At 38.5% G+C, this 144,179-nt stretch overlaps 11 protein-coding genes and 2 pseudogenes across 18 annotated transcripts; 7 read left to right on the forward strand and 6 right to left on the reverse strand.

Moving 5' to 3' along the window:
* Positions 1-2,320: 2,320 nt before the first annotated feature.
* LOC147479737 (secreted RxLR effector protein 161 pseudogene) lies at positions 2,321-2,860 on the forward strand (annotated as a pseudogene).
* A 5,332-nt stretch (positions 2,861-8,192) lies between these two features.
* On the forward strand, positions 8,193-13,553 carry LOC147479738 (protein decapping 5-like). Its single transcript, XM_086580829.1, has 8 exons — positions 8,193-8,458; positions 9,293-9,393; positions 10,325-10,396; positions 10,485-11,432; positions 11,772-11,855; positions 12,375-12,578; positions 12,673-12,783; positions 12,868-13,553. The coding sequence occupies exons 1-8, from the start codon at positions 8,305-8,307 to the stop codon at positions 13,012-13,014; spliced, it is 1,821 nt and encodes a 606-aa protein (XP_086436955.1). The 5' UTR covers positions 8,193-8,304; the 3' UTR covers positions 13,015-13,553.
* A 2,118-nt stretch (positions 13,554-15,671) lies between these two features.
* Positions 15,672-18,988, reverse strand: LOC147479739 (uncharacterized). Its single transcript, XM_086578485.1, has 7 exons — positions 18,845-18,988; positions 17,613-18,733; positions 17,095-17,527; positions 16,916-16,989; positions 16,728-16,818; positions 16,449-16,577; positions 15,672-15,758 (listed from the first exon to the last, which is right to left on the reverse strand). The coding sequence occupies exons 1-7, from the start codon at positions 18,986-18,988 to the stop codon at positions 15,672-15,674; spliced, it is 2,079 nt and encodes a 692-aa protein (XP_086434611.1).
* Positions 18,989-20,960: 1,972 nt separating this feature from the next.
* Positions 20,961-23,283, forward strand: LOC147479740 (transmembrane ascorbate ferrireductase 2-like). Its single transcript, XM_086577304.1, has 4 exons — positions 20,961-21,479; positions 21,558-21,606; positions 22,449-22,648; positions 22,754-23,283. Exons 1-4 carry the CDS (start codon positions 21,336-21,338, stop codon positions 23,054-23,056), a joined length of 696 nt encoding a protein of 231 aa, XP_086433430.1. The 5' UTR covers positions 20,961-21,335; the 3' UTR covers positions 23,057-23,283.
* A 336-nt stretch (positions 23,284-23,619) lies between these two features.
* On the reverse strand, positions 23,620-29,465 carry LOC147479741 (P-loop containing nucleoside triphosphate hydrolases superfamily protein). Of its 7 annotated transcripts, none has more exons than XM_086577303.1 (5): positions 25,780-29,465; positions 25,455-25,566; positions 24,651-24,726; positions 24,430-24,493; positions 23,620-23,990 (listed from the first exon to the last, which is right to left on the reverse strand). In XM_086577303.1, exon 1 carries the CDS (start codon positions 28,479-28,481, stop codon positions 25,878-25,880), a length of 2,604 nt encoding a protein of 867 aa, XP_086433429.1. In that variant the 5' UTR covers positions 28,482-29,465; the 3' UTR covers positions 23,620-23,990; positions 24,430-24,493; positions 24,651-24,726; positions 25,455-25,566; positions 25,780-25,877. The 7 variants fall into 7 exon arrangements, with proteins under 7 accessions (XP_086433429.1, XP_086433424.1, XP_086433426.1 ...); XM_086577298.1 differs by having other exon boundaries at positions 24,430-24,484; positions 25,780-29,414; XM_086577302.1 differs by having other exon boundaries at positions 23,761-23,990; positions 24,430-24,484; positions 25,480-25,566; positions 25,780-29,414.
* A 36,776-nt stretch (positions 29,466-66,241) lies between these two features.
* Positions 66,242-66,775, forward strand: LOC147479742 (uncharacterized). The gene has a single exon (XM_086578486.1). The coding sequence runs from the start codon at positions 66,242-66,244 to the stop codon at positions 66,773-66,775; it is 534 nt and encodes a 177-aa protein (XP_086434612.1).
* Positions 66,776-80,030: 13,255 nt separating this feature from the next.
* LOC147479743 (uncharacterized) lies at positions 80,031-86,072 on the reverse strand. The gene is made up of 7 exons (XM_086580342.1): positions 85,460-86,072; positions 83,622-83,756; positions 82,223-82,596; positions 80,947-81,691; positions 80,753-80,849; positions 80,600-80,654; positions 80,031-80,402 (listed from the first exon to the last, which is right to left on the reverse strand). Exons 1-7 carry the CDS (start codon positions 85,932-85,934, stop codon positions 80,340-80,342), a joined length of 1,944 nt encoding a protein of 647 aa, XP_086436468.1. The 5' UTR covers positions 85,935-86,072; the 3' UTR covers positions 80,031-80,339.
* Positions 86,073-87,147: 1,075 nt separating this feature from the next.
* On the forward strand, positions 87,148-89,483 carry LOC147479744 (tetrahydroberberine oxidase-like). Its single transcript, XM_086580343.1, has one exon. It carries the CDS (start codon positions 87,521-87,523, stop codon positions 89,141-89,143), a length of 1,623 nt encoding a protein of 540 aa, XP_086436469.1. The 5' UTR covers positions 87,148-87,520; the 3' UTR covers positions 89,144-89,483.
* Positions 89,484-90,735: 1,252 nt separating this feature from the next.
* On the forward strand, positions 90,736-91,646 carry LOC147479745 (protein RDM16 pseudogene; annotated as a pseudogene).
* A 2,964-nt stretch (positions 91,647-94,610) lies between these two features.
* On the reverse strand, positions 94,611-99,574 carry LOC147479746 (P-loop containing nucleoside triphosphate hydrolases superfamily protein). Of its 2 annotated transcripts, XR_015204988.1 has the most exons (8): positions 99,321-99,574; positions 98,994-99,137; positions 98,821-98,895; positions 98,502-98,698; positions 98,237-98,411; positions 97,730-98,137; positions 97,435-97,616; positions 94,611-95,390 (listed from the first exon to the last, which is right to left on the reverse strand). XR_015204988.1 is itself a non-coding variant. In XM_086577924.1 (7 exons), exons 1-7 carry the CDS (start codon positions 99,537-99,539, stop codon positions 97,485-97,487), a joined length of 1,350 nt encoding a protein of 449 aa, XP_086434050.1. In that variant the 5' UTR covers positions 99,540-99,574; the 3' UTR covers positions 97,307-97,484. The 2 variants fall into 2 exon arrangements, 1 of the variants encoding a protein (XP_086434050.1); XM_086577924.1 differs by lacking the exon at positions 94,611-95,390 and having other exon boundaries at positions 97,307-97,616.
* A 470-nt stretch (positions 99,575-100,044) lies between these two features.
* Positions 100,045-102,172, reverse strand: LOC147479747 (geraniol 8-hydroxylase-like). Its single transcript, XM_086577923.1, has 2 exons — positions 101,045-102,172; positions 100,045-100,657 (listed from the first exon to the last, which is right to left on the reverse strand). Exons 1-2 carry the CDS (start codon positions 101,927-101,929, stop codon positions 100,046-100,048), a joined length of 1,497 nt encoding a protein of 498 aa, XP_086434049.1. The 5' UTR covers positions 101,930-102,172; the 3' UTR covers position 100,045.
* Positions 102,173-129,090: 26,918 nt separating this feature from the next.
* On the reverse strand, positions 129,091-129,660 carry LOC147479748 (uncharacterized). Its single transcript, XM_086578487.1, has one exon. The coding sequence runs from the start codon at positions 129,658-129,660 to the stop codon at positions 129,091-129,093; it is 570 nt and encodes a 189-aa protein (XP_086434613.1).
* Positions 129,661-142,631: 12,971 nt separating this feature from the next.
* Positions 142,632-143,463, forward strand: LOC147479749 (Oleosin family protein). Its single transcript, XM_086578065.1, has one exon. It carries the CDS (start codon positions 142,741-142,743, stop codon positions 143,227-143,229), a length of 489 nt encoding a protein of 162 aa, XP_086434191.1. The 5' UTR covers positions 142,632-142,740; the 3' UTR covers positions 143,230-143,463.
* Positions 143,464-144,179: the final 716 nt, after the last annotated feature.

The following is a 144,179-nucleotide window of genomic DNA, read 5'->3' on the forward strand; positions in this document are numbered from 1 at the left end:
TGCGAGATTTGGCTTTGGCATAAACGACTAGGACATCCCTCATTTGGTTATCTTAGGAGATTATTTCCATATTTATTTAATGGTTGTAGTCTTTCTGATTTTGCTTGTGAAACCTGTGTAATGGCGAAAAGCCATCATCTTTATTTTTCTCTCGAAAGTGATAATAGAGTCGATGCTCCTTTTTCTTTAGTTCATTCAAATGTTTGGGGTCCCGCCCCGTCCCTACACATAACAGGATGAAATGGTTTATTACTTTTGTCGATGAGTGCATTCGGATGACCTGGGTATATTTTTTGAAACATAAAAGTGTTGTCTGTATAGTTTTTCCCCTTTTCCATCAGATGGTGCTCACACAGTTTGGCATCTCTATAAAGGTTGTTCGCTCTGATAATGGGGGTGAGTATTTCAAAAAGGACTTGACTGGCTTTATGCATTCGGCTGGTATTCTACATCAAACCTCTTGCTCTTATTCCCCTCAGCAAAATGGGGTTGCAGAATGAAAAAATAGACATCTTTTGGAGATCACTCAGTCTTTATTAATTGGTGGTCATGTCCCATCTCACTTATGGGACAAGATTTTAACCTCTGCTGTTTACTTAATGAATCGTACACCTTCTAGTGTTGTCCAATTTCGGAGACCCTTAGATGTGCTTTCGGATCATTGTACGCTTCCGCCCATTGTTCATTTGGCACCCTATACCTTCTGATATGTGGTGTAATGTTCACTTACATACACAACAACGCACCAAACTTGATCCACGTGCGTTGAAGTGTGTCTTTGTTGGGTATGGCTCAACTCAGAAGGGTTATAAGTGTTATCATCCATTGTCTAAATTTTTTTTTGTCTCAATGGATGTCATTTTCCATTAACACGACCTTTTTTTATACAGAGATCACTGATTCTTCACTCAAGGGGAGAATAGAAATGAATTGCAGAATCATGATGATATAATGGTCTTTGATTTATCGGGACCACAATCACCTAGTGATAAAAACTCAATAGAAGAAGTCGATGCAACCCCCACTGAGTGCTCAAATGAAGAATATGAAGATCAAATCTATGATAGTACATTACCTCCTACAACGGATCCACTAATAATCCAGTCTTCTCCAGAAGACCCATTAGAGGTATCGCCTGACTCTATTATTGTTGATTCTAATATTCATGATGTTAACCTACCTAGTCTTATTGTTGTTTCTAATATTCATGATGTTAACCTACCTAGTCTTAATTCTTGGCGAGTTCACTATCATCTTCCACCTCGATCTAACCATGGCCAACCACCAATTAAATATATATGAACCTGATCCTAAAGCTAAAATGAAATATCCCATAAGCAATCATGTGTCATCCCACAAGTTGTCTAAGTCATATGCATCTTATGTACTCCAGTTATCATCTGTCTCTATTCCTAGTAAAATGCAAGAAGTTTTAGTAGATTCTAGATGGACCAAAGCTATGACAGAAGAAATGGCAACATTGAAAAAAATGCCACTTGGGAACTTATAATCTTACCAAAGGAAAAGAAGACAGTGGGGTGCAGATGGGTATTTACAGTCAAGCTCAAAGTAGATAGGGCTATTGAGAGATACAAAGCTCGGTTGGTTGCGAAAGGGTATACACAATCTTATGGTGTAGATTATCAAGAAAGTTTTGCACCGGTTGCTAAACTCAATACTGTGAGAGTACTTTTGTCATTATCAGCTAACAAAGATTGGTCTCTTATTCAGTTTATTTGATGTAAAAAATGCTTTCCTGCATGGAGATCTTACTGAAAAAGTATATATGGATCCTCCCACAGGTATACCAGAATACTCAGATACAACAATGGCCTGTAAACTAAAGAAGACATTGTATGGGTTAAAACAGTCTCCAAGAGCTTGGTTCGGCAGGTTCACCAAGTCTATGAAGAAGTTCGGCTACAAACAGAGCAACTCGGATCACACTTTGTTTTTAAAACATAGAAGAGGTAAAATCACTGCTTTGACTATCTATGTTGATGATATGGTAGTAACAGGTGATGATCATGAGGAGATTTCTAGCTTACAACAGTATCTGGCTTCTGAATTTGAAATGAAATAGCTCGGAGACCTTAAATATTTCCTTGGGATTGCGGTAGCCCGATCAAAGAATGGTATTTTCTTATCCCAGCGGAAATACATTCTTGATTTATTATCTGAGACGGGAATACTCGGATGTAAACCAGTTGATACTCCCATTGAGCAGAACCACAAGTTGTTTATGTGTTTGAATGTAACTCCAACCGATAAGGGGAGATATCAGAAGCTTGTAAGGAAATTGATCTATTTATCACAAACCATGTCAGATATTGCGTATGCAGTTAGTGTCGTGAGTCAATTCATGCATGACCCACGTAAACCTTATATGGATACTGTAGATCGCATATTGAGATATTTGAAATCTGCTCCGGGTAAAGGCTTATTGTTTTCGAAACATGATCACCTAAAAGTAGAAGGCTACACTGATGCAGATTGGGCAGGTTCATCCGACAACAGAAGGTCTACCTCAGGATACTTTACTTTTGTAGGTGGAAACCTTATGACTTGGAGGAGTAAAAAACAGCCAGTAGTATTAAGATCAAGTGTTGAAGCTGAATATAGAGGTTTGGCATATGGGGTATGTGAATTGTGGTGGTTGAGAAATTTGTTGAAAGATTTGGGTTTTAAACCAAAAGTGGAAATGAATATATTTTGTGACAATACGTCAGCTATAGAGATAGCTCATAATCCTGTTCAACATGATCGGACGAAGCATGTGGAGGTTGATAGACATTTTATCAAAGAGAAACTTGAAGCTGGAATTATTACTTTTAGGGTCGCGGGGGACCCGCCTTATTGAACAAAGTCGGGTATGGCGTGCTCAACCACACGGAGGTTCATCAAGACAAGAGCGCCCATGCCCATGTCGAGCATATCAGCCGGTGGCCGCTTCTTCTTTCAAGTTGGGCATGTGCGATATCCACGCACCAACTTGGGGGGGGGAGTAACAATTTGTTACTATGTTTAATATTAGCAAGTATATTGTAATCTTAGTAAGTGTATTATTTTTTCCTAGATATGTGGATCTAGGAGATCTCTGTATTCATGTATATATACTACTAGAAACATCAATAAACATTATCAGAATTATCCATTAAAACATCTTTGACACTTATTATATGTATCTCGTGAACATCTAAACAATCGCGAGCAAATCCAGCGTCTGATGTGGTAGGGACTGACTCACAAATAATCAACATACTGTCCTGACTTTTAATTAACTTTGTGTACCCACTTAAAAATTGTGCTGACATGGCTCTCTATGAGCATCCTGGGAGAATGGATATTAATGTAGGTAGGATGTATAAAAAAAAAAAAAACTCAAAATGTACAAACTATATTAGTAGTTGTTTGTAGATATTGTTGACTTAGGTTGAGTCCAATGGTGCATCCACCCTCTATCTCCATTCCACAAAAAAATAGTGTTTTGAGGATGGGGAGTCAATTTTGGTATCCAATGGTTCGGACCATTCTACGCCACTTCGACCGGCGCGGAATTAAAAAAAAAAAAAAAAAAAAAAATGGTCATAATTAGTAGGGGACACAAAAAAATTGATTCCATTACAAAACCGACCAACCCGTTGTTTGAAGTTTTGTCAAATGGGTCGGTTTTCAACTCACATCGGTTTGGATCGGTTTGGAATAAAGCAAAACCGATCTAAGTCGGTTCGGTGATTATATTTACATATAAATGAAAATAACCGACCCGACCCACTATACTTTAATTTAATGCAAAAGTTGTCTCGATTAGTGATATTTGTATTTTCCAAATTAAGTTCTTATTGTCTCATGGTTTGTCTAAACCATGTTTAGACAAAGTCACGTTTCTACACCTACACATTATTTTCTATTGAAATAAATAACCATGAGTCCATAACTATGTATAGTGGTGGAACAAAAAAACAACTATACGAAATAAATGTCAACTTTCATCTCTCCAGATCTATACTTTCCAAATCTAATTTGATCATCTTCTCGATAAACTTTGTTTTATACATGTTATTTTTTGGGTTTATGAAACAAACGAACAACAACAAATAAGCTAGAATCCTTGGATACCTCGTACCCACGTTTTGGCTCTATACCCCACCTGCTCGCTGGTGGATAATTTCAGATGGAGTTAGTGGATTTAATTTGTTGTTCTTTCAAGTTCTGGTTTGGTTTGTGTTAAGAAGAAGGGTTATTCGGTTTGCTGATTCACATTCAATCCATTGGTTTTGCTTTAATTAAACTAAAAAATTGAGTTTTAAATTGATTTGATCTTCATATTCAGTTTATGGTCAGTTCAGTTAATATCAGTTAAAACCGTGAAATAATCGGTTCGGATCGGACATTGGTTATGTTGGAAATTTATTCGGTTCGGTTTCAAATTCATTCTAATAGGTTCGGTTCGGTTGGTTTCATAATCCCATTCTATTCCTAATCGGTTTTAGTCAAACCCGCCGAAACGACCCTCATAATAATAATTAGTTATTATTGGGAACAAAACAATTGATTAAGAAATAAGAACCATCACTGGCGTTGTTTGGTTTTCAAAAGATTTGATTTTACTTCATGGAATGCACTCATATTCCTTTATAAATTATAAATTTGGAGAGTTATATACATATAGAAGGAAAAACCACCGCCACTCCCTCCCTCCGCTTTTGAGAGAATGGGGAGCCATTGCACCTAGACACTCCTCATTCTCCAAATTCCGCTTGAGTTGGAGTTTTCTAAACCATGTTCCTATCCAGTCAAGTACTCCCTATCCTTCGCTGTGAGCCAATTTTCTATTGATGGGGAATAACCATGAGTCCATGACGCATTGATAAGGAATAACAAGTATTGGCTATGCGAAATAAATGTCAACTCTAACTGAGTGGACCGTTAAATCTGAATTTGATCATCCTCAAGTACATGACATATAACATTATAACTATTATTGAACTTTGCAGCTGTTAAGAAATAAGAACCATCACCCGTTCATTGGTTCAGGCACTGAGATTTGATTTTACTTCATCAAACAGCATTTTCTTTTATAAATTATAAATTTTGGCTTCAAGGCTTAAACTGGCCAAACCCAATGGCATAAAACCAATTGGCTAATTATTAAAAAAAAAAAAAAAGGTTCTTTGCAGGAAAATTTTGGCATCCGGCCATGTCATCCTATATCTCATTTTCTCTTCTTTTTGAAGGATTTGGTCGTACATTTAGAGAATGATTGAAGTTTGCAGTATTTCCATTAATCATTCCTTCTAGTCTTCTTGAAAAATTTGACATTGAAGACGCCATTGTTCAAATGAAATGAAATGTTTTTTGTGATTTTGAGCTTAAAACCTCCCTAAAACCCCAAGTTAAGTTATGTGGAGAGAGAGTGAAAGTGAGACTGTGAGAGTGTGTGTGGTTCTAGGCTCAACAGTGAAGCCTGTAAAAATTAGCCCAGTCATCTTCAAGCCTTTGGGCTTACCTGTTGGTGTTGATAAAATAAAAATAAGTTGAGCATCAACATTTTAGGACTTGGTTCTAACTCATAACACAAAGCTTAAAGATTTGAATTGGAGACTTTGTCGAATACCATTTGGAGAAATTTATCAACGAAACTTCTTGCATTTTCACATTAATGTCATTCTCAATTCATTTCAAAGGTGTGGAAATGTGGAATGAACATAAATAGTGGTTACAACTTTCAGCTCAGTGGTCATCAGCATCATCGCCAAAAGCCATTGTCATTTGATAATTTAGCAATTATTTTGACAGATCGGGATACTCAACGTATTGTTAGAGTATCTTTAGCAGAGCAACCAAAAAAATACCAAAATTTTGAACCAAACCAAACACCAAACCAAAAAAACACCAAACAATTTTAAGAGCAACATCAAAAAAACATCAAGCAACTACGCGGTTTTGCCAAAACCGTGCCATATAGCCCACGCGGTTTTGCCAAAATCGCGCCACTAAAACCCAACTAACAGGCCCAAGCCCACGCGATTTTGGCAAAACTAGCGGTGCCCAAGCCCACGCGTCTATATAAACAAAAAGCCGCGGTTCAATTACTTTCACCTCTTCTCACAATTATAAAACCCTCTCTTTAGTTAAAAAAAAACAAAAACCTACCTAAACTCTTAAAATTTGATATGAATCATTTTGAACCTTTTGACGGTGATGATTGGCAGTACACAGACGACATTGGCGATGAGGGAGAAGAACCTGAGGAAGTAGAATACGGTGGGGGAGAAAACCGCGTCCATTAAATCCCAAGCCCACGCGGTTTTGCCAAAACCGCGCCATAGAAGCCCATTTAGCAGCCCAAGCCCACGCGGTGTTGAAAAAACGCGTGAGTGATTTGATACAGCACCAAACCTGGAACCAAATATTGGTTGATTTGGTATTTGGTTTGGTGTTTTCATCAACATGTAGTTCTCCTGAAGTTGAAAAAACACCAAATTCTTAGTGTTTGGTGTTTGAAAACACATCAATATTGAGAATTTGGTGTTTGATGCTAGGGGTGGGCAATGGGCCGGGTTGGGCTAGCCCGGCCCTAAACATTTAAAGCCTTTCAGTTATTAAGGCGGGTCAGGCCGGGTCATAAGTCTAAATTTCAAACCCTGACCCTACCCTAAGCCCTCTTTAACAGTTTAGGGCCGGGTCAGGCCGAACCTATATATTTTATTCTTTTTACTGCATCAGTTTTAAAACTCATTTATATTACAAAAAAATTCAAAGATTTGCAAACTCAAAGTCCCACTACTTTGAAATTTGAATAACAACCAATCTAGTAATAATTTCGATAAGTCCAACAATTTAAAATGCATATCCATAATCTAATAAAGTGACATACATAGAGACTCATATTTATATTTCAAAATTACGGTTAAAATGCACAAGACATTTTGAAATGAGCTTTCATTTGACATAAATCCGTTATTTCTTGTACTCAAATCTCACCAAAATTACATTTAACATTGAAGAACACAAAGACAAATAAGAGTATGAAATGAGTTTTACCGACGTCAACCTATTTTTCATTAATTTAGTGCCTAGTGCTCATTATTGTTCTTGGCGACTAGGTTAGGCGGGGAGTTGTGAGGTGTCGTGAGTTGTGAGATAGAAACAATTAGGTTTACAAGTTTTTTATGATATAAGACAAGTTATTAGAAATACCCATACGGTAAGTGATAAATTACAAAAGCGGTGTTATTTTAATTGAAAATATGTAACAAGGAGTTGGATAGTTTTAGTTGTGTATTTTATAGTGAAATTATAACTAGGGCTTGGTTAGAGCTTGGTTAGGGCTTAGTTAGGGTCGGGCCTATGTTTGAACCTTACCGACGACCGCCTTAGAAGGCATTAGGTGGGTCGGCCTCCTCTAAACTCTGTGAGGGCTTTAGTTGTAAGGGCTTTATAGGGCTTAGGGTTGGGTCGGTCAGGGCCGGGTTAGGGTCGTTAGGGCCAAATTCCCACCCCTATTTGATGCTAGGTTGATATCACTGTTAAATATGCTCTTAAATTCATCGGCTATCACCCATTATTAGAATCGGAATGAAAATTCGTTGAAATTTAACAACGATTGAGATAACACAAGTTTCACTGTCATATTTAAAGAGAGAATAAGACAAAAATAATATTTACTACACAACACATTAAAAATCAATTTAAAAATCTTTTTTTAAGAGAAAATGATACCGTCCCATTTATAGAATGAGAAGTTGGGAATAAACAAAAACCGTGTTAAGATGCTTAATGTAGACACATAGCAATGACAATATTTGGAAGCTAATATGTCACAATTGTTAATGACGATGCGTTGATGATGCTATTAGTTCAATAACTCATCTAAGAAAAAATAGATCACTATGACAAAGGAAAAAATAATCTTATTTCTAATAGATAATATATTGAAAACAATAATTTTAGAAGCTAGATAAACCTACTAAACCAACCTAGTAACTAGTTATTGTGCAGGTGCCGACTAGCAAAGTCGGTAAATTTTTTAGATGATAATATTAAAAATCTGGGATTCGGACTCCGCCAACATCAAAGAGTTACTGATTTCATTTAATCTGCCCCAGCCACTAAAGGCCCAAGTCCTTAACCCTTAAATTCTGAAACAGTAAAAATGAATAATAATGATTAGCATCACGGTCCATAGAAATACATAATAAAAAAAACTTTTTTGTCTCATTCCCATTCAAAGCAAAAGAAATAGACTTGTACTCTTTTTTCTGCTAAACCAAAAACTGCAGATAAACAAAACAAGAAAGCATGGCAGCAGACCCATCTAGATCTGCTGCTGCTGCTGGTCCAGCAGATTCATATATAGGAAGTTTAATTAGTTTAACATCAAAATCTGAAATCCGTTACGAAGGTGTTCTTTACAACATCAACACTGAAGAATCCAGCATCGGGTTGAGAAACGGTTTGTTTTTTTTATTTGTTTGAAGTAAAGTTTCGATTTTTATGTGAATTTTTGATTTGGGTGTTTGATTTTTGGGGTTTTTAAGGTAATATTCAATGGGGTTGTTTTATTTTGGGTAATTTGTTGTAAATTTTGGATATTTATGTTCTTAATTTGATATATTAGAGAAACATTATATATTATTGAGGCATTGAGAGGTTTTCATGTGAAGGGGATGCTTTAAAAATCTTTACTTTTTGTAGTAAAAAGTGAAATATTGTGTTTATTTGGCTTATACATGGTTTTTAACTTGAAGCTAAGGAAATTCCGAGCCCCTTATTTGAATTGTTTGATATTGATAATGAGTCTAAGTATTATTTACATGATGTAGGACAACTTTGAGGAGTTGAATTTATTGTTGAGAATAGGATTTAAGAGCTGCGGAATTGGTCAGCTCGTTCTAAGATTAAGGTTTAAGAATAATGACGACTGTTTTGGAAGGGGGAACAAATTTGGGGTTTTACGAAAGGTTTAATTTTTCTTGGTAGTGTCTTTGCAATTGTAATCCTTAGTACCAATGCAAAATTGAATGAAGAAATCTTATTTTGGCGTGACACCCCTTGCATCTCTCCCTCCCGTGGTATTGGTCACTCTTGCATATAGGCTTTGGCTAATGCATGGAAGATATTTGCTACTTGCATATGATAATTCTGTTTCTCTTTCCATCTATCGTTGGAGAAATAATTTCCTGTTGGTCTTTTACTTGAAATTTGTTTTCTTATTTATTCACATGCTATTAGTAGCTACAGGAACATATTTCTTGTTGGTTGTAAAATTGTGTTATTATCTTGGCAGTGAAATCTTTTGGAACAGAAGGACGAAAGAAAGATGGCCCTCAAGTCCCTCCAAATGACAAAGTTTACGAGTACATACTGTTCCGTGGAAGTGACATCAAGGTTAGTGTCACAAACCATTGTATTTCTACATCACCCTACATCCTACATGAACATATGTCGGTCTCAGAATGTTGCATCATACGCCGTAGCAAGATACTTTAACGAGCCTATATCATCGTAAGATTAAGAATCTAAATTTTTAACTCTCAGAGTGTCCATTGTTTTCTAAAGTAATTCAGAATTTGCTGCTAAATCTCAATAGAATCTTTGAAAATAGATTTTTCTTTTGTCATGCTATTTGAGGAGTGAGGGGAGAATATTGGACTAAAAGACTTGGCACATGGAAGCACAGTGGAAAAGTGGGTCTTACATCCACATGCTTTTGTAGGTTACATAAGTGGCCTAGTGTCTATTGATAAAAAGGAAATAAAGATTGTGGTGAATGATCTTATCCTTCTCAATGGAGGAGCAAAATTTTAGACACGATTTTGTTACTCTCATTCCTTTCAGTGTAACTATCTCTTGCATCAGATTCCTCTAGGACTCCCATATCTTTGTCGTTTGTGTGAGACGGATGATGATTATGTGAACCTTTTGTTGTGGGGTTGTCCTTTCGTTTGGTGTATTTAGTCAGCCTTTCACTTCGAAATCTGCAGTTTTGTGTTTTAGTTTTGGTTTTTTCTTGAGTCCATTAAGAGCTGGGGCCAGGGCCTTTTTCTTTCTTTTGAAATCGTCTTTGGAGTTTGCTAACTTTTTTTTTATCTTGGGGAATTCCGCTTGAGCGGGACTAACACTACTTTGTGGTTGAATGTGATGTTCTGTTCCTATATTTTGTGTGCTCACTCTGCATTTTGCGAAGTTCATACTTTCATGTATGCGATACAGCTATTGCTTTCTGGAAGTCTTATGGAATTAATTCTTTTAGGCCCGTTTTAGTCAAGTGCAACCACTAGATGGGCTTATATGTTTTCTATTTGTCATGTTTTTACAGGATTTACAGGTTAAAGCTTCCCCACCTGTTCAACCTACACCAACTATTCATGAAGATCCTGCTATCATACAGGTAAATGAACTTGCTCTTACTCTTGTTGAATCTGTTCAACTTTGGAGCTTTTGAAAATTTGCATTACTCATCCCATTTTCCTGTGCAGTCTCACTATTCCCGTCCAACATCTATGTCTACAAGCTTCCCTGCTGGTGGGAGTGGATCTGTTGTGGATCCGAGTTCTCATACATCACAGTTAGGAGTGCCCAGATCACCGTTCCAAGGTGGCCTGCCTTTATATCAACCTGGAGGAAGTTTAGGATCCTGGGGTTCTCCTCCTCCTCCAAATGCAAATGGTAGTGGACTGGCTGTTCCAATGTACTGGCAAGGATTGTATGGCCATCCTGGTGGGCTTCAGCATGGACAACAACAATCTATGGTTCGACCACCGCCTGGCCTGTCAATGCCTTATGCGGTGCAGCAGCCCATGCAACAGCCGATGCAATATCCAGGCATGAATCCATCTTTTCCAACTGGAACCTCAAATTTTTCTTCTTCAAACATGCCCTCGTCAACCTTACCTGAACTCCCTCCATTACTTCCACCTGTTACCGCTGGAGCTCTAAATTTATCATCTACTATGCCTTCTACTCTACCGTCCCCTGCCCCTACGGCTCCATTAGCACCTGAAACATCACCGAGCCTAATGCCGAATAAGTCTCCTGCTGGTCCTACTGTAGCACTGAGTTCTAGTGTGCCATTAGTGTCCCCTTTTACCACTTCCAGTATAGACACAAACATTATTGCTCCCTCCACCTCTAACAAACATAAGAGTGTTCCAACCCAACCCTTGCAATATCAAACTGTAACTCAGGCTGTGTCAGCCATCGGTGGGGCATCCAGTTCAAGTTACACTGATGCATCAACACCTGCTTTGATAACCCCAGGTCAGCTTTTGCAGCCTGGATCGGCCACACTGTCCTCGTCTCAGTCCTCCCAACTATCTCATAAGGATGTTCAGGTTGTTCAAGCATCATCATCAGAACCACCTCCATCATCAGTTCCAGAGGTTCAGGCACCAATTTTACCGTTGCCTACACCACATAATCAAAAGGTAGATAAGCGTTGTGACCTTTTAAAATATAGTTTTTTTTGCTGTTTAATGAAAAATAGTGTGGGTCCAGTTGTAGGAAGAATAGCTTGTGTTGTAGATGTTTAATAAATCATGCTCCATCTTTTTCAAAATCTATACTGGCAATATTTCAAATCCAACAAGGAAACTTGGTGGAACCTAACAATAGATGGGAAGTCATCATTAGATGGGTATATATTTGAAGATTGTATGATAAATAATGATATAATTAGTGAACGAAGTGTTAAAAAAAAAACTGCTTGAGTAATATGAACTGGATGCCTAATTTGTTTACTCTTTATTCTTATATCCTACTTCTAGCTGAATGGAGCTCCTGTACAGAACCGCTACAATTACAATTATAATTACAGGGGACGTGAAAGAGGAAGAGGAAGAGGAAATGGGGTATGTACTCTGTCCTTTACTTCCTGCTTATTACGAATAGAAGATAATCACAGCATATATTCTCTGCTTGGCTTGTCCAGGGCCATAATTGCTCGATCCTTTCCGTGTGTTTTAACTGTTATAATAAATGAATTTATGAAATTTCAACAAGAGTTGCTTGTAGATTGTCTCAATGGCACTTGAGAGGTCTTTATGGAACTTCCTGGTATCTTGATCTACTAATATTTGTTACTATTTAAGATGCGGGATGGACTGCAACCTAGAATTTGGAGGTGGCAGTATTTGTTTCCGGCTTTGTAGATTTATTATGTCTATATACACACCAAAGCTCTGAACTGAATTAACATCACAGTTTCATGAAAGACAATGAATTCTTTTCTGGAAACTTGACAGTATAGACTACTTATTATGTCTATAGAATCACACCTCTCAACTGAATTAACATCCCAGTTTCATGAAAGACAACAAATTCTTTTCTGGAAACTTGACAATATAGACTGCTTACTTTTGCTGTCGCAGATAGTACGACCTGTAACCAAATTTGCAGAGGAGTTTGACTTCATGGCTATGAATGAGAAATTTAACAAGGATGAAGTCTGGGGTCATCTTGGTAAAGCCAATAAAGCTAATTCAAGGGACAAACAAGAGGATGGGAGCGAGGATGACGATGAAGATGATTTACAAGATGAAGAATATGCTGGATCATCAAATCCCGACTACAAGGTGAAATTGGGATGAAAAAAGCAGTACTTATAGTTTTATATGCTATATGTTATGTTGTGTGTTGCATTACGACCTACTCCTCTTCCTGTTACAGCCGGTTTATGTAAAGGACGACTTTTTTGATACTCTTTCTTGCAATGCACTTGATCATGGATCCCGGGGTGGGAGGACCAGGTTTTCTGAGCAAATGAAGATAGACACAGAGGTACTGTGACAATTCACTTTTTGCTACTCATTCTCTTGTTTACCATTTTTTATCCGAGTTTCTGAATGCTTACTCTTTTTGCAGACTTTTGGCGATTTTTCAAGGCATCGTGGTGGTCGAGGTGGACGTGGGCCAGGTCGTGGTGGTCGTCCACGTGGTGGTTACTATGGAAGAGGATATGGTTACGGTGGAAGGGGCCGAGGGCCGGCCATGTCGAATCGCCCCAACTAGTTTTGGGTGAATGTCATTGGTGGTATCAGGGTTAAGCAGGGATCGAGGTTAAGCAGTTCCCACCGCCATAGGTACGATACTGATGGTGCTATCTGGATTGTGTGCTTATTCTGAAATAAAGAGAAGCCCCAGACGAAGCATATGCATAAATTCTTGAAGTAGGGTTATATTTTAATTAAGTGGGCTCATCGGGATTAGTTCAGGTGCCCATACTCTCTATCTGTGTGTGTGTGTGTGTGACATTGCACAAATGTGAAGCCACGCTGGTGTACATTTTTCAAGTGGCAGGAAGAAATGGTTGTGTAGATGGAGCGGAATTACAAAAATAATCAGAATGCAGGACCAATGCACGCATTTCTCAGTACTGACATGCAAGGAAGAGTTTTTTTTTTTCTTTGTAGAGGTTTATCCTGAATAGCAGGTTGTTTATGTGACAACAAATAAGACGGTATATGATAACAGTGTATTTGGCAAGTGAAATTGTCGCGGTTTGCACTTTTCTTCAAGATTTTTGTGATGAAGTTTCAGTTTTATCTTTACTGTCATTTATAGCGGTCCGTTTGTTTTTTGTTTCTATGGGGTTTTCATTTTGTTTTGTATTTAATTTATCAAGTTCAAATTCAGATTTCAGTTTAAACTTCTCCTCCTTGAATACCAGTCAGTCTGCCACTCGAAAAAAGTTTAGGGTTATTTAGGTTTTGGTCCTCCTAAATAATAGGTATTTGGAGTTTGGTCCGCACTAATTGGTTTATTAGCTTTTGGTCTTCCTAAATCCTCTTGACCGGTGAGTCAACCAAAGTCTACCAAGTTGACCGTTTGTATTTTTATAATACCCATTATACCCTTGGGTGTGCGAGCCACGTGGGTCAAGAGTCAAATGTTGGTCAAGTTGATCTTATTCAGGACACGTGTCAAGATCTCCACACTTCAAATCAATGGTTAGTGTGATATATCCGTTGGTAGTTCAAAACCCTAACGGTCAAAACTATTGGTACATACCCTATAAATATTGGTGTTGCTACTGGCTGGCTATACAAAATCAAAATTTGAAAGAAAGAAGATAAAGAAAGAGAAGAGTATAATGGGTGGAAGTTGTCATCTTGTAGTTGTTGCTGCGCCAAAGGTAACTGGTTTAAGTTTAATTTTGTCTGTAATGGCGGAAGGGCCAAAACCTAATTAAACATTATTTAGAAGGACCAAATCTGAAACGAAAGTAATTACAGTGGGACTAAACCCTTAATTTAAATTATGCGGTGTTTGTATATTCTATTGCAGGTTTGCCAATTGTGCTATGAAGAGGGTCACTATGCTTCAGGATGTCAATATCTTGGTATTCACTGCCCTCATGCTTGGTGTTGTGGATTTATGAGAGTCGTTCTAGGTCATATGGAAGAAGGTACTTTACAATCCAAGTACCTCGAGTGTTCTAGAGAAGGTTGTAGTGCTGTGACTTGGTTATACTTTGACAAAAAAAGTAGACAACCAAGTATGTAATCTATGCAAGGAAGAATTCCTAGTCTGTGAAGCGTTGTGGCTTATGCAAGGTTTGCCATCTTTCAACTATTTGTGAGAAGAGTGAGAAGAGTGGTGAGAATAGTGTGAGGTGAGAGAAATTGTTGTTACGTACCAGCGAGATGTGTGCGATTAGTCTTTGTGTTTATCAAGTATTATATGTATGAAGAAATAATAATTTGGTAAGTAGAGCGCATTACATAGCACTTGTCATAACAACTATATTATGTCATTACATAATGTTATTACAAACTAGCACTCTAAACCATAGCACTGTCATCCAAAATGGCTCCCAAAAACATGACTATCCACAAAATAACAAAAAAACCATAGCACCAATGCATTTTTGGTCCGAAAGTTAAAGATGACTTAAGCAAGGTGCAACCGCTGAAATTGTTGGGGTACTTGGTGTATCAACACCATCATTAGCACTAAATCCAAGCCAATATTGAAACCCATTTGTTGTTCCTTTCTCCCCTTGGTGTCGTCCTCCTATTGCTCCCCTTGTTGCTCTTCCTCCTCTTCTAGCTTGTGGCACTTGGTGTTGATCTGCATCATTCACATGGTTTTTTTGCTGGCCGAGGTTGATGCCCTTGTTCTTTGATGGCCGAGGTTGATGCCCTTCTTTGTTGAGGTTGATTCCCTTGCTGCTGAGGTTGATGCCCAGGTTGATGCCCTTGCTGTTGAGGTTGATGCCCTTGCTGTTGACCATGGCTCTCTTGCTCCATTTCTTTGGCAGAGCCACCCAATATATATAATAGTAGGGAAGACAAAGCAAAGCAAAACAAATATAAAAATTTATAAACAAGTCAGTTGAAACATAATAAAGCCGACATTTTTATTAATAGACAAATACCCTAAACAAAGACAAAGACAGAAGCATGGACCCTAAACAAAGACAAAGACATAAGCATAGACCCTAAACAAAGACAAAAGACAAACACATAAACATAAAGACAACAACAAACACAAAAGTTTGTTTATATATTCTTATTTTTCTTTTTGTTATCCTTTCTCTTATTCTTCAGAGAAATCTGCAAAGCCTTAAAGCTCTCAGCACACATTAGTGCTTGCACCACCTCTCTAGTTTGTGCTTGAGTTAAATTGTTACTTCCCTCCCCCGGTTTGTGCTTCAGGTTGAATTGTCAAACCTCCCAGTTAAGTCCACAAAGCATGAGTTGAAGAACCTCCAACACCCCTTCCTGTAAGATACCTCCATTCTTGCAAATATTCTATACATTCAGCATAACTTGCATTACTATGTTGATCAAAATAGGCCATGACAACCTCCCTTTCTTTTTTAGGAAAATTATTATATCCCTTTCGTGACTAAACTCCGTGATATGTCTAGGATATCTAATACCCCTCCCCATTTAATTTGACTAAAGAAATAAGTGTAAAAAAGAGATGAGTGCAGAGATACGTTTGTTGTGTGGGAGATGAGTGCAGAGATGTACATGTTGCTTTTATAGCAAAAACATGCAGATAAGAAATTAATAAGGGGTGTTGTACCATTTAAAGCATGACTGAATCACAGTCAAAATATTTAATAATTGAGTTGAAAACACATTTACAATACAAACAAAATTGTACTTGGAAAGTGCAGCATTATTGAATGCAAACATCAGCCAATGTATGTGCTTCAGTCAGTCAATGTGCTCTAGCTAGTCAAAACACAGCATTATTGAATACAAACAAAATGGTTACCTATGTTATTTGGTGGTGCTGAGCTTGTTTCCCCTCCTTCTTGCTTACAAGTCCTTGTGTTAAAATATAATATATATATATATATATGTCAATGTGCTCTAGCTAGTCAAAACACAGCATTATTGAATACAAACAAAATGGTTACCTATGTTATTTGGTGGCGCTGAGCTTGTTTCCCCTCCTTCTTGCTTACAAGTCCCTATGTTATGTCCTACCTGACCACATCTCCTGCACTTCCTTTTGCCACTTGATTTTTCTTCATCTCTTCCTCTTATTCTTTGTTTCCTTGGTCTTCCAGGATTTCTGTTATTGGGAGGAGGTAATACAACATTTGTAGGTTTAATCTGATCACAAAGAAGACATTGGAATCAAATTAAATGAGAAAGAAATTGGAATCAAATGAATATATATATATATATATATATATATATATATATATATATATATATATATATATATATATATATATATATATAAGGGTAAAAGGAATTGACCTTGTCCCAATCATCTTGGTTGGCTACTGGATAGATATAACCTGCGTAGGTTGCTCTAAATGACTCCACAGTATAGTAGTGACTGCAATATCTACAAATTAAGTGAAAAAAAAAAAAAAAAATCAATAAGTGACAGGAAAGTAAAATTTATAAGTCACAATAAATTAAGTGCCAAAGTAACAACTCACTTGGCCCAACTCTCCCTATTAGGCCTTCTTGGCCTTATGACAGATATAGCATGGACACAAGGTATCCCTGTCATCTGCCACACAATGCATTCACAAGTTAAAAGATTTAAGTCCACAATAAACCTTTTACCATTTTTGGTATTGGTTGACAAGAATTGATTTGGTCCAACCCCTGAAACCTTATACTTATGATACTTCTTTTCCAACCTTTTAATTACATCTGTTACAACTGGTACCAAATCACCATCAGTTAGTTCCAAACCTAGTTCTCTTCTATCATGCATAAGTGCCATAACAGAGAGAGTGTACTTATCCACAAACTGAAATAGAGGCTTGTCTCTTATTTTTAGGATCCAAGCATTGAAGGACTCACTAAAATTACTAGTGACAGCATCACACTTTGATGTTAGATCAAAGTATGCCCTAGCCCATGTCCTCTTAGGTTGCTTCTCTAACCATATTTTGGCATTCTTCTCATCATGCTCTAGTGTTTCCATACATATTTCATGTGTACTTATCATGTAAGCTTTAGCTGCCCCCCAACATAGACTCTCCAAGTAATCTCCCTTAAAAACACTTTTAAAGTTCTTGTACATATGTTTAAAGCAAAACCTGTAAAAAAAAATAGGGTATGACATGTTAAAAAATAATAAGTATAATTTACAAATGTAATTCAAAATAAACAAGTTAATTTTACCTGTGGTGAGCATATGGGAAGTTATTGCTTACTGCCTCAATGAGACCCTTCTGCCTGTCAGATATGAATGTCAGCTGCCTTGATGGATGCTTGTTCAAGTGAGGCTTCAACAACTCCAACATCTTATGCCAAGTGTATTTATCCTCACCCCTACAAATGAAGATAGCAAGAGGGAAAATACCATTCATAGCATCAAGTCCAATAGCACTAAGACAACATCCTCCATACTTTCCTTTAAGGAAACAACCATCAAGTCCAATGATTGGCCTACACCCATTCACAAACCCATCCAATGATTGCTTGAATGCAACAAAGAAACCCACAAACTCATCTACTGAATCCTTATACCATTTGACAATGCTTCCTGGATTCCTTTTCAAAATTTGATTCTTCAATTCTGACACCACCATGTAGCTCTCTTCATAATTACCATTGATTCTCTCTAGCAACAAAACTCTAGTTCTCCAAGTAGTCCAGTAAGATATAAGTACACCATACTCATTATAGATCTCATTATGCAAGTCTACTGGTGCAAAAGTTGGATGAGCCCTAGCAAAGTCTTCTAGTTCATTTGCAACCCAAGGAGCTTTGGCTTGCACATTCTTGTTATTCTTATCACCTTCACAGGTATGAGTGGGATTAAATAACCTTAGCTTCAATGTATGCCCATCAACTTTTTTGCTGCGGTTCACAAACCACTTGCAATTGTGGTCCTTACAAACCAACTTATATCTTGTCTTATCATTCTTCTTCGTTTTGAAACTAAACTTTCGAAGCAATTGCCATGTCTTTTTTATAAACTTCCTACACTCCAAAATAGTTCTCCAAGTCATACCTTTTGTAAGGCTGAAGTTTGTTGTACCTAATGCTGGATCTTCAATCCTCTCATTATCTTCAGCTTCATACAAGTTTCTAGTAGATTTCACAAACTCATCTATCTGAATATCTACATCCATCTCACCCTCTGACACCAGTTCAAGTTTTGAAATATCATCATCACTAGCTTCTTCCTCATCATAATCCCAGTCCTCATCTTCTTCATCAGATTCTTTCTCACTCACATAACATGTTTCCTGAGTCATATAGGGCCCAACACCATTACTCATATCAAAACATCTATCCTGCTCATCATCAGTGGCATCATCCATGACATCATTATGAAATATATTGCAGCCACCATCATTATCCACTATATCATGTTAAAATGTTATTTCTCTATAAAAATCAATTACTTTATCAACATCAACATCATTTGCTCCTATATCATGTGTATCTTCACTTTGACTTTGAAACTCAATCTCTTCTTCAACATGAATTGTTTCATCATCAATATCAATAACATATGCTTCACCAGTTGATTCCAAATGTGGATCCATGGTTGGCTCCACAATATATTCATCTTCACTTTGACTTTCAAAGTCTTTCACATTACACCGTTTCTTCTTATAAGGCTTTTCTCTTTCTCTTTGGCTTTTAGGAATCTATTTGGTTAAGTCTACATAATCATCTAGAGTTGACTCATTAATTGGCTTAGTCAAAAAAAATGTTAACTGGACTTGAGTCGTGAGTGCATTAGATTGGAGTCGTGAAGACATTGGATTGAACTGAAATGTGTGCATTGGATCGACTGAATGGTGTGAGCATTGGATTGGACTGATTGAGGTGTGGGTATTGGATTGACCGTGGTGTGGGTATTGGATTGATTGGAGGAGTGGGCATTGGATTGGAGTCATGTGTGGGCACTATACCCATGATCCTAGAGTCTTTCTCCCATTATCGGTGGTCCCCTCGCGACTATCCGGTGGTCATAAGAAACAAACAAATGGAATCTATAATCACTTTCTACCATAATGTTCTCCCACATCAACATAACAAGTCCCCAAGTACACATAAATGCCCCGCTAAGATTGGACGGATGACACCTTCTTCCTAGGCACAAACATTTGAACTTCCTTGATAAAATCTATCCAATTCAACTCATCACCTTCTAGAGTTAATATTCTCCTCAATCCGCCAGAGAGTTTTCACCAAACATATCAAACCGGGTGTAACATCCTTCCATAAACCACCCAAATGAACAACAAACTTTCTTTTGCCAAACCACATCACTGATAAAATAACATGAAATCGAAATCGAAATGTCAAACACAATAAATCATGTAAACATTACCATCAAATAATGTACCAAATCGTGTAAACAATTATGAAATCGAAATGTCAAACACAAAATCCCTAATTTAAAATAAACAATTACTATGTAGATTATCTAAGTACATGGTCAACATCCAAAAACCCTATTTTTTATTCAATAACATGCAATACCAATAAACAATCAAACATACCTAATTTTTTACTGTTTAGTTTAAAACCTTCTAATATTAATAAAGAATCAAAATATGCAAGCATGCAAAACAACGTTCAAAAAAGTTCATAAAAGCATGCATTCACTGATTAAAGGTATCATACCTAACCAAGCAAGCCAATCAAGCTCCTTTACGTTTGAGAGTGACTATGAGAGGTGAGAGACTGTGTTTGAGAGAGTGATAGAGAGAGAGAGAGAGATGTGAGAGACTGTGTTTGAGATGAGAGGGTTGCTGTTAGAGAAAAAAAGTGGAGGGATTTTAGTTAGTTTCCCGCTTTTCTTCCTAACATATCTTCGAGATTCTGATGATACACGTGTCTCATCAGTTGCCATCAGATTGTGGTGAAGTTGAGTCCGGAATAAGATCAAACTTGACCAACATTTGACTCTTTTTTTGCCTCGCACACCCAAAGGGTATGATGGGTATTATGAAAATCTGGGGCGGTCAACTTGGTGGACTTTGGTTGACTCACCGGTCAAGAGGATTTAGGAGGACTAAAAGCTAATAAACCGATTAGTGCGGACCAAACCCCAAATACCTATTATTTAGGAGGACCAAAACCTAAATAACCCAAAGTTTTATGGTGTGTTTGTTAAATTTTAGCTGATGGAATGGAAAGAAAATAATTCTAAATGGTATGTGTTTGGTAAACTAGAGAAAGGAAACTAAAAATTAGAGAAAAAGAATAATCATGTTTGTTTGCAAAAGTTATGGAAAAGAAATTCTACGGTGTGTTAATAGTAAGTCTCTAGTTATTTATTTTCTTTCTTTTCTACAAAATTTTCAGAAATTAGTTAAGGACACAAAATCTTTTCCATTTCTATGATTTTGTTTTCCTATAAAAAAACTTATTTTTTTTTCCATAGATAAACAAACACTTTAAAAACTATGGAAAAAGTGACATCTTAAAAACTATGGAAAAGGTAGACAATTTTTATTTTCTTTTCCTTTCCATAGTGTTTCCATCATAACAAACACACTCTTAGTGCAGACGTGGTGCCATTGTTTCATCTGTATCTTTATTCATCTAAATTGTCATGATTTTTTTTTTTGTGCCAAGCTGGTGTTGTGCCTGCCCACTGGCTACCTATTGCAATTTATTTTATGAAGAAATCTATGATTAACAAAATAGAAAAGACTTGTGAAGAGAAATGAGAGAGAAACAAAAGAAAATAAATTTTTATTGTATTTTTAATCCCAAAACCTATGCTGTTGCATCTAACAGCCAATACTACAGAAACACGTGTTGATGGCAAAAATAACACGTGGCACGTGAGATTCTCTAATAACTCTCCAGCTCCTCCTCTCTAATCTTTGATTAAAATTCTGTGTTTGCTCTTTCTCTTAAAAGAGAGTTAAAATGGCAGTTCCAACCGTTGGATTTCGAATATTCCTAGTGATTCGAATAATAGGAGTAGCAGCAGCAGCTTTGGTTCTAACATGGATCTTTCATTACAGAGGTGGATTATCTCTCATCTCTGATGACAAAGATCTCATCTTTAACGTAAACTTTCTCATTTCTCTTGTTTTATTTCTTAATAATTTAGACAATGTGTTTTGATTTCATATTAAACTTTTTTAGGTTCATCCTGTACTAATGGTAATTGGGCTCGTACTTTTGAACGGTGAAGGTAATAGCCAACCTTTTTCATTTTCATTTTCATTATGTTTCTTCTATTTTCCTATCCATGTAGTAGAGTATAATATAGTGGACTTGAGATGCTAACTAGCTCTGTGAGCTCACAGCAGTATCTAGATTCGATATACACTTCACTTAAACTCTTTGCAACCTTCTCTACTCGATAACAGACGACCAAAAATAAAAAAGGTATGCAATTTTCTTTTATAGGAATCCGTTGTGTGCTAATATAGTCCGTTCAAGGCCTATGAAATCTAAACCTGGCTTGTTTTTTAGGTTGTGCATATTATCATAATGTCATTTCCCTATTAACAGTTAACATGGTTCCAAAGTCCAAAAACGTTCCTGTAGTAATCTTTTGTTGCCTAAGCGTTGCAGCATAAAATAGGGTGTGAACAGTCAAAATCTTTGCTCACTGGGGTATTAATAAGCCTGAGGATTTCAGAAAGTTACATGTGTATTGTACTTGTCACTTGTCGCCCCATGATTCTGTATTTTAGTATTGTTATATGTCATGAAACTATCAGCTGTGTTGACATAAATCCACAGTTTTCAAATATTTTCTTATAAATCAAAATGGACAGTGGGATCACTTGGAACGATCCATAATTTATTACTAAAATATGTGCACAACCATTCCCTTATTAACTGCCCTGTGTTCCATGAGGGTGGCACTGACACTTCTCATCTGTGCGAATGTTTATTGGAACTTCTACCTTGTTGGGAGAAGTCTAGATAAACTTTTAGGCACAGTGTAGTAATGTGGATTATTTATTGTGAGCTATTTTGACACCTTCACCCTTATCTTAAAAAATCCATATTGAATCACTGCAGCTATGCTAGCATACAAAACAGTCTCTGGATCAAAAAGTTTCAGGAAGAGAGTACATCTTATGCTGCAATTTTTAGCCTTCTCTTTGAGCATTGTTGGTGTATGGGCAGCTTTGAAATTCCACAATGAGAAGGGAATTGACAATTTCTACAGTCTGCATTCTTGGTTGGGCTTGGCTTGTTTATTTCTGTTTGGCATTCAGGTCTGTGATGTGCTCTTTTCCTTCCTCAACAGTGGCTTCTTCTCATGTACTCTTTCTCAAGAAAGACAGCTATGTTTATGATGTTCTAACTATTGTTTTGGACAGTGGGCTTCTGGGTTCATAACCTTTTGGTACCCTGGTGGTTCAAGAAACCGCAGAGCTTCATTACTGCCGTGGCATGTATTCTTCGGAGTTTATACCTATGCCCTTGCCATTGCTACTGCTGCTACTGGTATCTTAGAGAAGGCCACATTCCTTCAAAGCAACAAGGTAATATCACGTTACTCGTCCGAGGCACTATTGGTAAACTCTCTAGGTATTCTGCTTGTTGTTCTTGGTGGTTTTGTTATCCTCGCGGTAATTGCTCCTGTCAGTGGAAAAAGTGATTCCTACAGAGTAATGGAGTAGGAAACAACTATCAACTTGATTCAACAACATGGAGTATTGGAGTAGGCAGCCGGCTATCCATTATCTGAATTAAAAGGGTTTGCTATTTGTTGAAAAGAGAGATGCCAGAGATGCCTGCTCAAATTAATTTTTTGTTTTCCATTTGTTGTAATACATGTGCTTCTCATGTATTTTACAGAACATTGTCATAATCTCCAGATTTTAATAGGAAGATTCATACTTGACTACGTGCAGTATATGTTACCATATACGGTGTACTATTGATATTGTTTGGTATACATGAGGATATGTCCATATCCCGTATTCCATTAGTAGCTTCTTCTGAGTCTCATTTTAATTTTAAAATGCATGCAGGTCACACTCGTGACATTGATTGCCTTCTTCAGTTATAGTTGGGAAAGTTTGAGTGGGCGTCTTTTACTCTGATACTATAAAAGCATTAACTAGTGAGTATAGTTGTTTTGATTTAAAGATAACTGGAAAATTAAGGATATAAAGGTTACAAAACAATGGCAGACTGGAAAGAGAAGAAAACCAAGTTAATAATCGGAATGCCATTCAAAGAAAGCAATGCTTCAAACGAAGTATATTCATTTGTGTAGGTAGGTAACTGAAAATACTCATGGCACGTATTATTGTAGATTTGTAGTTACTATTTACTCTCAATCTTTTTCCAATGGTATTTTCAATTTTACAATAATCCATATTCGCGTGAAAGACGAAGTCTCAGGTGAGAACTTAATTTCCTCGATGAAGGCTTGTTCAATATTTCTCCTATTCAAAGCTGAACCTGACAACAGGTAATGCGAACGCGCTGCTCAATCACAAAGAAACTAATTAAATGTACAAAAGCTCAAACTCCATGTTGCCATCTGAACTAAGCCATTACTTTCTTTGCAGTAATCTGCTTTCAAGGTTCTTACTGCAACAAACTCTGCATAAACAAAAGCAGAACAGGATTCACTACATTTGGCAACTTGATTGAAAAAATGATAAGTTCTCATTTTGGCTTGATATTCATGCAAATTTGTTATTTTCCTATCCCTTGTCCACACTAATCCGTTTTGAGTTCCCACTACAAAGAAGCCTTCAGACAGTGGGTGTGCTCACTCCTATTAACCAACCGAAGTTTGTCAGTATCTTAAACTTTGTTTCGATCATAACACAAACATATCTGAGAGAGCATACAGGTTCATTAAAATAGCACAGATCGATCTAGTCCAAGGTCTGCAATTGTGGGCAACTAGGTCTTATGATCCATCTGAGGGTAAAGCAGTTTCAAATACACTAGTACTGAAGATTTACTAATCCCTGACAAGGACAAATAGTGGAAATAAAACAATTGGTTGTGGATTGTGAAGGATTGGGAGTACCTTTGTTTCACTCTACAATAGTGGCACAGAGCAACATAAATTAGATACATCAGATCTGCATTTTCTAAAAAAGATCACGCACATTCCACTCATAATCAGTTACAGTGAATAATGCTAAGATGTCGTCAGGCATAGCAAAACTAAAAATGAAGCTGCAAACTACGGAGTGTTTAATTAGAAAACAATTAACCATAGCTTGTCATCGCATATATCATTCTCACCTCCCCTATTCCAATATTCCACGAGGCATGTTAGTTTGGAGAAACCTTCTGTGTACTTCGTGAGATCAGTGTGCTACTGAAAAACAAGATAGGGAAGTGTTTTTCAGTTCTCATTCTGTGCATGTTTGACACCAGCATTCCGAAATAGATTATAAGATTTTTCATTTAAAAGACAAAATACCCCTTTCCCCTCCTGAGAATTTCCTCATCCTTAGAAATGGTAAATACAGATTCAAGATGAACAATCATTACACAAGAAAGAGGATGTATACAAAAAACGATGATATATTTAAAAATAGGGTGAACTAGTATTACCCCCCCACTAGATGAGCCAATTAGGATTTCCCCCCCACTAGATGGGAAATTAGGGTCTCCCCCCTAAATACACAAAAAAAAGTCAAAGTGGGTTGACCAAATTTTTTTTGTGTGTAAGGGGAGAGACCCTAATTTCCCATCTAGTGGGGGGGAAATCCTAATTGGCTCATCTAGTGGGGGGGTAATACTAGTTAACCCTTAAAAATATCCAGGTTTACCCAGTAACCAGGACCTAATCATACGAAACTAGGGGTTTGATTGTTTCAATGAGGTAAAGATAAATGTGCATATTTTATTAATGTACGGAAAACACCAATGGTACGTACCAGTGCTACCTAATCATACGAAACTAGAGTTCGATTGTGTCAGTGAGGTAAAGATAAAGGTGCATATTAATGTACGGAAAACACCAATAGTATGTACCACTGTACCAGTGCTAGTCAAGAATCACAATAAGGAGAATAAAACGAAAAAGGGGGGAGTACCTACCTAAATAAGGAGTGAAAGAGCTGACCTCGAGGAGGTTGACTGGGATACTCCTTCAGGACTACAATCATATTATTTTGATTGGTAAACAAACTTCCCAATCAAATAAACAAACCTGCCGATTAAAGAAAATTAATGATTCAAATCTTCATGACCAAAGATTCCACCACTGACATAAAAGCGCAACAAACAATCTCGTAGATTTGTAACTAAGATGCATGGCATCCAGTCCAGATATATATAATATAATATCAGAGTTAATGAAACATCAGGTTACAAAAAGATTCACCAAAAAAGAAAACAATAAATGTTGAAAAGAGTGTATAACCAGTAACAAATACGAGCCGGCATCTGCTTATTTGTCCCTGGAGCAACAACGAGAAAAGCAATACAGCATCCAATCCGGTAGTAAAGGTGTGGCTAGAGTTACAGAACAGAGTACTTGCTTGGTTGTGAAGCACCCGGAAGGGACAGTCCCTGTTTTGTAATGTCTTCCAGAACACGCTTCACTTCGACTTTAGCTTTCTTCACTGATGACTCAGTAGGCCCCTCAATGAACAAGTACAGCTTGCGCTCTCCAGGTCCTAGGATCTTACCTGGTGGATAATACTGACCCCTGGTTGTAATTGCTGCCCCAGTCCATTCTGAGATTGGACCCAGAGTTTCTTTGTGTGTCACCTTCCAACGAGCATTCTGAGGGAAATCATTGATTTCAAACTCTGCTTCATAATGTTCAGGCATCGCATCTGCTTGAATCTTCGCAAGGTTATGCTGCAAGTTCATGGCAGCTGCCAGTGCTGCTGCCCTTGCCGCTGCCTCATTAGGCAAAGTAACACCAGGCAACACTGTGGCTGCGCCCGATATCGGCAGACCGCCAACACCAGGCAGAGATCCAGGAATTCCACCATTTTGAAGCAACGGCGCTGAGGATGGCCCAGAAATACCTGCCTTTGTGGCGGCAGCCAGAGCAGCAGCCTGAGCAAGGGCAGCTTGCTGTGAAAGGTCACCGCCTGCTTTTCGAATCCCATCATCGTCGGAGTCTGAATCTGATTTGTCTTCCTCAAAACCGTATTCCCTTGCCTGGGCTTTCTTTGCAGCCTTCCTTACATCATCCTCCTCTTCATTGAACTTAAATCCGCTTCCGCCATAACCAGTCCCATGAGCTTGCTCAAGTCCCTGACTCACTTTTGCCATGAAACCATCAGCAAGAGCCTTCAGATCTGCAGGAACAGCTTGCTCAGATAGTTCCAAGGCTTTGACAAGATCAGGAGCATATCTTGCATCTTCCTCTGACAGAAATGTGATTGCACAACCTTTCCGACCTGCTCGACCGGTCCGACCGACACGATGAACATAGTCTTCATAATGATTGGGCACATCAAAGTTGACAACAAGTTCAAGATCCTTCACATCTAACCCCCTAGCAGCAATGCTTGTAGCAACTAACAGATCACAGACATTGCTCTTAAAGTCAGAAATGGTGGACTCACGATCCGTCTGATCTTTTGCTCCATGAAGTGAGAGGCAAGCATGGCCACATTTCAGCAAGTCTCTGAACAAAGCATCACATTTTTCCTGCGATTGCACAAATATCAAAACCTTTCCCTTCTCAGGGCGCTCACCAAGTAGCTCTAATATCCTCTTGAATCTATCACTTTCTGGTCTCAACTCAACCAACTGTGTTATGTCTTTATTCACAACACTCCTCCCACCAACCTGTATTTCCACAGGCTTGGTCAACACTTTACGCGCAAGTGTCTCAACCTGCCGAGGGAAAGTGGCAGAGAAAAGCACGGTCTGGCGATCTGGTCGAATATTTTGCACAATACGTGTTATCTGAGGTTCAAAACCCATATCAAACATCCGATCAGCTTCATCCATGACTAGATAGGTAACCCTACGGAGATTTGTTATTTTACCACTACTCGTACACAATATATCTATCATCCTCCCAGGAGTGCAGACAACAATTTCAGTTCCCCGCTTTAAGTCACTAATCTGTTGAGCAACTCCTGAGCCTCCATACACAGGCACACAAGTAACACCCATTACCTTGGCAAACTTCTTGATATCACTATGGATCTGCTGCACAAGCTCTCTTGTAGGTGCCATTATAAGTCCAATCGGTCCATCCCCAGCAACAACAGGTGGCTGATCCTTGATATGCCTCAACATTGGCAATACAAAAGCTAAAGTTTTACCAGAACCAGTTTTTGCAACACCTATGCAGTCTCGGCCACTCATGATTATAGGTAAAGCCTGAGCTTGAATGGACATTGGCCTTTCATAACCAAGCTTTTTTATCACGTCAAGGACTTTAGTTGTCAATCCAGTCTGCATCCACGTCTTAATAGGCTTTGGCACATCCTTACCATGTAGTTTCAATTCAAGTTGTTTCCTGTATGTTGCAACCTCCTCGGCTGTCATTCTTGTAATCTCCTTCACTTCAATATAAAAGTTTTTACGGAATGGAGTGTACTGTATCTTTGAATGGTCGACCAGTGACAGTTTCTCAACTTTAGTCTTCTTCACCCTTTTCATGAACTCATCGTCATCTTCATCCTCCTGTGGTGCTTCCTCATCCTCTAGATCACCATAGTCCGAGTCAGAATCATCACCAGGCATTATTCTTCCCATAGATTTCTTATTACCTCTAGTTGATTGCTTCCCACTAGCTTGACCATCTTTCAAATCCTTCTTTAGCTCAGGCTTTTCCTCACCCGCAGTAGGTTCTGTAGTGATCAGTTTTTCAACTTCAGGAATTACCATAGAGTTCATAAAAGCATCTAATGGGTCAATATCGTCTTCGATGCCTCCATTGTGGGTCTCAAGTTCTGAAGTTCCATTAGAATCTACCATCATTGCATCAGGACCATTTGCAGTGGGTATTTTAGCATCTTCATCTGAATCCACACAATCTGTTTTCTCAATTGGAGCGAGATCCTCATCATCAGACTCACCTTCTAAAGTCCAGGCCTTGCCAGACTTAGGTTCGTCAGAAACTGCAGCTTCCCCCTCCTTTCTCCTCATCTTTTGCCATTCCTGAACTTTCAGTCTCCGTTTCTCAATTTCTTCCTCTATTTTCTTATGGTCTTCCTCAAAAGTTTCTTCTCTGCTTTTCTTCTCTTTCTTACTATCCGAATTATCTTCCTCCACATGTTTTTTCTTTCTTCCATCATCATTATTATCATCCCTGTGCCTATCTGATCTGCTCCTGTCTCTACTCTTTTCCCTCTCCCCACGTTCTCTCTCCCTGTAATCATCATCTCTCCTTCGCCGCTTCCGTTCGTGATCCCTCCCATCATCATCATCTCTTTCCAATTCCCGCCGCTTCTCCCTTTCCCTTTCCCTCTCCTTTTCTCTTTCTCTCTCCCTCTCTCTATCTTCCCTAATCCTCTCCCTCTCCTTTTCTTCCCTCTCCCTAATCCCCTAATCTCCCTCTCTTTCTTTTTCTTCCCTCTCCTTAATCTTCACACGCTCTCTCTCCTTCTCTTTTTCTCTAGCACGTTCTCGCTCCCTATCCTCCTTCTCCTTCTCTCTATCCCTTTCTCTCTCTTTAACCTTTTCCCTTTCTCTATCTCTATCTCTATCTTTCTCTTTATCTTTATCTTTCTCATGATCTCGACTCCTCCGTGACACCCGCTCTTTCTCCCTCTCCTTATACTTCAATTCCCTATGTTTCTCCCTATGCTTATTACTAGTTTCATCAACACTCTTCTCTCGATGATGATGGTGGTGCTGTTTCTTTTCTCCATTATTCCTCTCTTTATCACTTCTCTTCGTTTCCGGTTCATCTTTTCTTGATTTATTACGTTTCACTTCATCCATTACCACCAGCTAAAATAAATAATTCAAAAATAAAAACCTAGATTTCAATTCAATAATTGTTGTTAATATTGGAAACAAAAATAAATGATGTGGAACTTACTAATATATATATATAGAGAGAGAGAGAGAGAAACCCTAATTTGGTTTTTGGAAGGAAGACTCTCCTTATTTTCTTCGAGTCTCTCTCAGAGTGGTCGGACTGAATTTGTTTTCGGTTTTATATATCGTTTTTGTTTTATCAAATTGGGCCCTCCTTCTTAATAATGGACCTTGAGCCCATTTTCCCTAACCGGTCTAGGCCGCGGTCTCTAGGTGGTGCCCAACCGACTCGCCTAGGCCCAAATCATTTAAAAAATCGGTGGACCGACTAGCCGGGTCTAGGCGGTCCAAATTTTTTTTTTTTTTTTTTTTTTTTTTATTTTTTTTTATTTTGAATGATTAAATGTCGAAAATTAAAGGCATGTGTAGGCTTAAGATTTGAACTAGTTTAAAAGACTAAAGTCTAATGTAAATTATATGTCACTATAACAAAGAGTATGTTTTTACATGAAGTCGATATTCTTCAACTATTACACATTTTTGTAATAAGTATATTTGTTTGTGTTTATTTTTTGAGTTATGGTAAATGATTTTCTTCATTTCTTGTAGTATAGGTGTGTATTACTATATATATTAGGGAAAAACCCGCTTTAGCCCCGTCTAAAAAACTTTAGAAGGCCTCAGCTAGGCACTCTCCCACCGCCTAGCGTTTTTTAGAACACTGTCTTTTTCTTTTCCTCTTAATTATAGTATCTTTTAGATCTTCCTCCTCCTCCTATACACAAAGCTTTTCTACTACTACTCCTTTCTGACTAGGAAGTTTTCTCCCTTCCTATGTCATCTCCCTTATAATTTTTTTATGAGCTAACGATGGCTGGTAGAACACAACAAACGGGAGAATGCTCTAACTATCCCCCTATGGCTTGGAGTGCTTTGTTTGATAATCCCAGATCTCTGAATGGTAATTTGGAATGGATAGAAACGGACCTTGAGCAGGACATAGTTTATGTCCCCGTTAATATCTTAGAGAAGAAATAGAATGCTGGAAAGACCACCTGGTAGGGTTCTTTGTTAATAAACGCTCTAGGGGAGTGATATTCTCTATCCAGCATGCGCCTAGCATGGCGGGAATGGCACATCGACCTATGGATACAGGTCGCATCCATGAGCTAGTATAACGCTACAGACAGATCGCAGTATCACGCGAACTACGCTAGGAAGTGATATAGATCCCCTATCCAGAAGCAATCATGACTAAAGGTGTACTTGCACATATCTTGGCCGTCGACCACCGGTGGTCGCGCCAGTTAGTTACTTTGTACAGACCGCCACTCCACATCATTCTGGCAGACTCCATGATGAGGGCCGGTTCTCGCGTCTTATCCTAATCTCCACCCCTCATTTGGGACATCTTTACACGCGTGGTGAGCAAGGATACACTCTCAATCTCTATAAATACCTCTCCTATGAACTTCGCCGGACTGATTCTACTCTCCCCATACAACCCGAGTAAGATCGTGGCGGTTCGCTTTCAAGTCGAACTTCGGTCTCATCCAATAACCTATCCCGGTCCCCGGTGGATCGTTTGTAAGGGAAAACCAAATCACACCTTTACATTTGGCCGTCCGTGGTCTCCGATTACTTGAGAAACCAAACCATTTCCAAACAAATCCGTAGCCAAAACTCTCAAGCCCACGGAGCATGGCAAGCCTCGAGCTCAACTCCACATTTTAGCGGGACAACTAGGGACGATTGAGCGAGCAAATAGCCGAGCTCGGGCAAGAAAACGTCCACACTACGTGCACAAGTGGATACACGAACCCACTAGGGGTCACCACGCAGGACGGCGTCATCAACGTCGGTCAACGGATCAACGGTGAGCCATGGAAGCTTGACAAAAACGCGGTAAATCCACCCGGATAGTGCAAAGATGCCGAAAACCTACGGCGCATCTCCATTTCTTTGTTGAACTACTTCACAAAGTCTCCTCCGGACTTTGTCCAACCACGATTCTAATGTACGACTGACGCACATGCCCGCCCAAAGATATAACCCGGTATGTTCAAAGCCTAGCACTCTACAGTGCACCAGAGTTCGACCACCTTCATTGCAGACTGTTTCCAGCTAGTCTAAAGGATGGCCCACTCGACTGGTTCTTTTCCCTAGAGGCGGACTCAATAAAAGCGAGCGATTTCACCGAATTGTTCGCGAGGCCAATACGTCCATAATAGACGTAAGAAGGGCGATCTCAATTCACTCTTTCAACTCGCTCTTGGTAAGGATGAAACCTACAGCTCCTTCTTATACCGGTTCAAAACAGAACTTTTAGACATGGAAAGCGGCCTCAAAGAATCATTTGCTGCAGTGGCTTTCACAAACGCCTGCCGCACCCGCAATACTGCACTCACCAGATCGCTCTTGAAAGAACAGCCAGAAACGCTGGCCGAGCTGTACACTCGAGTTGATAGGTACATCAAGTTGCAAGAAGGTTTGAAAATTCAGAACCAAGAAGAAGAAGAAACAGAAGGAGGAGAGGTTTACGAGGTAACATCATCCTCTAAAAAGCGACCCCGACAACAAGGGCAACCCTCCAAACCCAAACCAAGCAATGACCGAGAATTCGCCGTACTCACCAGATCTCCTAGTTACATACTAGAAGATCAAGCGAGCGCCTTCTACCGACCGGAGATAAAGGTGACCCGCCAGATCGCCCGACCAGCCCTACTGGCGTTTCATCGCTTAGGTTATATGAGACCGGCGTGTCTTTGGGGGCTCAAGCATTATTTGCGGGACCTCGTCGGCCGGACACATCAAGCAATACACCAATATACCCGACGGCGACCTGAGCCACAAGCTCATGGCTGAGAATCTGGCGCAGATCCCCACCCGACGTAGCGATCCGCGGTCCCAAAGTCGCCCTCACAGCAGAGGGCGTTCCAGACCACTCCCTCCAAGATCGCCGCCATCAGCCATCAAAGTCAGCGAGTATGACGTAACCATCCACATGATCACACTTCAGGATGATTCCGTTTCAAGTTCGCGAGAAAAGAGAAGGCGCGTTGGCACCCTTCATGAAGTTTACAACTTTTCTTCACAGCCGCACCGTGCCCAGCGATTCGGGGACGCGGGGCCGGGAGACATCACCTTCTCGAGGCCGACCTCAACAAGGTTTGCCTCCCGCACAACGACGCACTCGTGGTCCACGTCAAAATCAGCGACTGGACCGTCAAGCGAGTTTTGATAGATCCTGGCAGCTCCTGCGACATTTTGTTATACCATACGATCCAAGAGATGAACCTGCCAAAGTCGGTCTTCATAGACCCAGTCGCACCCCTCTTCGGATTCAATGGCTCCAGGGCCGACCCAATAGGAGACATCATACTCCCAGTCTCGGTGGGCTCCCGAGAAGACAAGGTCAGCTTCAACACGCGTTTCAGCGTCCTAGATACCAAGTCGTCTTACAACGCCATTCTAGGACGACGGTGGATACATCAAATGCAGGCAGTACCGTCCACTTTGCACCAAGTGATCCGTTTTCCTGGCCCAAGGGGAATGATGGAGCTTCGAAGCAACCAGCTCGAGGCCCATCATTGTAACCAGATCATCGCAGCGAACAAGATCGCCGAATCTCCTATCACCGTCAGAAATGAGCCCACCAGCTATACAATGGCCAAAGACTTAGTGGCCGAGGTGAGAGCCAGCACACCAAAACATAAAGCTGGGGGCTCCAACAAGAACTTCCTCTCACCAACCCGGATCCCGACCTCCACCAAGGCAGCAGTTGTACCAGCGTTGCAAATCCTTGAGGTCGCCCCAGTGGAGAACGTCACGTGCAAACAAAGCCTAGCGATCGCCCCACCAAACTCTCAACCAAATGAGCAGAACAAACCACCTCGGTTTACATTTGTCGCGGCGGCAGCGATCACCTCGACCCTGTTGTCGTAACCACAGAAGACGCTCTAGCTCCCATTTTACTGACCCGGTCATCGGACCAAAGCCAACATCTGCAAAGTGCAATCCTCCAGAGAGCACTCAAACCGCACAGAACCAGGCACCGACTGAAGAAAGGCAGCAAGTGAATCTGGGAACAGAAGACGACCCTAAACTTGTCTATGTCGGGGCTAACCTCGACCCCACACTTAAGGCTCATCTTGTAAATTTTCTATCCATGAATAAAGATGTGTTCGCTTGGTCGTATATCGACGTACCTGGTATAGATCCTAGCGTTGCATGCCACCGGTTAAACGTCAACCCTGGTGCCAAACCAGTTCGGCAACGACCTAGAAGATTGTCATTATGTTTTCAAAAAGCAGTCAACGATGAGGTCGATAAACTCAAACAAGTAGGTTTCATCCGGAAGGTCGATTACCCAGATTGGGTAGTAAACATAGTGGCCATTCCGAAAAAGAATGGTACAGTCCGCCTGTGCGTTGACTTCACCAACGTCAACCAAGAAACTCCAAAGGACAGCTTCCCACTACCCAGAATTGACCAACTTGTCGACCAGACTTGTGGGCACGAGCTGCTATCATTCATGGATGCATATAGTGGGTACAACCAAATACCACTCGCTGAAGAAGATCAGGAGAAGACCTCATTCATCACTGAGCAAGGAATTTATTATTACAATGTTCTCCCGTTCGGACTGAAGAATGCAGGGGCGACATATCAACGACTGGTAACTGACATGTTCCAGGACATGTTAGGAAATACCATGGAGGTCTATATCGACGATATGGTTGTCAAAAGCAAGAAAGCAGGCGACCACCTTACTCACCTTGAGCAAGCGTTTTTCAGACTACGACGAACCGGAATGAAGCTGAACCCAGAGAAGTGCCTTTTTGGAGTGTCCTCCGGACAAATTTCTCGGATATCAGGTCTCGCAGCGAGGTATCGAAGCGAATCCAGACCAAATTCGAGAGTTCTTAGACATGCCCGACCCGGCCCGCAAACAAAGAAACAGATACAAAAGTTGTCAGGCATGGTCGCTGCACTCAACCGATTCATATCGAGAGCATCAGATAAGTGCCGACCGTTCCTACAGATACTAAAAAAAGGCGAGTAGTTCTCATGGAACGATCAATGCCACCAAGCGTTCTCCACTCTCAAGGAATACCTCACAACACCCCCCGTCTTAGCTAAACCGACAGACGGAGAAACTCTGGGGCTCTATCTGGTAGTAATCGGACTTCGCCATCAGTTCGGTTCTATTCAAAGAGGAACACAATTCAGAAAAGCCGATCTACTTCACAAGTAAGACGCTCACTCCAGCCGAGAGGAATTACTCCCACGTGGAGAGAGCAGTGCTTGCTTTGTTATACTCGGCAAGAAAATTCAAACCTTACTTCCAAGCCCATCCAATCAAAGTACTTAGCGATCTCCCGTTGAAGAGGATCCTTCACAAGGAAAATAAGACCACTAGGATGGCAATATAGGCCGAAGAATTGGGCGAGCACCACATGGACTTCGTCCCCCGCACGTCGCAAAAGGGTCAGGTCGTCGCAGATTTCCTAGCAGATTTTCCAGTCGACGACCCTAATTGGGAGGCAGAAACAGAGGTCGCACCCACAAAAGCAAACATAAAAATAGTCTGGTCCCTCTACGTTGATGGTTCCAGCAACCTAGGAGGCAGTGGTATCGGAATCGTTTTAGTATCCCCCGAGGGAGCTATGATAGAGAAAGCAGTCCGCATAGACTTCGCAACTTCCAATAACGAAGCAGAGTACGAAGCACTAATAATGGGAATGCGTGCGGCAATCCAGCTCGGTGTAAGGGAGCTCCAAATCTTTAGTGACTCACAAATGGTCGTTCGCCAGATCGCAAAAGAGTACACTACCAGCGAAGGTAACCTTTCCAAGTACCTTCAAGTTGTTAATGATTTACTTCCTTCTTTCAGCAGAGCTATGGTACACCATTTTTTGCGTGACGAAAACCGTCACGCAGATAGCTTAGCGTACCTAGCCACTCAGACACCGAACTGTGCCCCTAGACAACTGACCATTGAAGTGGTCGATCGACCCGCCTTACCAAGCGGACCATGTCTTGGCAATCGGTGACTGTGCCCCTCTCACGGAGATCGGATGAGTCAAACATGGATGCGACCTATTATACAATACATCCGATCGGCACTCCTCCCGGATGAGCGTACCAAAGCCGAAAAGGTTCCACACCGTGCACGTAGCTATTGTTTGGTGAATGACAGGTTATTCCGCAAGTCCGCAGGGGGACCTCATCTGAGGTGCATCAGTCCAGAGGGAGTTAATTTTCGCTGAGATTCATGAAGGAGAGTGTGGCAATCATCTTTGGAGGAATTCATCATTGGCCCAAAGCGATCTCCCAAGGATACTTCTGGCCTCGTATGCAGATTGATGCCAAAACGTATGTCCTCAAGTGTGTCAAATGTCAAACATTTGGTCACAAAGATCATCATCACAACCCGACCGAGCTGATCAACATCGTGAGCCCTTGGCCGTTCCACATGTGGGGCATGGACATTATGGGACCATTCATCCCTCAGAAAAGTACCGGCTTCCGTTTTGTCTTAGCTGCCACGGATTACTTCACTAAGTGGGTCGAAGCAGTTCCGTTGGCACACGTCAAAGAGTCACATGTCAGGAATTTCATTTGGACTCATATCATCACCAAATTCGGCTTACCACACACACTAGTGATGGACAACGGTTCCCAGTTCAAAGGCAAAACAGTCAGAGAGTTCCTGGCCAAGTGGAAGATCGTTCATGCATTCTCCACTCCCCAGTACGCTCAAAGCAATGGACAGGCAGAGGCCAGCAACAAAGCCATTCTAGAGAATTTGAAGAAAAAGATTGAAAAGAACAAGAGCCAATGGCCAAATCAGCTCGAGAACATACTATGGGCTCACCGCATCACAACTCGCTCCAGCACCGGCGAATCACCATTTTCCTTATGCTATGGCACAGAAGCCGTCATCCCCACCGAGCTGACAATCACGACAACCCGATCTGAGCTTGTCGAGTCAGGTCATAATGACTCAGTATTAGCTCGAGAGGTCGACCTCCTCGAAGAACGGCGCGATCTAGCAACTATCAGAGTAGCATCCTACCAACAAATCCTAAAGCGATCTTACAACAAACGAGTACATCCTCGATCTTTTCAACCTGGGGATCTAGTTTTGAAAAAAACTCAAGATGACTCTAAGCTAGCGCCAACGTGGGAAGGCCCTTACATAGTGGAACGCGTAGTTGGCAATGGAGCGTATTGGATTAAAACCCAGGAAGGGAAGTTATTGCCACGACCTTGGAACACGTACTTGCTAAAACAGTTTTACCAGTAGTTGCATTATGTATTGTAATTCATGTTTCCATTTACTACAAGCTCAAGTGTAAGATACTCAAGACTGTTATCATAAACTGCGGTTTTACTCGCATCTCCAAGCCACGCCACTCGCACCGCAAGCACCATAGGCACTGCTTCCTTACAGGCTCATCGCCTCTTCGAATCTCGCTAAGTTGAGGACCTATACTCCTAAGATCAACTCAGCGAGAACGCTCTCAGGAGCAACACGCCCTCAGGGGCTACACACGCCTCTCGAAAGCGCTAAGCGTAACCGCTCTAGGGAGCTTACAGGCTCATCGCCTCTCCGAATCTCGCTAAGTTGAGGACCTATACTCCTAGGAACAACTCTAAGTTGAACGCTCTCAGAGCAAAGACGCCCTCACCGGGGGCTACACACGCTCTCAAGCGAAGCTTAACGCTCGGGGAGCTTACGGGCTCATCGCCTCTCGAATCTCGCTAAGTTGAGGACCTATACTCCTAGGATCAACTTCGGCGAGAATGCTCAGAGAGCAAAGACGCCTCGGGGGCTACACACGCTCTCAAGCGAGCAAAACGCTCTGAGGAGCTTACAGGCTCATCGCCTCTCCGAATCGCGCTAAGTTGAGGACCTATACTCCTAGGATCAACTCAGCGAGAACGCCTCGAGGGAAAGACACCCTCGGGGCTACACACGCTCAAGCGAAAGCGTAACGCCTCGGGGAGCTTACAGGCTCATCGCCTCTCCGAATCTCGCTAAGTTGAGGACCTATACTCCTAGGATCAACTCGGCGAACGCCTCGAGAGCAAAGATGCCCTCGGGGCTACACACGCTCTCAAAGCGAAAGCGTAACACTCTCGGGGAGCTTACGGGCTCATCGCCTCTCGAATCTCGCTAAGTTAAGGACCTATACTCCTAGGATCAACTCGAGAACGCCTCTCAAGAGCAAAGACGCCTCGGGGGCTATACACGCTTCTAAGGGGGGCGTAACGCCTCGGGGAGCTTACAGGCTCATAGCCTCTCCGAGTCTCACTCGTTGAGAACCTATACTACTAGAATCAACTACGTAAGAACGCTCTCAGCGAGCAACACACCCTCAGGAACTCACAGGGCCACGAGCCCCCTAAGTCTACACTAATCGGACACTTACATCTCCTAGATCGCTCTCCCGAGCAATACTACACAAGCATAACGCTTTATGAGAATACATCTCAGAAACAAACCAAATGAACAGAGTAAGAGAGTAATAGCTACAAACAGTCAAGCAAAAGATAAAAGCATAAAGTTACCACGAAGCTATACGACCAGTTTCAGGTAATCAGTTCAAACCCACTGATCTGCTGGGTTTACCCAGGAAATCTAGATCGGACCGATGAATAACAAAAAAAAAGAGATTAACGAACTGCCATTTTCGTGGATACCAATTTTTCATCAATCAAAGGAACCGCGCTTTCGGGCAAAGCCTGAAAACGCAGCTATAATGTTTAACCCTCGTAGGGGCAAAGAACAAGCATAATCACTACAACACGAACCGAGTTTCTTACCAAGAAGAGAAATCAACATCACGGAGCCGCAACCACATGTTTGTCCTGAGGAGCGATCTTTGGTCGGCGGGCGTGCCCAGCACTCCAGCAGAACAACGCGATACCGTCCTCGAGGCCCATCCGCCTTTGTCACCGACAATACTTCTCGTCCAGCTTGGCATACTCGCTACAGGCCGTGGTATACGCGCTTTGAGCTTTGCGAAGCAACCGCTGACATCGCTTAGCGTACTCAGTGACTTCTACTACCTCTATTTGCAGCTCCGCCATTGCCGCGACTAGTCTAGCATTCTCATCAATAGCAGCACGATGCTTCGCCGTCATCGCTTCCAACTTCCTCTTGTTAGCCCCCCAGGCAGCTTGCAAGCATCCCAGCTTAACCCGGGAGTTGACATCGAGATCGAAGACGTTGTCAAATGCCGTTCTTGAGCTTATCATACCCAGCCAGAAACTACAAGAACAAAGTCATAATCAGAATCACTTAAGACACAAAGCGGCAAAGCCGATAGAGGAACACTCACTAAACAACTAGCCATATCCATAGTCCCCAGCAGCGTATCCATATCTTCATCCTCGACTTCAGCTCTGTCCCCATCTAACACGATCCCCTTCAGCAGACTAGTCGCTATGGGTGCCGAGTGGAAGCTACAATCAGAGCGTTTTACAGCACGCTTCTTCCCCGTTCTCCCCACGTAGTAGAATTCGCTCCCCACGTCCCCGACACGAGGGAGCGAACTCTCACTAGCGACGTGACGACCTTGCCCCAGGTCATCGCTTCCTTCAAGCGTTTAATGGGATTCCATTCCATTGCGGCGACTTGAATACAATGCCGCCCGTCGAGCGACCTGATCCCTTGGATCGCTTGCTCTTTTTGCCCCCAGGCACCACAACTTTCCTCTTACCGCGGTCCCCATGCACATGAGGACGGAACTCCATCTCCTCCATGAGTAGAGGGGAACTCGCTCTTGCACTCCCTTCTCCTCTGACGTAGGGGAAACACCGAGCCATAACGAAAGCTGGGCACGGAAAACAAAATAGAGCTGGTCAGAGCGGCCAGTAACCTCTACATTCATGATCTAAATGAAGGAAAGAGAAACGTACCTAAGTAAAAGGGAAAGTGGAGCGAAACAGAAGCAAGTGGGAAGAGGAGCAGCCGTAGCAGGAAGAACAAGAAGAGCAAATGCCGTTGCTCTCCCAAGACCGGTCATATTTATACCCACGAAACGTCTCTTCCCAAGGCACACCATTATGGCATCGAGACACCAAACGCCAGCCAACCTGGCAGCCATCATTTCATATCTTCCGACCGCCCACATCCGACACGTGCCACGCACGCACTATGACTCAGGCCGCTCCAGAGCACAGAACGCCCTGGCGCCCTTATAGAGACGAGCAACCTGCACCGTTTAGATCGCAATAGCATGCACATGCTTACAAATACAAATATTCTTATCATACACAAGACTACGCGTAGAGAGCAAAAGCAACAAGGGTCACATTCATAAAAAGAGCGACCTAACGACATGAGGAACGCCCCAATTCAGAACTAACCGTGCTGCTGAGAGCATTCAGGAAATCCAGCACGGTTAGTCACTAAGTAGCATGATCAATAGCAAAGCAGGAAAAAACGAAGCTGCCTGTGTCAACCTAGGGAAACCAAATTTATTGTTTACGCCGAGGCCCAAGACAACCACACACAATAACAAAAGTTCTAAACAAGTTCGTCCAGATCTTCTCCAAGGGCGACATTCAAGACGGAGACGGAGCTTGGATCGCAGAGAGGCCATACCGCCCTTCAAGAAGAACCACGTTGAGTTCGTTGGACCCTCGGTCGCTTTCACTCACCACACGGTGAGAGGGGCGACACGACTGCGCAGGAATAGGGCGGCATCTTCGGCAGGCTTCGCGCCCGAAGTTCTCGGTTTGGTGTTCCCTCTCCTCCTGCAGGTCGTCCAGCTTCTTTTCCAGCTCCTCCACCTCCGCACGGATGGTGAGATAGGCCTCTTTTGCTTGCAGGGTGAAAGTCTTACATCGTTCAGCATAGGTGTTCGCCGCGGCGAGCTGGCCCCTCAACGCCTCCACCTCATGCTTCAACCCGATCGACTCGTTCACTGCAGAGGTCCTCTCCAGAGTCAGACTAGTGAGTTTGGGGCCTCGCCAAGATCTAGTTCGGCTTCTCCTTACCGGCTGTTGCCCGCGGCCCAGATTCGGACGGTTTGTCCCTTAGCGACTCAACCTCCGCTTTCTCAGTCGCCGATCTGCGGCGGCCGTTTCAAACCACGGTACCCCGGCGATCACCAAGCGACAGATCGCACAACATATCACGTTATTATCAAACAACAAAGCATGTAACGCGATAACACAGTCAAGTAGAAGCGCAAAGGTTACTTACTGGGCACATCGCCTTTGTCCATCCCCCCGAGGTTCGACTCCGGCTCCTTAGCGCCCAAGTCCTTCCTATCACCGTCCAGGGTCATCCCCTCCAGCAAGCAAGCAGCTATGGGTGCGGACTTATAGCTGCAGTCCGACCTCCTCGATCACATAGCGCTTCTTCCCAGTCACCTCGTCGATGTACATTAGGTTGCGCTCCAGCTCGTCTTTTCCAGTACTGGAGTGCCCCTTACCAGTCTCTCTTGCACCAACCTTTCCCTTCATCTTGCCAGAGGGATCTCCAACAACCCTGGGTCGAGCGACCTCCGGGACAACCTCCGGGGCGTCCTCACCTAGGACGCTGAAGTCGGGCATCGGCCTCGCCCTCGAGTTACGAGCCGCCCTTCCCCCAGTTCACACTTCACCACCCAGTACGGTCTCAGCTACCCTCGCAACCTTCGCAGGTCGAGACTCCGGGATGTCGAAGAGAACGTCATCCACATCAAAGGAGCGCCCTCCTCGACCGCTTCCCCCGCTCCGGACCAGAGGCCCCTTAACATTTCGGTGAATTGGTCGCTTCACCCGATGCGGCCTCTCGTTACTGTCTTTCCTCATCACCAGATCACTCTTCCGCTTCTCCATCACAGCTTTCCTCGACGTCTTCCCGCTCACCTTACCCCGCGCTCTTGCTTTCTGCACTTGTCTTTTTTCCCTAATTGCGGGTCCTCCGCGCTCTTCAAAGAAATGCACAACTTCCGGTAGCTTGGCCTGTTTCTCAGCTCGCATCAGCCTAGCAAACTTCTCGATCACTTGTCGACTCGACTCCTTTTTCAGGTGGATATCTGCATAGGCAACAAGACAACAGTTTCAATATAAGTTCAACAAAGCCAAGCTGACATCATCAAACAACGCGCTGGTACCCACCAGTAAAGTCGCATATTTTATGGTCCACACTGAACCCGTTAGCACAGTAGCTTCCTACAAGGAGCAGCGGTCGTTTGTCCCACGACTCGTTACTCTTACCATCCAGAACGCCCGACAGCGTAGGTCGAGTTCGCAGGCTAAAGTTCAGCGACCTAGATCGCTTTACGAGGTAGTGCTCGATAACATCAGCGACCTCGATTCGGTACTCACCACTGGCGTTCAATAGGTCAAAAACCTTGAATAATCACCATGTGTTACCCACAAACTGAACAGGCGCCTTGCCACAACGGTTCAGGAACTCGCAAACCAACTTGTCTTGGAGAACGGTATCGTCATGTGCGCCCTCAGCTGTCCCTCACAGATGATCACCCCATGATTTGGTGGGGTGTACCTATCACTATAAAACCGAGGCGTTCGGTGGGGCTCATGGATCTCGGATCGCTTACGGTTATCCCATATTTCTTTCGGATAGGGAACGCCCTCAAAGCATGTCTATCCACGATACAAGCGGCAGACCGGCGAAGACGCGGCGACCACTCACCGCGACCTGAAGTGCTAGCTTCAGCAGCTATAGACGCAGATCGAGCCACCTCTTCCTCACTGCTAGCCCCCTCAGCCGCCTCACCTTCATCATCACCCTCAACCACCTCACACACAGACTCATCTTTCTCATCATCTTCATCATCCCAGCCAAGAGAAACTTCGCGAACCTCATTAGATCGAGTGTCATTGGAGTCCGACATTTTTTTCTTCTAACCCTAACAAGTCTAGCTACTAGTATCTAACAGGGTATCCTAACAACTCTAGAACAGAGGCTTAGCACGAAACAAGAAGAAGAGGTTCAACAATGGCAGAGAACTAACCTGAAAGATGATGCGGTAATGAAGTTCTGTCTACCAGACGAAGCAGCCAAATGAAGTTTCAAAAGAGCAAGTGGAATTTTTGAGCAACCGCCCCTCCAGTTTCCAAGGCATCATGATTACACCCCAGCCCTAGCTGCCCACGACTTCCAACCAACTGTCCTGTCTTTTCACATCCCGAAAAAACGGGGCGGCACGTTTTCTTCTCTGCAACTGCTCAGATCCTGTCATGTGTTGAACATGCATCAAACGTTCGCACCTACCAGCTCACATGGTTAACACGAGCCATTCCTCACAGGTCGTTGGAGATTTCCACCTCTAACATACTCCACGCGCGCTACCGATCTCTCTCAGCAGGTCGTTTTCACAACCTACTGAGAGGGGGCTGTGTAGGGGAGTGATATTCTCTATCCAGCACGCGCTTAGCATGGCGGGAATGGCACATCGACCTATGGATATATGTCGCATCCATGAGCTAGTAGAACGCCTTCTGCATGGCGTCGCGAAGATCACGCGAACCACGCTAGGAAGTGACACGAGATCCCCTATCCGAAGCAATCATGACTAAAGGTGTACTTGCACATATCTTGGCGTCGACCACCATCGGTCACGCCGCAAGCTACTTGTACAGACTGCCACTCCACATCATTACAACAGACCTACAAGGACAGTTCTCACATGCTATCCTAATCTCCACCCCTCATTTGGGACATCCTTTACACGTGGTGAGCAAGGATACACTCTCAATCTCTATAAATACCTCTCCTATGAACTACGCCAGACCTGATTCTACTCTCCCCCATACAACCCAGAGTAAGATACGTAGGCAGTTCGCTCTCAAGTCGAACTCGGTCTCATCCAATAACCTATCCCAGTCCCCCAGTGACTGTTTGTAAGGGAAAACCAAATCACACCTTTACAAACGCCTACCTTTTCCCGTGGTTAAAAGAACTCTTGATAGAGTATGGAAAACTAAAGCAGGATATGATATAGCCACTGACAAGGAGGTTTTTTTTTATTTTAAGTTTATAGATGAATCTGATAGACAAAAAATGCTTGAAGGAGGGCCTCTGTTTATTGTTGGGAGGGTGTTTATCATTAGACTTTGGTCTGAGGAACTTGACATTCAAAGAAAAAATATGAGCATGCTGCCTATTTGGGTTAAACTATATGATATTCCAAAACAACTGTGGACTAAGCGAGGTATTAGCTTCATTGCTAGTAGGACTGGAAAACCCACTATTTGGATGAAGCCACACAGAAAAAAGTTCGACTAGACTTTGCTAAAGTGTGCATAGAAGTGCCAATTAATGCTAAGTACCCAGACTACTTAAGGTTTAACCTAGGTAAGGGTAATATTTCTAATGTTGGAGTTGAATACATGTGGATCCCATCCACTTGTGCGATATGCAACAGTGTTGGATATAAGGAAGCTAAATGCCCTAAGACACCGACTACTGGTACTGTAAATGTGATGCGGGGAGCAGAACCTATTCTAGTACCTGAAGGTGTGGTCCCAATAGCAGAAGCTCATACTGTTTGGGTTAGGAGAGAGAGACAAGAAACTCACAAGTGCAAGAATAACATACTCTATTACCTGAAGCTGTGAATCCTACCCAACAGGTGCAAGACCAACATGCCAAGTCTGAAAGTGGTAGGCAAAATGCTATGGTTGTCTACCAAGCTAGAGGGGTACAAGGTCCTGTTGATCAAAACTTGAGTATCATACAATCATGTGAGGAAATGGCAATGGCACAAGCTACAGATACCATCGTGGCCACCATTGAAACTGCTCCTCTACACGTACAAACTGTACCTGCTATGATCATGGGGACAAATCCTTTTCTTGCTTTATCGGATGTTAATGAGGATTTGGATGAACAAGTAGCAGAGAATGAAGAGATTGATATCTCTGAGATTGAAGGAGAGCAATATGCAGCAGAGCAAGAAGTATTCACAGAGATGAGAGATGACCAGAACCCTCAGGACCTAGGCAAGGATTTGATGGATGATTACCAAGTTTTCACTGACCACCTTGTTCCAGAAAAGTTACTGTCACAGAATAAGGATCATCCCCCAGTTGCAACAGTAACAAGAGAGACAAGATCACAGAAGCAACAACAACTGAAAGCCATTAACACTAGTAGTTCAGCTAGTAGCTCAGGCAAGAGTAAGAGTAAGAACCAACAACAGTCGGCTTCTCAATCAGGCCAGAGTACATGAAAAGGGAAAAAGAAGCCTAAGGGGCAAGGAAATAACAAACCTCCCTTAAAGTTTTAATGATTAAACTAGGCTCTTGGAATGTTCGAGGAATAAATGACCTTTCTAAAGCTAGTGAGGTAAATAAAGTAAGGTTGGAGAATAAGTTATGTATGCTAGGCTTATTAGAAACAAAGGTAAAGAAAGATAAGCTCGATGCAATTAGAAATGCCTGCTGCCCATATTGGTTTTACCTTAGTAACTATGCTTCTGATCTTTCTAGAAGAATATGGTTTTGCTGGGATGAGAGCTTTGTTAAAGTCACTTTATTAAAAGAAACTTCATAATTGATCCATTGTGAAGTTACTATCTTGCCTACAGGGCAAACTTTTATATTATCACTAGTATATGCAAAGAAATCGAGGAGGGAAAGGCTGGACTTATGGAGAGACTTGATGCATCTTCAGAATAATGTGAATCCATAGACTGTTTGTGGTGACTTTAATAGTGTTTTGTACTCAACAGAAAGGTACGGATGTGAGTAGTTACACCCAAGAGAGGTTGTAGACTTCATGAACTGTGTTCAGGTGACAGGATTAATGGATCTTAAGTTTGTGGGAAGTCTTTATACATGGACAAACAAAGCTGATGAACCAGGAAGGAAGTGTACAAAGATAGATCGGTGTCTTGTTAACTTACAATGGGCTACCTCCTTCCCATCTTCTGAAGCAGAATTCCTTCATGAAGGCGTGTCTGACTACTCACCTCTGATTTTATCATGGTTCCTTGATACTAAGAAATTGTTTTCCTTTAGATTCTGCAATGCATGGGTCTTGCATGCACAGTTTAGAGACCTAGTTGAGTTTACATGGAATCAACACTAGGTTGGGAATCCTATATTCACGCTAGTGCAGAAACTGAAGAATCTCAAAGGTGTTCTAAAAGACTGATCTAAGAAAATCTTTTCTAAGATCTCTGAGCAGACTGAGGCAGCAAGAATGAATTTGTTCAATACTCAGAAGCAGTTATAGATGCAACCTGGGGATGTTAACATTATTATAAAAGAAAGGAAGACAGAAAAGACTACAGTGATCTTTTGAAGATGGAGTTTGAAGAAATAAAGCAAAGAGTAGATTGTAAGTGGGATCTTTATGGGGATATGTGTACTGCCTACTTTCACAGTATGGTGAAAGAGAGGAAGGGAAGGAATAAGTCACTACTAGGAATGATCATAACAAAGTAGTGGACTTAGTAGTCACACATTATAAGTTACTACTAGGAGTACCAGTTGAGACTTCTTTTAGGGATGAGTTCTATGGAAGTCTCCAAGTTCAAGCCAAGGTTGATGATCTCACTGCTGAGTTGTTAGATGCTGAGATTGAAGATAGGGAGATCAAGGAGGCCTTGTTTAGTATGGATAATTACAAAGCACCAGGACCTGATGGATACAATGCCTTCTTCTATAAATGTTGTTGACCTATAGTTGGAGAGGATTTTATGAAAGCTATGAAGTTTACTCTTGCTACAACCGTCATGCCAAGAGGTTTTAACTCTTCTTTTGTTTGTCTAGTTCCTAAGGTTCCAAACCTGGAAAGAGTGACAGACTTCAGACCCATTGCATGTTGTAACACAACCTATAAGTGTGTCTCAAAAGTGGTGGCCAACAGATTGCAGACAGTCATGCCCTCTATTATTTTGATGAATCAGTCTACTTTTGTCCATGGAAGAAATATACAAGATAATCTTCTACTCTCACATAAACTCTTGCGAAACTATAACAGAAAATATGTCTCTCCTAGATGTGCTCTGAAAGTGGATATCAGCAAGGCTTATGACTCGGTTAGTTGGGAAGCTTTAGATGCATGCTCACAAGATTAAAGTTCCCTCCTAAAATGATAGTTTGAATTCAAATGTGTTACAACCCTTACTTCTCTATTCTTATTAGGGTGAACTAGTGTTACCCCCCCCCCCACTAGATGAGGAAATTAGGATCTCCCCTAGATAGGAAATTAGGGTCTCCCAACTTAGTTTGACTTAGTTTGACCGTTAACTTTCAAGTCAAATAACTGAAAATGATATAAATGCCCCCACCTAATTAAAATTGAACATTTTCTTTTTGAAAATAATGAGGGCATTTGTGTAATTTTCAATTGTTTGACTCGAAAGTTAACAGTCAAACCAAGTTGACCGTGTGTTTAGGGGGAAAATCCTAATTAGCTCATCTAGTGGGTAATACTAGTTAACCCTTCGTATTAATGGAGTGCCAGAAGACTATTTCAAAGGAATGCGGGGGCTAAGACAAGGTGATATGCTCTCACCATATTTGTTTGTTATAATTATGGAGGTTTTGACCTATTTACTGAAGCTAAGCCTTGAAGCAAAACTCATAAAACCCCACCTAAAATGTAAGAAGACGGAGGTTATTAGTCTATGTTTTGCAGATGACCTTTTATTATTCTTTAAGGGGGAAAATGACTCTGTGGTGGAAGTACAAGATATCCTAGAAGAGTTTGTTATAGCTACTGGGTTGAGATTCAACCACCAGAAGACCACTATGCTTACTGGTGGTCTAAGAGATGATGAAAGCCAATTGTTGGCTGATATGATAGGTGTGCAAAGAGCTAAACCATATATAACATACCTTGGACTCCCTATAGTCTCTTATAGGCTAGGGATTAAGGAATGTCAACCTCTAATTGAAAGGATTATAGGAAGGATTCAAAATTGGAAATCGAGGCTTCTATCACATGCTAGAAGATTACAACTTATTCATTATGTACTCTCAAGCTTTCATGTGTACTGGGCAAAGAATTTTGTGCTACCACTCACTGTCCTAGAACAAGTGTCTAAGATATGTAATAGATTCCTTTGGAGTGGAGTGGAGTTGAAGGGAAAGATGCATCATGCAAGTGGGAAAATCACTTCTCTAACAAGAAAAGACCTAGAATATTGCTGCTTACTGTGGGTTAGTCTTTAAAAAGTAGCATCGAAGGAATGTAGTTTATGGGTAGAATGGACATGGAATCAAAATGTCAATAACAAGTTCTTTTGGACTATGAAGATACCTAAGGAGTGCTCTTGGGTTTGGAGCGGGATACTGGAGATGAGAACTATTGCAAGATAGTTCATATCATATAGCATTTCTAATGGTAGAAATACACTTTTATGGCATGACATTTGGTGTGCCCAAGCTCCCCTACTTGAAGATCCTGTTGCTCGTGCCAATATTTCTCTTCCTTTGGATGCTAAGGTGAGTGAATTAATATCACAAGGAGAATGGAATAACGTAGTGCAGTGTTTACCTTCTTGTTCCCTCAAGGAAAAAATACTTGCCACTGAGATTAATAGACACTTGCCAGATGATAGAATTATTTGGATTCCTAATCCAAAAGGTGTTTATAGCTCCAAGTCGGCCTATAATGCACTCAGAATTCCAAGGAACAATGTGATGGTATAAACTTGTATGGGGAAAATATGTTATTCCTAAACACTCCTTCACAACTTGGTAATTGCTCTCGAGTAGTTTGCCAACACAAGATAGATTGATCATGAAGAAAGTTCTAAATAGTTATAGTTGTTATTTCTGTAACACCTCCAGGGAAAATTCAAGGCATCTGTTCTTTGAATGTGACTTCAGCAAGTCCATTTGGAACAGTGTAAAGCAACATGTGGGGATCAACATTCAAGCACTTGATTCTAATGATGAGTGGACCCAACTAATGAGACTATGCAACATAAATACGATGGAGGCAGAGGCCGGTCTTTATATGTGGTGTTGTGAGTTATATATGGAGAGAAAGGAATTACTGAAGGTTCAGAAATGTTTCTTAACGATGGCAAGTGGTGAGAAGTAGGCTAGTTGATAAGCACCCAAAATTGTAATATTACACCCCGAGAGACATATCATTTTGATCGATTATGTGTTTAATAATCATGTAATAATTATATTTTCGTACTTTTGTAGGTTTCCGCAGTTAACATGAATATAATGATAAAACATGCATCAAAGTATGGGAATACGAGAATATTTGAAGTTCCCCACTCAACCCCAGTGAAGCCCAACAAAGCCTGACTAGAGCCGAAGTTTCCAAAAGAATAAAACTAGTGCAGAACGGGTCCACATATAAAGAAGCAGTAAACTTTCGAAGCTCACATCTGATAAATCTGGATGCCGACGTTGGCTAGTGAACTAACAAAGCAACCAGGGCGATGAACTCTACGCAAAGACAGAAAGTTGTAAAAATATTAATATCAGCGCCGCCACTAGACACACTAAGTGGACCCACTCTGCGGGCCCAAAAAGCACGACGAGTTAGCATAGGCAGGTGGCAAGTGATGGTCACAATTTTGTGCCACCTCGCAATATGGAAGACACGTACCAATTCAAAGCAGGTGGTTTGAATTGAAATTAGCTAAAAGACAAAACCTTAATACAGAAAAGACAAGGCAAATTAAATAAGGTAAAGACAAAACCAAATAAAATCCCTTCACGAGGGTTTCCAGCCTATATATATGAAGGGGAGTCTTCAGATATTCTTCCTTCAGCATTTTTATGCTTTAGTTTCCGCTCAGTAGTTAGTTAACTTTCATTTTAGTACTTTAAATTCCGTCCTTTTTATTCTAGCAGCTTAAATAATGTAAGTCATTTCTTCTTAATAAAAGTCATTTCTTTTCAAGTTTAATTCCTGTCCTGCATTTATTTATTTAATGTATACAGCAAGTTTAAGTATTCCTTCAATGACCATGAGCTAATCCCCCCCCCCCTCAGGGGGAGGGTTATGCTGCTCGTGTGAGAATCCGGATTGACTCTTTAATATTCTAGAATCACTACTTAGGAATTAGGTGTAGATTAGACATCCGGTCCCAAAATGACTGAGACTGTACAAATTTGGAGTGCTGATGCTCCAGAACAGTCTCGTGAGAAACCTAAAATGTCTCGCGGGCGACTCTCTGGTGTCAGACAGCTCTCCAATTTGTCCAGCTGATGTAGAATTGAGCCAGGAGCTGAAATGATATTCTAGAGATGAAATATTAGTTCAACTTCTTATGCTAGTGCGATGCGACTCAAAGATGTGCGCGTTTTGCTAGGTATCAATACTCTACATCGTCTCGGGTTTGTCTATGAACTCGAGACGAATTAGAGCTGTAGTGATGTGGTAATATAAACTGTTAAAAAATGATTCTTACATTAGTATGATTAACCCTCTCCCTGTTTCTCTTTCTTTGTTTATTCATATCGAAATCATCGTTAGTAATTTACATTATTTACATTACCGTTAATTTAATTAAACCAACTAAAAAACCTAAAATCTTACTCACTAAAAAGTTGTAATTCCAGTTGTGAATCTTGCCGAGCCCTAAGGTTTGGACGATCCCTTACTCGACCTATCCTACCAAACCCATGTGAGTAAGGTAACTTGACTAAATGGACGACTATACGGACTTTGGACTTTGATCTTCAGACTTCGGACTTCGGATTGTGGACTTTGGACTTAAGTAATAAAAACCAATAAACATAAAATTAACGTTTTATCAAATGGCGCCGCTGCTGGGGAAGGACTCTGGACATTTAATGTAATAACTGGAATACATCAAACATAAACCCCCTCCCCTACCCCCTCATCTTTTTTATTTCTATTTCATTTGCAATACTAACGTATTACGTACCTATTTGCCCTAATTTTTTCTACTAACATATACCTGTGAACCAGATCTTGTTTATTTTTATTAACACAATCTAAGTATTCCGTAGGAACTTGAAGCATTGAACTGACAAAAGAGTCTCGGACGAGACTATATTAGTAGCGCGCGAGACTAATCTGGAGTATCAACACTCCGGTTTTCAAGTACAGGCCACTTTCCTTTTCAGTACTCTTTTGGACTCTCTAGTCCAGTTTATCTAGTAAGTTCACGAGCTCGGGAGTTAGTTCGATCGTTGTACGAGGAATCGCGGGACGCCAGGTTTCAAATTCTTAAACTCCTCAAACTTTGTCGAGGATATTATTTGGTTGTTTGATATAGCCTGTTTTACCTTGCATGTTTGTGTGTTGGCATGAGAACTCTTTGCATGTAAATGTGGTTCGTCATTACATCTTCACGTTAACACGATTAATATGATTCGAATATATTTGGATGTATGCGTAATTTCAAACCACCTGCTTAGAATATTTTTGTATGTGTATGTTACATCAATTCACGTACGCGGTATTCATTTGCATGAGTTCGTTCTCGACATTCCCTTAGCTCACATATAGTTGCACTCATCAATAGCTATAGATGATTGCATGCGTAGGACACATTTCTATTCATATATAAGTAATATAGATTTGCATGTGTAGACTTCTTGTGTAAAACTAGTATATGTTAATTAGTTTCTATTTTGGCATCTATCGTTTTTAATTGCATGTTTCGTAATCACGTCTCCATAATACATTAATTACGTAAACAAATATATAATAATAATAATAATAATAATGATAATAATAATAAATTAATAAATAAAATAAATAAATAAAATCCTAATAATTAAAATTTCATCATAAGCATCTTAATAATATCCCGCATAATACACCATCATAAATCATTATCCTATTCCATCAGTGTCTAGGAAACTCGAAAGATTGAGGTTACCTAATTAAAGAACGTGTTAGCACGAACAACCTCCCTTAATTCTCTTAGGTGACCTGACTGTTGGAATATTCACACGTTATCCTAGCTTACTTGCTCAAGTCAACAACAACTCAGGAAGACGTGATTCACCTCCCTCCTTCCTTAATTCTAAAACCTCCAATCATAATTTGTTTCTTATGAGCCTTGAATTAAAATTTGTATTTGTATGAGATTGCGGTCTGGTAAACACAAGGAATTAGAACTTACATATCGTCATCAGAAATACAATAAACAACTGCTTATGCTATCTCCTAGACATAGTTCCTCCTCCGTAAACCAACCTCGTCATCGTTGCCATTATCTCCCTTAATTATGGCTCAGGAGAATCCCACATTTGAGAAACCCTTTCTGATTTCTATACTTCCTTACAAGAAGGACCTGCTTCCTGCATTAAACTCGATTCGATTGTAGGTGATTTTCGCATTCGGCCAAACATATTCGGTTTGTTACCTGTTTACCATGGTTTAGACCATGAAAAACCTTACAATCATCTTTGTCGGATGCAATAAGTAGTCACCACTTTCCGCCATCCGACTGTTACCAACGAACAAGTCTTGCTTAGGTTGTTCCCCTTCACCTTAGCTGATAAAGCTTCAGTTTGGCTCACCAAACAAGCGCCGCAATCCATTGACACATGGGCCAAACTCGTACAAGCATTCATGATAAAGTTCTATACTCAGAAAAAAACTACAGAAATGCTTCAGAAGATTCAATTCTTTCTCCAACACCCCCAGGAATCCTTTTCAGAAGCATGGAGCAGATTTACTGATCTGCTTCTCGAATGTCCCCATCATCAACTCGACACGCTGTATTAGTCCGTTCATTCTTTAATGGTCTCTCTGACCATCAAAAGGAAACATTAGATATTATGAACGGCGGTTGTTTCATGGACAAAGGCACTACTGAAGCATACACTTTCCTTGAGAAATAGGCTTCACGAAGCACCCATTAGGGAAACACTGATTCTTCCAGATCTTCTAAAGACACTCCTACCAAAGTTACATCTATGTTCGAGGTCAAACCCAATCTAGAATTAAAAACTCTGATCGATCCCCTAAACAAAAAGGTCGATGCTCTTTCGGTTCAAGTAAATGATCAGAAACCCAAATAGGTCATGGCTACTAACACTTCCCCATGTCCTCTTTGTTTAAGTCCTGAGCACGCCGATTCTTATTGTCCTTTGGTATACGAGTGCCCTCCCCAATCTTCTGAAGAGGCTTGTGCTTTTAACATCTCTAATGCACCTTGGCGACAACATCCGAATTTGGCTTGGACACCACCTACCCAACAACAAGCTCTTCCGGTGTCAACAATGCTTCTGTACGACCACCCGCAAACTACAATTCCTGCCGTCAAGGAAATCCTCCACAATTCCAACAAGGGCAAGGTAATTTTCCCAACAACGCAAATATAGGGTACCAAAATGACCGCAACCTTGTTCCCACTAATCAATGATATGGCTACCAAAATCAACCCGTAAATAATAACCGTGAACTTGTTCCTACTGCTCCATTGGTACAATCCGCTGCCGATAAAACAGCTGAAACTTTTATGACTTACATGAATCAACAGAATCAAATATTAGCATCTATCCAATAGTCTCTTCAGCTGTTAGCACAAGATAAAAGTCAAAAGGGCGTGTTCCCTGGCCAAACAGTTCCAAACCCTAAGCATACAAACATTGCCTTTGAACTTAACAATGCACCAGGATCTAGTAATCCAAGCCAGGGTGAGGTAAATGTCATTACCACTCTTCGTTCTGGCTGAACCATCAACAATAACATACGTATGCCAGACGAAGAATCGACGGAAGCCACGGCTGACGTCCTTCCAACTCCTGCCTCGCAACCTATAACGGACGAAGTTATTCCTTCCAAATCTACACCCACGTCCCTAGGGAAAGACGCCATTGATCCTTATGCGCGATTCTGCCCAAAAGCTCCATTCCCTGCCCATTTGGCAAAGAACAAATGTGACGAACATTTCGATGAGATCCGTGAAACCTTCAAAAATTTGACCATAAACTTACCTTTTCTAGATGCGCTTAAGCATTTGCCCAAGCATTCCAAGTTTTTAAAGGACATGTGCACCACCAAACGACGTATGAATGTTCCTCAACAAGCGTTCCTCACTGAGCAGTTTCCCTCAATTACTACTACCAATGGTGTGGTTAAATACAAAGTCCCAGGTCGACCAACTGTACCATGCACGTTGGGTAACAAGTATACCGCTACCGCACTTTTAGACCTAGGAGCCAGTGTTAACCTACTTCCCTACTATTTATTGAAGCAGTTAGGTCTTCATGAATTAAAACCTACCAATATGACTCTACAACTCGCGGATCGCTCCATCAAGTACCCAAAGGGCATAGTAGAAAACGTCATAGTCAAAGTCCAAGATTTTTACTACCCCATTGATTTTGTCATTCTAGATACCGAAGTAGCCTGTGATTCCATTCCTATTATCTTGGGACGTCCATTTCTTGCAACTGCTAATGCTCTCATAAATTGTCGGGATGATTCAATGACATTGTCTTTCGGGAACCTTTATGTCGAACTCAACGTGTTCGAATTAATGAAACAATTTCCCGATCCTATAATGGAGGGTGAGATTAGCTTGGTTGATAGTCTGGTATACGATTATTTCACAAACTCTTTTCCCGAAGACGAGGTACACCAATTTCTTTCTTTTGATAATCCTGAGTTTGACGATGACTCGTATATTAAGGATGTCCACGCATTATTAGAGTCTGTACCACTATTTGATCCTACTACTGGGGTACCAACTGATTCAGAAAAACCGGACTCGATCTTTTCCATTGAAGAGACGGTCGTTCACGAATCCTTAATCCCCAATCCTCCAACTCCAAATTTAAAATCTCTACCCTCTGACTTGAAGTACGTGCATCTCGATCCCGATGGTAGTCACCCTATAATAATTTCTACTCACTTAACTACCGACGAAGAAGCACATTTGATTCATGTCATTCATGAACACCGTTTTGCTATCGGTTGGTCCTTAGATGATATTAAGAGAATAGACCCTAGCGTATGCCTGCATCATATACATCTCGATGACGGCTCAAAGACATCGCGAGAACCACAACGTCGCTTTAACCTCGCCATGAAAGAGGTGGTGAGAGAGAGTTTTATGCTTACTTGATGCGAGTATCATATACCCTATCTCTGATAGTGACTGGGTTAGTCCTGTCCACATTGTTCCTAAAAAGTCTGGCATTCAAGTTGTACAAAATGAAAATGGTGAATGCATCTCCACTCGCATTCCATTAAAATGGAGAATTTGCATTGACTATCGCAAACTTAATGCCAGAACACGTAAAGATCACTTCCCTCTCCTATTCATTGACCAAATGCTAGAACGTTTAGCCGGTCATGCTTACTACTATTTTCTTTATGGCTATTCCGGCTACTTCCAAATTGTCATCAATCCGGCCGATCAAGAAAAGACAACTTTCACATGTCCCTTTGGAACCTTTACATACAGACGAATGCCTTTTGGTCTTTGCAATGCCCCAGGCACCTTCCAACGCTGCATGCTTCACATTTTCAGTGATATGGTGGAACGTTATATGGAAGTCTTCATAGATGCACCTTTTTAAAGTGTTAACGCCTTGCAAAGAGAAAAATCTGGTACTTAATTGGGAGAAGTGCCATTTCATGGTTACCAAAGGACTTGTTCTAGGTCATATCGTTTCGAAAGACAGGATAGAGGTAGATAAAGCTAAATTGTTAAAATTGCTTTGCCACCTTTCCCGTCGCATTACTTCGTGATATCCGTGCCTTTTAGGCCGGTTACTGGGTTTTCTGGTGATTTATTCAGGATTTTTTTAAAGTTGCTCGACCCTTAATCAATCTCCTGCTTAAGGATGCGGGATTCGACTTCAATTTCAATTGCAAACAAGCTTTTGAAACTCTAAAAAATGCCCTAACTACCGCTCCTATCATTCAACCCCCTGATTGGTCTCAACCATTCGAACTGATGTGTGACGTTAGCGACTTTGCTATTGGCGCCGTACTAGGCCAACGACGTGATGACAAACCCTTTGTCATTTACTACGCTAGTAAAACTCTTAATGACGCTCATCGTAATTACACAACAACTGAGAAAGAGTTCCTAGCTGTTGTCTATGCTTTGGATAAGTTTCGCCCTTACCTAGTTGGATCATCCACCATCGTATATACTGACCATGTCGCGACCGGTACTTACTCGCGAAAAAGGACGCGAAACAGTGATTGTTCTGTTGGATCCTTCTCTTGCAAGAATTCACCCTGGAAATCAAAGACAAGAAAGGAACTGAAAATGTCGTGGCCGACCATTTATCAAGGCTGGTTGGTGACATTGATAGTGATTCTGAAGCCATCTATGATTCCTTCCTAGACGAATATTTGTACTCTATTTTCTCATCTCCATAGTACGCGGATATCGTTAACTACCTAGTTACTGAGGAAGTTCCTTCCTCTTGGTCACGTTCCGATAGTAAAAAGTTCTTATCTACTGTAAAATATTATTTCTGGGATGACCCCTACCTCTTTAAGTATTGTTCCGACCAACTCATTCGTCGCTGCATTCCCGACTGGGAGCACACCGACGTATTATCCTTTTTCCATGAACAATCTTGCGAAGGTCATTTCAGTGGAAAGAAAACTGCGGCCAAGGTGTTACAATGTGGTTTTTACTGGCCTACCCTTTTTCGCGATGCACACGAACATTGCATAGCCTGCATTCGTTGTCAGCACCTAGGTCGAATTACAAAACACAATATGATGCCCCTAAATCCTATCTTGATTGTGGAAAATTTTGATGTATGGGGCATTGATTTTATGGGACCCTTCCCTATTTCTCAAGGTTTTCTCTACATTCTAGTCGTCGTAGACTATGTGTCCAAATGGATTGAAGCACTTGCATGTCGCTCAAATGACCATAAGACTATCGTGAAATTTGTAAAAGAAAACATTTTCTCTCGTTTTGGTGTCCCCAAAGCTATCATCAGTGATGGGGGTACACATTTTTGTAATAAAATTTTTGGGTTTTTAATGAAGAAATATGGAGTTACTCACAAAGTTGCTACTCCATATCACCCACAAACGAGTGGCTAAGTGGAAGTCTCCAACAAAGAGATAAAGTCTATTATGGAGAAAACTGTCAATCCATCAAGAAAAGACTGGTCTCTCCGCTTATCGGATGCCTTGTGGGGATACCGAACAACATTTAAGACACCTATAGGGATGTCTCCTTACCGCATTGTTTTTGGAAAACCTTGTCATCTGCCAGTTGAACTTGAGCATCGTGCCCTTTGGGCCATCAAAAGCCTCACTTACAATATCAATGAGGCAGGCGAGAAGCGAAAACTACAATTAAATGAGCTTGAGGAGATTCGGAGTGATGCTTATGATCTCTCAAAATCCTACAAAGCTAATATGAAAAGAGTGCACGATAAGCACATTTTGCGTAAGGATTATAAAAATTGGTCAAAAGGTTTTACTGTACAACTCCAGATTACACATTTTTCCTGGTAAATTGAAAACATGATGGTCTGGTCCTTTCATTGTGTCAGTTATGACACATTATGGGGCAATCTCTTTGCTTAATCCACAAGATAACAACGAATTTCAAGTCAATGGACAACGCCTAAAATATTACCACGAATTACGCTCCCCAGATGTTGAACAGACTCTTCTTCAGGATCCGGTCTACATAGACTAGTTGTTTCGTTTGGTATACTCAATCTTGTTTCTATAGAGGGTACGCCATTTTGGTAGCCGGACCATCTTCTATTTTATGATCTCAAAAGTTCTTTGAAGTGTGTGGTTGCAAGTGCCAGAACCTTAGTCCACGGAAACTCTATTTCATAACTGAGTATAAATGTCTTCTGGAACACGAGCAAACGTGCCTGTCGGTAAACGATGGGTACCTAAAATTTCACTTCCTTCCGTCTCTTCCCTTTTCTACTCTCTGCCTCGCAAACTTCAGCTAATCATTTGGTGTAAGTCTCACTCATCACGAATAGGGAATGATCGTAGTACTTTTGCTTGTAAACGACGTGCGCGAAAGATGGGATGGTGTATGCATTGTCAAACACCCTTCTATCCAGGTCTTGACTTCCTATCCGATATTAGCCAGTTTAAGGTATACTTTTGTCTGACACCAGCTGCGCAGGATAATCTTTGCCGCCGCGTCACTTCTCCCATGGGTTGGGAATCGTCCTGAGAATCTGATGTTAAAAGACTCACAAATGTCTTGAGAATATGACAATAAAAGACTCGATTCGTCTTGAGGATCTGATGTTAAAAGACTCACCTTATATATATATATATATATATATATATATATATATATATATATATATATATATATATATATATATATATATATATTGTTGCCTTTTATAAACAAATTCCCCATGCTTTAAGTTGTACACATAGAGATTCGTGTTCAACTTCGGATGTTGCATACTTGGAACACAAATGGGAAATGGATTCCACCAGACCAACCCCTAGAATTGGTTGCTTTGAGTTCCCTTTGGGGCGATTTGAGGATAGATGTATGTAATAAGGGCAATATTATTAGACCGTAGTGCGCACGGTGCAGGATGGTACTGTTCTGCCCCTAACCCCATAATACATAGAGGTAAAGCCACAGTCTGGCTGGATTGGGTTCACTCCAGAGCCGACATGACAGTTGCCTATGAATTTCGATGTTGACTCTTCTGGACATCCAGTGTGTTTCACGTAATCTCCCTTGTATATAAATAAAACATTAATTTATAAATAAAACAACCCTCCTTTCTTTTCAAAAACTCATGTGACATTTGAGAATGATTCATATAATTGGATGACATTTTTCGTGCCGATCATTTCGATATCTCATTCATCCAATTTGGAGTCCGAACGAGTCGTGGGTGAGCGTTTAGATTTTTTAGGCTTAAATCGGGCTTTAGGCTTGATTTGGGCTTGGGAAATTTTTTTGGCCCAACCAAATCTCAAATTCTCGGGCCATTTAAACCCGACAAACCCGACCACATGCGTCACCATCACACACTTCATCTTCCCCAATATCCGGATCTTGTCCCCTCTCGATTCAGTCTCGCACGAGACAGGCCCACGTTATATCCAGGTCTCGCACGCGACTCCTATAGCTTTGATTCCAATTCCCTTCCATCAGCAAGTCCCATTTCTCCCCCTTATCATAAATCAATAGCCAGCCTCTCCCTAAGAGCAGTAATGGCCGGAAATAGGCGAATTTGTGTGGAGAAATTTTTTAGAAATTTATTTGAAAATGGGATGTTTGCTCCATTCTTTGATAATGAAATTCACTCTAGAGGATGGGAGTACTTGTTATATGCTAATGGCGGGCTTTATTCTAAGGATTTGGTGATGAAATTTTACGACAATGGGAGCTTTAATGGCGATCATTTTTGGGTTACCGCCGAGGGTGTGCGCCACGAAGTCATACCCGTTTTGATCTCCGGGATCACGGGCATTCCTCTGGTCGACCACGTGCTGACTCAGCAGCAGTCCGTGGACCCACGAACTTACGACCTAATGCTCGACACGCTAATCGAGGGCGAGTACAACATAGATGGGAAATGCGCGTATCAGCGCTCAGTGCGACGGAACCAACTGGCTATGACTCAATAGCTGGGACTGAATGTCATTGGCACCTCGAAGCCTTCGGACATCAACAAGACCTTCCTCCACCTTCTCTGGATCCTCTAGGAGCGCAAGGGTAACTTCTGCATAGTTACCTTTCTTTTTGATATTATTACGCATGCCACTCTTAGGTCGGCCCCTCTTGCCGTTCTTGTAACGCAAGTTATGATTAATTTGGGTTTTCTGTCTGCCACCCTGCTACTCCCTATACCACTATATGAGAATATGCTTGTCTTCAAGAAATGCATAATGACCCCTTAGAAACCCACAACACCAATGGCTGTTGAGCACGCTAACGTAGGCCCATCTCACCCACCCTACTTTGATGAGACTGCTATGAGTAAGATGAGTCACCCTATGGATGCCTTACGTGCTATGAACAGTGGCATGAGAGACATGTACACTCGCCAGGTATCGATAAAACATGCCTTGGGCGAGTTAAGGACGGATATGACCACTCGCCACGGGGCGCTGACAGACAGCATGGGCGAATTTCAGCAGGAAATGCGAGCTTCCATGAATGCATTTCAGGACCAAATGACTACTCTCCATAACAAGTTCCAGTGAATGTTCATGGCAAACCAGCATCAGTTTCAGGCCTAGGTGTTGGATACTCTGGGAGATACCCAGGAGCAGTTAGCCTCCACAGGAGCTCGTCCTGCACGACGTCGCATGGTTCTTCGGTTCTTCGAGGATTCTCCGCGCAGCCCAGGAATTCTCAGTAGACAGTTTATTTTCACCATTCTTGTATATTAATTATGTCGGATATTTTATTTACGTGTTTGCATTTTTATTTTCAAACTTAGGATGTCTGTCAATTCCTACATTCTCCAAAATTTCTGCCTTGTTAAATAATATATTAGTTATCTCCAAATTATATTATATAGGTAGAAACATATATAATAATATTAGTAATAAAAATATATATAGATATATAAAAATACATACATATATTTTTAAAGTCACAATTAACGGCAAAATTTTACCGTAAACCACCGTTTTGCAAAACGGTCATAAAAACGCACAAAAAACGGTCATGAAATCGCATCTAAAAAACGGTCAGAAAACGGCTCAATTTTCTTCTATAAATAAGTTCAACACATTCTTCACATTTCACTCCTTTCATCTTCTCCCCTCTCCACTTCTTATTCTAAAAATCGTTTTTTGATCGCTCCAAGTTTCAAGATTTATGGATGCACTAGAAAAGTTTGAGCATCAATAGATTGAATATGCTACTCAAGTCTTCATGCTCGGTTGTTTTATTATACTAATGTTGTTAATGTGGCATATAGTTCTATCTAATATTTAGGTTTGTATTTTATTTCACGTATCATTATGATGTGTTTTCACTCCTCTGTACGTTCATACATCTTATTGTAATATTATATTTACATCTTCCTTTGCCTTCTACTTACGCTATTTGTTTACGCCAAAAAAAAAAAAAAAAGGCACTCTTTGTAGTCACATGCCCCATTCTTCTCATCCACACTACATCTTTTGTGCCATATTTTAGAAAATACACATGGTCTAACTACCCTTTGACACCTTGATCCGTATTTTTTACATCTTCGGATTGGTGCCTATTTATAACAAGGATAGACACCCCTAAATACCAACTTCCCTTTTTCCACTAAAAATTTTCTTTACCACTCCATCTTTAATGGCCCTCACTTGAATTTTCGTGCCTGAGCAAAATTTTATGGAAAATTTCCAAAACGGTCTTTTTCATCCATTTTTTGACACAGAAATTTTACGTCGAGGATGGTATCCTCTTTTATATCATAAGCATGCATTTTTTCCCAGAGAATTGGTCATGTTGTTCTATAAACACGATTATTTCCAAAACGGGCAATTCTTTGTCTGTGCAAACGGATGCGAGTGTGAATTGACTATGGAAATTATCTCCGAGGTATTTCAAATTCCCATTACAAACCAAGGGGTACACCTTCAGGATTCACCATTCGACAATATCAGGCATCCGATGTTTGCAACTATCCTTCACGGTGAATACAACTGGAAAAACCGTGTTGTTTATCAGCGATCCTTGCAAAAGAACCAATTATCTGTGATCCAATGGCTGGCTCATAATGTGCTCGGCACGTCTAAGACTTCCGAAATAACAAAACCCCTCCTCCATCTACTATGGGTCTTGCAGACTAACTGCAATGATTTTTGCATTATTAAATTTATCTGGAACGCTATCGCACGTGCTAGGAAAAAGGCAGCTCCTTTGCCTACCATTGTGACACTTATCATGATGCATTGGGGGTTTTCTAGTACTTCTCCTAATACACCTCTCAGAACAGCTAACATTCTTACCATTCACTCAGTTTGTAGGAACGGTTTCTGGAATCCCGACGTTGCAAAGAACCATATCATTACAGAAACCGAAGAAACTTGTTCCACTGACAACATCTTCACTGAAAATGCATTAAGCAATGTATTTAATCCTATGGAAGGCCTTCGTTTAATTCAACAAGGACTAATGACATTATACAAACGTCAGAACATTATCATCACCAGTCTCCTTGAATTTCACGACCTGCAGACAATACAGAAAGAGGAACAAGCACAATTCTTGCACAGTCACAACCTGTTCTCGGCAAATCACACTCTCATAATGGAGAACCACGCCGAGATTTACCAGACACATAGTGAAATTATGCAACGAGCTGTTGCCAGGATTGACGACATCGAAGATCTTATAAATGGATTCCTTTCACAAAAGGATCCTCGTCGTTACTTGGGCCCATGACACAATTTAAATTTTGCAATTTTATGTTCTTTGTCATTTTCTTTTTTAGTTTTTTAAATATAGTGCAATTTCCCTATGGTAATTTGTTTTTACTTAATTATTCTCTTCATATTCTAATATTTGTTTATCTTTGTCTAACAGGTAGCATCTTTCTTCACACATCTTCTACAATGGAAGCTCCAAAGATGATTCTAGAACAATCTTTCCATTCGTTGCTGAATTCTCCTGCATATGGACATCTTTTCGGGGACTACATCACTTTCGAGTCGGTTGGAACTCCCTTTATTCTACACCGGAGCGGACATACTCCCGTGTTTGGCAACTTATTTTTACGATCATATGGAAGATCTACTCATTGTCTGGGGTTTCCCTTTGAACGGATTTACAATCCGTATTGGTAACACCCGACACTCTTTTTAAGAGCCAACAGTTGCTATGGCTCTAGACCTTCCTCCTTTTCAGCCAGACATCCCCATCCAATACATGGTAGAAAACAACTTTAACTACTATTCTTGGGAAAAATTTTGCGCCGTTATGGCGATGGCCTTGCCAGTCGATTGAAGCGTGTCGTAGGCGGGCCGATGGCCAGACTTTAATATTCCACTTGCTAGTATGACCATGAATGTTGAACAGCCATGTTATTTATTCTTCTGAACATCATGGGGGATTGGCATTTTTCCACTGCATCAAAGTCAGCTTGTAAGACGTTCCATGCACTAGCCCAGCAACATACTGCCTTCGACATCACAGACCTAGTAATTGAGAACCTAAAGAGGGCTCGGTCTTTTCGGCAGCACTATATCACTTTGCTAGTCACAGCATGCAGGATAGTGAGGACGTACTTTCCACAGTTTGCGGCCACTTTTCAGGACTAGGTTAAGGTCGACTCTATGTGTCCAACCAACAAGATCATTCGTTCTTTGCGATTTCGGACATGGCAACGCCCTGCAAGGTATCTAAAGAAAGTGAGTTCCTTCCCTAATGATGATAAAATGATAGCTCATGTGGACACTGCAAAGAAGAGGAAGTGGAGCGAAGTCTGGAAAGCTATGATAGATTGGCGTGACGCAAAGGAATGACATTTCTACAGGGACGAAGCAAGGATGGACCATCCCCCAGCTCTTGGTTCGGGCAATGTGAGTTGATGCATGTACATATTTGTTTTACGTTTTGATGTGAGATAAATAAATAACCTAACAGTGTGCCAATCTAACAGTGTGTTTTCACTTTTATGATGTATAATATATAGTGTGTTACAATAAATTTCTGTGGAAGATGTCAGCTATATTTTTGCTCAAAGCCTCTCAGGTATACTCTTTCTTCCTCTTAACACTTTGGGGACACAGCGTCCGACTGTTTGGGGGTGGTGAGAACCTTTCGCAAAAATTAAGCATGCATAGTTGTATATAGTTTACTTTATGTCTAAATAAACATATTTAGTGACAAATTCTCGTTTCTTTTTCTGTGATGAAAAATATTTAGAAATCTCACCCTAGCATCAGAATTAGGACTTGTTCTTAGAAACTTAATTTACTACATATGCAATAGTTTTTACATCTTTTCATGAGCATTCATGCACTGACTATCATTAAATGTACACAACAGTAAGTTTTTAGGACCCACGGTTAGACAACTTAGTTTCCATATCCTATAAGAATCTAACCAAAAAGCCTCAAAATGTGTGATATGTGAGTAATGACACAGAGGAGTAGTTTTTCCAAATAGAGAAGTTCACACGTCTACTTACTTGATCACTACCCAAATCCTAGGCGAGAATTTATGCCTTCTTTGGATCAATATAGCCAAAAATTCACACCTGTAAAAAAAAAATTACCGCTAGTCGCCCCACTGAACCTTTAATTAACCCTTTCTATTTCACCAAAAATTCATTACCCATCTATTAACCATAAATAAATAAGCCTACAGATGATAAGTATGAGAAATAGGATGAATTGAAGTGCAGAAAAATGAAGAGAAAAACCTTGTCACAAATCAAAATCAGTTACCTGCTTCAGAAGAAAAGAAAAAGAAAAATAGAAATATGTTTCCAAAAATCAAAAGATATATCAAAATTAGAATTCCCCCCAAAATCAAATCAAGGGAATACAAAAGCTTGAAAAAGCCAAGTATGGAAACCAATGTTAGAAGCAGGAAAGAAAAATGATTTCTCTAGTATAAATATCTCGAAGACCTTATTCTCTCATACTTATCAATGTTTTTTAATATAATTTTATATTCCATTTTCTTCTACACTACCTCCTAAACCCCATAACACCTAATAAAGACCTCTAGCTCAATTAGGAGTATGATAGTGGGATAATAAGTAGTAGTTGTGACTTCTCGACCTCGGCTCCTCTGATTGTCATTGAGTATGTGAGGAAACGTGTACCCACTACATACTGGAGATAGCAAAACTTGAGTGGAAAAATAAGAGAGAAATTGTGTTTCGACATATACCTGTGAGAACCTACTTAAGGACGATATCCAAAGGATCCAGAAACGACCCTGCTCGTACATTTCATTATAAATTCACTGCATGCATGCTCATACGTAGATGTTTTGATTATTGTATGTATATTAACTTGAATTTCGAAAGAATTAAATCCTTGTTTCCCCCGCTAGTGAGATGTCTAGATACCTGAGATTAATTAAGAAAACATGCCTTTGTTACTGAGTCGTTGTAGTATAAATGAAGTTTGTGAGTATCTTCTCTGGAAAACTCTCACGAAGCTATAACTCGTTCACTAAGGAATTCCTAGTGGTTCAAGGCCTTGTTGCATACGGTCAATGCAACCGCACTCTGCGAAATGAGATTTAGCTTAGGACAACACATTTTTGACCACTTATCATTTTAATGCCTCTTCTTTGCTTGAGGACAAGCAAAATGCTGCTTGGGGGTGGTGTGATAAGCACCCAAAACTGTAATATTAAACCCGAGAGACATAACATTTTGATTGATTATGTGTTTAATAATCATGTAATAATTATATTTTCGTACTTTTGTAGGTTTCCGCAGTTAACATGAACATAATGAAGTACGGGAATACTGGAATATTTGAATATTTGAAGTTCCCCACTCAACCCCAGTGAAGCCCAACAAAGCCTGACTAGAGCCGAAGTTTCTAAAAGAACAAAACCAGTGTAGAACGGGTCCACATATAAAGAAGCAGCAAACTTCCGAAGCTCACATCTGATAAATCTGGATGCCGACGTTGGCTAGTGAACTGACAGAGCAACCAGGGCGACGAACTCTACGCAAAGACATAAAGTTGTAAAAGTGCCAATATCAACGCCGCCATTAGACACACTAAGTGAACCCACTCTGCGGGCCCAAAAAGTATGACGAGTCAGCATAGGCAGGTGGCAAGTGATGGTCACAATTTTGTGTCACCTCGCAATATGGAAGACACGTACCAATTCAAAGTAGGTGGTTTGAATTGAAATTAGATAAAAGACAAAACTTTAATACGGAAAAGACAAGACAAATTAAACAAGGTAAAGACAAACTTTGATTTTCAAAGTTTTGAACGTCTAAATTTACTAAAAGACAAAACCAAATAAAATCCCTTCACGAGGGTTTCCAGCCTATATATATGAGGGGGGGTCTTCAGATATTCTTCCTTCAGCATTTTTATGCTTTAGCTTCCGCTCAGTAGTTAGTTAACTTTCATTCTAGTACTTTAAATTCCGTCCTTTTTATTCCAGCAGCTTAAATACTGTAAGTCATTTCTTCTTAATAAAAGTCATTTCTTTTCAAGTTTAATTCCTGTCATGCATTTATTTATTTATTGTATACAACAAGTTTAAGTATTCCTTCAATGACCATGAGCTAATCCCCCCCCCCCCCTCTCAGGGGGAGGGTTATGCTGCTCGTGTGAGAATCTGGATTGACTCTTTAATAGTCTAGAATCACTACTTAGGAATTAGGTGTAGATTAGACATCCGGTCCCAAAATGACTGAGATTGTATAAATTTGGAGTGCTGATGCTCCAAAACAGTCTCGCGAGAGAACCAAAATGTCTCGCGCGCGACTTTCTGGTGTCAGACAGCTCTCCAATTTGTCCAGCTGATGTAGAATCGAGTTAGGAGCTGAAATGATATTCTAGAGATGAAATATTAGTTCAATTTCTTATGCTAGTGCGATGTGACTCAGAGATATGCGCGTTTCGCTATGGATCAATACTCGACGTCGTCTCGGGTTTGTCTATGAACTCGAGACGAATTAAAGCTGTAGTGATGTGGTAATATAAATTGTTAAAAAATGATTCTTGTATTAGTATGATTAACCCTCTCCCTGTTTCTCTATCTTTGTTTATTCACATCGAAATCATCGTTAGTAATTTACATTATATACATTATCGTTAATTTAATTAACCCAACTAAAAAACTTAAAATCCTAATCACTAAAAAGTTATAATTCCAGTTGTGAACCTTGCCGAGCCGTAAGGTTTGGACGATCCCTTACTCGACCTATCCTACCAAACCCACGTGAGTAAGGTAACTTGACTAAACGGACAACTATACGGACGACTATACGGACTTTGAACTTTGGACTTTGGTCTTCGGACTTCGGACTATGGACTTCGGACTTAAGTAATAAAAACAAATAAACGTAAAATTAACGTTTTATCACTAGTCAATGATATGACAACCTATCTACAGAGCCAACTATCTACTGTGAAAGAGGTTGGGCAGATACGAGTACTGTTGGAGAGGATTGGAATTCAAGTAAACTGTGTTGCTCGTGCTCCAAGAGAATGTGTTTGGACGAAACCTAAAGAAGGTATGGTAAAACTAAATACTGATGGGGCTCTTTCTGACACAAGAGGTGGAGGTGGAGGAGCCATAAGGGACCATAAAGGAGATGTACTACTAGCATTTATGACTGCTGGAGGCATGAAATCAATTATGTTTCAGGAGCTAAAGGCTATTTACATGGGTTTACAAGGGTGCCTCTTCATATACCAAATGAGAGTCTTAGTAGCTTATGATTCTTTAATGGCCATAAAAGTGTTTCAGAGGCAAGAAAAGCCACCATGGTATTGTGCAGAGATTGCGGCAGCAATTTTGGAGATGGTAAGAAGGTTTAACCAAGTAGTGTTCACTCATGTGTTTAGGGAAGCTAATAGGACAGCCGATCATCTAGTTTTCTTGGCTACTGATCGAAGATGTAACTGAATATTTTGCCCCTCCCTTAAGTCAGAAGCTTATGAAACTTATTGAGGAGGACAAAAATAGAGAAATTTTCTTAAGATATTAATATAGGTAGAGTTCAGCCATAACCTCAAAACTTATTAAAAAAAAAAACTTTTTCATTTGAGCCATCTGCCATCTTTCCTTCACCTTCTAATTTATAAATAAATAATCTCAGCTACTAAAAAGACAAACATCTTCTCATGAGTTTTACTGACTTTTCTACTAGCCTGATGTATTTGTAATAAGAGAGCTAAAATTGCGATATTTGCTATAATTAGTAGGGTGTGGAGGGCTGCCACACAAGCAAAGAAAGCTAACTCCAAGGAGCATAGAAAGCTCAAGCAAAACTCAATCGGATCAAGGAAACCTAAAAGGATATGGCTCAGACAGGACTGCTGCTGGAGACCGCCAGACCGATCACAGATCACAAGCAAGCTTAAACTGGATGCTTTTTATTCTGTTACATACAATTAGAATAAGTCATGTTTTTCAAGTCCAACTCTCCAAGGTCCACAAACTGACAAATTAAATTTGTGGCGTGAAACCAATAGTACTAGTAACTTCTGAAATCAGCATTCAATAAAATTAAGATCTGGGCTACCACGAGGATATCCCTATAGGGATGAGTGTTCCGAGACCATTGGATCCTATGGTCTGAAAATCAAAAACAAAAACAAAACAAAAAGGAAGAGAGAGAATATGGGTTTGTTTTTTATTTTCGGACCGTTGGATCCGAGATCCAACGGTCTCAGCTGGCGTCCCTATGAGGATATCCTCGTGGTAGACTTAAACAAAAATCATCATTGCTTGAATCCCATGTTCACATAGGCTTTATAATTTAGTATACGTGAGGAATCATCAAACCACTTCATGTACCGTTACAAATGCCATAATTCCAAATCGTCGGTTAATTCATAATTACACGCTTGTAGTATATATATATACGAGTATGCGAACCATGCTACGCATCGGTATTTTTTCAAATTTTAAACCTGTCGCTCTAACATCTCTCTGATAGTATGATTTTTTGAATTCTAGTTATAATCTAAAAAATAATATAAAAACATTAGGAGGGGTTGAATATAATTTGAGTGACGTGAATGAGGTTTTCTAAATTATTTTAAATAATATGAAGCTAATTCTAATTTCAATAAAGTGAGAGAGTTTTTGGTAAATTATTTAAAAAGGAAGGAGCTGATTAGAATAATTAAGGGAGGTGGTTCTAAAATCATAAAATAGAGAGATTACAAATACACAGGTTCGGTTGATAAATTTTCCTCCTAAAGATTCGGATATAATCTAAAAAATAATATAAAAACATTAGGAGGGGTTGAATATAATTTGAGTGACGTGAATGAGGTTTTCTAAATTATTTTAAATAATATGAAGCTAATTCTAATTTCAATAAAGTGAGAGAGTTTTTGGTAAATTATTTAAAAAGGAAGGAGCTGATTAGAATAATTAAGGGAGGTGGTTCTAAAATCATAAAATAGAGAGATTACAAATACACAGTTCGGTTGAGAAATTTTCCTCCTAAAGATCCGGCTATCATATAGTGTAGATATATCGGTTAGGCTAGAGTGCCACTCTTATAGTGACACTCTTATCTCACACTTCTTCTGGTCCCTCAGATCTGTTCATGAGATCACCAGATCTAGTTCGAAATAAAAATTGCAAAATTTCAAAATTTCAAACTATTTCAAAAACTAAAAAACGAAAAACACGAAATTCTCACTAAAACCCAATTCCATCGCTCCAGAGAGAGTTCTCTTGACGCCATTAATGACCACCTGAGCTCTCTTGACAGCACTCAACCAACGACCAAACCCCACCGAAATCGGTCAATTTTAATCCCAAAAAAAACCCCAACACTATGGTATAGCCAAAACTCGATTTCCCCACTCTTCACAAATCGCGATTTGACTCCATTACTGCCTTTCACTCTCTCTCGAGTTCCAATTAAGGTACAACACCACAACACTAATCTTTCACTTGTGATTCACTAATCTTTCACTTAGGATTCTATTGGGATATATAATATAAAAAAAATAAAGAAATATATAAATAATATATATTTTTATTATATATATATATATTTTTATATTATAATATTTTTTATATTTTTATAGTTTTTTTTTATAATTTTCAAATATATATAATAAATAAAATAATATATTATTTATATATTTCTTTATTTTTAATATAATTATTTTATTATTATATAATTATTAATTTATTCTTTTTTATATATTTATTAATTCAAAATAAATTTATTAATTTATTTTTAAGTCACTTAACTATAAATAAAAAAATATATAATATAAAAAAAAATATATATATAAAAGTAATATAAAAAAAAACGAAAATACTGAGTTGGCAACGCTGAGGTGGAAATGCTGAATTGGTAGAAAATGCTAATGTGATGCCAAGTGGAAAATACAAATAAAACAAAATTGAAAAAATAATGACACATCATTACTTAACTGACGGAGCTTAACGGATTGCTATTTTTGTGAAATCGGGCATAGTACATTAATACGTTTGTGAAAAAAAAAAAATTATGTTGATACAAGTGTTAATAGGACCTAAGTACGTTGCATATTTCTGTATTTAAACCAATTTATTATTATTATTTTTTTTAATAGAACTCTTCAGTTTTTTTTTACAATTTCCATTTGGTTTGTATGTAGTATGTATTATCCTCTAAGAAATTCTTTTGATTTGAAAGTAACCAACTTATTTAGATTTCATTATTATGATTTCAGCTTCAAGCCTTATGGTTCACAAGTTTTTTTTTTCTCAACTGTAGTTGTGGTCTTTGATGCTCAAATTTTATATTGATCTCATAATTTTGGTATCGACAGAGACAGAGACATGGGAAAAATAGAGTTTCTCATGCCAATAAGGCATCTTCTTTTACTTGGGCTCTCTCTCTCTCTCTACAAATTAATTCAATGTACTACTATTTAATTTGAAGATTTTATATGTGAATTTGTGTACAGTGAATTAAAGCTGTTTCCATTCATGGTGCAGGGCCTGGATTTCGGATATTGAAAAAAAATGAAAAGTACGTTTTGTCCTATGTACAGTACTTATAGATTTTTCCTTTGTGTTTCTTCGTGTAGGAATTACGTACTTCTCAAATGTACATATTATCATCTCTTCCAACTCAGGTATTACTTCCTCAAAACTTCCTTATGCATTCGGTCATCAACTTACTATATGTTTGTCCTGGACTTATTGCTTTGCCAATTTTTAACTTTTAATCTCCCTTGGTTGGGATCATATTGTGTTATTATATTAATTTGGTTAATTGTTTTCTTCTAATTTGTTGGTTCAACATGGGATTGGAGTACATAAGGTTGCCTGCAATGTCTATACTTAAAACTCCATAGTGATTGGATGTGTTAAAGGTGTTGCGAGGTGCTTCCAAATTTTAAGCCCTCTAAATTAAGACTTAATATATGGTTGGATTTAAGATCCTATCAGTTAGCTAAATTTTGTATTAAGCTCCTTGGTATAGTTATACTTAAGAACCCTTTTAGTAAGCTATATCATGTATCTATTTTAGTATATCTTTCCAGGAAGGAATTAATTGTGTTGTGTGTATAATAGTGATGTCAATGTTTGTGTACTTAAAAACATTGGAAGTTGGGATTTGAAGGTTTAAATTTATTCTAACCATATTATTGTAACGTACATCAAGTAACTTATGCTCATGAATGTCTAAATGAACTAAATTATTTTCTACCAAGGCCATAACATTTGAGTAAGTTGGAACAAGAGAGATGGATAGCTTATATAGAAATGATAGTAGTCAAATAACTTCTATGCCTAAGCCTCTGTATTAGAAAATAGATTGCTAATTTAGGTAGTTCATCATTAAAAGTATTGTATTCTTTACAGTGTGTTCTTTCACTGTGTTTCAGTCATTCTTCAGGTTTTCAATAGAATTAAAGATAAATATATCACAACTTAGTCTAACGGACAAATCTGCTTGCATATTTTGATGAACCACTTGGTTTTAACGAGACAATATATGCTTGCATATTTTGATGAACCATCCTTGGTTTTAAGCGACCAGAACACAATTTGCGAGTTAGCACATTAAACCATTATTAAAGGGTTTGTGGGCTATGCTCACTTATGTTTAAAATAAAATTTCACATTTATGAGTTACGTTATAAAATAAATCTCCTACCATTACGCATCTCATGAAGATATAAAAGGCCACCTTTCCGGTCAATCTAGTGTCTCCCCTCTTACATTTTTTTTTAATTTATTATTATTTTTTTTTAATAGAACTCTTCAGTTTTTTTTTACAATTTCCATTTGGTTTGGATTTTCTTCAAGCTTTGGATATGATTACAACTACATATATAGAAAAAAGAGTTACATATTTTGCCTTCTTCTAGGTACAAATTTATCTATGTCTACACGTTGATTTTATTTTTATTCTTTCGTGCTTATTCCCCCACTATTTCAGCAAAGATTAGGTGTGCTAAAAGATTAGGAGGTTTGGTTTTTCAGATTACCAATTCTCTTGAAATTGCGTTTTAGGCATTCGGTTCAACGTATGGCCCAAAGTTGATTCCATGACCAATGTCCGGTGAGTTATTTTGGAAGGCAAATAAAAACACAAGGGAAAAGACAAAGGGTGGTTGGGATCGCATAGGGATTTGCTTTCGGTGAGTTATCTCTAATCTCTCTATGTTTGAAAGGCATGTGAAGTGATGGCATCAACTTTATGTTTTTATCCATTGAACATTCTCTCTACAAAAGATACAAAGAGTGAATGCACACAAACCACAGTTTACATTTAGTTACTCTTTTTACATTAGTTACACGCCAATAAATGAATAATAATTTGCTTTTAGCTATTTGTGTCATTAACTTGATTATTTTTCCCAACTAAATTGTGATATATTATAGAAAGACTTCTACATCAAAGCGTACATGTGTTAGATCTTTTCTTGCAATGTGATGGCTTCTCAATGAGATTCAAGCAATGGCCTGATGCTTTGCTTGCAATGATGGCTTAAGCTTTGCTTGCATCCTTTGAGGGCCTTGCATAGTTGCAATTTTAGAAAGCTGCTCACATGCATATATCATCAAGCGTATGTGCCTTTACCAATCAGAATACTCTTGATATTTGCCAGTAACAATTGTATAACATAATTAAAATGTGTTAGTCACAAGACATCATATTACAGCTAAAACCTACTGTCAATCTGTCATTTTTTTTTCCGTTTCTATTATGTATACACCCTATTATTTTCTTTTACCAACCTTAGATTCATCATAAAAGAGTTCGGATGGGAGTGCTGAAGGCGCAAGCAATACGGTACAAAGTGTGAAATGCATAAAAGACTTTGTTCAAGTATCGAAAGGGTGAAAAGCACGAGTATCCCAACTTGTGAAAGCATAATCAAAGATTCAGTGAAGTGTAAAACCATTTTAGCGGCCGATAATATGTTTGTATGTTTATGTATTAATGAAGAAGCAACATGTAAATCTCTAACAAAATAAACATATTTATTTATTTTTCTATTAATATTTTTAGATGTATCTGATTGGGTAGTTGTTATTTTGACAATAAGATATAGATAATAATTATATATGAAAAAGACTCATCTATCTCAAGTTCTTTTTGGTGATCTTGAGAAGCTTTGATTGACTTGATTTTTGCATGAATTTACTCACTATTAAAGAATGAAGTGTTGAAGGCACGTCCATTGTCAAGGAATATTAAAAGGGGTAGAAATTTTATTTCTTATTTAGGCACCTTTGGCACTTAAGGTCTTCAAACAGTCTTAACAAATATACAACTATATTTATAAAGCTCACCTAAAACTGACTATCATGATTAGAAAAAACAATGAAGAAAATGTCTCAACAGAACCAGAATGATTTTGTGGTTTTGGCCAACCAAACCAATTTGAGTCTTCTAACAATTCACAGTGCATAGAGAGCATCAATTAAGTGCTCCTTGAAATTCAAAAGATTAGTAAGATAATAATAAAAGGTGTTGTCGACAATTTCTGGCTTAATGTTACATAATAATGATTGACAATAATCTTATTGTCTTTATATTATTTGTATAAAAAAACAAAAAAAAACATGAACAACTATCTATTGCTGAGAGTACAATATATGAAATTGCATTCAGTTCATGACTTCAAATTGGATTTTATAAATATCTATACAATTTCAAGAATTGTATTCGTTAACACATATTGGTCGGTATCCACAAAACAAACAACAACAGAGAAGTATGTCATCCAACGTGTAGTACCAATTCAAAATAAAATGTCTACAAATTCATACATATGCCACACATTTGAAAATACTAGAGTGTACTAAGATTAATGCCACAAACAACATAAAAAAATAATAGGCATAAATCAAATTGCTCTTCTTTCCTATCTGGCTCTTTTGAACTTTAAATCAAATTTAATACAAATGTAATGGGCTAAAATCAAGAAACATTTCAATAGAGTTACCATGCAAGTCCAAAGCTCGCAAAACATTTAATACAATTTAATACAAAGTAAAACGAAAAGGGCTTTTTGAAGTCACGTGAATTAATAGCCCACTAATTGTAACGGAATGACTTAGTATCTTTCTCCTCACCTCTGTTCTCTCTCTTGGCGTATCAGATTATGCCTATTCTTCCCTCTTTTCTTCATATAATTTTAACATTTTCATTGTGCAAGAATTTTAAAGGACTCAAACCAAGTGAAGCCCTCAAGTAATCCCCTCCTCTCTCATGCTCTCTAAAATTTTAAGTCTTAATTTCTTCTACTAATCTCCTGGGTTTATTAGTGAATGGGCTAAGAAAAGCGGAAGCATCAATCTCTAACATATTCCGCTAACGCGACATGTTAACATTTTAAGAACTATCATGTTGAATTTTCAGTTGTGCGATATATCGGATTTAACTTTCCCCTTCGTAAATGATTCTGCCTAAACAAAAAAGAGACAAACAGGATATCAGGAAGTTTTGATGAGTGTTCTATTTTTTTTTTAGTATTGATTCGTTTTATATCTTTTCATTTTGTTATACACTTCCATATTTCTATTTCAGTGAGCAACATATATCGATATCATTTGCAAAGATCTTCCCATAACTCACTAATATGAAGTTGCTTATGTTTTTCTGTCTGTTCCATTTATTTAATGCAAGCTAGATGGTGTTCGTGTGCAACCAACTGATTTTATAGTTTTGTTGTTAAGTTTTTGGAATACATTTGTTAGTCCTATCCTTAATTATGTTATGAATAGACTCTAGGCATGCTTTAATTAGTGAACAACGCATAGTTCAAATGGTCGAAACTGCTATAGTGCTATAGTTGGTCAAGTTGACTTTGGAAAAAGTTATGGTCTAAAAACGCGCGAGAGAATATCTTGAACTGACCTTGGGCTTGGAAGTTGTTTATGGTATTCATTGGGTTCTCAATTTGACTCATGTGGCATTGTAAGTATGTGAATAGTTTCTTATAATGACACTTCCAATTTTTGCATTGGATCTACTTAAGTTTGCATTGGAATCCAGTCAAAAGTTTGATGCTAAGATAGCATGCCCAGACAATTTCTCTTTTGGCCTTATTCTATGTCATTTGTGTTTCAAGAGTCCTTGGTATTGAATATATCTGTAGGACATAAATTAAAGATATCAATGGTTGCTACAACTTGGAGCTGTTGTATGGAGCTGAGGAAATCTACTGTGTTTGTATTGTTTGGATTGAGTACTCACTTCCGTAACATTGTGTTGGAAGCCTGGAACACTAATTACATAGAAGATCTCATCTCAGCTGGTACATATTCAATAGCTCTGTCCCTTTTCCTGATCGGCCTCACTAAATGCTTCTTCAGAATTTGCGTAATTAATATAAACACAAGTGTTACAGTTATTTATTTTTTTACTTTTTTGTAGATGAACTTTCATAGAAAAGAATTGTAATTGGCGTGAGCATTGCATCTTGCGTATTTTTTATTCTCTTGCAGTTTGCTCAAAGGGAGGTATGATTTTTTTTTAACCTGTTTTTTTTTAAAAAAAATTTGATAATATGTTTGGTACACATCTAACACATGATATGCTTTAATAGTAAGTTGATATGTTTTCTTAAGTCGTTGTTTATCTTAGAATAATTAAAGTCATAAATGTATTTTGGTTAGGTAATTATAGTGGGTCGGATACTTTACTATTGGGATTGCAATAGAGTGAGGACAAGATAAAACAAAATCAATGGTCGAGATAGAGTCTTCACACATTTATTTGAGTCTAAGTGGGCCGATGATAATGTGTACATTACATTTGGGGTTAGTATTAGACTATTATTAGTGAGAGAGTGAGAACGAGTGCATTTTCATAATGTTTGAGCTTTAAAACCACTAATTATATCCCCTCGAAATATGCACAAAACGCTTCATCTTCTTTGCTTAATGAAACCCACGAGTCCATGACTCTATTCAATCCGGAAAGAGAGGACAAGATAAAACAAATTCTGATGTGTGAAGACGCTTCATCTTCATTTTTTTTTAATGAAACCCTCAACCCTATGAATCTAAGTCTCTACATCAAGTGGCTTAGATAGCCAAATGGCAAAACTAATAGTGCTTTGGGACTTAGATTGATGAAAGCAAGTTAATTTGAATTGACTATTATGGAAGGTTAGTTCTTTGGAACTTGCTAATTTCTAAGCGCAATTATACACTTGCTTCTTTTCTTCATTCCAAGCTCTCTTTAAGGAAGTTTCTTCTTCAACACTACCTCCCATTCTTCATTGATCCAAAGCTTGTAGCAATTGAACTTTCTTTACTTTATTCTCTATTTGATTTCATTTGGTTCACCTTTAATTTTCAGTTTGCTTAGCGGTTCGTATCTTTCTTTAAAGGATTTGTTAGGTTTCGGGTTTCTTTAAATGATGGTGGACATTGTAAGAATGCTTACGTTAAAGGAATGATGTGTGTATGTCGTAGGTGCCGACTAGCAAAGTCGGTAAAACCTTTGGGTGATGATACCAGAGGCCTGGGGCTCGAACCCCGCCAGCATCAAAGAGTTACTGATCTCATTTAAAACAGGCTTACCAATCAAAAAAAAAAATGATGTGTTTAAAGGAATGATATCAATAGTAACTCCCAACAATTTATTAGCTATACGCCTGGCAAAAGAATCATCTTTATGACTATTGTAGTTATTATACCATAGGATACTATGTGAAGTCTTCACTAGATTGACCAATATGTCTCATCAGCCTGAGTAGGTTGATCATAGCATTACTACGTATTTAGAATTGAAAAATGCAACTTATAGAATTCTTGAGAAGTTTCTTTATTCCATTCTAGAACTCATGGTGCCGTTAGCAAAATGCCTGAGATACTACTTGATGCCATTATTTCATTACAAACCATGATTATCCTTTTCCATTTGTTATACTTTTACTATTTGCCTAATTTTATTATGTGGAGTGTGTCATAGTTTAGCTTAGCCTATATTTATATTCTTGAACTTTGTAGCTGAAGTTCAACGTTAAGCTAAGCATAAATTATACTAAATCGAGGGGTTCAAATCCTGTAGCAATTCGTTGGGAATGGGTTGTCACGTAAATCTGTAACTTTTATACTTGAACAATTTCTTCGATTCGATCATTTCATCCATTGTGCCATCTTTGCAGTACTCTCCCTTATTATTTGCCCAATTTCATTCTGTCAAGTTTTGTTGTTTAGTCATTGATTATTTGGCTATCTTTTTTGTTGAGTCATGGTTAATTATGGGAGTCCTGTGATGAGTTCAAAATGCTTAGTGCATAGTAAAATATATGAAAACATAAGGGTCTGTAGGCTAATCAAACCAACACTGGGGCCTTTCAGTCCACCATCTATTAATATAAATTTGGTCAAGGTGCTATACAACCTTGGGCCTAGAATAATGTTAGCTGTAGTGGATTTCTCATGGGGTGCTTGCTAAGTTGTTAAATGAGGAGTTCAGAAAGGTGTCTAATGATGATTTCATTCAAGTGTAGAGAGATTTCAGAAAGATCTTCCTGGATGCATGAGGCGTTCTAAAACTTATATACTATCATATCCTTCTTGATATTCTTCATTCAGTTGGCATATAGACAACGTAAATGTTGCTTATACAAAGCTTTTTATTTGTTATAATGCAAAATTATCATAATTCAATTGCTTTCACGTTACGAACTTTTCCGAATAATGAGCTGATGGTTTGTTTTGGATCCACTTATTGCATTGATCTATATGTATTATACCCGACACCAAAAATTAATTACCCTGACTTTCTCCTAATTTGCTTTGTAGCTAGATTTTGTTGTTACATTATTTGTGAGATTTTTTTTCTTTTGTGAATGTTGAGGCATAGATTGGACTACATTGTAATTTAACTGATCTAGCTTAGAGTTTTTAATGAGCACAAATTACATTAGATATGTTTGGATGAAAGTAGTATGGGGCAAAAGCTTTTGTAGGCACATTCCTTCTAAAATACTGGAACGGTAATTGTTCTGATCACTTGGCACACCTACATGCCCAAATTTGGTCTTCTATGGAGTTTCTCCTCATTATAGGTTTGTTTGAGTTTGAGGTACTTCATAAACTTTTCTACAAACTTTCATGAGTGCACTAAAAGTACTCATGGCTATTAACGGGTGTTAAAGAGTGACCTGAGATCGCATAATAGACTTTCTTTGATATTTTTTGATGTCGTTGTATTCAAACTATTGTGGTTATTTGGCAGATTTGATATCCACAAGCAACAAACAATGGATATGTGTGCATTTGCTTTGAGAAATTCTTAGCTTAGGACTTAGGTTATTTTTAAGTATCTATACATCAATTCAATTTTCACATATAGAGATGGTTGTTCAAACTTTGTTGCCATCCACATTTATAGTCCAAGTATTTGTTAGAATGTGGAAACCAAGTGAGACTAGCTCATTTACCTATTTAATTTTAAAAAGTTTGTAGGGTGTCAATTAAAATGATTTGTTCATATTATTGAATTGTAAAGTCTACAATTATTTCTATTTTTTTGCTTTGAAGCACTGTTTGTGGTCCTATGAAGTAAGGAGATAATCATTGACAAACAAAAAAGTAAATAAATAAAAAAGAGAGGTAATGAGGTGGACTGAAATCAGTATCCTTTTACAATTATTGTCATTAGTTGTTCATTAATTATGATTAAATAAATTCTCTTGCAGATTTATAAAATTATATTGGTATATGCTATAAGTTTTTGTTGATTCAGATGTGTTTCATTTTTCTCTTTTGGCTTGTCATTGGCACCATGAACACTACTATGTTATTGTCCCAAAATACTCTTTTCCCTTGATAGTCCTGTTTTTTCCCTCTTGGATTGTCATTGGTGCCATTAACATTATGGAAATCTTTTTTTTTTGTGTGCAACCGTGCAGGAAATACAGTCTAAAAAGGAATAAAAGGAAAATGAAATACAGAAGAATTAATCCTCAACAACTACCCAACATTATAATTCGGGCAATGAAGACTTGTAGCAGTTCATTCAAGACATTGAATAAACATATGAACTTTATGAAGTCAAGGTTCTAGCTAAGTCATCTCAGTTACAATATAAAATCAGCTCAATGGTGATAATGGATTTGACCAGAACCTGGGGGTTATGTGCCAAACACAGATGGTCAGATGGAACAATGCCAATCAATGGTTGTGGATATAGAGGTATCGTCAGGAACTCAGGACGAACACTTCATGCTTATGCTGACAACTCTAGCAATTAGTCAGTTGTGTTTTAGGAATAGCAACAAGTATCTCAACACTTCATGCTTATGCTGACAACTCTAGCAATTAGTCAGTTGTGTTTTAGGAATAGCAATAAGTATCTCTTATGGGTATATGACATTATGGTCAGAATCGACTCCTAAAGAGTGGTTAACACTTACAACAAGATGGACAAGCCACAATGGTATTATATAATAATATGGTAGCAGATTATACATCAACTAGATACACCATGTAAATGTTGTGCTTTCTTTCAGAGTTCACTTAATATATGTAGATTATTTATGTCTTAGAGTAGTGTATTCACTGTATTGTAATTGTACATGAGTTTTAAAATGAATTGTGGAGGACTTATGAGGTACGTACCGTGTACTTGAGAGTTTAATTTTATACAGGTTGGGGTGCCAAAACCTTTGACCATTTTTTTTTAAAAAAAAGTAATAAATAATTAAATTAGTTAACAATGAACTTTTTCGTTTATATTCCATTTTTCCATTTTTTTTATTTTTCTTATGTTTCATCTAATGGATACTTAATCTATTTACTTAACAAAAGTCATATGCAAATGTAAAATAAAACTTGAAGGTGAATATTGAACCAGTGCAACAAAGATTCTGTAATAATTTGCTTCAATTTTGTAATAATGGAGCAACTAGTGGTTAGTGGGTGTAGACGTGTAGTGTCTTAATTTGGGAATAAATTTAGTATCTGGAATTAGAATGACAACAGGATTGTGTATAAAATTGAAGCATAATACAATATGGATTACAATATCTGATATTTGTCACCTATATAGTCTTTAAAAAGTGCTCTTTTTATCTAAATAAAAATGTGTGGACCACAAGAACTCAGAATAATATAATTAAAAATAATTCAATTAAGAAATAAAATGCCCATGTTAAAATTGTCGTGTTTTGGGAATATATGTTTTTTTTCGTAAACACTAAACAAATGATATTGAGTTAATTTATTTAATTATATATTTTTTTCTTTTTTTTTTTTCCTAACAACAATGTGCATCAAGAAATATAAAAACAATCGTGCTGAAGGCACGGTTCAACACAGGTTATACCTAATATATATGTGTGTGCATATGATTTACTAACCATAAAAAACATTTTTACAAAAATTCAACTCGTTTGATATTCTCTAACTTAGACAAAAATTATTGTCCATTTAAAAAAAATAGCTAATGGACCAAAAATGTCTAATTTAATTGTCAAACAAACTGAATTTTTGTAGAGATATTATTTGTGGTTAGTAAATTATATCCACAAAAAATTAGGCTTTAAATCATTTTGTAAATGAAATTGTGAGTTGTTTTAGATTTGGTATTTAGTTTGGTCTTTTTAGGAGCTAAGCTCAGCTCCTAAAAAGACTTTATATATATTAAGTACTAAACTGGGGAATATGTGGCAAATTGTGCTAAATAACTAAACAGTGATGTCATAACAGCAAGATGAAAGTGTAACATTCTGTATTTAAAAAAGATTAAAAATAAAAAATCCACTCATCCCAGCACAAGAAACATTACCAAAACTGTGCCACGAGAGGCAGCTATGATCACTCTCCATTTAGTATTTTATCACGTAAAACAATATACATCAGCAACTACATTAATGACATAAAATATCAGTACCGCAGAGGACAGAAACACTTCAAGAGATGAGGTTTTGCACATGGTATTGGTCGACACATGTAAAACCAGCATACAAAACGACTTGTATGTATTTTTCAAACTTCCCTAATGAAACGGTCCATGCAGCATCCCTTATAGCCACAACTGCTCTCTACGATATTCACGCACAATGACAGGAACACTAGTCGGTGGAAGCTGCAACAGTCACAAAGCATTTACAATTAAAAGAAAACAGACGATTGTAATTTCAGAGTGCACAATTAAAAGAAAACAGAAGATTATAATTTCAGAGTGCGAGCAAGTACAAACTAGGGTGGAATTGTTTCTGACTTGAAACTTAAAAGAGTATAATGATTATAATCTTATCTGACTGCTAATACAATATGACTTACCATGCCATGATCTGAAATAATCATTGAGACATAATCTGAAGGTGTTGCATCGTAACTGTAACCACAACAAAATAAAATAAGAGCGTGTACAATGAGCAGGACCTAAACGAAACTAAAATACCTCCAATAATCAACAACTTTCTGAATACTTACAGAAGATTTAGAATTTGTAAATTTTCATTACTGGTCCAATTGTTTAGATGTTTTATGTCCTCCCTTCCAGGGACATTTGAGATAGCATCTGGATCACCTACAAGACACAAAAACAGAGGTAAAAAGTTAAAAACAGGACTAAGCTACAAGAACATGAGGCAAAATGGAAGAAGACAAGAGAAGGAGAAGTATACCCAGTTCATTACAGCAAATAGAATCAAGTTGCACTCTTTCATGAAACTTGTATGTCTCACAACATATTAAGACTGGAACACTAAATGCATTAGCAACCATAGCAACAGAGGCAGTCCCAACTCTGGAATACACTGTTCCATTAGATAATACTGAAGAAGCCCCGAGGAAAACTCTTGTGACTTCATGCATGATGTAAGAAATGGCATTTATATGGGTGTATGTACAATCGAGGCCATTCGCCAGCAACCTACGTAATAATGCTTGCCCTTCAAGTTTTGGGCGTGAGTCTACAACCACCACACAAAATTGCTTCCCAAGTTTATGAGCATACAACAATAACATCTCGACGACTGCTGATGATCCATAAGTGAGAAGTACATCCCCATCACTAATCTTAGTTACTGCATGTTCAACTATTACCTTATCTGCAGTAATTATCTTTTCATTTATAAAACAATCAATGTCAGAGTAAAGAGTAGCTTTTGCCTCTGACTCAGACATAGTCAAAGGTAGTCGTCCAATACGGCTCTTCAAAAATTTGATTGTGTTTCCCATGCTGATTGCAAGAGGCCTACATTCATTCAGAAAAGAAATATAACTACTGATTTTTGCGGTTAAATCTCTAGTCAGAACTTTTTCCGAAGGTGTAGAATAGTCTCTAATGGCATCTTTAAATGCATGTAACATTGCAATACATCGAGCATTACCCCCAGAGATATCTCCAACCAGATAACGTATTCCAACCTGATAATAAATGATAAGGATATCATTATAAAATATTAGATAACTAACTATAAAGAAGGAATTAGCTGTCCCTGGGTCCTTAGAGACCTTTACCATCCAGTTCTTCGCACCCCCTTGTGGTCAAAAACCATATTTGTAATCGAAGTATTGGATTATAAGAACCACAAGATTCCAGGACCAGCTAATTTCTTATGTAAACAACCGTTAAATCTCACAAGGGTATGCCATTTAACTTGAGAAGACCACATAATTTCTAATGTGGTAATTCCAATCAATAAAAACATTTACATGCACTCTGCATACCATCAAGTGGTTCGATAGAATGATTATGCTAAAAGACTACAGTTGAGTAAACAATAAAGCAGAAATAGCAAGGAAAGGGGAACAGGTAAAATTATAAAAACAATACAATGTTGTAAATGACTTTTATTTTCTTATACATGTGTATACATGTTTGATCAGAGATGCTATATACAAACTTACACTTATTCAGGTTATACATGACTTATGCATTAAGTTGCTAACAAGTACCTTATGCACAGAAGGATGCACTGGATCAAGCTGAAAATACTTTGCCTCCAGATCAGGAAGCTGAGTTCCTTGTTCATACTGAGGCAAATGTCTAAACAATTCAACTCTGTTTCTGGCTTCAGTTTGCTTGACCACAGCACGCTTCTTAGCCTTCTCCACCCGATTTTTATCATCAAATTGCAACCGTGGATGAGGGACATCTTTCTTCCTATCCTTTTCTGCAGGGCGATCACTCCCCTTCTTTTCAGAAGCTGCCACAGAAGCCGCAACTTGGGATCCATCTTTCTTTGGCAGGGGAAGCTTCACAGATTTCGCTGGTTTGGGATTCCCTAGAGCTGCTCCTCCAGAAACCACACCAGTCTTACTTCCTTCAGCTGCAATCAACATCATCACACAAAAGCTGTGAATGATAGAAGAGTCTGAGGACAAGCACCATTTTTTTTATCAACAACATTTGGGAGAATGAAGGCTTCAGAACGACAATCACATTAATTTATCACTAAAATGAAGTCATATAACTTTTTCCTATGCTTAGAAATCAGAAAATATCGACTTTCCGTTTTGTATCATTTCATCATTAGCAATCTAATGTACCATTCATTATTTGCATATATAATGTGTAATTCCTTCACAAACTTTAATAGCTTTCCGAACAAGACTTGTGGACCAAAATGCCCATCAAATGTTCTGTGTAATGTGTATGTCATATGACTGTGGAACAACATAATATTTCCATGGAATCTAGAGATCCTAACAGTTATATTTTAACGAAAAAAGGAAAAGAAATGTAATGTATGGCACTACTATGGCATATTCTACTCAGAATTATGTTTGCATGTATAAAGGTTACATAGCTTCATCAACGCAGTCACAATTTTCATGTAATTCCCCAACAGATACAGGCATACAGCATTCACTGTCAAAACGTTCACCCAAAATGTTTCTTAAAATCATTTCTCAAGAGGTTGATATTGATAGGGGAAAGAAAAAGGTAACATCCATTAATATTGACGTATAATCTTTGCCCTTCTATTGACTGACAAACTATCTTAATCCAAATAGATGTAAAATAAGCAATGGTCAGGAAAACAAACAACACTAGAAGGAAATAAAAAGCAACAACAACATAGTCACTGAACTTGAGAGAAACATCAACAAATAATCCCGAGAGTTCCCCCCGTGGGCTAGCCCAAGGAAAAGCTTTTCCTTGATGCCTAAGAGTGTCATCGGTAGATCAATTTATATAAAAATATACACTAAGCATCACTCAGTAGCAGCAAATTGTAACCTTTTTTCTTTTGTTTGCTCTGTAGCACCAAATACAATTCAAATGCTCCGCATTTGAAAACTTGTAATTGAAAACTAGGAAATGAAAGTAGAGTCTACTTGACGGTTGTACCTCTTGAAGCAACTTTTGCAGCTCGTTGAGCCTCCTGAAGGGCACGCCTTTCAGCTTTTGAGGTTTTCTCTTTCAGAGGCTTTGAACTTTGTGTGTGTTCATTTCGCACTTCTATCAATCCACCTCCAGCTTTTTCTGTAAGAATCAATTGAGTCACTAAGTGTTCCACTTACCAAGAAAAGCAGCATATAAAACACTAATGAGGATACCAATACACCCCACCACTCCTCCTTGCCTCCTCAAAAAAAAAAGGGAACTTTCAAATTGTCAGCATTCATAATCTATTAATCTGTCATAAGTCATTTAGCCAAATTACTTCTATTTAAGTTTTCCAACAGTGAAAATAACTTAAACACTTAAATCAATTCAAGATTACCACCGAGAAAGTAACTTTAAGTTCTTGTTACCAAAAATCAAGAAAGGTAACTTCATCGTTGAAACCGTAAACTTAAAGTTAATTGATTTCATTGCTGACATTTCAAATCCCCCATTCGTTAAATAATATAACACACTCTTTACATGTATCCCTTTTATTCTGCAATCAGACATTACTGTTGCCCACGAATGAAGTAACAATTTTAAAAAGAACAATGAAGTACCTTACCCCGCTCTTGGCCCCCGAAAATTATCCTTACTGATAATTATCTTGATAACAATACAAACAATGACAATAGTCACGAATTGCATCCTTGAGTAGTACAAGTTGTAGAGCAAGATTGTTTGTTATTTTTTTTTTCTTGGCGGGTCATTGGTGTATGCCTTTACAGTACATTTTAATGATTCGCACAGAGCAGATACGAGTAAAAGCGAGAGCGAGAAGTCCACTAAGTAGTATATGATACAGATGAAGACGAGTACACAGTACAGAGATGATTTCGTTAATGATGGTGATATTGAAACTTCCCCATCTTCAAAGAACATACAGCGAAGGAAGTCACAATTGACACTTCGTAGATTTAATTTTGAACGCTAAAAGGATTTCATATCTCCCTCTGAGAGAATATCTCATTAGAGCAGAAAAAATGGTATCCTTGTCAAGGGAAATATAATAAGTATTCAATAGCTCAGTCTCACAGGTCAAAACAAAGCAACGCTAGAGTCTCCAATTAAATTGAAAGATGTCTTTCAATTTACTTTAAGGCTCTAGAATTTCTTCCTTTCAGCCCTTGAATGTATAAACTCGCTCACCAAACTGAAAAAGTGCATGTTACAATGTTTACCACATTAAAAAACCAAGAACAGATAAAAAAAGTTGAACTCTCTCCTTACTAAACTTCAATTTACAAAGTACTCAATCAGGAAAAAAAACTGATGTCAAATATATATAGCTTGTCTCCACGATACAGTCTTCGTAAATGTGAGAATCTTTCAACATCACCAACAATAAAATTATCATCCTACATTCCTACTCATCTGCTTCAACTCAAAATTACTGGACTCCTCAGTCCACACTAACATTTCCTCCTTTCTCTTAACAAAATTACTAAATACAGTGTATTGGAAAACACGGGAAAAAAAAACTCCACCGAAATTAAAACTAACAAAAACAAACATTTTGCTACAAATGCACTACTTAAGTAACACGGGTTTGAAAATCCACTTTGGTAAATTCACGGGCCAACACCTGTATGGCTGAGACATGACACTGCATTTTCAATTAAAATACAGAGTGTCCGACAGGGTAAGGCTTCCATTTTGAAGTACCCGCACAACACCATTATGGGACCTAAAACTAAAGGGCACAACACTACTTAAAAGTTCCAACATTAACAATTCATGATAAATAATATAAACTATTTCAATACAAAAACACAAAGTACGCATTCTTCGTTACTTACCAGACACACCAGGTGGCATTTTCATAACAGAAACAGTAGTCAAATTACTCGACTTCACCGCCCCCATTTCAAACCCGCCACTAGGCAAAGACGAAGCAACTTTCCCACCACCTTTCCCCTTCCTCCCATCCCCAACCTTATTACTCTCACTCGACAAACCCGCCCCACTACTCAAAAACAACTCAGAAGGATTATAACTCCCATGCAAAACATTATCCCCACTAGAAAGTCTCCTTAAAGGCGACATAGGAAACTTAAATGTAATATTATCTGACACGTGTCTAGGTGGAGGTATCATTACAGGTGATAATGAGTTATTAGACGGTGAAATGTTTGAAATTGGTGGTGAATTTGATTCAACTGGAAATGAATGTGTTCTATTTGCTGGGATTTGATATTCATTTGATGTAAAAAAACCAACTTGACGTATTTTTGGATCAATTACCATTCTTGATGTTGTTCTACGTGTTTCCATTTTATTTGGCTAATGTTAATTTAGGGTTTTGAGAAATTAGGGTTTTGGGAATTGGGAGTGAAAGAGTGTGTGATGATCATGGTTTTTTTTGAGTTTTGAGGTTTTATTTTTATGTGCCCCACGTTATGCTTGAGATTTTGGAGAATTTCAATATCCTACCTATGTTTGCGAAACCATATTTTCGGTGTATATCGTTCATACGTGACCCAGTCCAGCAGAGGCGTAAGAGCATCTCTAGGTTGTTGTAGTACTAGTATTTGCCCGTGCCGTACGCCACAGATACGCTCATCTCCCTTCCGTACAGTACAGATACACGCGTCTTTGGTGCCCCCGATGCACATTCCCTCCCAGACGGCCCGCGGATATCGCGCCCGGCTCGACGCATTACATCCACCCCTCTTACCACGCGGATGACACGCCGGCTTTTCACATCCATGCCTCCTCCCTCTACTCATGTTTCTAGAGCCCAACATCCCATAAAAATTCAGCCCAAAAATAGTCCACATTTTTTTTGGGTGGGGTGGGTGAGGTGAAAATTGTTTTTAAACTCACCCCAAAAAACTTGTTAACTCACCCTAAGCAAACAATCTAGTGGCTATGGTGAGGGGGTGGCACGACCAAATATCACTTTATGAGGTGGAATTTGTCGTCTCACTCCTCTCTTCTTTGTTATATAGATCACCTCTAAATTTCTCCAAATTTGCTTTCAAAACTCAGAATTTTGCGAAAATTCAACTTTAAGTGGAAGCAAATCCAGTAGTATCACCTATCTAGCCGCATCCATAGATGTAAATTTGGGATTTCGGATACGGATTTGGCGCAACAATGGTAATGTCATGCGCCATTGCAAATGTTGCGTGAGTTTTTTTTTTTTTTTTTTTAATTTTTCAATTTAGCACGATATTCACACACTGGAAATGTCGCATGAGTTTTATTTATTTATTTTTTTCAAACTTGGGGCGACATTTTGCGGCCACCTAGATTTGGTCAGATTTTGAAGAAAGTTTTGTCAAATCTGCATTTTGCCCACTGTTTTTTTTTTATTATATATAGATAAAGTCGTAATGTTGGACCCTTAATTGGAATTCATCGGCCGTAGGCGTTTACTCATTTTCTCCAGATTTGGCATAGTTTTTGTATTTTCTTTATTTTCTTTCTTGCTTGTGATCGTCACGAAGACCCGGCAGTTTGTCAACTCTAAGATCACAGTCTATAGATGTAGCGAACACAGTTTGATTCTTTTTCTTTTCAATAGGATATATATTGGCAAAGGACTAATTGAACGAAGAGTTGGTAGACACATGGAACTCGTGGGATAGATGCGATAGCTATTTTCACTACAGTCCCATATCAATGGATCATCTTAAAGATTTGTTTCAAGTGTACTTGTGGACAATTAATGGTCTAGATCAAATGATAAAATTGACTATTATTGCTCGACTTACTTTTACACTGTCTTCAAGTGTTTGTTTGAATAATTTTCCGCACTTTGCGTAATAACAAACAGAGAAAACTTTATTATATATAAGTAGCTAGCGCGGTATCAGGGTGGCACACAGTGAAGCTCCATAGAAACATTGAAAAAGATGATGGGCATTTCCAGTTTGGTAGTATTTCCATTTCTTGTGTTCATAGCTATAGCTAATTCACTTGTACCTTTAGCTTCTTCAAGTTCAGAATATGAAGGTTTTCTCCAATGCCTTGATCTTCGTTCCAATTCTTCAATACCAGTTTACAACCCAAGCTCCACTTCCTATACATCAATCTTGCATGCTTCCATATACAACCTTAGATTTATATCACCAACCACTCCAAAACCAAATTTCATTATCACACCTATGCGTGAGTCTCATGTTCAAGCAACTGTTGTTTGTTCCAGGGAACATGGTTTGCAGATCAGAACTAGAAGTGGGGGTCATGACTTTGAAGGCTCATCTTCTGTAGCACCTGTCCCTTTTGTACTTCTTGATCTAATCCGTCTTCGAACTATCAGTGTCAATATAGAAGATGAAACTGCATGGGTGCAAACAGGGGCTACTATTGGTGAGCTTTATTACAGGATTGCTGAGAAAAGCAGGACTCACGCATTCCCAGCTGGCTTGTGTCCGAGTGTTGGTGTTGGTGGGCATATCAGTGGAGCTGGCTATGGTATTTTGATGAGAAAATATGGTCTCTCGGCTGATCATGTCATCGACGCGCGTTTGGTTGATGTGAATGGTAGAATTCTTGATAAAGAATCCATGGGGGAAGATTATTTTTGGGCTATTAGAGGAGGAGGAGGAGCAAGCTTTGGAGTTATTCTTGCGTGGAAATTAAGATTGGTTCCTGTTCCGCCTACTGTGACTACTTTTGTAGTCCCTAGACTTTTAGAACAAGGTGCAACTGCACTAGTTCACAAGTGGCAAATCATTGCTGATAAGCTTGATGACGATCTCTTCCTTGGCCTCAGTGTACAAGCCCTGCACCTTGACCCTGATCATCCGGAGAAAAAGACAATAGTAATATCATTTCTAGGATTTTACCTAGGGGCTCCTGAAAAAGCACTCCAGCTAATGGAAGAGAGCTTCCCTGAACTGGGGCTAATGAAAGAAGATTGTATTGAGATGAGTTGGATCAAATCAGCACTCTACTTTGGTATATTTCAACTTGAAAATGATCTGAGTCTTCTATTAGAAAGAAAAAATCCAATCCCACCAAAAAACAGATACATGTCAAAATCTGATTATGTACACGAACCAGTATCAGAGGCTGTGTTGGAAGGGATATGGAAAAGGTTCGATGGAATAGATGAACCTGAGATCATTATGAGTCCCTACGGTGGAAAGATGAATGAAATTGAAGAATCAGCAATTGCTTTTCCTCATAGAAAAGGAAACATGTACAAGATCAATTACTTGGTGTCATGGAAAGAATTAGGGGAAGAGGCAGAGAAAAAGCATGCAAGTTGGATCAGAGAACTTTACAATTACATGACTCCTTATGTTTCCAAGTCCCCAAGGTGTTCATATCTCAACTTCAAGGATAATGACTTGGGTCACAAAAAGAACGGTACTGCTACTTACTTAGAAGCTAAAGTTTGGGGTAGTAAGTATTACAAGAATAATTTTGATAGATTGGTATCTGTCAAGACAAAAGTTGATCCCGATGACTTCTTCACAAATGAACAAGGCATTCCACCTCTTCAATCTTTGGCAGAAGCAAAGAAGTGAATTTGGAATTGTAGCTAGCTTTTCACATTTCACTGAGAATGATCTCTTTCCTGTAACTGGTATGAGACCCAATTGAAAGAAACAAAAATTCGATTATTTAGTCCAAGTTTCTTGATCAGTCGACATGTACATGATCAGTTTAATGAATTGTGGGTCTTTCTGAATTCTGTAGTTGATGAGTGGGACACTATACTGTACTTCCCATCTCAAATTAAGGTAACAACTGTACAAGTTTAGTACGTACAACAGTACTAGCTTTCGAAGAGACATGTATTATGGGTATTGTTATATTAAATTGTTTTTATAATAGGGTTTTATAGATCCCTATCCCTATAACAAATTAGAGCATCACGGACGCATTGATATAATTCATTTCTAATGTGACAGTTGACAAAAAATTTGGCAATTTTTGTCCACAACGCGCTGTCAAAACACCGTTTTTATTTTAACAATTGTCAAATCCGAAACCAAATTAGTTAGAAATATAGAAATGACTCGTACGGGACAAGTTTTGTGTCCAATATTTTTTCTTTTTTTTTTAATAAAAAATTAAAACTTCTCGATTTTGTATGTGGGGCCCAAGATGTTGGACGGAACAAGTTTTGCCGTCCATAACTTTTTCAATTGTTTTAATAAAAAATTAAAATTAACAAATTAAAACGACTATATTTTTTTGGGCCCAAGATGTTTGACGGGACAACTATTCCCATCCAAAATAGAAACCCCAAATTCGTTGAAAATGCATTGGTACTTGACACGAAAATAGCAATTTTGATCGACGAAAAAAACTGATGTGTCACCATTTTTTTAACATCGCGTTGATGATGCTCTTAGGGAAGGGTTGGGCACGATCCGACAGTCCAAACACCTTCTCAGAGTTTCACCCTGTTTATGATATGGTGGAATCTAAGGGTATTTGGTGGTATATCTCTTTAGTTAACATGACTGACACACAGTATCGGATGTGAGTTGGGGGCGCAAAAAATGCGCGTATCTGTGACGTACGGCACAACAAATACTAGTTTGAAAACAAAATTATACTTGCCCCACGTCGCGCGTATGCGCGTCGGAGGCGCCTTCCAAAAGCGCGCATATCTTTGTCGTACGTCATGGACAAATACTAGTATGAAACAAACAAAAACACACAAAAAAACAAAAACAAAACACCAAAATAGGCTCAAATGGCTAGCCATAACATGTACTAGAGATGTGCTCCTCAAGAAAAAACACAGTAATAAGTAATGGGTATTAGCTATAGGCATACATTTGTTACATCGAAAAACAACTAAAAAGAGTATCAAACTTTGCACGTTTTGATAATATGGGGATTAAACTTTTTTTCCTGACAGTTTGGGGACCAAACTATTTGATTTTTGCAATGTTGGAACTTTCGTCAAATTTCCCACTGTTTCTAATTTGTATTATTTTTCATTTTTTTTTTCAAAAAATAAAAGACCCTGCTGACGTGGTACAACTATGAGTACTGGCTTACAAAACACACGCACACAAAACCCTTTTTCAATTGGAATCATGGTGGAACTCAGGGATCATTGTTGCTTTATGGAGAATATGGTGACGTTACTGTAGGGAATATGATTAACGAAGATAAACTGAAAATTGATAAGATTGCCATCTATGTAGAACATCCACTTCCAATTGAGCCACCAGCTGAGCCTGCTCCTCCTCCACCACAACCAATGAAGCTAACTAAGAAGGAACAGAAAAAAAAAATGCGGACCCAGCGTCTCTTGAATAAAGAAAAAAGACAGGCAAGAGATGATAAGGCAAGGCCTGATTGAGCCACCAAAGCCCAAGGTCAAGATGATCAATCTCATGAAAGTTCTCGGCTCTGAAGATACACAAGACCCCACAAGGCTTGAAATGGAAATTCGCACTACTGCTGCCTAGCGTGAACAAGCTCATGTTGATAGGAATATTGCACGAAAGCATACATCGGTAGAACAGGGTGAGAAAAAAGAGAGGAAGCTTTTTGAGGAACAATGACCGATCCCTGAGTTCCACCCACAATTCCAATTGAAAAAGGGTTTTTTTTTCAATCACGGAAACTCTAATTTGGGGAAGACATCTATGTTATCACATGAGAAAAGTGTGTGCGTTCTGTTTTGTAAGCCACGTTAGCATGTTTTTTATTTTTCGAAAAAAAATAAAATAAAATAAATTAATACAAATTAGAAACGGTGTGTGCAAAATTTTAGGGAAGTTCCAATATTGCAAAGATCAAACAATGGGGACCAAACTGTCACTGTCAGGAAAAAAAGTTTGGTCCCATATTGTCAAAATATGCAAAGTTTGATACCTTTTTTAATCATTTTTCGTTTGTTAGGGCATTCCCAATGCAGGTGGATATGGTGGGATAAGGCAAGGCCTGATTGAGCCACCAAAGCCCAAGGTCAAGATGATCAATCTCATGAAAGTTCTCGGCTCTGAAGATACACAAGACCCCACAAGGCTTGAAATGGAAATTCGTACTGCTGCTGCCTAGCGTGAACAAGCTCATGTTGATAGGAATATTGCACGAAAGCTTACATTGGCAGAGCGGCGTGAGAAAAAAGAGAGGAAGCTTTTTGAGGAACAATGACCGATCCCTGAGTTCCACCCACGATTCCAATTGAAAAAGGGTTTTTTTTCAATCACCGAAACTCTAATTTGGGGAAGACCTCTATGTTATCACATGAGAAAAGTGTGTGCGTTCTGTTTTGTAAGCCACGTTAGCATGTTTTTTATTTTTCGAAAAAAAAAAATGAAAATTAATACAAATTAGAAACGGTGTGTGCAAAATTTTAGGGAAGTTCCAATATTGCAAAGATCAAACAATGGGGACCAAACTGTCACTGTCAGGAAAAAAAGTTTGGTCCCATATTGTCAAAACATGCAAAGTTTGATACCTTTTGTAATCATTTTTCGTTTGTTAGGGCATTCCCAATGCAGGTGGATATGGTGGGATAAGGCAAGGCCTGATTGAGCCACCAAAGCCCAAGGTCAAGATGATCAATCTCATGAATGTTCTCGGCTCATAAGATACACAAGACCCCACAAGGCTTGAAATGGAAATTCGTACTGCTGCTGCCTAGCGTGAACAAGCTCATGTTGATAGGAATATTGCACGAAAGCTTACATCGGCAGAGCGGCATGAGAAAAAAGAGAGGAAGCTTTTTGAGGAACAATGACCGATCCCTGTGTTCCACCCACGATTCCAATTGAAAAAGGGTTTTTTTTTTCAATCACTGAAACTCTAATCTGGGGAAGACCTCTGTTATCACATGAGAAAAGTGTGTGCGTTCTGTTTTGTAAGCCACATTAGCATGTTTTTTATTTTTCGAAAAAAAAAATGAAAATTAATACAAATTAGAAACGGTGTGTGCAAAATTTTAGGGAAGTTCCAACATTGCAAAAATCAAACAATAGGGACCAAACTGTCACTGTCAGGAAAAAAAGTTTGGTCCCATATTATCAAAACATGCAAAGTTTGATACCTTTTTTAGTCGTTTTTCGTTTGTTAGGGCATTCCCAATGCAAGTGGATATAGTGGGAATGTGACTTTATTCACCTCTTTATGGTTCAAAACATTTGCCTAATGCAAAGGTGAATATAGTGATGACTATTTTCCCAAGTCAAAACGATAGTGAAACTTTCAACCGAGATAGTGGCTGAGTTGTGAACTTCAGACAGGATGTTGGATTCTGTCTCGTATGTTTTTTTAAAATTTTTTTTCGAAAGGAATGTTTCATTCCGTCTCGTGTGTTTTTTCAGTTCTTTTCAAATTTTTTTTAACTTCAGACGGGATGTTTCATTCCGTTCAGTGTTTTTTTTCAATTATTACATTCAGTTGGAATTCAATATCTCGTCTGAAATTAATATTCACTTTTGCATTGGGTAGTCTCACCTTGTTTTTCACCAAAACGATAAAAGAGAGAAGAAATACTGTGTAAATAAAGGTGAATAACATTGACATGCATTGGGCCTATTAGATACATGTGACTAAAAAAAAATTTGGGGTCTTGCTTTTGTCTGGTCCTCAAGATGTATGATGCTATTAATTATTAATGGATTCGCCTAGCCGTGCTTAGTGGGTCATTCACCTTGGGTCACTCATAAACCACGGAAAAAGTTGGCAACTGTACGGCTGTACCCCTTACTAATACTAATGGTTGTGAAAGTTTTGGAGAGTCAGTGGAGAAATGATGTTAGATTATGAGTCCGAATTTGTGACAAGTCTGTCCAAACATCAGTTTCTTATTGGTTAACAGTTTTTTTTGGACAGTTTAATAGTTTTTTCGGACAGCACTCCACCATCACCAGCTGCTGTTTTGTGGACGGCAAATAGTTGCTTGTCCACAAACATATTTCGAATGATTATTGGCTCCAATGGATTGAACAGATATTTGGATGGGCATTCTTACAATTCCTTTCCTTAATGATTTTTTAAACCAATTATATGCCCGATGATCAAATCCCCTATCTAATAGTTGGCAAGTACGGATGTACCGACATTGACATACTGTCGTAATTATGACCTGGAATGGCTGAATAGACTCGAAGTTGCTGAGTGGGGCACCAGGACAAAACAGTTCCTCTTTATTACCTGTCGATGAGGAAGGGCTTGGTCCTCTTCCAGGATGGTCAGCAAATTTTGGTATATAACAGGATACTCATGTCAGCATTCCCCATCTAAGCCACTCTTATTCACCTCCACGTCAGATTTATTTCCCTTCATTTCTATCGTTTTGGTAAAAAACAAAATGAGGCTTCCTAATGCAAATGTGACTATTATTTTCGGATGGAATGTTTAATTCCGTCTGAATGTAAAAATCGAAAAAACGAACTAGACGAAATGAAACATTCCGTTTCAAAAAAAAAAAAAAAAAAAAAACACGATACGAAAAAAAAAAAAAAAAAACCGAAAATATTTAAAAAGACACACAAGACGTAATAAAACATCCCGTCCGAAATTCCCAACTTAACTACTATCTCGATTGAAAGTTTCACTCCCGTTTTGACTTAGAAAAATAGTCACCTTAATATTTACATTTGCATTGGGCAAAGATTTTTGACTATGTGGAGGTGAATATTGTACATCCCCTTGATATTCATATGCATTGGGAAGGCTTTTAAAGGTCATACAGGAACACACTGTGGCGGCTACTCATTAAATACCAGCATCCAATGCAGGTTTTCGGTTGCCGAATATGCAATTTGATTGGGGAGCCATCATAAAATCAAAATTTCATACTGGAAGGAGATATTGGAGTTGTTCTTCGATCACACACCTAACAAATCTAGCTGTGGAGTGACGACTTATACATCAGTTCAAGTTCACTGTTTTAAGTCTATCTTATTTTGTTGCACTACTAAGTTTTGTAATAGTGAGGCCTATGGCAGCCAAGGAAACAATGCACAAAATCTGGTGATGCATTAGGATTACTAACAGTTTAGTTAAGGAACGTAATTAATCAAAAAACAAAAAACCATCAAATATATTGTCGATGTCTTTTAGACTGACATACCACATGCATATAGTTTCACTGTAATCCCAGATTACAATTAAGCATGACAACAGCTAGCATTACAAAATTATACAAAACATTACTTTGTAGAGAGTTCTCTCAGCACCTGACGGAACACATGACAATAGTCAATATTACAAAAGCAGTACTTTGTACAGAGTTGTTTCAACACTTTGAAACATAGTTGGCAGCCCTACCTTATCGAAGTATTGGTTTTTAGCGATGTTTGTGTTTATGATATGGCGACATAATACTAACTATATTGTCCAAGTTTTATTAAGAATTTCCTATATACTGATCATATTAAGAAGTAAGAAGTTCCTATGGGCACGGTATGTCCTACGCCTTTGCTTCTGGTCTTGGTTTACTTGGATGTGTGAAACATACAATGAATCGACATCCAGTCCTTTCACATCAACATTGCTCTCTGCATTTTTCAGCAAGTCAAGAATGAATTTGGCAGATTTCACTAGCCAGCGCCCTTGCCCATTTGAATGGTGATTCTTTGCCTTGGGCAGTACGCCCAACACCCCTACAAAAATGCCCAACCTCTTTCTAGTTTGTGTGCTAGCACATCCTCCAAATACCTTTTTGCCTTCCCCAGTTAAATCTTTTTGATTGAATGAGTTGTCTGTCTAGTGTTCTTGAAGTGAACACGTAGATAAGACCCTCTAGCCTTGCAAGACGTGGTCGGATTAACCATGGTTACTCTCCTTATTCTTCTGAAATATTGCAAGAAATGTCGAATTTAGAGAAGGGAATGTAAGGGTTTTACTTGTAGAAGCTGTTGGGTTTAGCTTTCCTTTTTTAATAGTTTGAGACTTCTAACTATTTCTCCAAAAATTTTGTGATTAGTTTTAGTTTTAAGTGTTCTGAAAATATTGGAGATTATGTGAAAGTTAGAAATATAGAACCAAGAGGGTATAGCTATAATATATATCCAAAGACAACTGTACAAATTTAAACAGGCGCAACCACTACAAATGGGTCGACCAACAATTTGAGTCCATATAATAAGATTTTTTTTTGGATGGTACATAATAAGATTTATGGGTCAAAGCTTATGTTTTGTTTATTGGGATTGTCCTTAATCTATTTCTTTCATTATTTGTTCTTTTCTTAAACAGTGTTATTTATTTTTCTCAAAGTTTGCAAAGGAAAAGTAGTGGTAATTACTATTTTTAATAACTTAATACTTCAATAATTAGTAAATTATTAGTATATGGAAGGCGCTCTATAGATGCTTCCAAAATGGGAGCTTCTCAAGGAATGCCTTCACTTTATCAAATTTGTACTGTTAGTCTGTTACCCTTTTAATAATGCCAGTTTCCAATCTCATCACACTTTGGTCAACTATATATATATTATAGCCATTATTGTTTATGAAGCAGTTAATCAAAATTGGTTGTTCTTTTGTATAGTATTCAGGAGCCATGAATACTATATGTGATCAGATTATCAGAATACACTAACAATCAAGAGAGCCAACTTTTTCATGTTCAAGTTTACAGAGTATATCCTATTATTTATCAACAACAAAATAGTAATTACCATAATTCATATCCACAGTAACCTTATTAGGTGCAAAGAGCCAAAGAGTACTACATTTCTCTTTTTTCGTCAGCCTAGTTTTACTTTTGTATATAATTTTTTTTCATTCCAGTTATCATGCGTTTTCACTACATATACTAGTTGTAACTTGTAACAAGATTGCCGGTGTTGCGTCTTCAAAACGTAGAAGTAGCTTTCAGGAAGCGCAAACTTTGTAGATAAGATTTTAATCTAAATTAAATATTTCTGCATATTCGTTGTTCTCAAAATAGACACATTGTGCTTTGATTATCTTAATTGGATTTTTCTGTAAGTATATTGTCTTAATCTAATTCGCCATTCTTTAGGCTATGGGTTCTGTGAAATCAATATAGTCAGACAAATTTCACCCGTCGTTCTCCCACAACAGGTTAATGTTTTCGTACGAAATCACTCCAAAGTGACTTGGATATGTAGTTTCATTGGTCTGATTCATATTTGTAAATGGATGCTTAGTTATCATTGTGTCTTTTATTGTTTTCCTTTTTTTGTGTATCGAGTATCAAATCGTATGTATCGTGTATCGTATGGTAAGTGTAAAATAATTTTTCTATAGTATGATGTGTTTGTGCATGTGTACGTAAGTTTCATCCACAAACATACATAAATAAAATTTTATCACGTGGTAAAAAATGTCATCATTTTCAACCACTTGACCCAAATTAGTGTTATAATGTAAAGGAATACGATAGTTGTTATATAGTTGAGTGAGTAAAGGTTGCTTTGGGTTAGGGTTGTTGTTTATAACAACCAAAACCTAAGATGTCTTTCCAAAGCTTGAAAAAGAGATGAAAAAACTAACTCTTAAAAACTAGTTTTCGGATAAATTTTTTAAATATGTATCTAAAGTGTATCACCCAATACAGGATGTATCGCGTATGTATCATTTCATACAATACGCTTCTCGTATCATGCTATACATAAAATTTTCGATAAAATAATATGATACGTATAGACAGCAAAATGATATGATACGTATCGTATGTGTATTGTATGATATTGATAACTATGAATGGGGGAGTCTTGATACGTTGGAATATATAAGGTATCAAAGCAATTCCAACTGTTAATCATAAATTTCAAACAGTGATCCTCAAAAGTTCACATTATTTTCCCAGAGTAGTATTCCTTTCATCATTTATATGTAAACAAATGAATTTAAATGGAGATACTTACCGTGTTGTGTGTGCGAGAAAGAAATCTCTAATGGAAGGAAAATAGAAGCGCTACCGCATTGTGATTAGAAGGCTTTTATCTGTGAACTTGGCACCCCCCACTTTTCCCTGAATAGACGAAGGCAAACGGATGACACGTCTTTGGTCTCCCGCTTCCACCAGCAACTCAGATCCTCCCCTATACTGCAATCATACAGCTACTTTATATTAGTCAGATTGTTAAGACAATCGGCCCTGGAAATACATGGATGCCCAATATGAGAAACAGAACTTTAGTTAGATGAGTATGAGCATACTTGATATAGCTTGATCTCTGACTTATCAAACCCTGGGATGAAAAGAGTTACAGACTTCTTGGTATGGTTGAACTCAACTGATGACTGAACTTTTCCGCTGCTTGCTGCAGTAGAAAGCAGATGCTGCAAATCTTCTCTAAAAACCACTGCATCAAAATCTATGGGAGAGTTTGTTGAAAGGTACGGCATGAATGCAGAAGGCAAAGGTGAAAAACTCTTGTGGATCATTTCTGCTGATTCTGCACAAGATTGCTTGGTAGTTAAACCAAATGCACCAGATACCTGTGCACCTGATTGAATTGCACAACCCCAATAGCGCAATGCAGATTTGACGGATGTTGGGCTGTTTGGGTCAATCATTAGGTAGCAGCCAAACTTTGATGGTTCGAGAAAGGAACCAGAGGCCCGCTGCAGTACAACATTGCCACAAGCTTAATAAAGTAAATTCTGATGAAAAAAGAATTCATCCAAAACAGAAGAGTGATACACAACAGAGCACAAATGTACCTCTAGAATCCTGTCAATATCATCCCATATTTCACCACTCATTTTCCCATTAAGACGCAATCCTCCAGTACCATTTAACCTCAAAACTTCATCTACCAGTCTCAGCAGCGATGGAGCAGTCAATCTCCCAACATCCGTCTTTTCAGCGATGTTCCGCAAATATTTCAAATACCATCTGCGCAGGCAGTCCACATGGTGGCGGCCCACGTAAGATAATTAAAAAAGTGAGAGTAGTCAAGTTGGTAAGAAAAAGGAAAACCCTAACCTTGCCTTCTCTGTCATACCAATCATCCGTAATGTCTCCTCATTGCTGACTCCATCATATATAATTATGTCAAATTTTGATTGTGGCTGGTTTCTCTTGGTTGCAGTCATTCCTAAGAACCCTACAAACTGGTTAAGTTCCAAGGCAGCAAAAATGGAATCCATCCCAGGTAACACCCCAAGCTCTTCACCCACAACCTAATAATTATAGAGTAAAGGGGTGTAAGCAAAACAATACATACAAAGGGACTAATCAAGGCTAACTTGACTTTTAACAGATGTTAGTTTCATATAATAAAATGAGATCATTACGTACCCACCCCTTCAAGAACACCTTGGGTTAATTTAAGCCTAGCATCTGCTTGCTTCAGCTGGTTAAGAGGTCCAAGTAGCATCTGCACATATATTAGTTCGTACTGAGTCCTATTGATGGAAATGTAACTTTTATAAACTGAATAAAACAGGAAGAAATTAAAGGAAGCAGCACACACACTTTAGTGGTCTCCAGCCTAACAACCGAGAGGTTGCTTTTGCATACAGTAGGAGAGGTACCAATCTTACAACCCATGAGATATTCAACAGTTGGGTCTTGAGAGTGAGTTACTAAGCACGTCTTGAGACCAGCATTTGCATAAAACTAGGCATCATATAATCAAAGAAAAAAGACAAACCCGTTAATTCAACAAATAAGACTGTTTTCAGCCTATCCAAATGACCAAAAATGGGAAAATAGAACCACATAATTAAATCCAAATAAAAACAAAATATATTCTAAATTGAGATTCTGATACTTAAACTCAAGGGACAAGGCAAAGTGTACCTGAGCTACAAGAACAGCGGAAGTAGTTTTCCCTGAACCACCTTTACCCAAGAAAGTTACCAGTCTTGTCGTATTCGACGACCCAGTCGAACCCACTGCCATAATCAAACCCAAACGCTTTTTCCTACTTCTTAAACTAGATTTGGAATTAGGATTTGGTTGTATGAAAGCTGACCAAGAAACTGCAAGAAACGAGGATGACCAAGAAACAGTAGCCATTTTTGTAAGCAAAAAGTTTGTCTGAAAATCCAACTAAAATCTAATAATACTCTACCCACGTCACCTACTTTCCTTCAAGTGGGCCAGTTGATCAGTTGGGTATTAGCAAGGCCACGAGTTATAAATAAATAAAATATATGAAGTTCAGTGTTGCCATGCTGTTGCTGTATTTTATATGATTGTACTGAAAATGAAATTGAACAAACTCCGAAGGTTAAACAGAATATGCACCCATAAGCTTGAGTAGACCCGACAAGAAACAAGATATGAAATGAATTTCTTCAACCAATTACCAATTAACCCATGTTCATTATATTCTACAAAGACAATAATCAGAGGAAAGGATAGGTCATTGTACTGATAGTAAAATATGGATAGAACAAATCTGGGTGTGTGGCCGGGAATATGGAGGTTGTTGCCAGCGGCGACCTGTTTATTAAAAATAAGAATAGGAGGATACTGATCATGTGGGAGGGGGAACGTATATGAGCATGCCTCCCTTTACACTAAACCTTGTTTTTGATGGGGATAGCCTTGAGAGGTTTAGCCTTCTGTAAGGCAAGGCCAAAATTTTCCTCCATATCTATGTCCTCGGGACTTATTCCTTCCTCAAGTTTCCAGTCAAATGCATGAAGTAGAGATGCTAACATCAAATACACCATTCTAAATGCTAATGGCAGTCCTGGACATATCCTCCTACCCGCACCGAACGGAATGAGCGTGAAGTCTCGACCTTTAAAATCAACACCAGAGTTCAAAAACCTCTCGGGCACGAATGAACTGGGGTTCTCCCATATGCTTGAATCACGACCAATAGTCCACACATTGATGAGTACTTGTGTGTGCTGGGGCACAGTGAAGTCGCCTATGTTTACATTGGTTACTGCTTTATGCGGAAGTAACAATGGAACGGGAGGATGCAGTCGAAATGTTTCTTTCACAATTGCTTGTAAGTAAGGTAGACCAATAATATCTGATTCATCAATGGGTTTGTCTTTACCAAACACTTCTTCGAGTTCCAGCTGCGCCTTCACCATTTTGTTTGGATTGCGCAGGAGCTCCGTCATGGCCCATTCTAGTGTGCTTGAGGTGGTATCAGTCCCCGCAACAAATATGTCCTACTTATCCGACAATACAATTAATAATTCAAACTTTATTTGTTAAATGAATAATAAATCATTTGTTAAAACTGAAAGACGAAAATATAAGATGGGAGAGTAATGGTAGACGAATCACGCACTATGAAGTATCACATTTTATTTTATTTTTTTCTATAGTTTTGTTATCTTGTTTTTTTATAAGAAACAAACTAGAAGATTTGTCTCGCCAACCCAAAGTTGAGTTCAAATAATCAATTCACAAGGGCCAAGGCTAAGATCAAATAGCTCTTGTGGGTTTTGTTCATGCAACCCTCATATGAGTTGCTTCCTACCATTCCTGTAAAATCAAACTAAAATTCGGAACAAGAATAATAAGCACAAAAAATGTGTAATTTCAGATATTACCTTGAGTAAAGCTTTGATATCAGGGTCACTGAGCTGAAAATCATCTTGTTTATAATCTAGAATTGTATCTAAGAAGTCATGGCAACTAGGTGAGGCTTCCAGTTGTCTAGAATCCAACCTTTTTTTAATCATTCCATCAAAAAGGTCATCTAGTTTTCTAAAGTAATTTTCCATTCGACGCCTAATACCTTGTGGATCAAATGATCTAAGAATTGGAAAATAATCGGCCAAGTTCGGTTTTGCAGCTTCTTCCATAACTCCTCGTACAAGTGCCTTAAACTCTTGGGCATAATTAGAATCTAAGCGGGTCAAATCTGCGGAAAACACAGTGTTCGATATCAAATTAAGGACGGTAGAAAAAGCAACTTGACCTATATCTACTGCGCGACGGTGTTCGCAGTTTTCATCAACATAAGCAAGAAGTTCTTCCACTTTTTGGCGTCGAAGAGCTTGACTGAACTCCAGTCTTTGCATGACGAATAGTTGGGTGTTGCACATTTTTCGAATGTTGCGCCATTGTGTTAATGCTGGTAACCATGCCATCGATAACTCATGGTGCTTGAGCGCACGAACAGCTTCTGGGATGTTTCGACTAGCAAACGACTGGTCATGCGTTTGAAGGATATCTTTAGCCAACGTAGGGGAGGAAACAACTACTGTTGTTACACTGCCTAGTTTTAGAGTCATTAAAGGACCATGAACTTTTGCAAGTTCTGCAAGTGATCTGTGAGGTTTGCTACCTAGTTTGAAGAGGTTTCCGAATATTGGAAGAGGGAGTGGACCAGGTGGGAGATTGGCTCTTCTTAGCCTTGTTGCTGTAGAGGAAACGATACAAATACATAAACACACAAAAGAAAGAAACAATAGAAGATTTGTGTAGTCCATTTTCTTGTAGTGCAGCGCAGGCTTGCAGTTGTGTTTGTTCGTGTTTGAGATGCAATTTAGGTATAGGTGGAGTATTTGTAATCTTGATTCTTGAAGGGTGATCGATGTGATCTAAACATGGAGGTGAAACATTTATTTAATTGATTATGAAAGTCAATCAGAAACAGATAAATACGTTATGATAACATTTTCAATTGATTGTTGTGGCGTTGTGCTAAACAAAATATAGATTGGGAGATACGACTTTGGTTTGCTAGGTTTCTTGTAACTTAACCAAAACTCTATCGACCTTGAACTATGAAGGACATGTGCATTTCCATTTTAAAATTCTAAACAAGATATTCAACATGTTGCTCGAATATACTGTGATAATTTCTTTAATCATGGGTACGTACATTAAGTAAACTTTTTTATCTATCTTTCTTCAAAAATCAGTTTCATCCAGTCATCTATTGATACATTGCTGAAGGAGTCTTCGTGGAAGGATTCAAAACAGCTAAATAGAGAAAATGTGTATATAAGAATATATCCAGGTATACTTTTCTACTGGATAAATATTCAGGTCTAAGCCTATAGCTAGCAAATGTTCTAAAGCATAGTATGTGAATTTCACAAAAGCTGGTTTGAACTTTGAATTAGCAAGGCTTTGTTAAATAAAAGACTTCAATTCAATTATATTCAGTGTATTATCTTATTCATCCCAAAACATGGGTTTATATACAAGTTAATTTTTTGTACCGTCTACCAAGACACACTATTCTAAATATATTCTAAATATATTATTTCCTATTTATAATATATATACATCTTTCTACACTCCCCCTCAAGTTGATGCATAAATGTCAATCATGTCCAACTTGTCAACTGAACTATCGAACAATTTTTTAGATACACCTTTAATAAGAACATCAGCTAATTGCTCTTCTGAGGTTACGAAAAGAAAGCAAATAACCTTCCTGTCAATATTTTCTTTAATAAAATGACGATCAACCTCCACATGCTTTGTTCAATCATGCTAAACTGGATTATGTGCAATTTGAATAGCGGCTTGATTATCACAATATAAATCCATAGGCTTTTAAAACTTGAAGCCCAATTCCTTCAAGACATTACGGATCCATAACAATTTACATACTCCATGTGCCATACCTCAAAATTCAGCTTCTGCACTCGACCTGGCCACAACTTTCTGCTTCTTACTTACGCCAAGTTACAATATTTCCACCGACAAAAGTAAAATATATTGATGTAAAACGTCTATCAATTTTATCACCAGCCCAATCTGCATATGTGTGTCCAACAATGTCCAATACATCATTCTTTCCAAATAGTAAATCTTTGTCAGGTGCTTTCTTCAAATACGAAAGATACGAAAGACTGCATTCATATGTTAATTTACTCGGACAATGCATAAACTAATTAACCACACTCACAACATAAGCAATATCAGGTCTAGTATGAGAGAGATAAATTAGCCTTCTTACAATGCGCTGATACCTTCTTTTATCAGTAGGAACTTGGTCAGGATAAATGGCGAGTCCATAATTCATCTCAATAGGTGTCTCCATCGGTTTGCAATCCAACATCCCTGTTTCAGCAAGCAAATCAATGACATACTTCCTCTATGAGAGTGAAATCCTCTTTTTAGACCTTGCAACTTCAATACCCATAAAATACTTCAGTTGTCCTAGATCTTTTAATTTCAAATTCCTTCGACAAATACTTCTGCAATTCATTTATTTCCTTCGGATTATCCCCTGTAACAATCATGTCATCAACATACACAATTAGAGCTGTAATCTTACCATCCTTGTGTTTGATAAACAAGGTATGGTTAGAATTGCTCTGTTTGTACCCAAAAGCTCTTATGAATTTTGTAAATCTTCCAAACCAAGCTCTTGGAGACTGTTTCAAGCCATACAAAGATTTTTTCAGTTTACACACCTTCCCAATATCTTTGGGATGGTTCTTCACACCTGGAGGCATATCCATATATACTTCTTCCTCCAAATTCCCATTCAGGAATGCATTCTTCACATCAAGCTGGTGCATGCAAGGGTCAATCTTTATTTGTTGCAAGTGAAATTAAAATTTGGACCGTATTAATCTTCGCCACAGGTGTGAAAGTCTCCTCATAATCAATTCCATAACGTTGTGTGTATCCCTTGACAACCAATCTTGCATTATATCTATCAATAGTTCCATCTGTATTAATCTTCACGGTAAACACCCAACGACATCCAACATTCTTCATTCCAATAGGCATATCAACTACCTCCCATGTTACATTATTTTGAAGGGCTTCCAATTTTTCATTCATTACTTTCTTCCATTTTGGATCTTTCAAAGTATCATGCACATTACTAGGAATAGATACAATAGATAAATTGATTTATAACAAGTGCATGTGATTCAGAAAGCCTATGGTTAGACATAAAGTTAGCTATAAGATATTTAGCATTGGTTTTAATGTCTGGTTCATATTGTTTCTTAGGAACTCTCTTACTAGCTCTTTGTGATTTTCTAGGTTCAAGACTTTCTAACCCAACATACTCATTAAAGGTTATAGGAGGTACCTTAGGCGGATCATTCTGACCTAGATCTTCAGTTGTTGATGTAGAAGGGAAACATCGTGTACTACAGTTTCAGATACATCCTAATCATGTGCTTCTGTCTGATTACTGGGAACCAAATGGTTGATTGTCTGCTCATGATTATTCTCTACTTCTACATGATCAATTTCTGCTGCAGGAAGATCAAATCGTTCCTCCAAGTGTTCCAATTCTTCAAAGACATCAAAGTTGTCAATAGGCCAAGGATTCCCTTCACCGCCACTCTCCCCCTAAAGGAAAGACTGGGAAACTCCCCCTAAGTAATACGGGTCTGATTCATGAAATGGGACATCAAGAGATATATGCATTTTGTCTTTAATTGGATCATAACACCTATACCCTTTATGAAACTCTGCATAACACACAAAAATACACTTCTTCACACGAGGATCAAGTTATTACTTCATTCTGGTTTTAGGATATGGACATAAGCAGTACAACCAAACACCCGAGGCTCCAAGTTAGGCATAGATGGGATGGAGAAAAGTATATGGATTTTCTGATAAGGATTCTGGAACTCAATTACCCGTGAGGGAGTACGGTTGATAACATATGCTGCTGATTTCACTACTTCACCCCAATAGGATCGAGGTACATTCATGGCTAATAAGGAAGCACGAATAACTTCCAACAATTGCCTGTTCTTCCGTTCTGCTAAACCATTTTGTTGAGGGGTACCAAAATTGGAGGTTTGACGATGAATTCTAATTTACCGGCAAAATTCAGACATGAGGCCATTCACAAATTCTCCACCATTATCAGACTAAAAGACCCTAATAGATTGTTGATACTATGCCGCCACCATTTTGTAAAAATCAGTAAACATCCCATATACATCACTTTTGTTTTTCAGTAATGACACCCAAGTCATGCGAGTGCAATCATCAATAAAAGTTACATAATATCGAGTTCCAAAAATGAAGAAACTTTTGCAGGACCACAAACATGACATCTATTAATATACTTTGTGAATATGAAATACAGTGGCTCTTGGCCAATTCACAAATATCACAATGAAACTCAGAATCACTAACAATTGAAAATAAATGAGGTTACAACTTCTTAAGATAACTAAAAGATAGATGACCTAAACGACGATACCATAACCACACAACTTCTTTTGCATTCTCAACCCTATTGACCTGATTAGCTTGCCCCAGAAAATTCTTTTATTTCTCTCTAGTTTCTGTCAAATCCAGATAGTACAGTTTCCCCCTTCTAACACCATAACCAAGGACCCGTCGAGTTAGAATGTCCTGAAAAACACAGAAATATGAATAGAACATCACAATACATGCAAGTGCTAGAATAATTTGACAAACAGACAATAGGCTATAAGCAAAAGATGGAACAACAACGACAGATTCAAGAGTAAGGGTATCAGATAACACAATATAACCTTCTCCGCAACGGGAGTAGGAGTATCATCAGCAGTAGAAACAGCACTTTGAGGTGAAGCTCTAAGACTTTCCACAAGGCTAGGGTCATTTGTTATATGGTCAGATGCACCTGAATCAATTATCCAGGTACCATTCAAAATAACCTTACCATTCATACCTGATTGCGCTACATTAGTCGAAGCATTGTTTGGATGTCCATTCACAGCATTAGCAATGGCGGCCTTGCTTATATTCTTTCGTGGCCTCCTTGCAAAGTCTCACCAATCAGGATAGCCAATCACTTCATAACATCTCTCCTTGCTATGACCCAATTCTCCACAAACACTGCAACTTTTATTTGCATAAGGATTTGATTTAGCTTTAGGGTGGCGTGAAGGACCAGAAAAATTGGGAGGAGTAATTGTCTTGCTATGAATAGCCAAGCAGACAGAGGATTCAGTTGATATAGAGTGCCCATAGCCTGTTTCTCAGATTGTACCTTGCGAATGTAAGCATAGCTTTGCTCCAAGGAAAATTTAGGTTCCTTGCGAAGGATCTCTCCATGCACCTGATCATACTCCGAATCTAGTCCATGCAAAAATATATGAACACGCAATCTGGGCATTGTGGATGTTTCATGGACTACAGCTGCAACATTATTATTCTAGGAGAGCACCCTTTGATCAATCTCCTGGAACATGGCCACCAATTCGTTGTAATAGGTAGGAATAGGTCACCCATTTTGCTTCACTTCAAAGCACTTCGTATTCAATTCAAAGATTCAAGTTTCATCAGAGTCATCATAGAAGGTCTTCTCCATAGCCTCCTAAATGCCTTTTGCAGTAGGAAGACGAATATATCAGTTCATAAGAGAAGTCTCCATGGAATCAATAAGCCAACTTTTCACCTTTTCATTATCTGTTGCCCAAACTTCATATTCTAGAGAATTCATATGCGGTTTAACCTTTGCGCCAATCAAATAACCAATTTTTTCCCTTGCTCTAATATGCATCCGCTGATCCGCATGAGAGGAGCCCATATGATATAGTTGGACTCATTTAATGAAATAGTTTTTGGAAATGTTGAGTTGTCTTGTGGGGTGTAGTGGTGATGAATGACTTGTGAGGATGATTGATTTTCTAGCACAATTGAATTTTCGGTAGCCATTGCAGAAATTTGTTGTAGAAAAAAAACTTGTATGTGATTTAGGTTTGGAAAAAAGTTTGATATTTGGGTTTGAGATTCAAGGATTCAAGGATGGTTTGATTTCAATGGTTGTAATATGATAAGAGCCCAAAACTGTAGTTTTAACCCCTTAATAATCATACTTTTAGACCAATTATGTGAGTAATAAATAAGAGTTAACATCGACATTTGTTTTTATGTATTTGGTGAAAAAAGTCAATTATGTGCAGAAATGTGCTACTTTGGCGAGATAAAGAAGCAAGGATTGGTTGCTAAGAAGTTCTGTGATAAAGGCCAAGATTCAAGGAGACAAAGCCTTTCTAAAGCCCGATAAAAGCTAAGAAGTCAAAGTCAACGCGGGCACAAACAGCACACAAAGTCAGCAGAACTTCCGAAGGCCGTATCTTTGGACTCAGACCTCGGAATTGGGTCTACCTTATGTCAAAATGACCGGCTCGGGAAGAGCTTTCTAGTGGTCCAAGTCTTGACCCAATCAGAGGAGCAAAAGTGGACAAAAAGTCTGTTGAAGCCAAATCTAGTTGAAGAGCCCTTTTCGGACTAAAAGAATTGGGTTTTGGGCCCGATTTTCTGGCCCAAAACATGGCTCCAATCCCATGCACGATTTTTGGATCTGAAGCATATAAAAACAAAAGCTTAGCTCTTTGTTAATGGTAGCTAATTAGACCTAAACTATAGATAATTCTAGATCTAGTTTTAATTGTTTTTAATTAAGTTTAGTTTCAATTCAATTCTTGTTTTAGATTAAACTCTTAAATCATTGTTCTTCATCGATTAGATAAATAAAATAGTAGATTCTTGTTCATTTCGATTTTGTCATTTACAATTGTTTAGATCTAAATTCCTTTATTACTTGTTATTCATTTCCGGTTATTACCTAAGATTTCAATTATTGTTTTAGACAAATTGCATAAAGATAGAATTTTTATATGATGTCCGGTTTTAATTCAATGGGAAATGATAGTTGTATGAATCAAGGCTAAACCTCCATTAGAGGGGTTGAAGAAGCCTTGATGAAGCTTGATCTTTGTTAAACTTAGAAATCGCCGTGAAAGTTATTCCACTCTAGAAACGATTAATTCACCATGAGAATGGGTTTAATCGCTCACATGCTAGTTATGAATTGGTAGAAATGTCATGTATAATTAGGGATTAGAATTACTATTTTGATATGCGAAGCATTCAATTTGGATCACTGACAGTCTTTGTTAGTAGGATTAAGTCGAAGTTAAGGTGGATTCAATTCCCTTTAATTCTTTATCTAGATTCAAACCCTTAGCATTCTATCATTTCGTTATTCGTAACTTGTTAATTGAATTCACCTCATAGTATAGAATTCCCCTCGTAAATCTCTCACTAGACTTATGATTGATTAGTTGACACGAAACCATTGCATGCTAAAGAACTAGGAGTGGAACGAACTTCCTACTCCACTATATCTTAATTTGATTGAGAGTAAAAAAAATATCTTTGATAATCTAGTAACAAAGTAGTTTTAGTTTTACTTTCGTTTAGAGTTTCATCGCTTTATTCATTAGTAAAACTATTTATTTTATATTTATCAAATGGCACCGCTGCCGGGGATCGAACTCGGGTCACCCGCATGATAGGCGGGAATACTCACCAAATGGCACCGCTGCCATCTTAGTTCCCTTTAGCTTTGGTTTCATAGTATAATTAGTCATTTTAAGTCCCATTAAACCCACCCATCCTTGTTTGATTCATCGTGGTTGTCCGTTTCAAAGATTGAAAAGTTCCTCGAAAAATTACACGGAGCGCTTCTTGCTTCAAACTCCTGGAACCCCGAGCGACCCGCTCCAAACACCGTAACTTGAAGTTACACCGAGCACACACCGCCTACCTGCTGAAATTGCCCGATTTCCTCGGGTTTGTTTCAAACTTTCCATTTCTTCAAGTTTTCGGTGTTCTAACTTGTTATACACACTGACCCACCACGCCGTAAACAAGACGCTATTGTAAGCGAAGCAAGGAGGCATTCAGGTACTCTTTTCTTCCACACCTCGCGATCTCCGTTAGAGGTTTATACTAGTATATCAAGATTGTTTGGAGTGTTGTCATGTTTAGACTTAGACTTGCATGAGATTAAGGTCCGGCGGAGAAAAACACCGAGCGTAATTAACCGGGCCAACGTCAACAAACACGCCTATCTAGTATACCAATCACTACACCTCTAGCTACTATTCCACACACCACACCCGACATAATGGTGAAGAAAAGAGACTCCTCTCTCGGGCTTTTACAAAGCCTTGACCGATAGCCCTAAATCTTGCATCGTTCTAGCGGCACCGATTGGGGGATTTTGAATCCCCAAACATATTTAATTTGTTACCCGCTTTTTCATGGTTTAGACCATGAAAAACCTTATCAACATTACGCGTGGGATTTAACAAGTCCTTATAACATTCCACCATCCTACGGTTGGTGCGGAACAAATTAAACTCGGGGTATTTCCCTTCACCTTAGCCCGATAAAGGCGTCTTGGTTAACGCCCAAGCTCCTAATTCGTGGACTCGTGGGCTAAACTTGTTCATTGTTTATGGAACATTTTACCCACCCCTAAAGACGGATGAGATGCTTTCCAAGATTCATTTCTTTTCGACAAAATCCTCATGAATCATTTTTGAAGCTTGGAATTGTTTCACCGATCGGTAGTGATGATATCCCCGCATTTCTACTAGTTCTTCTTCATGATTAAGGCGGTGGTATGTTTGAGATGAAACCCGATCTAGAACTTAAAAATTTAATCGAATCTCTAACTAAAAGGTAGAGGCTATTTTTGTTCAACAAAAGCCTATCCCGTCATGAATGTCAACTCCAACCCATGTAATTTCGTTTGAGTCCTCGAAAGCACCCGACTCCTATTGTCCTCTCGCCTATGAACAACAACAATCAGAGTAAGATCATGTTTGCTCCATTAATAGCTATCCTATTCCTAATGCCCCATGGAGACAAAATCCCAACTTCAATTGGCGAAACAATCAACAAATTACACCTCCAGGGTTTAATAACCAAAATGTTAGGCAAGCAAACAATTATAACCAAGCTCCACCTAGACAAGGACAAGGTCAGGGGAATTATAATAATTATAACAACCAAGCGCAACCACGACAAGGTCAGGGTAATTATAATAGTTATAATACCAATAGAGGTATCGTTCCGGTTAACAATAATAACTATCCCAACCCGCCCATAAATAATCAACGTGAGATAGTTCCAGTCGCACCACCAGTGACTACTACACCTACACAACCGGATCGTATCGACGCCTTTATACAGGTTACCCAACAACTTTTCCAAACAATGACTCAATCAAACCAATGATCTTACAATCCATAAATCGAGCATACAACAAGTTTAGCCCAAGAGAAATCCCAACCAAAAGGTGTTTCGTGCCAAGCGATACCAAACCCTAAAAACAACAAGAACACAAAACCTTTGAGGTAAACGGTAATACTAGTACCGAAAACTACAACCGTAGGTGAGCTAAATTCCATCACCACTCTCCGTTCTGGAAGAGTGGTTGATAACAAAGTAACTATGCCTATAGTTACCCCATCAGTACTCCTTACACCGGATATCGAACTAGATACCGAAATAGAACCTGAAGAGCCTACCATTGTAGAGGTATCAGTTAAACCACAACCTAAGAAACAGATACCCAAAGTTAGACATCCAGTTGAGCTATACGCTAAATATAGAGAGAAACCACCATTTCCCCAGAAATTAGCCATGCTAACCAGGGATACAAACTTTGAGGAGATTAGGAACGTTTTAAAAAATCTAACGATAAACCTTCCTTTTTCGAAGCTATTAAAAGCTACCTAACCACGCTTAAGTTTCTTAAGGAGTTGTGCACTACTAGGCGTAAGACCAACATACCTAAAGACGCTTTCTGGCGAAGCAGTTCCCAACTTTATCGTAAAATAATGGAATTGTTAAGTACAAGGACCCTAGTCGCCCCATCAAAATGCACCTTAGGAGATTCCCACATGACGACCGCTTTATTAGACACGGGCTTAGTGTTAACTTTTCTCGCTTTTATTTGTATAAACAAATAGGTCACAGAAATGCAACCTACAACTATGACGTTGCGGTTAGCGGACAAAGTCTATAAAGTATCATAAGGGTGTAGTGGAAAATGTGCTTGTTAAAGTTCAGGATTTCTACTATCCAAAGAGATTTTGTTATCCTCGATACTGAAGTCACTAACGACTCTGCACCGATCATCTTAGGGCGCCCTTCTGGCGTTGGCCGCCAACGCTTTTATAAATTGCTTGGCGATGGTAAGATGTCCTTATCTTTTGGCCATCTTTACGTTGAGGTAAATGTTTTAAAATGATGAAACATTTATGAATCGCCTATAGATGGGGAGGTTAGCATGATCGAGAGCTTAGCTCAAGATTATTTTAACAACACGTTTCTAAAACCATATGTATAAATTCCTTTCTTTTAGAATTTCAGATTTTGTAAATGACTCCTACTTAGAGGAAGTCAACACCATCCTTGAGTCCACACCAATTGTAGACCCTTCCGGTTGCTATATATCGAGTATGAAGACTTGCTACCTAAGCAAGTATTCATTACGTAAGATGAGGACCCGATTTTAAACATCTATTGACATTCCTTCCACCCCGGTGCTTAAACTTCTTCCCCCAGAGTTAAAATATATTCAACTTGATCCGGATGGTAGTCATCCGATAATTATATCTTCTCTATTATCTAAGGATGAAGAGACACGTTTAATCAGGGTGATTAGGGAACAATGGTCTGCGATTGGTTGGTCCCTAGCCAACATTAAGGGAATTGACCCTAATGTTTGCACTCATCGTATCCATTTGGAGGATAACGCGAAGACTTCTCACGAACCTCAGCGTCGCTTCAACCCTGCCATGAAAGAGGTGGTTAGGGAAGAAGTCTTACGATTACTCGATGCGGATATCATATACCCAATCTCCGATAGCGAATGGGTAAGTCCCATTCATGTAGTTCCTAAGAAATCGAGGGTTACCATGGTGCGTGAACGCTAAGGGTGACTATGTTTTCACACAAGGTCCTATGAAATGAAGAATCAGATTTATTACGGGACGTTTAAATGCTATGACACGAAAGGATCACTTTCCCTTACCTTTTATAGATCGATGCTCAAACGCTTTAATGGGTCATGCTTTTTATTGTTTTCGGATGGCTACTCCGCTATTTTCAGATTATTATTGATATTGATGACCAAGAAAAGACTACCTTCACATGTCCCTTTGGGAACGTATGCCTATAAACTAATGCCTTTTGGCCTTTGTAATGCTCCGGTACCTTTCCGGTGTATGCTTCATATATTTAGTGACATGGTAGAGCGCTTTATGGAAGTTTTCATGGATGATTTTTCTATCTATGGAGACTCCTTCACAGGTTGCTTGTCAAACCTGTCTAAGGTTTTGACACGGTGTGAAGAAAAGAATCTCGTTTTAAATTGGGAAAAGTGTCATTTCATGGTGAAAAAGGGCATAGTACTAGGTCACATTATATCTAGTGATGGCATCGAAGTAGATAAGGCCAAACTAGATAAGATAGCGACTCTACCTATACCACAAACTATCCATGATATTAGAGCATTTCTAGGCCATGCAGGTTTTTATAGCCGCTTTATTAAAGATTTCTCGAAAATAGATAGGCTTTTAACTAATCTGCTTTTAAAGGATGCCATCTTTGATTTTAATTTTAACTGTAAGCAGGCTTTTGAAACTTTAAAAGCAGCCTAGCCTCTAGCAGACCAATTATACAGCCTCCCGATTGGTCTAAACCTTCGAACTCATGTGTGATGCTAGTGATTATGCGGCTTGGTGTCTTCTTTGGGACGTAAACTAGATAATAAGTCCACTGTTATTTATTATGCTAGTAAAACCTTAAACGATGCTCAACAAAATTATACAACTACTGAAAAAGAATTCTTAGCTGTCATTTATCCTTTAGATAAGTTTCGTCCTTATTTGGTTAGTTCTAAAACTTTAGTTTACACGGACCATGCAGCCCTTAGGTACCTTCTTGCAAAGAAGGATGCTAAGCAGAGATTAATCCGATGGATTCTTCTCCTACAAGAGTTCACATTAGAAATAAAAGACAAAAAAGGGGTCGAAAACGTAGTTGCTGACCACTTATCTAGACTTACAAACGACGATAATAGTGATTCTGAGTCCATACCGGACTCTTTTCCTGATGAGCATCTGTATGCTATTTTTTCAGCACCTTGGTATGCTGACATTGTAAATTATTTAGCGGCTGATGTTATTCCTTATAATTGGTCAAGAAATGAACGTAAAAAGTTCTTGGCCAGAGTTAAGTTATACTACTGGGATGAGCCCTACCTTTTTAAGTATTGTGCGGATCAGATTATTCGTCGTTGTATTCCCCAGTGGGAATATAATGAAGTTCTATCGTTCTGCCATGACAAAGAGTGTGGTGGCCATTTTAGTGAAATGAAAACAGCCGCTAAAGTTCTTCAATGTGGATTATATTGGCCTACCCTTTTTAAGGATGCCCAAGTGCATTGCAAGACGTGTATTCGCTTTGCTAACAACTTCGCTTAATCACGGCGTAATATGATGCCATTAAACCCAATCATAATAGTAGAAATTTTTGGCGTTTGGGGCATTGATTTCATGGGTCCCTTCCCCGTTTCCCACGGTTTCATTTATATTCTAGTTGCCGTGGACTACGGTCTAAATGGATAGAGGCCATGGCTTGCGAGAAAGCAATGACCATAAGGCAGTTGTATTTTTATTAAGGAGTATATTTTCGTCGTTTTGGCATTCCTAAAGCCATCATTAGTGATGGTGGAACACATTTTGCAACGGAGTTGTTGCATCTCTAGTGAAAAAGTATGGAGTTACACATAAGGTAGCAACTCCTTATCATCCACAAACTAGCGGACAAGTAGAAATTTCTAATAGGGAAATCAAAAAGATTTTAGAAACAATCAGAAATCCCGATAGGAAAGACTAGTCAAGCGTCTATCGGATGCCTTTATGGGGATAGGACGGCTTTCAAAACTCCTATAGGTATGTCTCCCCTTTAGACTTGTATTTGGAAAACCTAGTCATTTGCCGTTGAATTAGAGCACCGCGGCTCGTGGGCTATAAAAGCCTTAACTTCAATATTGATGAGGCGGTGTCAAACGCAAGTTGCAATTGAATGATCTTGAGGAAATCCGTGGCGATTCTTACGATCTCGCGAAGAATTATAAAGCTAACATGAAACGTGTTCATGATAAGCAAATCTTGCATAAAAAGAGTTTGTGGTTGGTCAAAAGGTCTTGCTTTTACAACTCCGCCTACATATTTTCCTGTGGAAACTAAAACCCATTGGTCCGGTCCTTTCGGGTTATTGAAGTCACCCCTTACGGGGCAATCACCTTGGTAAATCCTAAGGACAACAAAGTACCTTTCAAGTTAATGGTCAACGGTTAAAACATTTTCACTAACTTCGTCCCTCGATGTAGAGGAAGTCCTTTTACGGGGACCGTCTATGAAAGCACTAACCTTTGTCATTTGGTGTACTTCCTTTCACTTCCATACAGTGGTAAGTGCACCATTCAGGTAACCGGGCCCTCCCTATATAGTGTGTGGCTGTAAGTACCAGATCCTAAGTCCACGTTTCACATAATTCACGTTTTCCACTTTTGCATGTTTTCTCGGTTTTTGAGTCATGTTCCTCTATGGGGTGAATTATGTATTTATTGTTTTTTGTTTTTCTTATAATAAACAAATAAAAAAAATAAAAAAAAATAAAAAAAAATTCTAAAATCATAGAAATAGCAATCCAACAAGTCTTGGGAATCTGACTTTAAACGACCCACGTTTAAAACAAATTTTGTGTTTAAAAATTTGTTTGGGGGTGGGCAGTCGGTCTTTCCATCCGGATTGCTCGAACTTTCCATTTGTGTTGCTTAGGCCCATTAGTCGTAGTTCATTCGGGTTGACGTTATCTATAACTTAGATTTCCTTCGTTCGCATAACTTATGTCACACACGCACTTCGAGGCATTTTTTCACCTTCTTATATGTCACCCATGGTTGGAATTGAGTGTTTTATGGATCATTGAATTGGAAATTCTCTACTGATCATTTCCATAACTCATTTGCCAAAATCGGACCAGTAACGAAACGGCAAATTGAATTTGAAATTGCTGCAAAAATATCGAAAAAGTTCGAATTAATTGGCTTTTAGGCCCAAACCGCACGCACGTGCGTGGCACATGCGTCTCCTTCCTTCCCAAAATGCAAACAGTCGTGTTTCCTTTTCCATCCCGCCAGTTAACAAACTTTAAAGGAAAACCTAACAACCAAAAATTAAAAAAAAAAAAAAAAAAAACACCTATCTAGACCATGCCCATTGTTAACCACCAGCCCGAGTTCTCTCAAACAAATTTCCCACACCACCAAAAACAGCCACCAATTCAAGCTGCCACCGTACCCACCATCGCCACCACCATTGTTTTTAGTGTGTTTTTCATCAAACTCGCCTCCTCCACCGTCTACAAAACCATTGTTTGTTTCAAAAACTTCAATGGCGCTATGACGAAGAATTTTGCCGGAACAAGCATTTAGGCCCGACCGTTTCGTGCCACTCTACGCGGTGGAGATGATTAGGAGGGATTGGAACGGACTGTCGTACTCGACTGAGGAGTTCTATCACTATGATTTGGTAGAACAGTTTTATAAGAAGGGAGAATTGGAAGGGGATAGAATTTTCATTAAGGTAGCAGGAACGAGGAGGGAAGTAACGAGACAGTTGTTGGCTGAGTTGTTAGGCGTTACGCCTCGAAGCAACCTAGAAGCCACCATTCAGGAATCACAGTATACTGGAGTTCCTGCTTTGATGAAAGATACTGTCGTGGAGGGTGAATACAATATGAGTTCTCATTGCATCCGCCAGTCAAGTTTGAGAACCAACCAACTGACTGTAGCTCAGTGGATTGGTAGGAACGTCCTCGGGAAAGAAAAAGTCAGCGATATCGGTCTGCAATGTATGCACGTTCTCTGGATTTTGTAAACGAATAAGTATAATTTCTGCATCCTCGATTTAATTTTTAATGTGATTAGAGGAGTGGGAAAGAGCATTGCGCCTCTTCCCGTATTGATCACTAAGATCATGCTCTCATTTAGAGCTGTCACAAAATCTACTCCTATTATGATCAAGTTGCATTCAAATGCAACTATTTATACGGAGTGCATTCAGAAGACGTGGCAGTTGTCGGAAAATGATGTGGTTGAGTTGGAGGATGAAAAGGGGGATATGACATGTTTGGATGAAGATGCTCTGGATAGGTGTAGCTCTAATGTAGAACGCATGCAAGTGTTGCAAAATAGCTTGCGGTGCATTTATGCCATTTGTGAAGATATACGAGATAGGCAGATTATAGTTCGAAATAAACAAGCAAACCTTCAGACGAACTTTGAAATATTCGAGAAACGTCAAGAAGATATCTGGTATAATATGGAGACAATGCACCAGCGCCAAGAGGGCCACTATATAGTACTAAAGGCTGAGATGGAAGCACAGCGCTTGTTCCAAGTAGAGATGCTATGACGCATGCCACCGGCCCTTGGAGGATTCTGTTTCAGACGAGTTTGAGATGCATGAGTGTCGTCGCCGAAGGACAGATGGCTCAAGCCATTCTTCATCCCAGGACCAATCTCCATCTCAGGGAATCACATGGCTAGGTGTTCACCATCAGTTTGTGTTCGCTGTTATTTCATTGTTTTTATTGTTTTATTAGTTGGATTTTAATTCAGTAGTTAAATTTAAATATTAATTTGTTTGTTTTATGTTGTTTGGATTTAATTTTTTTTAATATAATTGGTTATTTTCGAATTGTGCATGATGTTTTATCATTAATCCCACCTTTCCGAATTGTTTGGGGGTGGTAATATTTATTCCGAGCATAATTCGTTATATGATCATCTTCTGTAAAGTTGTCTTGGAGTAAAGGTTGAGAATTTGGCCGATATCGGCATATCTATGATTATGTGTGGTGGTAGCATGAAATCTAGGAGAGTTTAGAAGATTACTATTCTAAATCCAGTATAAAAGATATCAGGGTTGTTATAAAATCAAGAATATGGTTTGTTTCCGTTTTCGGGTTTGGAAATTTTCTATTTTCGAAAATTGCCTTAAATAATTTAGCAACTTGCCAATTCGTTTTGGAAGCTCATAACCTATTTAAACTTCCTTCATTCTACACTCACAACCCACACTACACCCCACCATCATCTCTCACCTTTCACTCCAAGCTTTTCCTTCTTTTTCCTTGTAAACTTCGCTTCAAAAGATTTTACGAGCTTTTCAGCCTCGAAGAGAAAGCACACCCGCCCTAGACTTCCGTCCGAATTTTACTCGAGAGCGCACTGCACCCAAGTTGAGCGACTTCAAAAAACACTGAATCTAAAAAGCGACTGCGCTACCGACCTCCAGAAAACGTAAAATTTCCAATTTTCTCGGGGTTGTTCTAGGATTTTTGAGTCGTTCCAAAGAGTAGTTGAGATGACATCTCCTATAGTCATACTTGAACAGTCTTTCGAAGGCGTGTTGGGAACCAAGACCTATGGACATTGGTTTCAAACAGGATCCCTAGTTAGGATGGGCCATCCACGGTAAGTGATGACGATTCATATTCAAAGATTTTTATCGCTTTATTTCTCGACCACATTAGTTTCTATTGTAATCGGGGATGGAGAACAAGAATTCTCCGCAGAATCGATGACACGACACTAGAATTCAATAAATATGTGGTAGCTTTAGTTTTGGGATTACCAATACCTGATCTTGTTCACACATGGGGATATATGACCGATAATGCATACATTTATGTTTATACATATTTCCATGAGTATTATGGGGGAGGGGTATTTCGAGTAATGGACCTGTGGGCTTATATAGCATTGCCCTTGGTAGCCTGTCCCTAAACGTAGGCACCACCATGTTATTCATCCTGATAAATATTTTGGGGGAATGGCAGTTCACTTCTGCAAATAGTACTGCTGGTGACATTTTCCTCGCTTTAGCTGAGGGACGTCGTCGATATGACATTCCCCGAGTTTTAGTCGCTAGTCTTAAGATAGCCCAAAGCATGAGGCGTAATGATAAAACATAAAATTGATAGTTTACCTACGAAATGAACGATAAAACTCAAAACATAAGTAACTAAATTAACGATCTTATGTGCCTATATTTATCAAAGATTCTACTCTCAATCCTATGAGATACAGTGGAGTAGATGATTCGTTCCACTCCTAGTCCTTCCGCATGCTGTGTTCTCTACGTATAAGTAAACTTAACTCTAAAGTATAATGAGAGATTTACAAAATGGCAACTAGACTACGATGCACTACCCACAAGATGCAACTAGTCGACTATTAAAACAACTATGGGAATGTTACGTCGATTCTATGATAAGGAGTTAGAGGGGGATAGGATTCCACCTTAACTCGACTTAATCCCACTAACGACGAATCGTCGTAATCCGAATTGAACTGCTCTGCAGAACAATTGGTTCTTCCTAATCCCTAATTACACATGGCATTTCTACCAATTCATAACTAGCATGTGAACGATTAAACCCATTCTCATGGCTTAACTAATCGCTTCTAGAGTGGAAAAGAAATTACGACGACTTCTAACGATAATCGGAATCAAGCTTTCATCAAGGCTTCTCAACCCCCTCTAATGGAGGTTTAGCCGAGAATCATTACGCAATCATTTCCGATTAAATTAAAACTAAACATAATATAAAGAATTGAATTTTACTAATCTAAATTAAACAATAATTAAATTCTAATTAATAACTAAGAATTGAATAACAAGTAATAAATGAAATTAGATATAACAATTATAAATGACAAGAATCGAAATTGACAAATAGCTATTTTATTTATCAAACTAATTAAGAACAATGATTCTAAGAGTTTAATCTAAAACAAGAATTGAATATAAACTAAACTTAATTTAATTAAATAAAAACTAGATCTAGAATTATCTATTGTTTTAGGTCTAACTAGCTACCCTTAACTATCTACCCTTAACTAACTACCATTAACAAAGAGTTAAGCTTTGGTTTTTATACTTTCAGATCCAAAAATCGTGCATGGGCTTGGAGCCATGTTTTGGGCCAGAGAATCAGGCCCAAAACCCAATTCTTTCAGTCCAAAAAGGCCTCTTCAGCTGCAGTTGGCTTCAATAGACTTTTTGTCCACTTGTGCTCCTCTGATTGGATCAAGGCTTAGACCATTAGAAAGCTCTTTCCGAGCTGGTCGTTTTGACATAAGGTAGGCCCCATTCTGAGGTCTGAGTCCAAAGATACGGCCTTCGAAAGTTCTGCTGACTTTGTGTGTTGTTTCTACCCGCGTCGACTTTTCAGCTTTTGACCGGGCTTTAGAAAGGCTTTGTCTTCTTGAATCTTGGCCTTTAATCACGGAACTCCTTAGTAACCGACCTTTGCTCCTTTATCTCGCTAAAGTGCCACATTTCGCATTACATAATGGACTTTGAAGCCTGAAATGCATAAAACACGAATGTTAACTCTTAATTATTACTCACATAATTAGTCTAAAAGTATGACTGTTACAGGGTTAAAACTACAATTTTGGGCTCTTATCATGTAAATATCTTCTTATGCTTGTTTTGATAAGCCGCGATCACGCGTAGTTGTTTTTCAGATTCTCGCGCCCAATTCTACGATTGAAAAGGGTTGAAGTCATGAGACCCACCAATTGGTGGTTCGCTCATCATAATTATGACTTGCCGGGATGGCAGGTGCAACCTCATTTGGTCGCCTGCACATCCCATCGACATAATAACACTTTAATGTGTTAGCATTAAGTAGATGATAAATGTATGCAAGCTTGGCAAGTTATAATGGCTGGCGCAGATCTTAAGGAACCTCATCTCTTTGATGAGGAGGAGGATGTTTGCGGAGATAAGGTAAGTTTTTCATTTTGTTATTGTCTACTTATGTCCCACAATTTAATTTGTTAACCCCATAACGGTGGAACTCTTATAGAGTTAGCGTCGGTTTTTTCCTTCCTATATTAGTATGTTCTACCCTTGTTTTGCATGTGATGTTCCGCATTTTATGCGTTTTCATGGTATTTTCCTACCCTCGTTATTTAAAATACTTTGAGGACAAAGCATGCATTTTGTTTTGGGGCATAGAAAAACGATGTAATTAAGGCATCTGTTAGGATATAGATATGTATAATATGCACTTGTTTTCTAGTTAAAATTTTAAAAAATTTAAAAATATAAATAAATAAGTTTATGCTATACACTTAGGAATATTGGTATTGTTTTCTTTCTCTATGCTCTTAATAATCTAGAAGTCTCACGTAGCTTTTGCATTAGAATAATTTTAGAAACTTAGGTTAATATGTATGTAATAATCTTTGCATCTATCTATAAATATATTACATGAGTATCTATGATTGTTAGCAAGAAGTTTCTCAAATCTAGGCTAGAGTACTTATTCTACAAATCCGGTGAGAATATAGCCTAAAGCCTTTATATGAGTGAAACATTTGATAAATGACACAAGGGAGAAGTAAAACCGGATAGATAAATCACACGCCCACTTGCTTGATCAATATACCATATCCTAAGCGAGAATTTAGTCCCTCTTTTGGATCGATATAGCCGTAAATTCAACCCTTATGAAATTATTTTTTGCTAGTCCCCTCCGAGCCTTTCCTTAACCTTCCATAAACCGCAAATCCTTTTACCCTGTTACAAAACAAAACAAAATAAAAAATTCAACTTACCCAATCTAGAATAAGTCCGAGAATAGAATGAGTGAAGAAAGAAGAAGAGAAAACCCGTGGTAAACAAAAATTAGTTAGTTGTTTCAGAAAAGAAAAGAAGTTTCCATCCAAGGAAAAGAAAAAGGAAAATAGAAATAAATAAAAACTCCAAAAAATATAATAAAAAGGGAGTCAAAAGCCAAAGAAAAGGAAAAGAAAAATATGGCTAAGGATGGAAACAAAGTGTAGAAGCAAAAAGTAAATAACAAGGTTTTTCTAGTTACTTAATATGAAGACTCTATTATCTCGGACTTGTCCTTTTTTGAATATCCATTTCCTTCCTTCTTAAACCATCTCCTAATCCCCCGAACACCTAATAAAGACCTCTAGCTCAATTGGGAATAGGTTAGTGTGATAGTAAGTGGCAGATGTGTTTGATCGACTCCGGCTTTCTTGTTTGTCATTGAGATTGTAAGGTAAAGTGTGCCCACTACACACTGGAGTAGCGAAACTTGAGCAGGAAAATCAGAGTGTTTGTATCTTGACTTATATGTGAGAACCTACTTAAGGTCGCTATTCCGAGTTTTCAAAAACGGGCCTGCTATTGCATTTCATTGTATTACTCATTGTATATATGTTTATTGTAGATGATTGATTATTATGCATATATTAGCTTAGGTTTCGACTTGATTATTTTATATTCATTGCTAGTGAAATGTATAGTTAATTTAGAGCATGAATAAGGAAACAATAGTTTTATTTCTTAGTCGTTGTAGTATAGATGAAGTTTGTGAGTACCTTCACTAGAAAACTCTCACGAGACTATAACTCGTCCACTAGTGAATTCCTAGTGGTTTAAGGCCTTGTTGCATATGGTCAATGCAATCGCACTCAGCGAAACGAGATTATCATATTTGCTTGAGGACAAGCAAAATGATGTTTGGGGGTGGTTTGATAAGAGCCCAAAACTGTAGTTTTAATCCCTTAATAATCATACTTTTAGACCAATTATGTGAGTAATAAATAAGAGTTAACACCGACACGTGTTTTTATGTATTTCAGCAAGAAAGTCAATTGTAATGCGTAAATGTGCTACTTTGGCGAGATAAAGAAGCAATGATTGGTTGCTAAGAAGTTCTGTGATAAAGGCCAAGATTCAAGGAGACAAAGCCTTTCTAAAGCCCAGTAAAAGCTAAGAAGTCAAAGTCAACGCGGGCACAAACAGCATACAAAGTCAGCAGAACTTCCGAAGGCCGTATCTTTGGACTCAGACCTCGGAATTGGGTCTACCTTATGTCAAAACGACCAGCTCGGGAAGAGCTTTCTAATGGTCCAAGTCGTGACCCAATCAGAGGAGCAAAAGTGGACGAAAAGTCTGTTGAAGCCAAATCTAGCTGAAGAGCCCTTTTCGGACTAAAAGAATTGGGTTTTGGGACCGATTTTCCGGCCCAAAACATGGCTCCAATCCCATGCACGATTTTTGGATCTGAAACATATAAAAACAAAAGCTTAGGTCTTTGTTAATGGTAGCTAATTAGACCTAAACTATAGATAATTCTAGATCTAGTTTTAATTGTTTTTAATTAAGTTTAGTTTCAATTCAATTCTTGTTTTAGATTAAACTCTTAAATCATTGTTCTTCATCGATTAGATAAATAAAATAGTAGATTCTTGTTCATTTCAATTTTGTCATTTACAATTGTTTAGATCTAAATTCCTTTATTACTTGTTATTCATTCCCCAGTTATTACCTAAGATTTCAATTATTGTTTAGACAAATTGCATAAAGATAGAATTTTTATATGATGTCTAGTTTTAATTCAATGGGAAATGATAGCTGTATGAATCAAGGCTAAACCTCCATTAGAGGGGTTAAAGAAGCCTTGATGAAGCTTGATCTTTGTTAAACTTAGAAATCGTCGTGATAGTTATTCCACTCTAGAAACAATTAATTCACCATGAGAATGGGTTTAATCGCTCACATGATAGTTATGAATTGGTAGAAATGCCATGTATAAATTAGGGATTAGAATTACTATTTTGATATGCGAAACATTCAATTTGGATCACGACGAGTCTTTGTTAGTAGGATTAAGTCGAGTTAAGGTGGATTCAATTCCCTTTAATTATTTATCTAGATTCAAACCCTTAGCATTCTATCATTTCATTATTCGTAACTTGTTAATTGAATTCACCTCATAATATAGAATTCCCCTCGTAAATCTCTCACTAGACTTATGATTGATTAGTTGACACAAAACCATCGCATGCTAAAGAACTAGGAGTTGAACGAACTTCCTACTCCACTATATCTTAATTTGATTGAGAGTAAAAAAAATATCTTTGATAATCTAGTAACAAAGCAGTTTTAGTTTTACTTTCGTTTAGAGTTTCATTGCTTTATTCATTAGTAAAACTATTTATTTTACGTTTATCATAGTACTCAACGGATTCAAAATTCAATAAGAAAAAACAAATTTAAAGGATCAAACATGCTCCGATACCATGTTAAATAAAAGACTTCAATTCAATTCTATTCAATGTATTATCTGATTCATCCTAAAACATGGGTTTATATACAAATTAGTTTCTTGTCTACCAAGACACACTATTCTAAATACATAATATTCTAAATATATCCTAAATATATTATTTCCTATTTAGAATATATATACAGCTTTCTACATGCTTGAGACAAGCTGACTTCTATAATGGGATATTCAAGTAATCTCATTAGATGGAGTTACAAGTTTCAAATTTGAATAATTTTTTGTGACAATAATGTTTAAAGTAGTTGGATGATCATATGTATAGTACAAAAAATTAACCAAGTTTAAACTTAGAAATGCCATAACAATCATGAGTTGTGGGTGAGCTGAGTCATTTAACAACGAATGCAATTCAAGAGATCCAAATGCAATAACAATTGCCGCGCCCGATTAAGTAACGAATGGAAACCACACAACAAATGGATTGGAGAGGTGCATAGGGCAAAGGTACAAAAGAGATCTATCATGATTGTGAGCTAATTATTTACATACCATACATAAAAAGCCCAAAATTTCATACTATATATTATTATGGGAGGGGTTATAGGGACATATATTAAGAAAACACGTAAACAAACTCATGATTGTTACGACATTTCTAAGTTTTAGATTTGGCTAATATTTTGTACATATGATCTTCCAACTACGTTAAACATTATTACAAAAATTATTCAAATATGAAACTTGTAACTCCATCGAATGTAGTCAACAAATTAAGAAATTTGATTATTTGTGAACCGTTCATTTTCACGACTTTTGATACTATATTTGACAAGTTTAGAAATTTTTTATTATTTTGATTATTTGTGGCAATATTTAAAATAGTTAAGAGATCATATCTACAAAAAATTAACTTAATCTAGAACTTATAAATGTCCTAACGATTTTGAGTTTGCTTACATATTTTTTAATAGAGGATTGCTAGCGTCATGCCCATTTTAAGGGGTAGGAGTAGGGGTGACTTCGGATCGGATCGGATCGGATTAACCTCCTTCGGAATTTTTCCAAAAAAATTTCGGAACCTAATATGCTAGCCAAATCCGATCCAATTTTTTTTCGGATTCAAAATATATTTCCAATTTCGAACTTTTCGAATAACTTCGGAAATTTCGAATACTTGGTAAATTTTCAAAGATCTCTTTACTTTCAATTATTTTTGGAATATCATACGCCAATGTTCATTGTAGGGAGAGAAAACCATGTCCACAACACCAATGTACCAACAACAATACGCACTTGTTTAATGAGAAAACCCATTTTCATTCAAACAAGTAATCCAAGAAAAAACGAGAAAAAGAACATGCAGCCACCAATAGCAAGCATTGCATTCTGTTGAGATCTGGGTATTTGTAATGTTTCAATCTTTTTTCGTGTGTGGAAATTGAAGTGTGAAGTGTCTGCATAAATAATGGATTATGGTCTTGGACTCTAAGTAGCTTTACATAATATTCTATCTATTGGAATTTGGCTTTTGGATTGGTCTGGAAGTCATTGTATGACTCAATGACATTTTTTTTCATATCATTGTTATTATGGCAAACGGTGTAATGACAGTAGAGTGGTCCAATTCAAGTGGGGAAGTAGCGGCTAGGTTATGTTTTTGTTTTGTTTTTGGAAGTAAAAAACTAGAAAATGAATGAACAGTCGAGATCTAATCAAGTGGATAGTGAGAGAAGTATATATTTTCAGAATAAATTGGTAATAATATCAGAAATTTCAAAATTTTCGGATCGGATCGGACTTTAGAATTATATCCAAATCCGATCCAATTTTTTTTCGGAATTTTCAGAAATCGGAAAATCGGCCCATGAAAACTACACCCAAAGCCAGACCAATTTCGGGTCGGATTTCGGAAAAATCAGAAATTCGGCAAAAAGAGACACCCCTAGGTAGGACCAACCTAGCCTACTACATACCAAAAAGTAGTGACTGGGCACCGGATATGGCTTTGGAGCAAATTGTTGGTTATGTTAGTAATTAAATGTGCAGCCAGGGACAAATTGGTAAATCAGTAGAATAAAATGGACAAAACCAACTTTCGCTCATCTGTTTCTTTGGCCTTCCTTCCCCACTTTCCACTCTCCATCTATATTTTTTCACAGTATGAGAAAATTTAGAAATTAATAAATTTAATTCTATCAATCTTTATTAGAAATTTAATTCTACCATTGTCCACCATTTGCTTATCCCAATCCTGAAGACCCAAAATCATGAAGAATTTATAGAAACTATTTCTTTCATGAACTTCTCATTGCAATTCAAATCTGCAAACAAATTTCTACATTGATCCTCTTCAACACTCATACGCGACTTTGTGATGGGTTGAGGCTTGGTTGCCAAAGAGAATAAAATTTGCAGTTTCAAAGAAAAAGTGTGGGGTTCGGGTCGCCAAAAGTTTCCTCTTTTTTTTTTTTTTTTTTTTTTTTGGTGTGGAGGAGAAGGCAGTGAGTTAACTCACTGAATTGGATGTTGGTTTTGGAAGATTTTTTTTTTGAAGAATTAATCAGTTCGGCTAACCCTTGGACCTACATTAGAATCTGAGATAAAACGCCCCTCTTACATCAGTGGCTACAATCTCTGCTAGTGTAGAATCTAGAGGGGATTTTACATGTACATTGCTCCTTAGCTGAAGAAGATAGGCTAGCTAAGTAGTCAGCACTACTGTTCACTTCCCTGTAGACATGACAAAATTTGGCCTCATGAAAATGAGTTACAAGCTTAAGTATAGAACCTACGATGTTCATGCAGTACCATGGGGCTCTCTCTTTGCCATTCAAAATCTGAATTGCACGTAGGGAATCTGAGCAGACTTGTATTTTATTTAGGTCTTTTTCCTGACACATGGTGAGACCAACCTCTATTGCTTTCAACTCTTGAAAAAGAACTGACCTCCGATATCCTCCCCCTGAGTATGTGAATATCATATTTCCTTCTTGATCAATTGTTAAGCCACCATAGCCAACCCACTGTTCAGCTACAGATCCGTCCGTATTGAGTTTAATGAACCTCGAGGGTGGCAATTTCCACTTATAGAGAAGAGGAGTCTTGTTCTTGTACTTAACTTGTATATCAAGTCTTGTGAGTAAAGCTTTGATCTCCACAGTATCAAGTATTGAGTCTATCTTGATGCTGAGATAGAGTTTCATGTCGTGCAGAATGGTATTAGCAAGATTTTACCATGTTACCGAGTGATTTTGAAATCTTTTACTATTCCTTTCTAACCAAAGATAGCCTATAGTTGCGTTCACATATGCTCTGTAGACTTCAGCTTTGGGAGATTGTTTTCTGTAGTGATTGATAATGCAGCACCATTCTTCATTTGAACTCTTCACATTGCTATCCAATCCCAAAGCCTGTTTCACTCTTGCCCAAACATTTAAAGAGAAATGACACTCAAAGAACAAATGTTTTGAGTTTTCTCTCTCACAATTGCAAAAACAGCACTGATAAGAATTCAAGACTTACTTATGGCTTAATCGATCTTGAGTAGGTAATCTTCCCTAGAACAATTGCCATCCATTAAAAGAATGCTTCGGCAACACCAGTTTTCCCAACACCATCTTGCACCAGTTGGGACTTCTTCTTTTCTTTCTAAGGTCATTATAAGCTGCTTTGGAAGTGAACACACCTTATGGAGATGAAAATCATATCACTCTATCTTCTGGCAAATAGACATTTATTTCAGTAGCAAGAATTTGACTTTTGACTTCTCCCTCTGGTAATGTGTGAACTAGCTGATTCCATTCTCCATTTGTGATTACTGAGCTTACTTTTGCATCAAGAGGTAGTGGTAGATGGTTTGTAACTTCTTGCGAGAGGAGAAGCGGGTCCTCAAGGCACCATGGGTCTTGCCATAATAGAGTATGCTCACCATTTGCAATGTTGTACTTTAAGAGCTTGTTAGAATGTTTCCTATGCTTCAAAATACATCTCCATGTCCATGAGCAGTCTCTAGGTACTTGCATTGTCTAGAAAAATTTCTCCTTAATGTGCTCTATCCATGTCCATGAGATCCAAAGGCTAGGTTCTTTACAAGAAATTCTGTAAATGAGTCCACAATAAGAAGCTTTGTTCCAAATAATAGGATCCTGGATGCCTAGTCCACCCTCATTCTTTGGAAATTGTAGATTATCTCTGCTTGAATGGTGCATCTTCTTCCCCATTTCTAGACCACTCCATAGAAACTTTACACATGTATTTGAAATCATGGTAAGCACCCCTTTTGGAAGAATGAAGGTCTTGGCCCAATAAATATGAAGTGGCAAGGACTGAGATGATAAGTTGTAATCTCCCTGCATGACCCAAAAATTTGTTTTTCCAATTGTCTATCCTTGTAGAAGTCTTTTCCACCGAAGGCAGGTAGTCTTTGGTACTTATCCTTGCGGAGACAAGAGGAAGACCAAGATATTTGATGGGGGGAGTAACAGGTTGCATACCTATAATCTGGGTTAAATGATTACTATCATCTTGAGTAAGACCTCCGGATAGAATAGATGACTTGTTTAAGTTCAGATGCAAACCAATTGCCCTAGAGAACTCATCAACAATGCATTTAAGAGCCACAATAGTCTTCTTTTCCTCTTATAAAGATAAGAACATCATCTGTGAAACACAAATGTGTAATGTGCATTCTCTTACAAGCAGGATAAGGCTAAAAAGCTTTTTGATGTAGGCCTTTATGTAGTAATGAGTTGAGCAGCTTCATTATTATGACAAAAAGGTATGGTGACATGGGGTCACCTTGTCTCAGCCCTCTCTTGCCTCTGAAAAAGCCCAAAGGTTCCCTATTGAAGATCAAGGAAAAGAAAAGAGTAGTGTAACACACTTTAATCCATCTTTTGAGCTTTGGTGGAATGCCAATCTTCCCAAGCATGAAGGAGATGGTTTGCCAATTCACAGAGTCAAAGGCTTTTTGAAGGTCCACCTTTATAGTACATCTGGGAGTACCATGTTTCCTTGAATAGCTTCTTAGCATCTCATGGGCAAGAAGAAGGTTGTCTTGTATAGTTCTCCCTGGCATAAAAGTAGATTGGCTAGGAGCCACTAAGTCATGTATAACATGCTTGAGTCTATTAGTGATGACCTTAGTAAAACATTTATATATGACATTAGTACAAGATATAGGCCTATAATCACCCACTGTAGATGGATTTTTCACTTTAGGAATTAAGCAAATGAAGGTAGAGTTTATACATCTAGGAATATAAGAGAGTTGAAACATGTACTTGATAGCCTTTATGTAATCCTCACCTAACACTTTCCAACACCTTTTGAAGAAAAAGGCATTGTAACCATCTAGACCAGGTGATTTATTATCATCTTGAGAAAATAGAGCAACTTTGATCTCCTCTTCTGATACATCCATATCCATATTATTTTGTTAGAGCTGTTGCAAAGTTCATGTGACTTCTAGATCATGAAAGAAACTTTCTTCTATAGAGGTGTCATCTTGTTGTCCCAATAAGCCTTTGTAGTAGTCTAGGAAAACTGTTGAAACTGTTTGTGGTTCATTTAGAGTTTCACCTTGCTCATTTACTACTGACCATATCCAATTATGCCCTTTCCGTTCCTTTATTACATTGAAAAAATATGCATTGCATCTTTCACCAAATTCCAGCTAATCACAGTGTGATTTCTGCTTAAGATCCTCTTGTTCCATCTTAGAGAGTTCAATGTACTTGCTTCTGGCCAGTTTCTCTAGGATGACAATAGAAGCATTCTGAGGGTCTGATTGCAATTGTTGCTGCAGTGTGTGCATGCTTTCTCTGGATGCTTTGACTCTTTCATAGAATTTGGAGAAAGCATCCTTAGACCACCCTTTGAGCGCTTTCTTGAGTTCTGATAGCTTAAAGCAGAGAATAAAAACAGGAGAGCCATAGAATTGCTTAGCCCAAACAGAGGTGAGCACACTATGAAAATTAGGATGAAAAAACCATATGTTGCAGAATCTAAAGGGCATATGTATTTTCTTTGAATCATACCAATTTACTAGCATGAGAGAATGATCAGAAATACCCGGAGGTGTAAAAACTACTTCAGTGAGGAAGGTGTTGTTCCAGGTTGCATTGACAAGTACCCTATCAATCTTTGATAATTTTATGCTGGCTCCTTCTGCATTATTTGACCAGGTGTAGAAGAAACTCGTGATCTTCATGTCAGAGAGCCCAGAAGAAACTACACAATCCATAAAGTCTTCCACTTCTCTAGGATGTACCGCATCTGTAACGCCCGTATTTTTAAATACATATTTTTCTATTTAATTAATTAATTTAATTATTTATTTATTTTCAAAATTCGTCGGATTGGACTCGGGATACGTGGGCTGTTTTGGGCCAGTCCGAAGTTCGTGTTGGGCTTGGGTTTTGGGACCCAAGTATATAAACACTTTTTCTAGAAAATAGGGTTCGTGAGAATAATAAAATAATGAAAATGGAGAGAAGTGGTTTCTTTGGGCGTTGGAGAGCGGATTTAATCGGCGGCTAGGAGGATTCGCCGAGTATTCATACAGTGAGTAGCTATTTGGCTATTTCACCAGATTTGTAGTTTACATACATCGGGCGATATCGTTTCTTTTTTTATATCATTCATTATCTGTTGTGTATTGGAATTGCGTGCTATTTGTGTTATTAAATTTTATTAAATTTTGGATTTGTGTTTAAACCGTTGAACTGTTGGAAAAGAGGTCGGCTTGGGTTTCGCTTTTAAACTCGGTTTGTCGTGGTTTTGAAACTCAACTTAAAGTATTCAAGCTTCGACTTCGTCAATGGCGGCATGAGCCCGGGCGCCTGTCTGATTTAGATAATTGTTGTGGTTGTCGTTTTTTGTAAACTTTTTGATTGTTGGTTGGCTGCCGATTGGGTTGTAGTGGTTTTGGTGGTTGAACTGTAGAGGGAGGCGTCAATGGTGGTGGACGAACCGGTGGTTGGGCTGTTTTTGGTTTAAATTGGTTGGTGTGTTTTGTGGTTATGTGTTGTGGGGTTGGTTAGTAGTGTTTGAGCATGTGTATGGGCTGTTTATGGTGCTACTGAAGCTCCGGAGGTGCGTTAATGGAGGTCGCGATTTCAGATCTAGATTTAGGAAGAGTTTTGATTTTTATGATTTTCGGTTTTTGCTTTTGTTAAAGGTGTTGGGTTTTTCAAATTGAGTTAAACCGATGTGTTGAAAGGGGAGGACGATCGGTTTTGGTGGTGGCCGGTTTTAGCTGGTGGTGGTGGAAGAGAACCGAGGAAGGAGATGATAACCATGCCGTGGTGGTTGGCCTTGGACCGAACCAATTAGCTACTTGGGCCAGTTCTTTTTGTTTTAGTTTTGGGCCTTGGTTATTTTGTTTGGGCCCGATCTTATTTTGTTTTGTTTGGGCCAGTTTCTTTTGGTTTAGTTTTGATTGGACCGAAATCTTTTAGTTTTGTTTGGGCCCGATTTTTATTAAGTTTGGGACCAGTTCTAATATTAGCCTTTGGGCCCGAACTTAGATTGTTTTGTGGACCAGTTTAACTTAACAGTTTTTGGGCCCGTTTCTGATATTGCTTGGGCCAGTCCATAGGACTTAACATTGATCCCAATTGGGTCAGGTAGAATTAAATAAGTGGACTTTTAGACTTTCGGGTTCTAAGGTTTGGGCTTGGCCAGTTGGGTCCGAACCATGACCTGGGTCATGAGCCCACGAGCCACGATTCTTTGACCTTAGCCATGAACCATGGCTATGACCCTGAACCTGTCGAACACGGAAACGACGGTTTGACTTTGACAATGACAGTTTGACTTCGACCATGACGGGTTGACTTTGATTTTGACCATGATGTGTTGACTTTGACCATGATGGGTTGACTTTGATTTTGACCATGATGGGTTGACTTTGACCGTTGACATTGGACTTTGACCATGATGGGTTGACTTTGGCGTTGACCATGATGTGTTGACTTTGACCATGATGGGTTGACTTTGATTTTGACCATGATGTGTTGACTTTGACCATAATGGGTTGACTTTGATTTTGACCATGATGGGTTGACTTTGGCTTTGACCATGATGTGTTGACTTTGACCATGATGGGTTGACTTTGATTTTGACCATGATGTGTTGACTTTGACCATGATGTGTTGACTTTGACTTTGACCATGATGTGTTGACTTTGGCTTTGACCGTCGATCGTTGACTTTGACATTTGACCGTTTTACTTTGACCGTTGACTGTGAATGTTGACTTCTCTAGTTTTTTCACATATTGGACTATATGGATAAATATAAAAATAAAATATTATCGATATTGTATAACTTGGTTGGTCATTATCTAATTTAGATTTGACGTGAGTAGTGTGTAAAGTATATTGGGCTTTGAATGTGGACTATGGACTGTTTAATTGTGCTACGTTTTATGTTGTATATTATATGGACAACTGTAGTAATAAAATGCTGTGGAAGCCTGTATATTGGGTTGTCATTATCTAAGAAAGATTTGACAGTGACGTTGTGTATTTTGTGACACGTGACGATATTGAGATGTTAGGAGACATTATATTCCTAATACGTTATAATAAGATGTATGTGATACGTTGAAGCATTGTGACCTGATATAATATGCTGGGATATTTATATTAATGCAACATCTTGGAGAAATGTATATACACTCCATTATTTTATATGTGAGATGCTAATATAGTATTGGTGAATATTTTGCTCACGGGATTGTGGCGTAGTGCAATAATATATTGGCACGTGAAAGAATGAAAGCGGTTATGAGATATAACTGAGATGTTTCTAGATATTATGGCTTAGTGCAATAAGGTAATTAACCTGCACGTGATATAGTAGAAATGTTTATGAGTCATTAATGTATGACACCTGAATAAATTACGTAACAAAAATCCTAGAACCTGACTACCACAACTCATGTGATTGGCCCTCCTGGCGTTTCGATTAATCCGAATGGCCTTGGGCGCCCTCCGGGCGCTTCGATTAATCCAATGGAATGAAGGCGCCCTTCCGGCATTTCGTAAAAGTTGAATGGCCCTCCGGGCGTAGCCGAATAGTGGCTTGATTATTCCGTTCGCAAAATGTAACGATGATGCTAATATTTTATGCCGAATAGTGGCGGTGCTTACATAGATTTGGCTTCCGTGTGAGGATTTATCCGGTGTCGCGCATCCCGCTCGTGGTGGTTACGCACGGAGTGGCTCATTATGTAAAGGGAGGCATGTGGATGTACATGTTCTGGCGTTGGGTAGCGATAGGTAGCCAGGGAAACTAGGTAAGACATAGATACGACGTGATTTTAGGGACACGCAAAGAAAACCTTAATTAATATAATTATGGTAATATGTTTGTTAATGATGTATATATAGATAGATGATTATATATGGTTTTGCGAAGGGGTGGGTCAAACTAATTATGGGGAAGATCTAACCCACTCTGTGATTGAGCATGAAATGAGGTAACATTATATAATATGTTTGTTTGGTTATTTGTTTAGTTGAACCTAAGGAGCCTTGATGGAGGAACTACATGCCTTATTTATTATGTGTATAGTTTGTTGTGTGGTTAGTGGGAAGTTAAGGCGCCTCAGTGGAGGAACTACCTGTCTTAATTATTATTCTTAAGGATGTTGTATTTGTCGTTGAAAGTTAAGGCGCCTCGGTGGAGGAACTAATTGCCTTGTGGATTGTGTTTATATTTGTATAAGTATATGTTGTTTTAGGGCTACTCACACCAAAGATTGTTTATAATGTTGACCGATTTGCATGTTTGCTTATCGGGTGTGTTCATTAAATGAACATAGTTGATAAGTCTTGACAGGTTTAGTGATGAAGAAGATTGGTTGCTGCTTGTGGTTTGCGTTAGCATTGCATCTCAGGATAAGTTTTGTTTTCCCTTGAGGTGATATAGATTTTCAGTTGAGATAAGGTTATTTGCGTTTTCATTTGTAAATTGTTTTTGGTAATGAAGATGACTTTTGTATAATGGAAATTTTTATTGGTTTTAATTATCCGCATATTTTAAAACTGTTTATGGGTTTTTGGGAGTGGAGAGTGCGTCACACCTCGGAAATCGAAGAGTCGGGGACAAATAATGTTTTTTCCGAATTCTGTCGAAATTCGGGGTGTGACAGCATCACAACCAAGCCTTTCATTTGTATACAAAACATTGTTGAAATCTCCTAAAAGGCACCATGGCTTCGAATAACAATTATGCATACCTTTTAAGATGGTCCACAGGTGAGCCTCGCTCTCTTGTGGTTCATTGCTGGCATAGATTACAGTTAACTCAAAGACTTGAGCTGTAGAAAGGAATTTCATAGATACATGTATGTGTTGCTTGCTCTGTCACTTTCCTTACTTCAATGTAACTTGAATCCCAACCTATCCAGACTCTCTCACTGGGATCACTAACGTAGTTGTCATAGAACTTCCATCTAGGGCAACACATCTTGCTAATGGAATCAAATTTATCTCTTTTGACTTTTGTTTCTATAAGTTCAAAAAGGCACAAGTTATTTTCCTTTCTCACTTTATTGACTTCGGTTATTTTTTGAGGCATGTTTATTCCCCTAACATTCCATACAACTATCTTCTTCATCATTGAAAATTTAGAAGTGGTTCTTTCCTACCCCCTTGGGCTTAGCTTTCGATTTCTTCTTTTTCTTTGCTTGATGCCAGTCTATCATATCTGAAAGCTCTAAATGGCTAGTAAGCTGTTTTGTTTTGACATTTATGCCTGAGACTAAAGGGGAGTCCAACATACCAGTGATTTCTGAACCATCTTCTGAAGAAATATGGTCAGTGAAATATTCTTTTTCTAGCTCTTCTTCACTGGTAGAAGATGTTTCTTCTTCTTGGACTTGACCTCTCTGGAGAGAGTAAGCATTTCTTTATTCAGTGTCCACTTCTGTGACTCCTTCCTCCTCTTCTGCAGTGGTATGGTGTACTTTAGGGGCTTCAAAGTCTGTTCTCACCTCTTCAAAGTATTCCTCCTATTGTACATCCTTTTCTTTCCTTGCACTGGCTCTAACATATGGAACTATTTCCATGTTGTTAAATTGTGTATCATCTGCATCTTGCATATCATCCGCATCAGTTGGCATTAGTACCTCAAATCTGTTTGTTGCTTCCACTGCAGCATGAATAATTATTTGAGAACCTCTAACCCATTGCTCAATTGTTTCATCATCATGTGCTTGAACTCCATCATCAGGCAAGACTACTGGTGAGTCCTTTGATATACCTACCACAACCTCAGTTATGGGGACTCCATCATGATTCCTTTGACAACTTGTCTAACCATTTTGAGTATTTTTCTTTAGAGTCCATCGCATATTCTGTTTTGTCTGCTTAGTAACATGTGTAGACTTCACCTGCTTTGAAATGGCCGACACATTTTGAGTGTTATTTCCCTTGTTCTTTGGACATTTTGCTTCTGAATGCCCAAAGATCTTACAGGTACTGCATTGTTCAGGTTCCCACTCATAGTCTAAACCAATGTCCACTATGTTTCCTTCACCAATATTAACAGGGATGTTTGATGGAAACTGGAAATTGGTGTCCACCACCACACAGACCCTTGCATAGGCAATCCGCGTTCTATTAGCAGTTGCATCATCCATACAAATAGGCTCCCCAACCAAACTAGATACAAAATCTATTCCATTCTTAGTCCATAATTGTTTGGGGAGGTCCATTTTAACCTAGATGGGAAGAGCTGTAATTCCATTTCTAATGTTTTCCACTGCTGGTGACCAAGGACAAATAACAAAGATTCTACCCGCAAGAAACAGAGGCCCATGGTCTACAACTAGTTGCCTGTCTTCCTCATTAACAAATTTGAAATAAAAATAAGTTCTTATCTGCTATCATGTCAAACCCACCTTTGAGCTTCCATTGTTTCTAGACATCATCTTTAACAAAGGGGTAAGAGAGTCTCTTTTCCACAAAGAAGCCAACTATATAGTCTTTCCACAGTTATATACTTTCATTTATGATCTTCAGCAATACCATTTGTAAAAAGAACGTGTACCTTTTCAAGGTTAGGTTGAAGCCTGGTGTTTTTGCTATTATTGAATAGAGAGCTCTATGAATGAGCACCCATAAAGCTAGGATATTGATTAGGAGAAGAGCTCTGATCTGCCACCACCACCACTCTCGGGGTTGGGGGTTGGGGGGATTACTTGTTGAAGCCATCCGGAACTTGTTTCCTTTTCAAAACTCACACTGGTAAGCAGTGAAGGATTTTACCCGAAAAAGCAAGAAACAAGTCAAAACTTCCGAAAAGTCAAGAATTTTGGAATATATTTTAGTGTTGTATAGCAAAACTTGTAAAAAAAAGGTTAACAAGTCAATTTTTTTGTCTACTAGCGAGTAAGGATGGTCCTACCCCTAAAAGAGGCAGGACGCTAGTAATCCTCTTTTTAATATATGTCTCTAGAACCTCTCCCATTTTATACACCAATCTATCTATATTTATGGAAAATAGAGTTTGTAATTTGTATTGCGGTAGGGGAAGATCGACAAAATAAGTATTGTCTGGCATCGTAGAGGTGGTTAGCGATTGAGAGATACGAGTTTCATCACCAGCTGTGGGATGGTGGGAGCTCCCAGACCCAGAGGCATAGATGGAACCGGGGTGGAGCATGTGGGTGCGACCGGACCCCAAAGATCTGGAAGTACTCCATTATAACATTGCTGATTAACTAGCAGGATATCGGATATCCATATATACTATAACGATATCCATACTATAACGATTTCCCGCTAGAGGCCAGTAGTTAAATTGGTGCCATGTTCTTATCAATTATCATACATTTTAAATCTAGGAGAGCACTAGCACCAACTTAACTAACGTCTAGTTCTATACACAGTACCTATTCAACTGGCATTCAACGCTACTGCTATCTCTGTATCTTCACCTGCTGTATATAGGCATAGACTATAGTAGGATAGCAAAATTTTGATAACCGAATAGAGGACTAATAAACCGGTTAGAGATGAACTTTCGGAATTATAGGGGATACAAACTGGTTGGAGTCTAGGATACAATATGATACAACCAAATAGGGTGAAACCTAAAGCGTTTGCACGCTGACTTGATCATTCAATCATCTTTTTCCTGTTAGAATAGTTGTATGAACACAGCAACTAAAGTAGAACAGAAGGAACAGTAGACAACAGTAGCAATAAAGAGACAAGGACGCGAAGAATCGAGAATAACCAAGCGCCGGATTAGGTCAGTCCTTAAGGAAAGAGCCCCTTCCAATGGTGCGCGTAAAGGCAACTGTGGCGTCTTCCTCACAGATTCAATGGTTAAATGACCGACTTTGCACTAGAACGGACTACCCTCTAGAAAAGAATATAACTCTCTCGGGCGGCCGACAGAAGAAGAGAAGAAGAAAAGGACCGGTTTTAGTTTTCGTTTTCTCGAAGAGTTGAGTTTCGATCAAGTCTATTTTCTCTATGGACTCACAGTCCTATTTATAGAGGTTAGGAGAAAAGAGACCAACTCCTAATACAACACCAAACTTCTTGCCAAGAAAAAGGCAAAACAAGTTTAGGCTATTGGTCAAACCACTACCCACAATAGTAAGCCCAAGCCCAGCCCCAACCCTACCCGATGTGGTGGATAACCAATGTGGGACTATCTACTATGCACTAAAGTGGAGAGAACACATATGGTTCATCTCCTCCACTTTGCACACACTTCACACAAGTATTTGAAATACACTTAGAGATTCCAACAATCCCCCACTATTTCAAAAATACTAATAGTCCCCCCACTATTTTGGAATAGGATATTACAAAAAAGAAAAGGGTTAACTAAATGCCGAGAGAGAATCGAAAAAACAATGCATAAGATACTGGTGCTTTTCGGGCTTGAACCAGTCATAGAGTAACATGTCTTATAATACGTGAAAGTGGTGGATTAAAAAATCTTTGAACCAACATTCCCTTGTAGTAAAATAGAGGACATGCACCCACATTGCTCTTTCATTATATGCGTTTTCATGTGTTAAGGCTTTTTGGCTTTTTGGCCTCATACGCCTGTGTTATGTGAATGCTCTAGAGTACTTGCTCGAAATACTCATAAGAACCGACCCAGGTTCTACATTCACGTAGGTGGATATCCATCAAGTGTACATAGCAGTTAAAATACACTATCTCATAAAAATAATGGACTATGGATTCCATTAAGAGTAAAATAACTCATCCTTTTCTCATTGCTATTCAAGTTATACTAAGTATACAAAAAATGCTATCTAGTCATAGGGTGGGACGTCTCAAAGAAAGACAATAGCATACCAAAGCGACGAGGTGACTTGTTTTTCCCTTTGAACCTAATTCATGGGATCTCCAATCACATAGGTGGGGTTGCCGTCGATTATGTAAAGCCCTCTATCTAAGGCAAAAGTCCCATCCCCTCGACGATAACCACTTGCCTCCAAAGAAGTGAATGCGGTTAGACATGTGGCCAAACTAAGTCCAACCTAACATAATCTCTAGCAACCGCTTGATTAAGTTATATCTCAACTTACATGTATTCTTTTCCCATTGCACATAAGATAACATGTCTTAGCTATTGCAATGAGACGGTTACCAAAGCATATACACATCGAGAGGAATTTTGTTTAGAGCCAATGAGAAGATTTGCCAAGAGGTTGCTAACCCACTCTCAAGCATCATCACATGCCTTTTCTAAAGGCGATTAGCTTGGATGATATCCAAGACACTCAATTTCCACCAAAGGTAAACACATAAACATTCTTTGGATCCGGTTTATAACATATTACCCTTCTAACAATGATGGAAATCTACTAAATATCAGTCCATAATCAATGGCTCACGCTATAGTACTTGGATAATCGACAATATACATCAAAGTTCCTTATAAGGACACAATGGGTTATCAGCTCAGTATGTCATTAATGTAGGCAATGTCATGTCTCACATACATTATCCATCAAGTACAATTGGCTACCATTGATATTGACATATTTAGTATGAGAAAACACAAGGAGATTATTTTTCATAAGATGGATATTTGCCACAAAAGGTGTTAACACATGCTTACTATCATAATACTCATACTTTTCAATGAAAAATATTTCTACTAAGTGTTATAACAACATAATGAGACCAACATGAGTTTTAATTCCTATATTCACCAGTCATTCAATTCTGTAGTGCCCGAAATTCCCCTATACCATCCGGCCGGTCTGGTTTAAGGTATTTGTGGCCTTGACCATATTCAAACGTTAACATCTTGACAATGAATATAGCGATTCTGAAATGAGTTTAACAACATAATAAACTATCATTTTCAATGACGGTTTATGATGTGTTTCAAATAGGAATTTCTCTGTCTCATACACATTCTCAATGCTAGCACTCATGATATTAAATCATCTAAACAAAGAGAGATTAACACATATGTCTTGCTTTGCTCTAAAGAAAGTACACATTTTTATCAACAACGGTACTTTGACATCCATATGACACTAATATGTTGTTGAATTGCTCATGCCATTTATAGGCTTGAATCAACTCATACAAAGATTTAACTAAATTGTATACCTTCAAACTCATCACACGGTACTACTTGGCATTGTAGTTCCCAAGACAACTACTCAACTAGAGTCTTTAGAATTCGTAGAAGAAATTCTAGTTATATGAGCAAGGTTTCAAAATAGTATAAATCTTGTCTCTCGATTGAAACCCCTTGGCTATTATTATTAGCATTGTATTTTGCAATACAACTATCACGTTTTTTAGTTTTCTCTTAAAGATCCAATTCAACCTATAGATCCCCAATAAATCAAGAGTCCGGGTTTAGAGGAGTTGTATCCTTCAAAAAGGACACTTCTCATAGATTTACAACTTCCTTATAAGTTAATGAATCTTCCTCAAGAAAACATATAAACATCATCACCGTGAATGGTGGAAATACTCATTGATAGTCTTCCAAATTTCTTGTGCAGAAATAATGGGATTATCTTATGTAGTTCATTATGAACATTCAACCACTCTATGCCAATTTCTCAGAAAGCACAACCTCAAATAAAATTAGCATATAAGACATTCAATAATAGTGTGGTATCTACAAAATTGTTATCACTCATGACAACTGAAAACAAATATCACTATTATGAGTTTCACCAATGAATATCTACTAGATAATTCTAGGTCTCAAAAAGACTTCTTTTAGATTCATTCACAATAGATAGCCTTGGCAAGACACCCCCACATTTTGAAGCATTTTGGATAGGCCCAAGACCTTTCCATACTTTGTAGTTGGTGTCTTTCCAATTATCTTGTGAAATGAACTATGGTAAAACAGTGTTATGCATATGGGTCACCACCCCCCACAGTTCAATAGTTACTCAACCTAATCAAACTTACATGCAAAACACATTATACCGCTACAAACACTAAAAGAAACAACAACAATAAAATGCACTATTATGACAAGAATATATTTTACTCAAGTCTATGATTCGGATCATATAAACATAGTCATATTATGTTCATGTTATCTATATGAAAGGAAATCCACAAAAGATTCTAATGAATCTTAAAGAATAGAAGAATCGGATGAAAAGGGTTTTACCGGAGAGATAATATCATTATCATCCTTCTTTTCATCATTCAACATTCCAACTATCATGGGAGACAATCCACGACTTGTACATCACCTTAGCTATTTATCCATAGTCATAGGAGGATAATGCCTAATAAGACAATCCACAGGCGTTACATCTCTTTGTCTAAAATAGTCATTGGAGGATATTGTCTAAGAAGACAATCCATAACCTTACATCTCCTTGACTAAATTAGGTTTAGGAGGATATGATTGTTTCCCATATTGTTTCCTCTCGTGTGAACAACGATACTCATTACTTAATAATATATGACATGGTTAAACTTCATGTCAATGTTAAATAATGCATTCATGCCAAACATGGTAAATATCATATCATAGGTTCAGGAAAAGTAAACTTTAAGCGTACCTCACAACAAAAAGTATACGATATTTAAGCAAATCTAGCCTTTGAATATGCAAAACAACTGAGGACTTCACCTCCTCTTTTTACATGAGCTCAAGCAAGATAAGATACCCTATTAACAAGACCTCAAGTACTACCACAACATCTAATGGCTCAACCCATTAATGTCTTCAACTAGAAAAATTTACCAATAAACTATTATCAAGTTTAAAGTAAATCCATCCACGATGATTAATATCCAAAACTAGCATGCTACACAACTTTAACATATGCTATATTGGATATCTGCTACAAGTTACTTCATCTAACATGTATTTTCACAACAGTACAATTATACCCATCGTCTAACAACACGTTCCCTCAATAAAGGTAAGCAATTTATGCATTGAATACATTATAATTACTATCCAAGATTTGAGAGTGGTTGATATTAACTATCTTAAGGTCTCTCTTAGACCATCTACATACATCTACATATGTACAAAGAAAATTAATATCAAACTACTTCTAGTCAAACCAATTAATTCCTCAGTGATAAACACGTATAATATGTTGACTAGGTTATTAAAGAAGTTTAAGCTTAGGGATTTCCCTCCTAAGAAAACTAGCATGCAACTCAAGGCAAGAATATCACTATATAATCAAACCAAAAGAATTGCAAATAGTGAAAGAATACGATACCTAACCGATTGAAAAACCGGATTTCCATATTTTCTTCCTTCTAGAAAAACAGTTCAAAAGAACTGTAATTCTGAACCAGCTCAGGACGAATTGGGTATCAAGCCTTATACCACTGGAAAGCTCTTTGAATCAGCTATCCAACACAAGAAGCGGATTGCCAAACCGAGCTCTGAGCTGAAAGTTATAGCAGTTTCCGTAACGAGTGACGCAGCTGTCAAAAAGACGAACTTTGACGTTTTTCTTGATAAAAATCTCATATTTGACTCCCACAAACGTAGGAGAAAAGTCTACAACCATATAGGGTTTGATAAACCACAAAAGATCAATAAATATTCAATCTTTAATTGGTTTCCCTATCAAAAACGAAATTATTAGAAAATTTCTAAAGTCATAACCCAATAACACAAACAATAACTCAAAGTAAAAGACTTTATTTTTTGATTGTCGATTAAAAGCACTCTCCTTTGTTCTACTACAAAACTCTTTCCTTAAGATTGTTAGAATAGTTGTATGAAACAAAGAACTAAAGTAGAATGTGGGGAAAAAGCGGATGAACAACAAGAGCAATAAAGAGACAAGGACGGTGATGGAATCGAGAATAACCAAGGCGCGGATTAGTCGTTCTTAAGAAAATTTAAGCCCCTTCCAATAGTGCGAAAGGCAACTGGCGTCTTCCCCACAGATTCAATGGTTAACAAGCTGACCGACTTTGCACTAGAACGACTACCCTCTAAAAAGAATATAACTCTCTCAACCGCAATGGGAGGAAGAAGAGAAGAAGAAAAGGACCTGGTTTTAGTTTTTGTTTTCTCCGAGTTGAGTTCGATCAAGTCTATTTTTCTATGGACTCACAAAGTCCTATTTATAGAGAGGTTAGGAGAAAGAGAGACCAACTCCTAATACAACACTTTGAAACTAACGCTCAAGAAAAAAGGCAAAACAAGTTTAAAGGCTATTGGTCAAACCACTACCCACAATAGTAAGCCCAAGCCCGGGCCCTAACCCCACCCGATGTGGTGGATAACCAATGTGGGACTATCTACTATGCACTAAAGTGGAGAGAACACATATGGTTCATCTCCTCCACTTTGCACACACTCACAAGTATTTCGAAATACACTTAGAGATTCCAACATTTCCTACATTTTGGCTACACTAGTTTGCACCAAAAAAGATGCAAACAAATTTACACGAGATCTCAATTTAGACAATTGTGTGCAAACAAGGGAACCCTTTTTATGTGAATTGAATACTTGTGAAATACTCAATTATTTACATATATTCACTCTGTTACTCTGTTACAGTATCACCCTTATGAAATTATGATCATAGATCTGAATACCAAATCCGTTGGGCCCATATAAGAAAAAGTCATAAGCCCATATTAAATCTTGGAGTGCTAAACGCTTCAGAGTTCCAAACCCTATCAATATTTCACCATCTGTATATTTGCATGCAGACCAGACAACATGTGTCAATACACGCACCTCACACTACTCCATTTCTGGCTACTCTTTCCACCATATATGAAGTCATTTTTTACTCAGTTTCATACTTTCATCTGTAAGAAATTCACTCAGGACAGCCACACCAGTATCTAGCCATGGCAGATCGTCAACCTGGCCAAAACCAAGCCCAAAGAACCACTAGGCCTGGTGGTACAACAAACACATTTATGAAAAAGCTCCATGAACATATCCCAAACTCAACTCAATTGATTGGGCTTTTAACACTTGTGGTTTCTGGTGGAATTCTGCTTGTTCTCACTGGATTGACAATTACCACAACCATATTAGGTGTGATTTTCTTTGCACCTTTGATTGTGATATCTAGTCCAATATGGCTACCAATTGGTACAGTTATTTTCATAGCCATAGCAGGGTTCTTGTCTATGTGTGGATTTGGTGTGGGCACACTAGCCACATTAACATGGTTGTACAAATATTTCAAAGGTACACATCCAATTGGAGCAGATCGGGTTGATTATGCGCGAAGCAGGATTGCTGATACAGCTAGCCATATGAAGGATTATGCGAAAGAATATGGCGGATATTTGCAAAGTAAGGTAAAGGATGCAGCTCCTAGTGCTTAATGAAGAGTGAAAAGTCTTAAAATTCTTGTTTTTCTTGTGTGTTTGTCTAGGAGGGGGTTTGTTTGGACTTTGGATTATGTAGTCAAATGTAATGGTTATCTTTTTTGGTACTTTGTTATTGCAATGGTTCCGTTTGAGGAACATTTGATGGATTTATTTATCATAGCCTATCTAAATCATGAAGTGTAGAAAACTTGACTTTCTAAAATAGCAAATAGCGTGATTTTTGTTTTCTTGTTGTTGAGTTTTTCCAAGTTCCAATATCAGTGTGTGACTGGCAATTTTGACACAATTTGTGTCTCTATTCTTAACATCTGTTGTTCAATAACAGCATTCAATGCATCCTCAATAACATGGTGGAGGTCATCTATTCGAAGATCTGAATTACAAAGTTAGATAAGATATATACCGCAACAATTTTATGACTCTACAACTAATATAAGATTGCAGATAATTTGACAAAAATGCAAAACTTGGAAATATAAGAACTGTGCCATTGAGCAACGTATTTAGAAGGTTGAATGATCAAGAATTTGTTTACGCCTAAAAAAAAATTATATATGTCTCCGCCTCCCCAGAACCCTTACCCTAATACTTAAGATAAACAAGTAGAATCTTTCACTAAGATCGAATTCAGACTTCAGATTCTTGTCCATTTAGTCGAGGTCAATTTTCTTACTATCGTTTAGAATTGTATTTAAACCGTGGGCCATAACATCTGGGCTTGGTCTTGGGCTTGTCCCCCAAGTTGTACCCAAAGATGAGACGATTGGATCTGGAAGCCGTTGGGCCATTTAACTGAACTCGATCCAATTCTTTTTACCGATGGTCCGATGCTATGGTGAATTGCATTGTGTGTGGGCGTGTGGCAAAACAATTTTGATATACATGTAATAATATGGGAAAAATTCATAGATTGAACAAATGGAATGAAGATTTGGCTTCAAACA

Source organism: Coptis chinensis, chromosome 8 (assembly GCF_015680905.1).
Source record: "Coptis chinensis isolate HL-2020 chromosome 8, ASM1568090v1, whole genome shotgun sequence".
Taxonomy (NCBI): Eukaryota; Viridiplantae; Streptophyta; class Magnoliopsida; order Ranunculales; family Ranunculaceae; genus Coptis; species Coptis chinensis.

What these genes read in the sequence shown, in the direction of transcription:
- LOC147479738 (XM_086580829.1), top strand. Translation starts at nt 8,305, where the DNA reads ATGGCAGCAGACCCATCTAGATCTGCTGCTGCTGCTGGTCCAGCAGAT. An exon ending in CTACACCACATAATCAAAAG is followed by an intron (nt 11,433 to 11,771) that starts GTAGATAAGCGT and finishes TCCTACTTCTAG; the next exon opens with CTGAATGGAGCTCCTGTACA. An exon ending in AAATGAAGATAGACACAGAG is followed by an intron (nt 12,784 to 12,867) that starts GTACTGTGACAA and finishes CTCTTTTTGCAG; the next exon opens with ACTTTTGGCGATTTTTCAAG.
- LOC147479739 (XM_086578485.1), bottom strand. Translation starts at nt 18,988, where the DNA reads ATGGATCCACATTTGGAATCAACTGGTGAAGCATATGTTATTGATATT. An exon ending in ATGATGTTGATGTTGATAAA is followed by an intron (nt 18,734 to 18,844) that starts GTAATTGATTTT and finishes GATGATGAGCAG; the next exon opens with GATAGATGTTTTGATATGAG. An exon ending in TTCCCATATGCTCACCACAG is followed by an intron (nt 17,528 to 17,612) that starts GTAAAATTAACT and finishes TTTTTTTTACAG; the next exon opens with GTTTTGCTTTAAACATATGT.
- LOC147479740 (XM_086577304.1), top strand. Translation starts at nt 21,336, where the DNA reads ATGGCAGTTCCAACCGTTGGATTTCGAATATTCCTAGTGATTCGAATA. An exon ending in ACAAAGATCTCATCTTTAAC is followed by an intron (nt 21,480 to 21,557) that starts GTAAACTTTCTC and finishes AAACTTTTTTAG; the next exon opens with GTTCATCCTGTACTAATGGT. An exon ending in TATTTCTGTTTGGCATTCAG is followed by an intron (nt 22,649 to 22,753) that starts GTCTGTGATGTG and finishes TGTTTTGGACAG; the next exon opens with TGGGCTTCTGGGTTCATAAC.
- LOC147479741 (XM_086577303.1), bottom strand. Translation starts at nt 28,481, where the DNA reads ATGAGGAGAAAGGAGGGGGAAGCTGCAGTTTCTGACGAACCTAAGTCT.
- LOC147479742 (XM_086578486.1), top strand. Translation starts at nt 66,242, where the DNA reads ATGACAACCTATCTACAGAGCCAACTATCTACTGTGAAAGAGGTTGGG.
- LOC147479743 (XM_086580342.1), bottom strand. Translation starts at nt 85,934, where the DNA reads ATGGAAACACGTAGAACAACATCAAGAATGGTAATTGATCCAAAAATA. An exon ending in TATTTGCTGTAATGAACTGG is followed by an intron (nt 80,850 to 80,946) that starts GTATACTTCTCC and finishes TGTGTCTTGTAG; the next exon opens with GTGATCCAGATGCTATCTCA. An exon ending in TTACAAATTCTAAATCTTCT is followed by an intron (nt 80,655 to 80,752) that starts GTAAGTATTCAG and finishes TTGTGGTTACAG; the next exon opens with TTACGATGCAACACCTTCAG.
- LOC147479744 (XM_086580343.1), top strand. Translation starts at nt 87,521, where the DNA reads ATGATGGGCATTTCCAGTTTGGTAGTATTTCCATTTCTTGTGTTCATA.
- LOC147479746 (XM_086577924.1), bottom strand. Translation starts at nt 99,539, where the DNA reads ATGGCTACTGTTTCTTGGTCATCCTCGTTTCTTGCAGTTTCTTGGTCA. An exon ending in ATATTGACAGGATTCTAGAG is followed by an intron (nt 98,138 to 98,236) that starts GTACATTTGTGC and finishes GTTGTACTGCAG; the next exon opens with CGGGCCTCTGGTTCCTTTCT. An exon ending in CAGAGATCAAGCTATATCAA is followed by an intron (nt 97,617 to 97,729) that starts GTATGCTCATAC and finishes GTATGATTGCAG; the next exon opens with TATAGGGGAGGATCTGAGTT.
- LOC147479747 (XM_086577923.1), bottom strand. Translation starts at nt 101,929, where the DNA reads ATGGACTACACAAATCTTCTATTGTTTCTTTCTTTTGTGTGTTTATGT. An exon ending in ATATCAAAGCTTTACTCAAG is followed by an intron (nt 100,658 to 101,044) that starts GTAATATCTGAA and finishes TCGGATAAGTAG; the next exon opens with GACATATTTGTTGCGGGGAC.
- LOC147479748 (XM_086578487.1), bottom strand. Translation starts at nt 129,660, where the DNA reads ATGGATTGTGTAGTTTCTTCTGGGCTCTCTGACATGAAGATCACGAGT.
- LOC147479749 (XM_086578065.1), top strand. Translation starts at nt 142,741, where the DNA reads ATGGCAGATCGTCAACCTGGCCAAAACCAAGCCCAAAGAACCACTAGG.